The sequence below is a fragment of the Procambarus clarkii genome, chromosome 26 (assembly GCF_040958095.1).
Source record: "Procambarus clarkii isolate CNS0578487 chromosome 26, FALCON_Pclarkii_2.0, whole genome shotgun sequence".
Taxonomy (NCBI): Eukaryota; Metazoa; Arthropoda; class Malacostraca; order Decapoda; family Cambaridae; genus Procambarus; species Procambarus clarkii.
The window spans coordinates 24,205,160-24,349,338 of record NC_091175.1 but is presented as its reverse complement, the minus strand read 5'-3'; positions in this window follow the sequence as shown (position 1 = coordinate 24,349,338).

Sequence of the window (144,179 nt, the reverse complement as noted above, 5' to 3'; positions counted from 1 at the left end):
TGAGTAGCAACATTTGCAAATTTGCCGATGATACGAAAATCGGTAGGGAAATTAATTCGGAGGAGGACTCGCTATCACTTCAAGTTGATCTAGATAGGGTTTTGAAATGGTCAAAGGATTGGCAGATGCAGTTTAATGCTGATAAATGTAAAGTTCTGAGGTTAGGTAATGATGATAGAGTTACAAGATACGAGCTAGATGGTGTTGTGATTGCGAAGTCGGATTGCGAAAGGGATCTGGGAGTTATGATTAGTAAGAATTTAAAACAAAAGGATCAATGCATAAATGTTCGTAATAAGGCAAATCGGACACTTGGATTTATTAATCGCAGCGTTAGTAACAAGACACCTGGTGTGGTTCTCAAGCTATATCTTGCTCTAGTTAGGCCCCATTTAGATTATGCAGTTCAGTTTTGGTCGCCATATTATAGAATGGATATAAATTCACTTGAACGTGTCCAGCGTAGGATGACTAAGTTAATTCCACAAATTAGAAATCTTTCATATGAAGAAAGATTAACAAAGCTTAAGTTGCATTCACTGGAAAGGCGAAGAGTTAGGGGTGACATGATAGAGGTTTATAAGTGGATGAATGGACATAACCGGGGGGATATTAATAGGGTATTAAAAGTATCAACACAGGACAGAACACGAAACAATGGATATAAATTGGATAAGTTTAGATTTAGGAAAGACTTGGGTAAATACTGGTTCAGTAACAGGGTTGTTGATTTGTGGAACCAATTGCCGCGTAACATTGTGGAGGTGGGTTCCCTCGATTGTTTCAAGCACGGGTTGGACAAGTATATGAGTGGGATTGGGTGGTTATAGAATAGGAGCTGCCTCGTATGGGCCAATAGGCCTTCTGCAGTTACCTTTGTTCTTATGTTCTTATGTTCTTATGAATCAAGTCAGAGTGGGAAAATGTTGTAAGTGGAGTGCCTCAAGGCTCTGTCCTGGGACCTCTGTTGTTTATAATATATATAAATGATTTAGATTCAGGTTTGAGTAGCAACATTTGCAAATTTGCCGATGATACGAAAATCGGTAGGGAAATTAATTCGGAGGAGGACTCACTATCACTTCAAGTTGATCTAGATAGGGTTTTGAAATGGTCAAAGGATTGGCAGATGCAGTTTAATGCTGATAAATGTAAAGTTCTGAGGTTAGGTAATGATGATAGAGTTACAAGATACGAGCTAGATGGTGTTGTGATTGCGAAGTCGGATTGCGAAAGGGATCTGGGAGTTATGATTAGTAAGAATTTAAAACAAAAGGATCAATGCATAAATGTTCGTAATAAGGCAAATCGGACACTTGGATTTATTAATCGCAGCGTTAGTAACAAGACACCTGGTGTGGTTCTCAAGCTATATCTTGCTCTAGTTAGGCCCCATTTAGATTATGCAGTTCAGTTTTGGTCGCCATATTATAGAATGGATATAAATTCACTTGAACGTGTCCAGCGTAGGATGACTAAGTTAATTCCCCAAATTAGAAATCTTTCATATGAAGAAAGATTAACAAAGCTTAAGTTGCATTCACTGGAAAGGCGAAGAGTTAGGGGTGACATGATAGAGGTTTACAAGTGGATGAATGGACATAACCGGGGGGATATTAATAGGGTATTAAAAGTATCAACACAGGACAGAACACGAAACAATGGATATAAATTGGATAAGTTTAGATTTAGGAAAGACTTGGGTAAATACTGGTTCAGTAACAGGGTTGTTGATTTGTGGAACCAATTGCCGCGTAACATTGTGGAGGTGGGGTCCCTCGATTGTTTCAAGCACGGGTTGGACAAGTATATGAGTGGGATTGGGTGGTTATAGAATAGGAGCTGCCTCGTATGGGCCAATAGGCCTTCTGCAGTTACCTTTGTTCTTACGTTCTTATGTTCTTAAACCATTTATATGAACATGGTGCGCTCCGCAGCACCATGTTCATCCAAAGCAAGAAGCAGAAAGGCTAGCAAACCTATTTGCTTCAAGAGCCAGTTCCACTCAACTTCCTCAAGCAACTCTGACTCACCAACAAAGACTTCAAGCAGCAAGTTGGATAAAAATAGATGATGCTTTAGCCTTACCTGACGAACTAGACCAACCTTTCAATCTGAAAGAACTCAGAAGTGCTATAAAGAAAACTAAAAATACAGCTCCAGGCGAGGACAAAATCACTTACAACATGCTAGCCAAGCTAGGAGAAAAAGGTGAAGAAGCCTTCTTGAATCTCATCAACAGAGTATGGGTGACAAGAACCCGACCACTCTCTTGGAACAGTGCAATTATAGTTCCCATTCCAAAACCTAAAGACCCAGGAAATCCAAGACCCATCTCATTAACACGCTGTCTGGCCAAAACTGCAGAAAGAATGGCCCTTATTCGAATTGAATGGAAAGCCAATCCACTACACCAAAATATGTTTGCTTAGAGAAAAGGTGTTGGAATCACAGAATGCCTCTTCCTCTTCAACTGTCTCATGGAACAATTCATGAAGCTCAAGCTACCAAAAGCCAAACTTCTTAACTATGCAGATGACTTTTTGGTCATCATCAATGGCAAAGGCGCAAGGAACCATGCACAAAAATGCCTAGATATTATCAGCAGGGACGCGGAACGCAGAGTAGTGAAAATAAACAGCAATAAAACAAAAGCAATGGCAGTTAAAATGAGAACTCAAGACATCAGACTGGCAATACAAGGACAAGAAATTGAGTGGGTTACCTCTTTTCAATACCTAGGAGTCATAATAGACAACCAGTTGAAATTCACTCAAGAAATTGAATATCTTCGGCAACGCTGAAACTCAGTTTTGCGCTTTCTGACAAGTCTTAGAGAGGGTGCATCTCTACCAGCATTCAAAATGTACTACGTTCAAGCAGTTAGGTCACTCATCGACTATGCTGCTCCTGCTCTTACATCCCTCAGTGATAACCAATGGGAGAAACTGGAAGTGTCTCAAAATGATGCTCTGAGAACAATGCTGGGAGCACCTATATGGACGCGTAGAGAGAACCTTATAATGGAAACAAATTTACCAGCATTAGAAAACAGGATGAAACAAAGGATAGCCACCATAATAGGAAAACTTACTGGAACAACCGCCAGGCTGTCAATCAAAGACAGCATACAGAGATCCTTTCAGAAAAAGCTACAGTATAGAACAAGCTCATGGATGGATAATGTGGTCAAGATTTTAGAGAAAATGGACCTGAAATGGGCCATTAAAAACAAAGGGGAAGATAGACCATATCAACACTATCGACAGCCTCCTCCATGGGAAGAATCGAATCTAAAGATAATCATTGAAAGATTACCAGTAAAAAATCAGCATGTGACCCGCAGAGGCTCAAGGAAGTAATAGAGCAACAAATGGAAACTATCTCTAGACCCACAACGACTCACATCTTCACAGACGGTTCAGTTGATCAAGAAAAAGGTTCTGCTGGGGCAGCAGTTTACACTACAAACCATGAAGCGTACTGGAGCATAAATAGTGGGTGCTCAACATTGCAAACAGAACTAAATGCCCTAAAGGAGGCAATAAACTATACAAATGAGAATAATTTACGTGATGTCATCATTCATACAGACTAAATCTTCGCTCCAGGCATTGTTATCCAGTCAGCACAGAGATAATATACAACTCCTCACAGAAATTCAACATATAGGAAAAGATGCCCGTAATCGAGGGCTGTCAATCACCCTAAATTGGATACCAAGTCACATTGGCATAGATGGTAATGAAAAGGCAGACTCACTAGCAAAAACTGCCACTGCTCTACCTGCTGTACAGGTTCAAATACCTCCAAGTTTCTCACAGATAAAGGAGCAAATCAAGAAGAAAATATTCTCAACTATCAAAAGTCGCCACAGAGCCAAAGTAGCGGAAGGAAGATCCACTGCGATATGGTACGAACAAGCTCCTCTTGTTCAAGAGGTTACTCCTCTTTCAAGCCTGGCAAAAAATATCCAGAGACATTGCAGTAGCCATACACAGACTCAGACTTGGTTACAAGTGCTGCTGGGAGGTAATGAACCCAATAGTTAGAGAGTGTCACATCTGTGAAACTGAAGCAGAGGCGCCACTATCTACCTACTTATTGGAATGTCAAGCTACTGAACCCCTGCGCATCAAACTCAACATTAATCCAACGACAGCAGCTGCATTAGATGCACATTCCACCACGACTACAATGATTAGAAAAGTTATTGAGGAATGGGACTCATTAGTGAGCATTCTGCATCTACATCTGCCACCAAGATAATGTTAATAAAACAAGATTAAAACCAGTGTACTAAAACAGAAGTGATAAATAAGCAGGAAAAAAGGAGAAGTCTCTTCCTCCATTTTAAACTTAGACCCAAATATTACAGGAAAAAGGTTATCATGTATAACCAAACTCAATTACGGGCTCACCATAGCCCGTGCTACATGGACACTTCGTCCTGAGGAGCTAAATCTTTAACAACAACAACATCAGATAGTGTCCTTTACAGGCTATTCATGCCCGTGCCATCTCTTAGGTGGCTTGATCTTTATCAATCAATCAATCAGATAGTGTCAGTTGCAACTGTGCTAATGACTAAAGGCTGAAATATTACAATATTTACCTGTGATTATTCTGCATTTAAATAATAGGCAATTATTGACTGTACTTATTCAGGCTGTTGAACTTCTATTCTTTCAGTCGAATTAAACATGTCACAGAGCAGGCAGCCAAGTAATCTGTTTGAAACCTTTGAGAATATTTGGCATTCAAATACAGAAAGTAATATTGAATTTAAAAGATGTCAACAAGTGAAGGGTGAACAAAATGAACTACTCAACTGTAAAATTCCAAAAACTCGTGATATAGAATATAAAAGGTGTCTACAAGTAAAAGGTGAACTACTCGACTGTAAAATACCAGAAGCCCGTGATACAGAATGCAGGAAACCTTTACAATTGAATGAGGAAATAGTGGACAAAAAATACCTAAAGTCAAAGAACTAGACAGGAAAAGACGTTTAAACTTAAATGAGGAAATGATTCCTGATGACTATCATATTGGAAACAAAAAACGTGTATCAGTAAATAAAGAATTACTTGACTGTACGATACAGAAGTCCATTGAAATGAATCCTTCTAAGCGCAGACGCATCCGCTGCCCTTCCTCCAAAAATACGTATACTCCTCATATCTCTGGAGAGGGAAATATCCAGTCCAACATTACTAAGACCTACCCATTTTCGCAGGACTCTGGTTATATTCTTCAACCCTGGGATGAAAATGTCAATGTTCCTCAAGAATATTCCCGTAATGTTCAAGTATATTCTCGTAAATGTTCCTCAACAATATTCCCGTAATGTTCCTCAAGAATATTCTCGTAATGTTCCTCAAGAATATTCATTTTTTGTTCCTCAAAAATACTCAGGTAATGTTCCTCAAGAATATTCATGTTTTGTTCCTCAATAATACTCTCCTAATGTTCCTCAAGAATATTCCAGTAATGTTCCTCAAATATATTCTCGTAATGTTCCTCAACAATATTCCCGTAATGTTCCTCAAGAATACTCTCCTAATGTTCCTCAATAATACTCTCCTAATGTTCCTCAAGAATATTCCCGAAATGTCATCAGGAACTGAGCTTCTCTGTCAGGTATCTCAAGCGAATCTTACAACAGAAGTCATCGATATTCAATATATGACGAGAATGGATACAATGTAAGAGGTTACAATGTAAGCTGAAAGAACAACGAGAAGTAACGAAGGAGGAGACCAGTAGTAAAGGGACCTCGTCTTGGAGAGTTGTGAAAGACAGGGGCCTTAAGAAGACTTTGATAAAGCCGCCTTCAAACGCCATAGCAACTTCTAATTCATTTGACGTTTTGGAGGACGAGTGCTGTGGAGAGACTGTGGATCGCGCAAAAGGGAAAGCAACGAAGAGAAAGGAAGCGCAGGCCCCTCAGAAAGTAAAGGAAGTACCTAAGCAAACATTAGTTGTGGGAGATTCCCAGATAAGGTATTTGGATAGAACGTTTTGTGCTAGAGATAGGGGGAACAGGTTAAGGGTTTGCTATCCCGGAGCTGGCATTGGTGATATTATAAACAACATGAATGATATTATGGCTGGTAATGGGAACAATCCCATTATTTGCATTAGCGTGGGAGGAAATGATGTTGGTCGAGTTAGGAGTGAGGAACTGATTCAGAGGTATAAAACAGCCATAGAGTTAGTTAGGAGTAAGGGAGGAATCCCGATCATATGTGGCATTCTTCCAAGAAAGGGAGTGGGAAATGAATGGATATCGAGGGCACTTGGTGTCAATTGCCGGCTGGAAAGATATTGCAAATCAAATGCAATATCTTTCATAGACAACTGGGAACACTTCTATGGAAGAAATGAAATGTATGCTCGTGATGGGGTGCATCTATCGAGAGCTGGGGTTGTTGCTGTTGCGAACTCGTTAGAAGAAGTGGTTAGAGGTGTTTGTTTGGGTTTAAACTGTTAGTAGATAGAGGTATGGGAATTGATTTGGAGGAAGGAGGTAATAAAAGTATGTGTTTGTGGGAGAAAGGAATTGGCAAAACGATCAGGGAAAGAGAAGGTCCGCAAAATAACAATTCACTTAGGGTATATTACACTAACAGTAGAAGTCTAAGAAATAAAATTAACGAATTAAATGCTCTTGTCTGCACAGAAATAATAGATATTATTGCACTTACCGAAACGTGGATGAATGTAGAAAATAGAGAACTATTAGCTGAATATCAAATATATGGATTTAAACTATTTCACACAGATAGATATATTAGACGAGGAGGTGGAGTAGCCATATATGTTAGGGACAATTTGAAATGTAGTCTCAAAGAGGGAATCAAAACAGAGCCACACACAGAAACTATTTGGATTGAATTAAACGAAAAAGCTAATAATATTATAATAGGAGTAATATATAGGCCTCCAAATTTAGACAGAATGGAAGCAAAGCATCTATGGGATGAAATATCTAGAGCATCTAGATCTAACAGTATTTATGTCATGGGTGACTTTAATTTTAGCGGAATAAACTGGTTGAACAAAACAGGGAATAGTGAAGCAGAAGATTTTCTAGAATTAATTGACGATTGCTTTCTTACGCAACACATTAAGGAACCAACACGGGAAAATAATATTTTAGATTTAGTGTTAACTAACAGGGAAACGCAAATTAATGACATCGAAATAGGGAGTGAGCTAGGGAGCAGTGATCACAAAGAAATCAGATTTAGCATAGAATGGAATAGACCAGTAGGAGAAAATTCTGTTAAAGTGCCAGATTTTCGAAAAGCTGATTTTAATAGCCTAAGAAATTTTTTGGGTCAAATTGATTGGAAAGTCTTGGGTATGAGGTGGGGGCCGGTCTTGGAGCGAGACATGAACCCAGCGATAGGTGACTTAAATGGGGATTTCGATGTGGATTCAATATATAACTTATTTAAGAATATTCTAAACAAAGCACAGGAACGTAGTATACCATACAAATTGAATAGATCGAATACTAATGACCCAAAGTGGATAACAAAGAATTTGAAGAACCTTATAGGTAAAAAGAGAGCTTGGTACAAAAGGATTAAAAATGGGGAGGTCACTTTAGAACAGGAATTCGTACAACTGGTTAGAAATGTTAAAAAAGAGATAAGGAAAGCAAAAAGAAACTATGAAGTTCGCATAGCAGGGCAAGCAAAGACAAATCCTAAAGGGTTTTTTCAGTTATATCGTACCAAGACTAGGGAAAGGATAGGTCCATTAAAAACTGAGACAGGTCAAATAACAGATAGTGATGAAGAGATGAGTAGTATTTTTAATAAATATTTTGTATCTGTATTTACTAAAGAGGAACTTAACAATATGCCTTCAGCCGAACAAGTCTATGTGGGTGGGGACGAGGACAGGTTGACGAGTTTAGCAGTTACCAGGGAGGATGTTCTTAAACAAATAGTAAAACTCAAACCAAACAAATCCCCAGGGCCGGATGAAGTGTTTGCCAGGGTGCTTAAAGAATGCAAAGAGGAGCTTTGTGACCCACTGTCAACCATATTTAATAAATCAATAGAGACAGGCAGAGTGCCAGAGTTTTGGAAAGTTGCTAATGTGATACCAGTTTTTAAGAAAGGAGATAGATCACTTGCGTCTAACTATCGACCAATTAGCCTAACGTCTATTGTGGGAAAGTTACTCGAATCTATAATAGCAAATAAAATTCGTCTTCATCTTGAAAAACATAAATTAATAATTGAGTCGCAACATGGTTTTATAAATGGCCGTTCATGTTTAACAAATTTGTTATCTTTTTATTCTAGCATTGTTGAGGCAGTTGATAGTGGTAAGGATTGCGATGTTGTATACCTTGACTTTAGCAAAGCTTTTGATACAGTGCCACATGAAAGACTGATTAAAAAGATAGAGTCTCATGGTATTGGGGGTGCTATATTAAGCTGGATTAGGGCATGGCTATACCAAAGGAAACAGAGAGTTAGTATAAATGGAATCAAGTCAGAGTGGGAAAATGTTGTAAGTGGAGTGCCTCAAGGCTCTGTCCTGGGACCTCTGTTGTTTATAATATATATAAATGATTTAGATTCAGGTTTGAGTAGCAACATTTGCAAATTTGCCGATGATACGAAAATCGGTAGGGAAATTAATTCGGAGGAGGACTCACTATCACTTCAAGTTGATCTAGATAGGGTTTTGAAATGGTCAAAGGATTGGCAGATGCAGTTTAATGCTGATAAATGTAAAGTTCTGAGGTTAGGTAATGATGATAGAGTTACAAGATACGAGCTAGATGGTGTTGTGATTGCGAAGTCGGATTGCGAAAGGGATCTGGGAGTTATGATTAGTAAGAATTTAAAACAAAAGGATCAATGCATAAATGTTCGTAATAAGGCAAATCGGACACTTGGATTTATTAATCGCAGCGTTAGTAACAAGACACCTGGTGTGGTTCTCAAGCTATATCTTGCTCTAGTTAGGCCCCATTTAGATTATGCAGTTCAGTTTTGGTCGCCATATTATAGAATGGATATAAATTCACTTGAACGTGTCCAGCGTAGGATGACTAAGTTAATTCCCCAAATTAGAAATCTTTCATATGAAGAAAGATTAACAAAGCTTAAGTTGCATTCACTGGAAAGGCGAAGAGTTAGGGGTGACATGATAGAGCTTTACAAGTGGATGAATGGACATAACAAAGGGGATATTAATAGGGTATTAAAAGTATCAACACAGGACAGAACACGAAACAATGGGTATAAATTGGATAAGTTTAGATTTAGGAAAGACTTGGGTAAATACTGGTTCAGTAACAGGGTTGTTGATTTGTGGAACCAATTGCCGCGTAACATTGTGGAGGTGGGGTCCCTCGATTGTTTCAAGCACGGGTTGGACAAGTATATGAGTGGGATTGGGTGGTTATAGAATAGGAGCTGCCTCGTATGGGCCAATAGGCCTTCTGCAGTTGCCTTTGTTCTTATGTTCTTATGTTCTTATGTTACTACACTTCAGGATACTTCCCTCAAGAATGCAAACTAGCGCCTGTTCTTCTGTTCATACTTCTGTTTTTTTTTTTTAGATATATACAAGAGTTGTTACATTCTTGTACAGCCACTAATACGCGTAGCGTTTCGGGCAGGTCCTTGGAATACGATCCCCTGCCGCGAAGAATTGTTTTTTCATCCAAGTACACATTTTACTGTTGGGTTAAACAGAGGCTACAGTTAAGGAATTGCGCCCAGTAAATCCTCCCCGGCCAGGATACGAACCCATGACATAGCGCTCGCGGAACGCCAGGCGAGTGTCTTACCACTACACCACGGAGACTGTAAATTAATGTTGTGATTATTATCATAGCAATATGGAAGTTGTAGTGAAGGACCTGGTGACTCTAGTGGGAGCCCTGAGGACAGAATTGGACTCTCTGCGGGAGGAGGTGCGTCAGCTGAAAGAACAACGAGAAGTAACGAAGGAGGAGACCAGTTGTAAAGGGACCTCGTCTTGGAGAGTTGTGAAAGACAGGGGCCTTAAGAAGACTTTGATAAAGCCGCCTTCAAACGCCATAGCAACTTCTAATTCATTTGACGTTTTGGAGGACGAGTGCTGTGGTGAGACTGCGGATCGCGCAAAAGGGAAAGCAACGAAGAGCAAGGAAGCGCAGGCCCCTCCGAGAGTAAAGGAAGTACCTAAGCAAACCTTAGTTGTGGGAGTTTCCCAGATAAGATATTTGGATAGAACGTTTTGTGCTAGATATAGGGGGAACAGGTTAAGGGTTTGGAATCCCGGAGCTGGTATTGGTGATATTATAAACAACATGAATGATATTATGGCTGGAAATGGGAACAATCCCATTATTTGCATTAGCGTGGGAAGAAATGATGTTGGTCGAGTTAGGAGTGAGGAACTGATTCAGACGTATAAAACTGCCATAGAATTAGTTAGGAGCAAGGGAGGAATCCCGATCATATGTGGCATTCTTCCAAGAAAGGGAGTGGGAAATGAATGGATATCAAGGGCACTTGGTGTCAATTGCCGGCTGGAAAGATATTGCAAATCAAATGCAATATCTTTCATAGACAACTGGGAACACTTCTATGGAAGAAATGAAATGTATGCTCGTGATGGGGTGCATCTATCGAGAGCTGGGGTTGTTGCTGTTGCGAACTCGTTGGAAGAAGTGGTTAGAGGTGTTTGTTTGGGTTTAAACTGTTAGTAGAAAGAGGTATGGGAATTGATTTGGAGGAAGGAGGTAATAAAAGTATGTGTTTGTGGGAGAAAGGAATTGGCAAAATGATCAGGGAAAGAGAAGGGCCTCAAAATAACAATTCACTTAGGGTATATTACACTAACAGTAGAAGTCTAAGAAATAAAATTAAAGAATTAAATGCTCTTGTCTGCACAGAAAAAATTGATATTATTGCACTTACCGAAACGTGGATGAATGTAGAAAATAGAGAACTATTAGCTGAATATCAAATAAATGGATTTAAACTATTTCACACAGATAGATATATTAGACGAGGAGGTGGAGTAGCCATATATGTTAGGGACAATTTGAAATGTAGTCTCAAAGAGGGAATCAAAACTGAGCCACACACAGAAACTATTTGGATAGAATTAAACGAAAAAGCTAATAATATTATAATAGGAGTTATATATAGGCCACCAAATTTAGACAGAATGGAAGCAAAGCACCTATGGGATGAAATATCTAGAGCATCTAGATCTAACAGTATTTATGTCATGGGTAACTTTAATTTTAGCGGAATAAACTGGTTGAACAAAACAGGGAATAGTGAAGCAGAAGATTCTCTAGAATTAATTGACGATTGCTTTCTTACGCAACACATTAAGGAACCAACACGGGAAAATAATATTTTAGATTTAGTGTTAACTAACAGGGAAACACAAATTAATGACATCGAAATAGGGAGTGAGCTAGGGAACAGTGATCACAAAAAAATCAGATTTAGCATAGAATGGAATAGACCAGTAGGAGAAAATTCTGTTAAAGTGCCAGATTTTCGAAAAGCTGATTTTCTTTTTATTCTAGCATAGTTGAGGCAGTTGATAGTGGTAAGGATTGTGATGCTGTGTACCTTGACTTTAGCAAAGCTTTTGATACAGTGCCACATGAAAGACTGATTAAAAAGATAGAGTCTCACTACACATAAGGGACATAACTGGCCGACCCCTCACAGTGTTCAAGAGAGAACTGGATAAGCACCTCCAAAGGATACCTGATCAACCAGGCTGTGACTCATACGTCAGGCTGCGAGCAGCCGCGTCCAACAGCCTGGTTGATCAGTCCGGCAACCAGGAGGCCTGGTCGACGACCGGGCCGAGGGGACGCTAAGCCCCGGAAGCACCTCAAGGTAACCTCAAGGTAACCTCGTGGTATTGGGGGTGCTATAATAAGCTGGATTAGGGCATGGCTATACCAAAGGAAACAGAGAGTTAGTATAAATGGAGTCAAGTCAGAGTGGGAAAATGTTGCAAGTGGAGTGCCTCAAGGCTCCAGTAGGAGAAAATTCTGTTAAAGTGCCAGATTTTCGAAAAGCTGATTTTAATAGCCTAAGAAATTTTTTGGGTCAAATTGATTGGAAAGGCTTGGGTATGGGGTGTGGGCCGGTCTTGGAGCGAGACATGAACCCAGCGATAGGTGACTTAAATGGGGATTTCGATGTGGATTCAATATATAACTTATTTAAGAATATTCTAAACAAAGCACAGGAACGTAGTATACCATACAAATTGAATAGATCGTATACTAATGACCCAAAGTGGATAACAAAGAATTTGAAGAACCTTATAGGTAAAAAGAGAGCTTGGTACAAAAGGATTAAAAATGGGGAGGTCACTTTAGAACAGGAATTCGTACAACTGGTTAGAAATGTTAAAAAAGAGATAAGGAAAGCAAAAAGAAACTATGAAGTTCGCATAGCAGGGCAAGCAAAGACAAATCCTAAAGGGTTTTTTCAGTTATATCGTACTAAGACTAGGGAAAGGATAGGTCCATTAAAAACTGAGACAGGTCAAATAACAGATAGTGATGAAGAGATGAGTAGTATTTTTAATAAATATTTTGTATCTGTATTTACTAAAGAGGAACTTAACAATATGCCTTCAGCCGAACAAGTCTATGTGGGTGGGGACGAGGACAGGTTGACGAGTTTAGCAGTTACCAGGGAGGATGTTCTTAAACAAATAGTAAAACTCAAACCAAACAAATCCCCAGGGCCGGATGAAGTGTTTGCTAGGGTGCTTAAAGAATGCAAAGAGGAGCTTTGTGACCCACTGTCAACCATATTTAATAAATCAATAGAGTCAGGCAGAGTGCCAGAGTTTTGGAAAGTTGCTAATGTGATACCAGTTTTTAAGAAAGGAGATAGATCACTTGCGTCTAACTATCGACCAATTAGCCTAACGTCTATTGTGGGAAAGTTACTCGAATCTATAATAGCAAATAAAATTCGTCTTCATCTTGAAAAACATAAATTAATAATTGAGTCGCAACATGGTTTTATAAATGGCCGTTCATGTTTAACAAATTTGTTATCTTTTTATTCTAGCATTGTTGAGGCAGTTGATAGTGGTAAGGATTGCGATGTTGTATACCTTGACTTTAGCAAAGCTTTTGATACAGTGCCACATGAAAGACTGATTAAAAAAATAGAGTCTCATGGTATTGGGGGTGCTATATTAAGCTGGATTAGGGCATGGCTATACCAAAGGAAACAGAGAGTTAGTATAAATGGAATCAAGTCAGAGTGGGAAAATGTTGTAAGTGGAGTGCCTCAAGGCTCTGTCCTGGGACCTCTGTTGTTTATAATATATATAAATGATTTAGATTCAGGTTTGAGTAGCAACATTTGCAAATTTGCCGATGATACGAAAATCGGTAGGGAAATTAATTCGGAGGAGGACTCACTATCACTTCAAGTTGATCTAGATAGGGTTTTGAAATGGTCAAAGGATTGGCAGATGCAGTTTAATGCTGATAAATGTAAAGTTCTGAGGTTAGGTAATGATGATAGAGTTACAAGATACGAGCTAGATGGTGTTGTGATTGCGAAGTCGGATTGCGAAAGGGATCTGGGAGTTATGATTAGTAAGAATTTAAAACAAAAGGATCAATGCATAAATGTTCGTAATAAGGCAAATCGGACACTTGGATTTATTAATCGCAGCGTTAGTAACAAGACACCTGGTGTGGTTCTCAAGCTATATCTTGCTCTAGTTAGGCCCCATTTAGATTATGCAGTTCAGTTTTGGTCGCCATATTATAGAATGGATATAAATTCACTTGAACGTGTCCAGCGTAGGATGACTAAGTTAATTCCCCAAATTAGAAATCTTTCATATGAAGAAAGATTAACAAAGCTTAAGTTGCATTCACTGGAAAGGCGAAGAGTTAGGGGTGACATGATAGAGGTTTACAAGTGGATGAATGGACATAACCGGGGGGATATTAATAGGGTATTAAAAGTATCAACACAGGACAGAACACGAAACAATGGATATAAATTGGATAAGTTTAGATTTAGGAAAGACTTGGGTAAATACTGGTTCAGTAACAGGGTTGTTGATTTGTGGAACCAATTGCCGCGTAACATTGTGGAGGTGGGGTCCCTCGATTGTTTCAAGCACGGGTTGGACAAGTATATGAGTGGGATTGGGTGGTTATAGAATAGGAGCTGCCTCGTATGGGCCAATAGGCCTTCTGCAGTTACCTTTGTTCTTATGTTCTTATGTTCTTAAGGCTCGGTCCTGGGACCTCTGTTGTTTATAATATATATAAATGATTTAGATTCAGGTTTGAGTAGCAACATTTGCAAATTTGCCGATGATACGGTAGGGAAATAAATTCGGAGGAAGACTGACTATCACTTCAAGTTGATCTAGATCGGGTTTTGAAATGGTCAAAGGATTGGCAGATGCAGTTTAATGCTGATAAATGTAAAGTTCTGAGGTTAGGTAATGATGATAGAGTTACAAGATACGAGCTAGATGGTGTTGAGATTGCGAAGTCGGATTGAGTAAGGGATCTGGGAGTTATGATTAGTAAGAATTTAAAACAAAAGAATCAATGCATAAATGTTCGTAATAAGGCAAATCGGACACTTGGATTTATTAATCACAGCGTTAGTAACAAGACACCTGGTGTGGTTCTCAAGCTAAATCTTGCTCTAGTTAGGCCCCATTTAGATTATGCAGTTCAGTTTTGGTCGCCATATTATAGAATGGATATAAATTCACTTGAACGTGTCCAGCGTAGGATAAGTTAATTCCCCAAATTAGAAATCTTTCATATGAAGAAAGATTAACAAAGCTTAAGTTGCATTCACTGGAAAGGCAAAGAGTTAGGGGTGACATGATAGAGGTTTACAAGTGGATGAATGGACATAACAAAGGGGATATTAATAGGGTATTAAAAGTATCATCACAAGACAGAGCACGAAACAATGGGTATAAATTGGATAAGTTTAGATTTAGGGAAGACTTGGGTAAATACTGGTTCAGTAACAGGGTTGTTGATTTGTGGAACCAATTGCCGCGTAACATTGTGGAGGTGGGGTCCCTCGATTGTTTCAAGCATAGGTTGGACATGTATATGAGTGGGATTGGTTGGTTATAAATAAGAGCTGTCTCGTATGGGCCAATAGACCTTCTGCAGTTGCCTTTGTTCTTATGTTCTCGATTGTTTCAAGCGTGGGTTGGACATGTATATGAGTGGGATTGGGTGGTTATAGATAGGAGCTGCCTCATATGGGCCAATAGGCCTTCTGCGTTCTTATGTTCTTTTATAATGGAGTTGAGTAGGCAAATATGTGAACGGGTTTTGGTGGATATAAGTAGAAGCTGCCTTGTATAGGCTTTCATCTTACTCATTGTTAGCAAAACGACAGAATACTATTAGACCTTTCCTGGCAATTTAACTATATGGTTTATTATATAATGATTATATGAGGACTCTCAGGTATGGTTGATATGACTGAAGTGTACAGGTGGATGAATGGGCGTTACCTGGAGATAGTGTAACACAAAATTTTAGGGTTTTGTTGATTGTTGACTTGTGGAACCAATTACCGCGTAACGTGGTGGAGGTGGGGTCCCTCGATTGTTTCAAACGTGGGTTGGACATGCATATGAGTGGGACTGGGTGGTTATAAATAGGAGCTACCTCGTATGGGCCAATAGGCCTTCTGCAGTTACCTTCTTTCTTATGTTCTTATGTTCTAAGATATATATATTAGTTCTTCAGCTATATCATGCTCTGGTTAGACCCCATTTAGGTTATGCAGTTCAATTTTAGTCTTTGTACTATAGAATGGATATAAATTCTCTAGAACTCTTCCTAAGACCTCCGTCCGTCCAAATAAGAAGAGAGTCATATAAAGAAAGATTGACAAAGTTTTAATTACATCCTCTAGAAAGGCGAAGAACTTGGGATGACATGATAGATGTTTACAAGTGGATGAATGGACATAACAAAAGGGATATTAATAAAGTATTAAAAGTATCAACACAAGACAGAACACGAAACAATCGGTAAGAGATTGATAAGTTTAGATATCGGAAAGACATGGGTAAATTCTGGTTCGGTAACAGGGTTGTTGATTTTTGAACGAATTACCACATAACATAATAGTATTAGGATCCTTTGAATATTTCAAGCGTTAATGTATATATGTGCGTGTATATTTATATATATACAAATATGAAAAAATTAAATATGACCGAAAAAGTAAGATTAATAATTCTAACACGATTTTTTTTTTCAATCTTTCGTACATTTCTTTTCACTGTTGGAGGTAAATCAAAAATCAATTCTCCAAAATTCATTTTTATTTCTAGTCTGACGCGACACGAGCGCGCTTCGTAAAACTTATTACATTTTCAAAGACTTTAGTTCACAAATACACAACTGAATAGAACTTACGCATCTCCGATTTTATATCTACATTTGAGTGAGGTGGAAGGGGTGATGTGGCATTAACACAAGACAGAACAAGATGTGGCATTAATAGGGTATTAATTTCATCAACACAAGACAGAACAAGAGTATTAATAGGGTATTAATTTCATCAACACAAGACAGAACACGAAACAATGGATATTGAATAGAAGTGTTTGTAGAAAGCCTATTGGTCCATATTTCTTGATGCTTCTATATTGGAGCGGAGTCTTGAGGTGGGTAGAATATAGTTGTGCAATAATTGGCTGTTGATTGCTGGTGTTGACTTCTTGATGTGTAGTGCCTCGCAAACGTCAAGCCGCCTGCTATCACTGTATCTATCGATGATTTCTGTGTTGTTTACTAGGATTTCTCTGGCGATGGTTTGGTTGTGGGAAGAGATTATGTTCCTTAATGGAGCCCTGTTGCTTATGCATCGTTAAACGCCTAGAAAGAGATGTTGTTGTCTTGCCTATATACTGGGTTTTTTGGAGCTTACAGTCCCCAAGAGGGCATTTGAAGGCATAGACGACGTTAGTCTCTTTTAAAGCGTTCTGTTTTGTGTCTGGAGAGTTTCTCATGAGTAGGCTGGCCGTTTTTCTGGTTTTAAAGTAAATCGTCAGTTGTATCCTCTGATTTTTGTCTGTAGGGATAACGTTTCTATTAACAATATCTTTCAGGACCCTTTCCTCCGTTTTATGAGCTGTGGAAAAGAAGTTCCTGTAAAATAGTCTAATAGGGGGTATAGGTGTTGTGTTAGTTGTCTCTTCAGAGGTTGCATGGCTTTTCACTTTCCTTCTTATGATGTCTTCGACGAAACCATTGGAGAAGCCGTTATTGACTAGGACCTGCCTTACCCTACAGAGTTCTTTGTCGACTTGCTTCCATTCTGAGCTGTGGCTGAGAGCACGGTCGACATATGCGTTAATAACACTCCTCTTGTACCTGTCTGGGCAGTCGCTGTTGGCATTTAGGCACATTCCTATGTTTGTTTCCTTAGTGTAGACTGCAGTGTGGAAACCTCCGCCCTTTTCCATGACTGTTACATCTAGAAAGGGCAGCTTCCCATCCTTTTCCATCTCGTAAGTGAAACGCAGCACGGAACTCTGCTCAAATGCCTCCTTCAGCTCCTGCAGATGTCTGACATCAGGTACCTGTGTAAAAATGTCGTCAACATACCTGCAGTATATGGCCGGTTTCAAGTTCATGTCGACTAAGACTTTTTGCTCGATGGTACCCATGTAGAAGTTTGCAAACAGGACACCTAGGGGAGAACCCATGGCGACCCCATCTACTTGCTTATACATGTGCCCATCCGGGCTCAAGAAGGGTGCCTCTTTAGTACAAGCTTGGAGTAGTTTCCTCAGAATATTTTCTGGTATGTCAAGAGGAGTACCGGCTGGATCACGATACACTCTGTCGGCTATCATTCCGATTGTCTCGTCCACAGGTACGTTGGTAAACAGCGATTCTACGTCCAACGAGGCTCTTATCCCTGTGGCCCGTGTGCCCCGCAGTAAGTCAACAAATTCCTTTGGAGACTTCAGGCTGAAGGCGCAAGGAACATAAGGAGTCAGCAGGCCGTTGAGTCGCTTCGCCAGTCTGTACGTGGGTGTGGGTATCTGGCTAATGATTGGCCGAAGTGGGTTTCCAGGCTTGTATGTCTTGACATTTCCATACGCATATCCAGGTTTATATTCCCCAATGATCTTTGGCAGGTGGAGTCCGGATTTCTTGGCGTTCACAGTTTCGATCAGTTTGTTGACCTTTGCTTTTAATTCGGCTGTAGTGTCCTTCGTTACCCTTTGGAACTTAGTTTGGTCAGAGAGTATGATGTTCATTTTCGCCAGATATTCGTCTTTTTTAAGAATGACATATATTGGCGACTTGTCACCTCTCCTGACAACTATCTCCTTGTTCTCACGAAGGCTTTTAGCTGCCGCTGTAAGCTCGGGGGACAGTATGGTGCTTCTGTAGTTGCCTCGATTCTTTCCTCCTTCTGCAATAAGTTCTGCTTGTAAGGTATCTTTGGTAGTGACCTTCTTTTGTGTCTCGAGGTCGAATATGTCGTCAAACAGAATTTCCAACTCTACTTTCCGGGCCGTCTCACTGCGTATGGAAATGTCAAGACACACAAGCCTGGAAACCCACTTCGGCCAATCATTGGCCAGATACCCACACCCACGTACAGACTGGCGAAGCGACTCAACGGCCTGCTGACTCCTTATGTTCCTTGTGCCTTCAGCCTGAAGTCTCCAAAGGAATTTGTTGACTTACTGCGGGGCACACGGGCCACAGGGATAAGAGCCTCGTTGGACGTAGAATCGCTGTTTACCAACGTACCTGTGTACGAGACAATCGGAATGATAGCCGACAGAGTGTATCGTGATCCAGCCTGTACTCCTCTTGACATACCAGAAAATATTCTGAGGAAACTACTTCAAGCTTGTACTAAAGAGGCACCCTTCTTGAGCCCGGATGGGCACATGTATAAGCAAGTAGATGGGGTCGCCATGGGTTCTCCCCTAAGTGTCCTGTTTGCAAACTTCTACATGGGTACCATCGAGCAAAAAGTCTTAGTCGACATGAACTTGAAACCGGCCATATACTGCAGGTATGTTGACGACATTTTTACACAGGTACCTGATGTCAGACATCTGCAGGAGCTGAAGGAGGCATTTGAGCAGAGTTCCGTGCTGCGTTTCACTTACGAGATGGAAAAGGATGGGAAGCTGCCCATTCTAGATGTAACAGTCATGGAAAAGGGCGGAGGTTTCCACACTGCAGTCTACACTAAGGAAACAAACATAGGAATGTGCCTAAATGCCAACAGCGACTGCCCAGACAGGTACAAGAGGAGTGTTGTTAACGCATATGTCGACCGTGCTCTCAGCCACAGCTCAGAATGGAAGCAAGTCGACGAAGAACTCTGTAGGGTAAGGCAGGTCCTAGTCAATAACGGCTTCTCCAATGGTTTCGTCGAAGACATCATAAGAAGGAAAGTGAAAAGCCATGTAACCTCTGAAGAGACAACTAACACAACACCTATACCCCCTATTAGACTATTTTACAGGAACTTCTTTTCCACAGCTCATAAAACGGAGGAAAGGGTCCTGAAAGATATTGTTAATAGAAACGTTATCCCTACAGACAAAAATCAGAGGATACAACTGACGATTTACTATAAAACCAGAAAAACGGCCAGCCTACTCATGAGAAACTCTCCAGACACAAAACAGAACGCTTTAAAAGAGACTAACGTCGTCTATGCCTTCAAGTGCCCTCTTGGGGACTGTAAGCTCCAAAAAACCCAGTATATAGGCAAGACAACAACATCTCTTTCTAGGCGTTTAACGATGCATAAGCAACAGGGCTCCATTAAGGAACATATAATCTCTTCCCACAACCAAACCATCGCCAGAGAAATCCTAGTAAACAACACAGAAATCATCGATAGATACAGTGATAGCAGGCGGCTTGACGTTTGCGAGGCACTACACATCAAGAAGTCAACACCAGCAATCAACAGCCAATTATTGCACAACTATATTCTACCCACCTCAAGACTCCGCTCCAATATAGAAGCATCAAAAAATATGGACCAATAGGCTTTCTACAAACACTTCTATTCAATATCCATTGTTTCGTGTTCTGTCTTGTGTTGATGAAATTAATACCCTATTAATACTCTTGTTCTGTCTTGTGTTGATGAAATTAATACCCTATTAATGCCACATCTTGTTCTGTCTTGTGTTAATGCTACATCACCCCTTCCACCTCACTCAAATGAAGATATAAAATCGGAGATGCGTAAGTTCTATTTAGTTGTAGATTTGTGAACTAAAGTCTTTGAAAATGTAATAAGTTTTACGAAACGCGCTCGTGTCGCACCAGACTAGAAATAAAAATGAATTTTGGAGAATTGATTTTTGATTTACCTCCAACAGTGAAAAAAAATGTACGAAAGATTGAAAAAAAAATCGTGTTAGAATTATTAATCTTACTTTTTCGGTCATATTTAATAATACATGTCTACAGGAAAGACTGCTACCAAAATATACTAATATATATATGTATATATATATTAGTATATTTTGGTAGCAGTCTTTCCTGTAGACATGTATTATTAAATATGACCGAAAAAGTAAGATTAATAATTCTAACACGAATTTTCTCAATCTTTCGTACATTACGCTTCACTGTTGGAGGTAAATCAAAAATCAATTCTCCAAAATTCATTTTTATTTCTAGTCTGACACGACACGGGCGCGTTTCGTAAAACTTATTACATTTTCAAAGACTTTAGTTCACAAATACACAACTGAATAGAACTTACGTATCTCCGATTTTATATCTACATTTGAGTGAGGTGGAAGGGGTGATGTGGCATTAACACAAGACAGAACAAAATGTGGTATTAATAGGGTATTAATTTCATCAACACAAGACAGAACAAGGGTATTAATAGGGTATTAATTTCATCAACACAAGACAGAACACGAAACAATGGATATTGAATAGAAGTGTTTGTAGAAAGCCTATTGGTCCATATTTCTTGATGCTTCTATATTGGAGCGGAGTCTTGAGGTGGGTAGAATATAGTTGTGCAATAATTGGCTGTTGATTGCTGGTGTTGACTTCTTGATGTGTAGTGCCTCGCAAACGTCAAGCCGCCTGCTATCACTGTATCTATCGATGATTTCTGTGTTGTTTACTAGGATTTCTCTGGCGATGGTTTGGTTGTGGGAAGAGATTATATGTTCCTTAATGGAGCCCTGTTGCTTATGCATCGTTAAACGCCTAGAAAGAGATGTTGTTGTCTTGCCTATATACTGGGTTTTTTGGAGCTTACAGTCCCCAAGAGGGCATTTGAAGGCATAGACGACGTTAGTCTCTTTTAAAGCGTTCTGTTTTGTGTCTGGAGAGTTTCTCATGAGTAGGCTGGCCGTTTTTCTGGTTTTATAGTAAATCGTCAGTTGTATCCTCTGATTTTTGTCTGTAGGGATAACGTTTCTATTAACAATATCTTTCAGGACCCTTTCCTCCGTTTTATGAGCTGTGGAAAAGAAGTTCCTGTAAAATAGTCTAATAGGGGGTATAGGTGTTGTGTTAGTTGTCTCTTCAGAGGTTGCATGGCTTTTCACTTTCCTTCTTATGATGTCTTCGACGAAACCATTGGAGAAGCCGTTATTGACTAGGACCTGCCTTACCCTACAGAGTTCTTCGTCGACTTGCTTCCATTCTGAGCTGTGGCTGAGAGCACGGTCGACATATGCGTTAACGACACTCCTCTTGTACCTGTCTGGGCAGTCGCTGTTGGCATTTAGGCACATTCCTATGTTTGTTTCCTTAGTGTAGACTGCAGTGTGGAAACCTCCGCCCTTTTCCATGACTGTTACATCTAGAAAGGGCAGCTTCCCATCCTTTTCCATCTCGTAAGTGAAACGCAGCACGGAACTCTGCTCAAATGCCTCCTTCAGCTCCTGCAGATGTCTGACATTAGGTACCTGTGTAAAAATGTCGTCAACATACCTGCAGTATATGGCCGGTTTCAAGTTCATGTCGACTAAGACATTTTGCTCGATGGTACCCATGTAGAAGTTTGCAAACAGGACACCTAGGGGAGAACCCATGGCGACCCCATCTACTTGCTTATACATGTGCCCATCTGGGCTCAAGAAGGGTGCCTCTTTAGTACAAGCTTGGAGTAGTTTCCTCAGAATATTTTCTGGTATGTCAAGAATATTTTGGAATATTTTCTGGTATGTCAGTATATAGGCAAGACAACAACATCTCTTTCTAGGCGTTTAACGATGCATAAGCAACAGGGCTCCATTAAGGAACATATAATCTCTTCCTACAACCAAACCATCGCCAGAGAAATCCTAGTAAACAACACAGAAATCATCGATAGATACAGCGATAGCAGGCGGCTTGACGTTTGCGAGGCACTACACATCAAGAAGTCAACACCAGCAATCAACAGCCAATTATTGCACAACTATATTCTACCCACCTCAAGACTCCGCTCCAATATAGAAACATCAAGAAATATGGACCAATAGGCTTTCTACAAACACTTCTATTCAATATCCATTGTTTCGTGTTCTGTCTTGTGTTGATGAAATTAATACCCTATTAATACCCTTGTTCTGTCTTGTGTTGATGAAATTAATACCCTATTAATACCACATTTTGTTCTGTCTTGTGTTAATGCCACATCACCCCTTCCACCTCACTCAAATGTAGATATAAAATCGGAGATACGTAAGTTCTATTCAGTTGTGTATTTGTGAACTAAAGTCTTTGAAAATGTAATAAGTTTTACGAAACGCGCCCGTGTCGCGTCAGACTAGAAATAAAAATGAATTTTGGAGAATTGATTTTTGATTTACCTCCAACAGTGAAGCGTAATGTACGAAAGATTGAGAAAATTCGTGTTAGAATTATTAATCTTACTTTTTCGGTCATATTTAATAATATACATATATATATATATATATATATATATATATATATATATATACATATATATATATATATATATATATATATATATATATATATATATATATATATATATATATACATATATACATATATATATATATATATATATATATATATATATATATATATATATATATATATATATATATATATATATATATATATATATATATATATATATATATATATATATATATATATATATATATATATATATATATATATATGACAATGTCAGACCACGAAGGAAAAATGAAACAGGAAATTTCCTTAAGGACCTTCTGAAGATGTATTTAATATACGAAAGTACTTAAGGAAATTTCCTGTTTCATTTTTCCTTCGTGGTCTGACATTGTCACATTCTTAATCACGTGTTTATTTTCGTGATATACACATATATATATATATATATATATATATATATATATATATATATATATATATATATATATATATATATATACATATATATATATATATATATATATATATATATATATATATATATATATATATATATATATATATATATATTACATATATATATATATATATATATATATATATATATATATATATATATATATATATATATATATATATATATATATATATATATATATATATATATATATATATATATATATATATATATATATATATATGTGTGTGTGTATATCACGAAAATAAACACGTGATTAAGAATGTGACAATGTCAGACCACGAAGGAAAATGAAACAGGAAATTTCCTTAAGTACTTTCGTATATTAAATACATCTTCAGAAGGTCCAACAGAAGAAGAAGAATAAGAATACATCTTCAGAAGACCTTCTGAAGATGTATTTAATATACGAAAGTACTTAAGGAAATTTCCTGTTTCATTTTCCTTCGTGGTCTGACATTGTCACATTCTTAATCACGTGTTTATTTTCGTGATATACACACATAATGAGAACCACGCGCTCTTTTGCCTTGCTGTTCCCTCAGACTGCTTCCTTCGTGACCACCTTCGCTTCTCTACTAGTGAAAGCGCACTGTTCCCGCATCCGCCTCAAATTCCTGAAACAATGTCTTGGTGAGCAAGTTGTACCCAAGTCTCTGCTACCTGCCCGTCTGCTCAAATTAGGTGATGAACCGTTTAGTGATTTCTGTGCTACCATTTTGAAAAAACACATTGAAGTTACAAAATCAAAGGAACGTTCTGTTTTCAAAAGCCTGGATACAGCAAAAAGAAACTTTCATCACGCAATACCTTTGGACTGGAAAAATCTTCTGATGGATGAAATATATAGTGACTTACGCGGAAAAATTAATCAGTTACAGAAAATTCTTAAGCGCAAGTTAGAAAGTTTGATTAAAAATAGTGATTGGAACAAGAAATCTAATCCAAACAACGTGTTGAATCTGTCGTCCAAAACGATATGTGAAAATGTGGTTACTGCTTTGGGTTATGGTATGTCTTTTGCCATTTCAAATCAACCTTCTGCAGTTAAAATTGCTAGTTCATTGTTACAGCTTGAAAAACATAACTCTCTGTCTTCACAAAACCTAAACCTGGTTAAAGGTATTGTTTATGGTTCAATGTTGACGCCCCAAACAAACAATTTTCCCGAAAGATTCAGACAAAGCTTACAGGAGTTAAGAGCCGATCCTTCCATTCATATAACAAAGGCTGATAAATCCAGCACTATTGTTATTTTAAACAAGGAGGAATATATTTCGAAAATGAATGATCTCCTCCTAGATTCTTCAACGTACACTAAGCTTAGGAAAAATCCTCTTGAGGACATCATCAAGTTCTTCAATAGTAGCTTGAGGAAGTTGTTAAGTAAACATAAAGATGGGACCTTCTGAAGATGTATTTAATATACGAAAGTACTTAAGGAAATTTCCTGTTTCATTTTCCTTCGTGGTCTGACATTGTCATATATATATATATATATATATATATATATATATATATATATATATATATATATCTTTGATCTTTGTATTGATCTATAAAGATCTATATATTGATCTTTGTCACATTCTTAATCACGTGTTTATTTTCGTGATATACACACATATATATATCATTCATATATAAATGAATGAGATTGGGTGGATATAAACAGATGCTGATTCATATGGGCCAATAGGCCTTCTGCAGTTACCTTCATTCTTATATTCTAATAATTGAGCACGTGACTTATTGTTTCCCATGAACAAACCTATAAAACTGCGTTTGTCGTCAGATAGTGTCCTTTACGGGCTATTCAGGCCCGTGCCACCTCTTGGGTGGCTTGATCTTTATCAATCAATCAATCAGATAGTGTCAGTTGCAACTCTGCTACTGCCTAAAGCCTGAAATATTATAATATTTAACTGTGATTATTCTGCATTTAAATAATAGGCAATTATTGACTGTACTTATCCAGGCTGTTGAACTTCTATTCTTTCAGTCGAATTAAACATGTCACAGAGCAGGCAGCCAAGTAATCTGTTTGAAACCTTTGAGAATATTTGGCATTCAAATACAGAAAGTAATATTGAATTTAAAAGATGTCAACAAGTGAAGGGTGAACAAAATGAACTACTCAACTGTAAAATTCCAAAAACTCGTGATATAGAATATAAAAGGTGTCTACAAGTAAAAGGTGAACTACTCGACTGTAAAATACCAGAAGCCCGTGATACAGAATGCAGGAAACCTTTACAATTGAATGAGGAAATAGTGGACAAAAAAATACCTAAAGTCAAAGAACTAGAAAGGAAAAGACGTTTAAACATAAATGAGGAAATACTTGATTATATGATTCCTGATGACTATCATATTGGAAACAAAAAACGTGTATCAGTAAATAAAGATTTACATGACTGTACGATACAGGAGTCCATTGAAATGAATCCTTCTAAGCGCAGACGCATCCGCTGCCCTTCCTCCAAAAATACGTATACTCCTCATATCTCTGGAGAGGGAAATATCCAGTCCAACATTACTAAGACCTACCCATTTTCGCAGGACTCTGGTTATATTCTTCAACCCTGGGATGAAAATGTCAATGTTCCTCAAGAATATTCCCGTAATGTTCCTCAAATATATTCTCGTAATGTTCCTCAACAATATTCCCGTAATGTTCCTCAAGAATACTCTCCTAATGTTCCTTAAGAATACTCTCCTAATGTTCCTCAAGAATACTCTCCTAATGTTCCTCAAGAATACTCTCCTAATGTTCCTCAAGAATATTCCCGAAATGTCATCAGGAACGAAGTTTCTCTGTCAGGTATCTCAAGCGAATCTTACAACAGAAGTCATCGATATTCAATATACGACGAGAATGGATACAATGTAAGAGGTTACTACACTTCAGGATACTTCCCTCAAGAATGAAAACTAGCGCATGTTCTTCTGTTCATACTCTGATGCTTGTTATTTTAATTTAATCAATCTTTAACTTCAGAGTAATAATTTCAGAGGATGTTTAATATATATTTTTACATTCATACGATGATATTTGGCGTAAACATGTATATAATAGGTACTAGTTATTATTATTATTTTTTGCAGGGTTATTCCTGCGCGGGCCCTAAGGCTCTGGCTGGCCCACAATTAATTATATGACTGCATGACTGGTTAAATGTCCTAAAAAATGTAATTAGCAAATGTAATAAAGTACTAAACAAGCAAAAATATTTTTTCGTTATTCATTATTTACCATTTGGAATATGTATTTGTAATTCAGGTGAATTGAAGTGAATGAAAGTATTCATCAAATTAAATAATATCTAGAGAAAACCGTAGTATATTTCCCGTTCTTTGGGAATGGATACAATGAAAACAAATGAAAACTATTAAAGTACTTGCAGGCGGTATATTGGTCAATTACAATAAGATCCTATGAATTTTTACCCAAACTGATTTAGTGTAAGTTGAATGGCATGTGTCATGTAAAAATGGGTAAAAAAAGTATTACTGTAACACAATATAGACTTTTCAACAATTTGGATTTGTTACATGCATATTATTATAGTTGTGGGTGTTGGTGGTGTTGTCGTGTTCCTCCTTTACGGACAACCCAACCCACAACTCGGCAGTGCTTTTACTTCACTAGGAGCTTCTGGCTCTTGGAGAGGGGTTCAACGTCACACGTTTAGGGGATGCGGCTCCAACACTCAGCCTCGTTGTCACGTGCACACACCCACACGAGCCGCTGTGACTCCCCACTCTCTCCTTAGGTGATATGATCTCCTCAATCCCCTTTGACTTATTGGTTTTCCGTCCTACCCTGTCCACAGCTATGGTTCTTGGTTCTTTCTCTCTCTCTTCCTTTACTATTTCCTGGGAAGCCTCACTAGGACAAGGGCAAACACCAACAAATTGGAATACATTTACTGGACAAAGCACATACACAATACATACACACATATAATAATAATGAATCCTATACTATTACATTCAGGTTGCACTCCAACACCATCAGAACTCTATCATCAGCTTATCAAGTGGTATCCTATCTCCTGGTTCACCACCTGATACTATCAACCTCCTCAAGTTGATCAAGTCTACATACACTGTTGCACCATCGGCAAGAGAATATATATATGTATCTATAAATGTGTACAAAGAAAATCAGCATGTGAATGCAATAACATATATCGGTATAAATGTTCCTTGATTCACAACAATGATCAATCGATCACTCTATCAGTCCTAGAACACATACATCTGTAGGTAATCCAGCCTACGACTGTAACTCTAAACTTCAGTATAAAACACTCCTTGACATAAGAATGCAAACAATCACTCACCTCTCACTGCGTCTTGCACGCTAATGACAATCAAACACTATCAACTCCCTACAAGTAATCCACCAGAACTTCCCTTCCACCTCTGGAAGTTCACTACCCTGATCTTCAGGTTCTTCCGGGCTTAACTACCAGGATCCTCTGCAGCTCCTCCAGGCTGCTACCATGAAGTTTCCTTGAGCAACTACGGTGCTTCACCCTTCTGCTTGGTTCCTCCACAGCTCTCTTGGCTGCTACACCATGAAGTTCCCTCGAGCAACTATGGTGCTTCACCACCTCTACAGAAGCACATGACACTCCTCTTCATTGCTTCTCCTCCACTACCTCGGAGTCTCATCAACTACTCCCTCTGTGCTGGCTTCGAAGTTCTCAGCAACTTCTTCCCCAAAAACAAACCTGCAACCCATCGACACTCCAATAAAAATGTTTCCACTTTAACACAAACAAAAATAATCACACAATATGTTTGCCTCCAACCTCTATCTGTCCTCTACACACTGTGAGAGTGGACTTCCCCGTTGGGCCTCCTCACTCAGGGAGGGTCCTCCGCCGGGCTCCCTCAGTTGCCTGCCAGCGCTCAGAGGAGACGGATGTTGCTCCGTGTTCCTCCCTCTCCACTCTCTTATTTCAGACTTTCTGCCTCACCAAAACATGTCTAACTTATCAATAAACATTGCTACTGTCGCTGGGCACACGACCAACTACAAGCAATCACTATGAACTGGCTTAAATCGGGCTTACCACAGACTGTCTAGTCGAGGGCGCTATCCCTCTGACGGCGTCTGGTCAGGGCGCTCCACACAAAATGCCTCTGGGCGGCTTAATACTCTTCTCGTCGACCAGGACTTGAGACCACAACGTTCCCAGCTTGATTCCACAGCTGGGACGTCTGCACACTTCTCTTCTCTTGGAGATATATCACTAGGGGGTCCCTCTCTGGCAGGAGCTCACACTGCGCAGCTTCCCCTCGCGATGTCTGGTACTCAAGTGAGGTCAAAGCCCTCCAGAAGCGAGCCTCACGCCTCCAGCAAAATGTCCACATCTCCTAGCCAGTCATTTATCTGTTTTCTTCTTCACTGCCAATAATCTCAAATTGTTATTTAAATCCAACAAACTATTTTACAATGTGTCATCAGACACATTGATGTGTCTGATGACACAAACAAAAATAACATTGATGTGTCTGATGACACATAATTTCCATCATCATTTCCTAGACCTTCCGGTTAGGTCAGGCTTGCTGAATAACTCTCAAGGGGGAGACTCGTTTCTCCTGCAGGCTGAGATCATAACACTATGTAATGAATTTATATTGAATGGTCCTTCAAGGGTCTATGTGAGGGCCTTAGAAAAGAACATAAGAATAAAGTTAACTTCAGATGGCCTGTTGGCCCTTACTAGGTACCTCCTATTTATAACCACCCAATACCACTCATATACTCTAACCCACGTTTGAAACAATCAAGGGACCCCACCGCCACCACCTTACATGCTAATTGCTTCTACAAATAAACAGCCCTGTTGCCGAACCACTATTCAGTTCCTAGAATTCCTAGGAAACACATTGAAATAGGGAGTGAGCTAGAGAACAGTGATAACAAAGAAATCATATTTAGCATAGAATGGAATAGATCTGTAGGAGAAAATTCTGTTAAAGTGCCAGAATTTATTAAAGGTGATTTCAGTAGCCTAGAATTATTTTGGGTCAAATAGATTGGAAAGTCGTGGGCATGGAGGTGGGCCGGTCTTCGAGCCCACCACTTTGTGGATTCAAAATATAACTTTTTTAGAAATATTCTAAGCAAATCACAGGAACGTAGTTTACCATGCAAATTGAATAGATCGAAGACTAATGACCCAAAGTGGATAACAAAGGATCTGAAGGTAAAGAGCGTGTTACAAATGGATTAAGAATGGGTTAGTCAGTTAAGAACAGAAATTCGTACAACTGGTTAGAAATGTTAAAAAAAGAGATAAGGAAAGCAAAAAGAAACTATGACGTTCGCATAGCAGGGAAAGCAAAGGCATATCCTAAAAGTATTTTTTCAGTTGTATCGAAAAAAAGACTAGGGAAAGGATAGGTCCATTAAAAACCGAGACAGGTCAATAACGGATAATAACCAGGAGATGAATAGTGTTTTTAATAAATATTTTATATTTGTATTTACTAAAGAGGAACTTAACAGCCGAATGCCTTCTGCCGAACAAATCTGTGGGTGGGGACGAGGACAGGTTGACTAGTTAATTTTACTAAACAAATAGTAAAATTAAAACCAAACAAATCCCCAGAGCCGGATGAAGTGTTTGCCAGGGTGCTTAAATAATGCAAAGAGGAGTTTTGCGAGTCACTGTCTACCATATTAAATAAATAAATAGAGTCAGGCAGAGTGCCAGAGTCATGAAGGGTTGCAAATGTGGTACCAATTTTTAAGAAAGCAGATAGATCACTTGCTTCAAACTATCGGCCAATTAGCCTAATACCAATTGTTGGAAAGGGACTTGAATCGATAATTGCAAATACAATTCATCTTCATCTTGAAAATTATAAATTAATAAGTTGGTTGCAACATGGTTTTACATTTTTTTTTTATTTTTAAAACAAAGTTATCACAGTGTACATTAATCATATAAACAGGAAAGCTCAGAATAACAAAGAACACAGAATAACAATAACAGAATAGCAATAATGATAACAAGTAACACAGATCAACACAGTTCACAAGTAACACAGATCAACATAACACAAAAGTGAAAACAAAGAATAACATAAAACTCAGAAGAAACACACACACACAAAAACAAAATCAGCACTACCTATATGGGGCGAGCCAAAACGTCAGTAATGACAAAGCACACAAAGAGCACAATAAAACCAAGGGTAGAGTATAAACAATGAATACACATATACAACATAACACGAACGCAAAACACACGCACCATGCGCCACTCCACACAACAGCAGACAACACACCACAGAATCGAGAACACAGTAACAGAACAAGGTAAATATAACACTGTAAACACAACATAGTGCTATGTATGAAATGCTATGTATTCTCTAACCCAATGTATTTTCTTGTATATAAATAAATAGTAAGTAAAACACAGAAAATATACAAAGAGTACAACAAAGTAATACACAACACAGTACAGAGAACGAAAGAAACAGAACACATTAGCATTACACAGTAAAATAACAAAATAAAAAATAAAGAAATCGGTATAGTACAAACCAACATAGTAACATATAACATAGTAAATAGGACACAGATAACAGAACAAATCGCAAATTAGGATAAACACGCAAAAAAAAACAGCACATGCCACCCAAACGGGGCGTGCCAACAGGAAACATAATGGAAAACACATAACACAAGGCAGCAATACATAATGACAATGAACACAAGCATACAAGAACACACAACAATGGAACACACACGAGACAAACACAGCCACCCAACACACAAACCCGACCCCCACAGACTGAGAACGGCCAGCCACCAAGCAGAGACAACACTCAAGCACCGGATACATCAGGAGAGATACAGACATGCCACACAACACCACAGCACACCCCTCCCGTTCTCGCACTTTTGTATAGTCAATATTGACTTATTAAATACGTACATATGTGACATACTAATTTATTGTGAATATTTTAGTTTACCTTGAAAAGCTTCATAGCAAACACCAAACCTTCTTAGTATGTTAAGATAAGCATCTTATTGCTTCGTAATTACAATTATTACTTAACCTATACCTATAATAGGTTAAGTAATAATTGCAATTATATTGACTTATTTAATAAGTCAATATTGATTGTAAGAAAGTGCGAGAACGGGTTGCACACCCATACGTACACACACACAAACATATACCCGCCACACAAGGCAACCAAGCAAACCCCAGCATACACAAAACCCTAAAGACAACAAACACAGCCCCCCCCCCCAAAAAAAAAAAAAACCCACCCACCAGAGGGAGCCGAACCAAAGGAACACGCACAGACACACACACAACCACACCCACAGAAACCCACCACCTAGTAGCCAGAACGTCGTACTCGGGCTGCTATGCAAGGCCCGATTTGCCTAATAAGCCAAGTTTTCCTGAATTAATATATTTTCTCATTTTTTTTTCTTATGAAATGATAAATCTACCCATTTCATTATGTATGAGGTCAATTTTTTTTTATTGGAGTTAAAATTAACGTAGATATATGACCAAACCTAACCAACCCTACCTAACCTAACCTATCTTTATAGGTTAGGTTAGGTTAGGTAGCCGAAAAAGTTAGGTTAGGTTATGTTAGGTAGTCGAAAAACAATACATGAAAGCTTGGCCTTTTAGGCAAATCGGGCCTTGCATAGTAGGCTGACAAGTGCGTTCTGGCTACTAGGTACGACATATATATTTATATGCACATATATATTACAATTATTCATTACAAAATATCAAATTATAACACTAAAACATAATAACCTATTGTAATTGGTCCGAATTGTGGGTCCTCAAGGTGGCACTACAATGGGTACTAATAGGCACCTGCCCCAACATCCTCGGCAGATGTAGATGGCACTGTCGTGGCCGGTCCATACACATTGACGAGTGGAGAGAGGCGGTGGGGAGGAGGGAGGTGTATGAGGAGGGAGGTGTATGAGGAGGGAGGTGTATGAGGAGGGGGTTGCGGGTGTCAGGCCTCTCACAGCTGTTGCCTGGAGTCCACCGCGATCTTTTTTTTTTTTTTTTTTTTTGAGATATATACAAGAGTTGTTACATTCTTGTACAGCCACTAGTACGCGTAGCGTTTCGGGCAAGTCCTTAATCCTACGGTCCCTGGAATACGATCCCCTGCCGCGAAGAATCGTTTTTTCATCCAAGTACACATTTTACTGTTGCGTTAAACAGAGGCTACAGTTAAGGAATTGCGCCCATTAAATCCTCCCCGGCCAGGATACGAACCCATGACATAGCGCTCGCGGAACGCCAGGCGAGTGTCTTACCACTACACCACGGAGACTGCCACCACTACACCACGGAGATTTTCACTCTTGTTTGCGCTAAAGCGGCTTTCCTTTGCTGATAAAGACTTCGACCGAGTGCCAGATTTGCTGCTTTTATCTTCTGACCCTTCCTCTTATATGTCATTGTGCAGTAGACGCAACAAATGCCAATTCCAGTAGCGAGAATAGAGAGCGCGTCGACAGAAACTCCTCACTCAACAGGACACACCATGTGATTGGTGGCGTTCTACTTCTACCTCACTCATCCCACTACTAGGAGACGGTTGCCAATGAGTGTATATTTATTATTCATACATAAAGAGTTATTTCCTACGTTATTACAAAAAATTGACGTTTAGAACGTATGATGCAAAACCTTCTGCGTGCCCGAGCCGCGGGGCACCGGATTCTGCACAATTACGGCAGCAAATGTACCATAAATACATCAATTTATATCGTAAAATTATTCTGTTGGCCCCACAGTGTTTCCAGAACTATGTAGTATTTTTAAATTTTTTTAATAATTTTACGATTTTTCCCGAATTTTTTCGTAATATACCGCTATAAATGAGGTTAAGTCAGAGTGGGAAAATGTTGTAAGTAGAAGGCCACAAGGCTTTGTCTTTTGTCCTCTGTTTTTTATAATATATATAAATGATTTAGATTTGGGTTTGAGTAGCAACATTTGCAAATTTGTCGATACAAAAATCAGTACGGAAAATAATACGGAAGACTCATTATCACTTCAAGTTGATCTAAATAGGGTTTTGAAATGGTCAAAAGATTGACAGATGCAGTCTAATGCGTCCGCCCCACCATCCCCCACTCGTGTCCCCTCGTCCTCCACCACCACTCCCTCGTCCGATGCATTCCCAAATGATCTGATGCTCCCATCAGATAATTGGGAACATCAAATGATCTGATGTCTCCATCACTGAAATATAAGAAAAAAGTTAAAAAAAGATATGAAAACTAAAAAAATAAGAAAATAAACAATACTTACAAAATGAACAGTATGGTAAACAACACAGCTCAATTCCAATGCAATGTCATACAAAATAATTAAATCAAAATAAAAATAAATCGAAATCTATGAAAATTAAATTTGTCAATGCAATCGGAAACATTGAAATGAAATCATAACATATTTAGTATTCTGTGTGTTGCTCTTACGTGCAACAGATGGCGCTGTATCTTAAACATAGAATGTTTTACCTTTCGCAGGTGTGGAACCTGTACTTATACTTACGAAATAAATGGTATGGTAAACAATACAGCTTAATTCCAATGCAATATCACACATTATAATTAAATAAAAATAAATATGATAAATTGAATGAAAATTCAATTTATCAATGCAATTGGAGACACTGAAATGGAATCATAACATATTTAGCATTTGCACATGTTGCTATTACGTGCAATAATGTGTGTAGCTCTTACGTTCAAGAGATGGCGCAGTTTTCAAAACAAAGGATGTTTTTCCTGTTACAGGTGTGATATGTATTATAGTAAGTATATAAAAACTCGCGCCTGTTCGAATGCAACGTTGTGTCAAAATTTCAAAGCAATCGGTAAAGAGGTTTTGAAGATTCCCTCACATGAAAAACAGTTTTTCTTTAACACTTTGGGGCACACATGAAAAACACAGTTTTTCAAAAAAATCATGTTTTTCCCGTCACAGACGTGACATCTAAATAGTATGTATATAAAAACCGGCTCGGATGCAAATGGAACGCTGTGTGAAAATTTCAAAGCAATCGGTAAAGAACTTTCTAAGTTTAGCCATTTTGAACAAACAAACATATAAATTTTTATTTATATTGATGTCTTGAAATGATAGTGAGTCTTACATGATTATTTCCTTTCCGATTTTCAAATCGCCGGCAAATTGGCATATATTGCTGCTCAAACCTGACTCTAAATTGTTTATGTATATTATGAATAACGGAGCCTGGAGGCACTCCTCTTATAATATTTCCCTTTCGTATAACCATAACCTATTCCAACTTAATATAGCACCCCCCCCCCAGTACCATGAGTCTCATTTTGTTTAATACGAATATGAAAATAAAAGTAACTGCAGAATATTGGCCCATACTAGGCAGCTCCTATTTATAACCACCCAATCCCACTCATATATATGTTCAATCTAAGAATTAATTAAGAAACCCTACCTAAGAGTTGGATTTCCTATGGAAGGAGGTACGACAGCTGAAACAACATCGAGAAGAAACAAAGGAGGAGACCAGTATTAAAAAGACCTTGTCTTGAAAAGTCGTAAAGGACAGGGGTCTTAAAAAGACTTTGATAGAGCCGCCTACAGAACTTCTAAGGACTTCTAATTCATTTGCCGTATTGGAAGACGAGTGCTGTGGTGAGCCTGCAGTTCATTCGAGAGGGAAATCTACAAAGAGCAACGAAGCAAAGGCCTCTCAGAAAGTAAAGGAAGTACCTAAGCGAATTTTGGTTGTGGGAAATTCCCTGGAAAGGCATTTGGATAGAACTTTTTGTGTCAGAGATAAGGGGAATAGGTTAAGGGTTTGCTAACCGGGAGCAGGAATTGGTGATATTGTGAACAACGTTAATGATATTATGGCTGGAAATGGAAACAAACCCATTATTTGCATCAGTGCAGGTGGAAATGATGTTGGACAAGTTAGGAGTGAGGTGCTGATACAGAGGTTTAAGACAGCCATAGAATTAGTTAGGAGCTTTTCACCTTGAAAGATCCACCAGCTCAACCAGCTGCTGAGTGTAGCAGTACACAGTTACAGTTACTCCTTCAGTTACTTTTTCAGTACAGTGCAACCATGTCCCCCCAGGATATGACTTTCCTAACCATCCTTCTGAAATTATTAACGTCACAAGGACACAGTGATCTCGTAGCAAGAGCAAGGAAAATTGCTGAAGATGACCCAACCCTCAACAAACCACCGTGGCAAATTGTAGGAAACGGAAAGGCAAACAAACGAAGAAGAACCGAAGAAACGCCCAAAGAAACCAATTTAGAAGCCAACCAGAAATCAAGAGCAGCACCCAAACCAATGCCAAGGACCATCTTCAAAACCAAAAAACCAGTAGATGGTCCCACTTATGCTTACATTGCCGCATTGGAAAAGGTTAATTCAGGATCAGATCTAAGAGCCAAACCTGACATTAGAGGAAGATATAACATATCCACAGCTAATCCGGATATAATCACAAACCTCAGGAACACAGAACACCTAGTGGAACTGAAACCAGAAGAAAAAAATTACCAAAATGATAGTTCAAAATTTCCCGGTTGAAGTTCATGCAAACAGACTCTTAGAATGCCCAAATGTCACAACAGCGGAAAGATGTAAGCACAACAATGTAGAAACAAGACAGGTTCTTGTAACAATAAAAGGACCTCGCATCAACACTCCGAGTGTTGGGATCTATGGTCAATTCAGTCTAAGGCTGTACAATCCAGAACCCATGCGCTGTTACAGATGTCAGCGCTTCGGCCACCACAAAGATGGCTGCAAAGGCCCGGAACGATGTGGTGTATGTAGCGAGCTCCACAAAACCGACATATGCAAGAATCTGCACAAAGAAGGCAAACAAACGAAAGCAAAATGTCCAAACTGCGGGGATACACATCACGCCTGGAACAAACGATGTCCAGAAAGGGTAAAAAGAATACTAGCTTTCGGATCAACTCAGCAACTCAAAGTCACAACTTCTAGACCACAATCGACCAGACCCACGGTAAACAGCCAGTGGTACACTCCTCGGCAAGTCCGAATAAATGAAGATCAGCAACAGTCTAACGCACCAATTCCTTCTAGTCTGAGCAAGAACAGGGCCTCCAATAACTGGGGGAAACAAAGAAGCACTACTCCACAAGGTAACTGCAACAGAATAGATCAGGGCAGCAAAACGAATATTCCTGCTATTGCCTCCAAGACCTCCCAAGCAGAAATGATGATCCCTACATCATCAAATGCCCCAGTAGCTGGATGTAGCAAAGACGCTTCAACCCAACCAAGTGTCTCCTCACCCACCAAGAAAAAAGTCTCCACTCCAGCCAAGAAGACACAAGCTGTCGGGGAAATCAGCACTGTAAAAACTACCATGGACTCAATGATTCCACTATAACGGAATAATGAACAATCTCAAAATTATGCAATGGAATATTCAAGGATTCAAAAACAAAGCACAAACACTCAGAGCAGTGCTTCTCAAGGACAGCATTGATATTGTTTGTTCTACTTCAAGAAACACTCACCAGGACTGAAAGAAATATCAATATCCCAGGATATCAAGGTTTCCACTGCTCTATATTATAGACTGTGGGTTGGTTGGTGTTGTCGTCGTCGATCCTTCTCTATGGACAACCCAACCCACAACTCGGCAGAGTGCTTATACTAGGAGATCACCCTTGGCGCTTCTGGCTCTTGGAGAGGGGCTCAACGTCACACGTTTAGGGGATGCGGCTCCAACACTTAGCCTCGTTGTCACGTGCACACACCCACTCGAGCCGCTGTGACTCCCCACTCTCTCCTTATGAGATATGATCTCCTCAATCCCCTATGACTTACTAGTATTACCTCCTACCCTGTCCACAGCAGTGGTTCTTGGTTCTTTCTCTCTCTCTCTCCTTCCTCACTACTTCCTGGGAAGCCTCACTAGGACAAGGGCAAACACCAGCAAATTGTGACACATTTACTGAACAAAGCACATACACGATACATACACACATATAATAATAATGAATCCTATACTCTATAATATCACAATCAGGTTGCACTCCAATACCATCAGAACTCTATTATCAGCTTATCAAGTGGTATCCTATCTCCTGGTTCACCACCTGATACTATTAACCTCCTCAAGTTGATCAAGCCTACATACACTGTTGCACTATCAGCAAGATAATGTATATATAGAAAATCAGCATTTGGATGCAATAACATATATTAGTATAAATGTTCACTGATACACAACAATGATTAATCGATCACTGTCAGTCCTCGAGCACATACATCTATAGGTAATCAAGCCTACGACTGCAACTCTAAGCTTCAGAATAAATCACTCCTTGACATAAGAATGCAAACAGTCACTCACCTCTCACTGCGTCTTGCACGCTACTGACAACCAAACACTATCAACTCCCTATAAGTAATCCACCAGAACTTCCCCTTCCACCTCTGGAAGTTCACAACCCTAATATCCTTAGGTTCTTCCGGGCTTCACTACCAGGATCCTCTGCAGCTCCCCCAGGCTGCTATCACGAAGTTTCCTTGAGTAACTACGGTGCTTCACCCTTCTGTTAGGTTCTTCCACAGCTCTCTTGGCTGCTACACCACCTCTACAGAAGCACGTGACACTCCTCTTCACTGCTGCTTCTCCTCACAGCTCGAGGTCCTCTGCTCCACTACCTTGGAGTCTCATCAGCTACATCATCTGCTGGCTTCGAAGTTCTCAGCAACTTCTTCCCCAAAGACAAACCTGCAACCCATCGACGTTCCAATAAAATGTTCCCCTTTGACACATAAACAAAAATAACCACACAATATGCTTGCCTCAAACCTCTATCTGTCCTCTACATACAGTGAGAGTGGACTCCCCCGTTTTGGGCGGGTCCATACTCCACCTCGCCTGGCGGCGGTCCTCACTCGCTGGGAGGGTCTTCCTCCATCCGGAGCCAGGCTCCCTCAGTCGTCCGCCAGCGCTCAGAGGGGGCGGACGTCGCTCCGTGCTCCTCCCTCTTCACTCTCCTATTTCAGGCCTTCTGCCTTATCAAAACATGTCTAACTTATAAATAAACATCGCTACTGTCGCTGGGCACACGACCAAATATAAGCAATCACTATGAACTGGCGTTTATCGTGCTTACCACAGATTAATTGGTCGAGGGCGCTTTCCCTCTGACGGCGTCTGGTCAGGGCGCTCCCACGCAGCCCACAATAATGCTTCTGGGCGATTTAATATCTGCTCGTCGACCAGGACTTGAGACCACAACGTTCCCAGCTCGATTCCACAGCTGGTACGTCCGCACACTTCTCTTCTCTTCGAGATATATCACTAGGGGTTCCCTTCTGGCGGGAGCTCAAACGGAGCGCGGCTTCCCCCTTCGATGTCTGGCACTCAAGTGAGGTCAAGGTCCTCCGGAAGCGAGCCTCACGCCTCCAGCAAAATATCCACATCTAGCCAGTCATTTATCTGTTTTCTCCTTCATTGCCCATAATCTCAAACTGTTACACATATCCAAACAACTATTTTACATATGGGTTATCACCTCAATATTTGCTAGACCTTCTAGTTAGGTCAGGCTTGACGAATAACTCTCAAGGAGGGAGACTCGTTTCTCCTGTAGGCCGAGATCATAACACTCCCCTCCCCTTATTTTTGAGAGTTATTCTAGTGGCAAAGCTCGGGATAATACATCCGCCACCACACTGTCTCGTTCTTCACCCCATATACTCTCTTAGGAGTCTACAATTAGTTCGTTGCACCTTGCAACATCCGGCTCACAACTCTCCAGGAACATGTTCTTCTCACAAATGATCTGACCTCTCTGGCACCTCTTGGCTAGGCTGTCCTCCTTGGACGCCTGCAATCCATTGGTCCACTCTACTTACTGTCTCCACCCTCCGTTTCCTCGTCTTCTTCTCTTCCCGTCCAGAGTCAGACATCTACTGTCTGTACCTCCTCTGTCGTCCTCACACTTCCATCTACTGCCATTATACTTTCGTCTCCTGCCATCATACTTCACTCCCTCGTCTTCACCAACTATCCTCCCTTTCGTCTCCTCATTTGTCCAAGACATCGTCTTGTTTGACCTCCATCGAGTCCTCGGCTTTCTTCTATTCCTCCATGCTTGCATCATCATCCTCTTCCCACACTTCTCACCTCTATACCACTCCATTTCTTCTCCTTCAACTCTTCTTCGTTCCCTAAAAGTTTCTTCGGGCACTGTATTACATCCAACAGCACTCGACCATACATGTCGCTTTGCCTCTCCCAAAGTCCTCGCAAGCATCTCTCCACACATACTGTCTCTTCTCCTCTCATTTTCTCGGCTATCACTCTTCTTCACTATCTCTCCTCCACGTTTTCTGTGAAACATATCAACTCCTGACACCTCAAACAACTTAACTCCACTATCCCTATGCCTCTGTGCTCGTGGACCACTTGACGCTCTATTTCCGTCCTCAGTATGTCCACATCTTTCCTCATTCCTACTCAGCATTCACCTTCCGACCCTTAATTTCAGCAGTCTGGGCTCTACTCCGGTCCGCTCTCTTCACATGATTCTTCTTCGGCTGGGTCATCCTCACTTTTGACCTCACCAAGACTTCATTTTCCTGGGCTGGACCTTCATCAAATAGCCGTGCTATATCTACATCGATCTCTTCCACCGGCTGAATCGACACTGTCTCACCTTCTCCAGTGTCTTCCTCGTCGGCCACTTCTGCCTTCGTCACTACCGAGACAGGGTACTCAATGGCTTGGCGGTCTCCTGACGCATCTCCTCGGAAGTCAGTCAGGTTCACACTCTCAGGTGTCATACCCGTGCCGTGGCCTTCTGCGCACTCCTCTGGCACAGTCTCCGCCATGACTCTTGTCAACACCTTTGTCCCGCACAAGTCATTCCCTAGGATCACTTGGACTCCTGGAATAGGTATGTCGGGGCATACTCCCAACATCACCTCTGCCGACACATATTCCGACCTTAGCTGGACAGTACAAATGGGCATGTCACTCTCCGACAATAACCCATATACTTTCATCTTCCCACTGCCAGCTAACCGTCGATCATTCCCAATCAGGCTTCTCGCAATCAAGCTCTGATTAGCTCCGGTATCTCTTAAGATACCCACTTCTACCTCAGGTTGGCCTCCTATACTGATCCAACCTTTGCTCATGAACGGCCTATACCTCTCGTTCCCTAAGTTCATCTTCTGTGGTTTGTCTCGGAACACATTAGTATATTTACTTCGGGGGTCACACATGGCCAGGGTCACAACTCTCTTGCCCTGCCGACAATCTCGCATCACGTGACCCAATCCGTTACAATTGTAACATCTCATCTGGGAAAAGTCTCTTCTATACGTACCAAAGCGGCTCTGACTTTGTCCACTCACATAAGAGTTCCTAGGGCCAGGCACACTACCTGCACTCTGTGGGGCTTTACTGGACTCTTGATTCCCTGGATCACGAATAGTTTCTCGTTTGGCTCCTCCATCTTCACTTTCAGACGAAGTGCGCGACCTACTCTTCTGAGTTCTAGGGTACTTACTTTTATCTTCCCATTTATCAAAATTTTTCTCACCCCAGACTCTTCTGGGTCTCTCATAATTTCTTCCTCCCCAGACTCCATTGGATCTGCCATTGCTGCGTCTCGCCTCGCTTCTCACTCTGTTCTCCCTCAAGCTCTTGTATGCTTCAGTAATCATATCCGCCCTATCTGCGGCATCTTTCACCTCCATTATCCCTGCTTCTTGGATCTTGAACTTTGTTTCGGGATGCATCATCTCCAAGAACTTCTCCATGACCATCAGTTGCTTCAGGTCAGCGTAAGATCCAACTCCAGCAGCCTCAATCCACTTCTGGAATCGTCTTTCCAGATCTCTTGCTGTCTCAGCAAACGTACACGCTCCAACTTTGATCATCTCTCTGAAGCGCTTCCTATAAGCTTCTGGGGTTAACTGAAACGAGCGCAATATGCTGCTCTTTACTGTGGCATAATCCTGGCACTCTTCCAGTGACAATTGGGTGTATGCCTCCCTGGCTGCACCGGTCAATCTTAACTGGACCAGCTGGACCCATTCCTCCTGTGGCCACTCCTTGATACTGGCTACTTTCTCAAAATGCTCGAAGAAGCTCTCTGCCTCTTCGGGCACAAACAAGGGAATGTCCTTCTCCCTAACCCTAACATCTGGTGGGTGTGATACCTGGGTGGTGCTCTCTGGCAACCCATGTTCAATCCTTTGTTCAGCCAAGGTTCTATTCGCTTCTATCTGCATTTGTTTTGTTCTCTCTTTTTCTTTTTCCACCTCTAGCCTTGCTTTCTCTTTTTCTTTCTCCTGTTCCAACTCCAGTTCTCTTACTCTGGTTTTCTCTTTTTCTATTTCCAGTCTGGTTTTTTCTTTTTCCTTCTCTGCTTCATTTTTCATCTGGAGTTCCAATTTCATCTTTTCCAGCTGGAACTGTCTCTCCTCACGCTGTTGTTGGATCTGGAGCTCTAACTGGAATCTCTCCAAGCTCCTATTTCGGCTACTCCTACTACTGCGGCTACTCTTGCTGCTCCTACTCGATCCCTGGGATCTCACTTCATCCTGCCCATCATCCTCCTTTCCACTTTCAGCACCTTTCTGGGCTCCTTGTTCTGCCGCTTCACTTCTGGCTCTCAACTGCCTCAGGATCTCATCCTTCATCCCAGCTACTTTAGATGCTTTCAACCTAATGCCACATTTTTCTGCTATTTGTTTCAATTGATCCCTCGTGCAACCTTCTAAATCCTCAGGCTTGCCTGACTCCACAAACGCTTGCACCTTATCCATCTTTGTCCTGTGAGTCTTCCCAAGAGAGAAAATATACACCTGTGGTCACACAGTTTATCTATTTCAGCAAGGGTGTACAAATCCACTCTTGGACAGGGTGTGGGTGTGTCAGTTCACTCTCCCGGACAGGCCCCCAATTTATTATAGACTGTGGGTTGGTTGGTGTTGTCGTCGTCGATCCTTCTCTATGGACAACCCAACCCACAACTCGGCAGAGTGCTTATACTAGGAGATCACCCTTGGCGCTTCTGGCTCTTGGAGAGGGGCTCAACGTCACACGTTTAGGGGATGCGGCTCCAACACTTAGCCTCGTTGTCACGTGCACACACCCACTCGAGCCGCTGTGACTCCCCACTCTCTCCTTATGAGATATGATCTCCTCAATCCCCTATGACTTACTAGTATTACCTCCTACCCTGTCCACAGCAGTGGTTCTTGGTTCTTTCTCTCTCTCTCTCCTTCCTCACTACTTCCTGGGAAGCCTCACTAGGACAAGGGCAAACACCAGCAAATTGTGACACATTTACTGAACAAAGCACATACACGATACATACACACATATAATAATAATGAATCCTATACTCTATAATATCACAATCAGGTTGCACTCCAATACCATCAGAACTCTATTATCAGCTTATCAAGTGGTATCCTATCTCCTGGTTCACCACCTGATACTATTAACCTCCTCAAGTTGATCAAGCCTACATACACTGTTGCACTATCAGCAAGATAATGTATATATAGAAAATCAGCATTTGGATGCAATAACATATATTAGTATAAATGTTCACTGATACACAACAATGATTAATCGATCACTGTCAGTCCTCGAGCACATACATCTATAGGTAATCAAGCCTACGACTGCAACTCTAAGCTTCAGAATAAATCACTCCTTGACATAAGAATGCAAACAGTCACTCACCTCTCACTGCGTCTTGCACGCTACTGACAACCAAACACTATCAACTCCCTATAAGTAATCCACCAGAACTTCCCCTTCCACCTCTGGAAGTTCACAACCCTAATATCCTTAGGTTCTTCCGGGCTTCACTACCAGGATCCTCTGCAGCTCCCCCAGGCTGCTATCACGAAGTTTCCTTGAGTAACTACGGTGCTTCACCCTTCTGTTAGGTTCTTCCACAGCTCTCTTGGCTGCTACACCACCTCTACAGAAGCACGTGACACTCCTCTTCACTGCTGCTTCTCCTCACAGCTCGAGGTCCTCTGCTCCACTACCTTGGAGTCTCATCAGCTACATCATCTGCTGGCTTCGAAGTTCTCAGCAACTTCTTCCCCAAAGACAAACCTGCAACCCATCGACGTTCCAATAAAATGTTCCCCTTTGACACATAAACAAAAATAACCACACAATATGCTTGCCTCAAACCTCTATCTGTCCTCTACATACAGTGAGAGTGGACTCCCCCGTTTTGGGCGGGTCCATACTCCACCTCGCCTGGCGGCGGTCCTCACTCGCTGGGAGGGTCTTCCTCCATCCGGAGCCAGGCTCCCTCAGTCGTCCGCCAGCGCTCAGAGGGGGCGGACGTCGCTCCGTGCTCCTCCCTCTTCACTCTCCTATTTCAGGCCTTCTGCCTTATCAAAACATGTCTAACTTATAAATAAACATCGCTACTGTCGCTGGGCACACGACCAAATATAAGCAATCACTATGAACTGGCGTTTATCGTGCTTACCACAGATTAATTGGTCGAGGGCGCTTTCCCTCTGACGGCGTCTGGTCAGGGCGCTCCCACGCAGCCCACAATAATGCTTCTGGGCGATTTAATATCTGCTCGTCGACCAGGACTTGAGACCACAACGTTCCCAGCTCGATTCCACAGCTGGTACGTCCGCACACTTCTCTTCTCTTCGAGATATATCACTAGGGGTTCCCTTCTGGCGGGAGCTCAAACGGAGCGCGGCTTCCCCCTTCGATGTCTGGCACTCAAGTGAGGTCAAGGTCCTCCGGAAGCGAGCCTCACGCCTCCAGCAAAATATCCACATCTCCTAGCCAGTCATTTATCTGTTCTCCTTCATTGCCCATAATCTCAAACTGTTACACATATCCAAACAACTATTTTACATATGGGTTATCACCTCAATATTTGCTAGACCTTCTAGTTAGGTCAGGCTTGACGAATAACTCTCAAGGAGGGAGACTCGTTTCTCCTGTAGGCCGAGATCATAACATCTATTAGTGTTAAGTGTAGCTAACTTATTTTATCAAATATTTAGTGATTTAAGTGCATTTATATTTAAGTCAAATATTTAAGATATGTTTGGATGTAGGCCCCTCCTAACCACTCCACATACTTCGGTTGCCTTGGTGTGTTGTGACTGCTCCTGTGTCAGGTTAGGTCTGCGCTGGTAGGTTTGACGGGTTCCTTCGGCATGGTTAGGTTAGGTTAGGTAGCGGAAAAGTTAGGTTAGGTTAGGTAGTCGAAAAACAATTATTGCATGAAAACTTGGCTTATTAGGCAAATCGGGCCTTGCATAGTAGGCTGAGAAGTGCGTTCTGGCTACTAGGTACGACATATATATATATATATATATATATATATATATATATATATATATATATATATATGTCGTACCTAGTAGCCAGAACTCAATTTTTGGCCTACTATTCAAGGCCCGATTTGCCTAATAAGCCAAGTTTTCATGAATTAATTGTTTTTCGACTACCTAACCTACCTAACCTAACCTAACCTAACTTTTTCGGCTACCTAACCAAACCTAACCTATAAAGATAGGTTAGGTTAGGTTAGGTAGGGTTGGTTAGGTTCGGTCATATATCTACGTTAATTTTAACTCCAATAAAAAAAATTGACCTCATACATAATGAAATGGGTAGCTTTATCATTTCATAAGAAAAAAATTAGAAAAAATATATTAATTCAGGAAAACTTGGCTTATTAGGCAAATCGGGCCTTGAATAGTAGGCCAAAAAGTGAGTTCTGGCTACTAGGTACGACATATATATATATATATATATATATATATATATATATATATATATATATGTCGTACCTAGTAGTCAGAACTCACTTTTCAGCCTACTATGCAAGGCCCGATTTGCCTAATAAGCCAAGTTTTCATGAAATAATATATTTTCTCAATTTTTTTTCTTATGAAATGATAAAGCTAGCCATTTCATTATGTATGAGGTCAATTTTTTTTTATTGGTGTTAAAATTAACGTAGATATATGACCGAACCTAATCAACCCTACCTAACCTAACCTAACCTATCTTTATAGGTTAGGTTAGGTTAGGTAGCTGAAAAAGGTAAGTTAGGTTAGGTTAGGTAGGTTAGGTAGTCGAAAAACAATTAATTCATGAAAACTTGGCTTATTAGGCAAATCGGGCCTTGCATAGTAGGCTGAGAAGTGAGTTCTGGCTACTAGGTACGACATATATATATATATATATATATATATATATATATATATATATATATATATATATATATATATATATATATATATATATGTCGTACCTAGTAGCCAGAACTCACTTCTCAGCCTACTATTCAAGGCCCGATTTGCCTAATAAGCCAAGTTTTCCTGAATTAATATATTTACTATAATTTTTTTCTTATGAAATGATAAAGCAACCCTTTTCTCTATGTATGAGGTAAATTTTTTTTTAATGGAGTTAAAATTAACGTAGATATATGACCGAACCTAACCAACCCTACCTAACCTAACCTAACCTATATTTATAGGTAAGGTTAGGTTAGGTAGCCAAAAAAAGCTAGGTTAGGTAGGTTAGGTAGACGAAAAAACATTAATTCATGAAAACTTGGCTTATTAGGCAAATCGGGCCTTGAATAGTAGGCTGAGAAGTGCGTTCTGGCTATTAGGTACGACATATATATATATATATATATATATATATATATATATATATATATATATATATATATATATATATATATATATATATATATATATATATATATATATATATATATATATATATATATATATATATATATATATATATATATATATATATATATATATATATATATGTCGTACCTAGTAGCCAGAACGCACTTCTCAGCCTACTATGCAAGGCCTGATTTGCCTAATAAGCCAAGTTTTCGTGAATTAATTGTTTCTCGACTACCTAACCTACCTAACCTATCCTAGCTTTTTCGGCTACCTAACCTAACCTAACCTATAAAGATAGGTTAGGTTAGGTTAGGTAGGGTTGGTTAGGTTCGGTCATATATCTACATTAATTTTAACTCCAATACAAAAAAACTGACCTCATACATAATGAAATGGGTAGCTTTATCATTTCATAAGAAAAAAATTAGAGAAAATATATTAATTCAGGAAAACTTGGCTTATTAGGCAAATTGGGCCTTGCATAGTAGGCTGAGAAGTGCGTTCTGGCTACTAGGTACGACATATATATATATATATATATATATATATATATATATATATATATATATATATATATATATACATATATATATATATATATATATATATATATATATATATATATATATATATATATATATATATATATATATATATATATATATATATAACTTTAGAACACTTTCCCACCAGGAGACTCGAACCCTAGCCAGCACAGAAGCCTTCCAGCAACTGGCATAACAGGTACGCCTTAACCCTCTCCACCACCTGCTCAGACCCTTAAAAGAGATGGTAATTTCGGAGTATTTAAATACCACCAAGATCACCACCTCCCAAGAGCACTAGAGCAAGTGAGGGGTCATTTAGACGTTAATTTCATCAAGTCCCTGTTAATATGGGAAGACACAGTGTCTATGCTTAAGGCACAACTCTCCTAAACACGAGAGTCAAGTATACAACTTTAGAACACTTTCCCACCAGGAGACTCGAACCCTAGAACCCTCGAACCTATATATATATATATATATATATATATATATATATATATATATATATATATATATATATATATATATATATATATATATATATATATATATATATGTGTGTGTGTGTGTATATCACGAAAATAAACACGTGATTAAGAATGTGACAATGTCAGACCACGGAGGAAAAATGAAACAGGAAATTTCCTTAAGTACTTTCGTATATTAAATACATCTTCAGAAGGTGAAGATGTATTCTCCTTCATCTTCACCTTCTGAAGATGTATTTAATATACGAAAGTACTTAAGGAAATTTCCTGTTTCATTTTTCCTCCGTGGTCTGACATTGTCACATTCTTAATCACGTGTTTATTTTCGTGATATACACACACACACACATATATATATATATATATATATATATATATATATATATATATATATATATATATATATATATATATATATATATATATATATATATATATATATATATATATATGTCGTACCTAGTAGCCAGAACGTACTTCTCAGCCTACTATGCATGGCCCGATTTGCCTAATAAGCCAAGTTTTCATGAATTAATTGTTTTTCGACTACGTAACCTACCTAACCTAACCTAACCTAACTTTTTCGGCTACCTAACCAAACCTAACCTATAAAGATAGGTTAGGTTAGGTTAGGTAGGGTTGGTTAGGTTCGGTCATATATCTACGTTAATTTTAACTCCAATAAAAAAAAATTGACCTCATACATAATGAAATGGGTAGCTCTATCATTTCATAAGAAAAAAATTAGAAAAAATATATTAATTCAGGAAAACTTGGCTTATTAGGCAAATCGGGCCTTGAATAGTAGGCCAAAAAGTGAGTTCTGGCTACTAGGTACGACATATATATATATATATTATATATATATATATATATATATATATATATATATATATATATATAGACATATGTATATATATATATATATATATATATATATATATATATATATATATATATATATATATATATATATATATATATATATATATATATATATATATATATATATATATATATAGTGTTAGTCAGCTGTCACGGGCTGCTTCCTGGGGGTGGAGGCCTGGTCGAGGACCGGGCCGCGGGGACACTGAAGCCCCGAAATCATCTCAAGATAACCTGACCAAAGTGAAAAGAGTGTACACATTTTATCGTTCTTGAGCGCAAGTAAAACGCTCTCATTTTCCCTGTTGCGGATGGTACGCTGGGATTTTGGACTTTATATGCCTCTAGTACTGTACAGAATTCTATTGCGAACACTGATGCCAAATTGAAAAACCTTGGATGAGAATTTAGGTAACAAAGTTGAAAAGAGTAAACACGTTTCAGAATTACTGCTCGCTCCCGCGGAATGCCCAAACTCACCTGGGATAGTGCACTGCTCATGTGCCCAGAGCATCAAAGTGCTAGGCTTGCTTGCAATATAGGTACTGACTCATTCAATAAAACAAGACTTGTGGAGACTGTGGTAAAGACAATCATATACAATTCTTGGAATATACTCAAAAATACCATAAATATTAAACAAGGTTTATTGACACAAAACTATCAAAAATGGAAATAAAAAGAAACACTCCCTAAACTTTAATACTTTCTAACCCAAATATTTCCTAAGAGGCACGGATGGAGAATTGATGGTACCAAACACTTAAAGCATTTTAACGTAAAATTCTAAGTTTAATGGATGTTGTCTGGTCTTGGGAAGGTGAGATGGTGACCTCCCAGCTGCTTGCTCCACACTGACTCTTAGTCTTTTCTCTCCAGCTAAGACTGAGGATAGCTAATATCACTCCGCCAGCTCTGATTATTAAGCAGGGTTAAATTGAACAAAACTAATCTCATATCTTGGCCACCCCAGATGGTTGAATTCTTATTAAAACTGATGGTAATTCTATAGGCATCTTGGGAAAAAGGCTAATTCCATTTACAATATTGACTAGTGACCTGAATTTATGCTTTATGAATTACTAATATGGTAAGTTGTGGCTGTGGTCAAGAGGCTACGCCAAGCGGCCTAGTTTCCTATCTAACTGACATCGCAGTCTTTTTGATAGTAGTCGAGCCTTGATCTTCATTCTACATACCTGTTAACCTAACCTAAGACCTTAAACAAGATTGGTTATTACTGTATTTCTTGAAATATTTATTGTTGAATTAATACAAGAGAGACAGCTATCTTTTTTCCAAGCCTTGCTAATCCCTTAGTCCCTGGGGAGATGACCTTTTCCCAGACTGGTCAGGTAAAACTACTCTCTCTCACTCTAAAGTTTTGTAAAACCACGTGGTCCCATTTAATGTCTATGATCTGAGAATTTATAATTTCTAAGAAATCGAGCTTAGTTTGTTACATGCTGACAGCCGTGAACAATAGGGAATATATGTATAGCCTAGTACCAGACAATACAACTCAACTACTAGTATACTATAATCAGGGGTTTATTAAATGTTATAGGACCAGTAATTTGACTTGGTATACTGGACTATAAAATATAATGTTAAATTATAGTTTATCCGCATCGATAAGGACCAAAAAGAGTGTGGAAAGTCTGGTTCCAAAATAATACTAATAAGTCATACAAACACATTTGAAGGACCATCCTTCATATACAGGAAATAAATTTGAGAACCAGTGTCTATGGACCTTGTACAAAATATAAATGAAATCTATTACTGTATAATAAATGAATTGCAGTTATTATAAATCACAGAGCCAAATCCCTCCACACTCTTTGTGTGTGTGGGGGGGGGGGGGGAGTTGATTAGTACAGAGAAATTTAATGCATTTCTAACATAAATAAATGAATGAATATTATTACATATGAAATATTGAATAAAATATGAAATATTGAAGATTATTTTAAATGATCATTTGGTTAATAAAAATATAATATTCTACCAATCTACAAGAACGAAATAACAGCTAAGCTGTATGAAGGAAAGATGGCATGCATCAGGATATATTCGTCACAAGAAACTTGTTTCATCAGGCTATCCTTGGAACATGTGATCGAGGTGGCATCTTATCTTCCTTATTCACAGCAATTCCAAGCTAAAAAGCGAGTAATATGTAGAAACTATCTAAAGAGTTATGATGCCACGTATATTTCTGAATTAAATGTGATAAAGCCCTGGAAATAAACTTACTGTTTATTGTTAATGGGCATACAGCATAACGACAAATCGTCCGATCTATTATGTTAAATGTGGTCACAAACAACAAGAGAATTTGGACTTATTGATTTATTGATACTGATGTCTGTGATATGATGAAGCAGTCACACCCTCCTAGCATCTGTAGTAGAATAAATGACAGGTTGGTGAGGCGATAATTTGACTTGCTTCCAGACAATTTCTCTCATTGGTGTCTCTTGCCAGTCTCTTTGCTTTCTCCTCGGGCTCACTCACGCATGTGCAGTCATGCTGCGACGCGTCAAATATTTTCTACGTTTTATTTAGTTTCCCAAATTAATGGAATGAAGGTGTATCATAAACTGTATAGAATTAATTGTCTTATTTGACAATAGATAAATTCTCATTTTATGATAAATAAATGAACGTTATTCAATAGGAGTGAACGTGGTATTGAAATTCTACTATTTACTAATGCTGTGAGTGAAAATACGCAATTGGATGTGTAACTTACAAATTATGTTACGTAGTTGGGTTGATTAGATACACAGTGTTTAGTGAGTTTCATTTTTATTTAGTAGTCAGTTGTTTGCATTGTCGTAGACGTTCAGACGGAGTTTGGAGCAGAGAGCGTAGTGAGGCCAGAGTTGCAGAGTTCTATGCGGGAGAGCGTGGCGGCTTGATGGGGAATCATGAGTGTCTAAACTAGATGAGGAGCGAGAGCATTGTAGCTCAATGTGGTCATAGTCTGCTGTCTGCTCTATGTCGAAGCTGTAGCATCTTGGGGTCGATTAGAACTGTACATGCCGAGTGCTACATTCGTGAGGTGAGGAAAATCCAAATCCAAAGATTCAGATACTGGAGTTATCTGAATCATTGTGGAAATTGTACTGTTGGCTATTCATTGTTGTTGTTTAAGATTTAGTTATTTAGAATGGAATGTCCATGTAGCACGGGGTATGGTGAGCCCGTGACGGCTATTTATTCTTTGCTTGCATATTTTCGGTGACTACACCTCAGCTTCCTCTAACCAGGATGGAAAGAATGTTACCTGTAATTAGGGAAAGGATTATAGCTTCTGTAATTAGTTCTAATTAGTTACGCCGTTAAGCTAATGAGAGGCTGTAGTGAGTATATTGTTTGTACTCGCAACACAGGAATTATTTTCAGCTAATAAACAATATGGGTTTATGACGAAGATAAACATATTATCAGCGGTAATTCAATGAACATATCTGTGACAATAAAATTATTAAGAAATAATTCCCATTAAGGAATGTGAAATAAAGAGAACTTAAGGAGATTTTCTTAAATGTAAATAATTTTTCCTCTCATCATGTTTGTTGATGCAACACTGACTGGAATTTCTGGGTAAATGAGGCGTTATAATGCGTTAATAAACTAAACTCCTTATTGCTAAGCTATGTGTTAGTAGACTTAGTAAATAAAATTAAACTCTAGAAGACTAGTTACGTGAGGTACTGAATATTAGTAAAAGAGTATTGGAATTTTCCAACAGTACTGCTTAAATGAACCTAAAACGTTTTAGTACTGTGAAATGTAGAATAAAACACACATGAAGATGAAAAACTTGCTATGCAAAATCTAAGTCAGTCAGGAATGAACAATGATCTCATACAATGCGTTGTGTTGACAAGAATGGAACTGTATAAAGTAAAGTTTGAATTGTATAGAAGAGAATTGCTTGGAAAAAGTATAACATAATAAAAGGAGGGTGAGAAAATTTAAATTATTCTATATTGTGTTGGATAAAGAAATAGATGTTTCCATGTTACATTATGTTATGTTACACTATGTTACAAGAATAACACTAATATTATTTAGTGAATGTTATATTGAAGACAGACTAAAACAGACTTTTACTTTAAAAAATAGTATTTGGACTGAAAATGGATATTTTCCTGTTGGTTACGTTATGTTACAAGGCGCTAAACACACACAGTAACATTGATTTACGGATGTTATAATAAGATCGAAGACTGACTTACAACAGATATAACTCTTAAAAAAAATTATTTGGGAAAAGGAATGATGTCCATGTTCCAAAGTGTAACATAACTGTTACGTTATGTTACACTATGGTACAAGAATAACAGTAATATTACTTGGTGTGAGATATATTGAAGATAGTCTGAAACATACTTTTACTTTAAAAAATGGTATTTGGACAGGGAAAAGGATGTCTCCCTGTTGACTACATTATGTTACAAAGCGTAAAACACACAGTAACATTGATTTGTGCATGTTATAATAAGACTGAAGACTGCCTTACGACAGTCGTTTACCTTAAAATATGTTATTTGGGCAAAAGAATGATGTTGTCATGTTCTGTTATGTTAAGTTACACTTAATATAAGTTATATGAAGTTATATGAATAACAGAAATATTATTAGGTGTGAGATATATTGAAGTCGGTCTAAAACGAACTTTTAATTAAAAAAATGACATTAGGACTGGGAAAAGGATGTTTGCCTGTTGGTTACATTATGTTATGAGGCTTAAAACTCACAGTAACACTGATTTGTACATGTTATAATATGATTAAAGACTGCCTTATGACAGTCGTTACTCTTTAGTGCTCCCAGCAAGCAAGAAAAAATCTTGTCCCGATGCGCGCGGCATTTCGGACGATCTAGCGGCAACACTGAGAAGTGTATACTCTTCCACTGTCCTGAAATTAATTTTCGATGTACGTATTTCATTTTTGTACCAATGTGTTCGTAATAGAATGTTCTAGAAGAACATAAGTATTAAATGTCACCAAAGCATGAATAAGACCAGCACCAAATAAAGAACTACGTCGATCACTAGCAGTGAGCGACGAAATGTTTCTACTCTTTTCAGGGTTGTCAACTCCACACTTGTCCTACACAGTTAAATTTGGTATCACTGAGATCGCAATAAAATTCCCTACGAGTACATATGCATATAAACATAGCATTATGATCGCGGCCCACCCGCAAGAGTGTGGGAAGTAGCCGAATTGTTATCCATTACCGCACACCCAACAGCACATCAGCGAAACCCCCTTTTGAAAAGTGTATACTCTTTTCACTGTTTTGACATTATTTTTCGAAGTACGTATTTCATTTTTGTACCAATGTGTTCGGAATAGAATGTTCTAGAAGAACACGTAGCAAGTAAAGTTATACTTGCTCCATTATCTCATCATCTTAATGGCATAACTAATTAGCACTAACTACACCAGCTAAGGAGAGTCTGGCCCTAGCTTCGGTGCGGGGCGGACGTGTTGAATCGGCGCTCCAGCAGTTTGGTGTTGTTTGCCCGTTTCGGCCGGTTGGGGGCGGGTGTGTGTCTGCTCGCCTGTGCTGACGTGGCGTTACGATGGGGGTCCCTCTACCCCCAGTCGTCCGGGCTCAGTCTGTGGGACTAGAGTTCTCTGTGCGGGCTGGTTACCCGGAGATTGCCCTGGCTTGTGAACTGCTCTGTCCCTGTGTTTGCGATTTATGGGGTAGAGTTGGTAACGGCCCGTAGGGCCATTGTGAAGTTTGCAGAGGAGGCGGCGTATCGCGATTTTCTCCGGCGATACGAGGGGCGGACACTGCCCCTGCCGGATGGTGCGGGCACTGTCACCCTCTCGGATAGAAGTGGTGCACTTACTTACATCAGTGTGCATGGGGCTCCCTTGGAGTTTCCAGAGGCTCTGCTACGGCGGTATTTCGGGCGGTTTGGCGCAGTTGTTAGTGTGAGAGTGAACGTGGTGTCTTCTAGTCCTCTTAAGGGTGTGAGGTCTAACATTCGCACCCTGGGCATGAGACTCCGGGCGGATATTCCGTCCTCTGTGCGCCTTATGGGGTTCAACGTTCGGGTGTTTTACGCCCGTCAGCCGCGGACGTGTTATCGTTGTGGTCTTTTGGGCCATCAGGCTGCTGACTGTTCTGCGCCTCCTGTTGCACCAGTGAACCTCTTCAGTGAGGAGGATTTCCCGCCCCTTCCTGTGGGGGATGATTCGGTGGGTATGGACGTCTCTTCGGCTGAGGAGGTGCCCTCTGTAGCAGCTGTTGCTCCGCCTGTTGCGCCCCCTGTTGTTGCCGCATCTCCTCCGGAGGTTGGGTCCTCGCCTAGTGCTCCAGCTGGTGTCCCTGAGCCTCTTCCGCCTGCCGTTTGCTCGGTCCCCTCGTCTTCCAGTTCTTCCTCTGCTGTGTCTGTCCCGGTCCCTGCACCCTCGCTGTCTGTCCCGGCTGTGCTGGGAGCTGAGGTGGATCCGGAATTCCCTCCTGTGCCTGGCCTGGTGCCCCGTGTGGTTGTGGAGGCTGCCGTGCTGCGGCGTGCGTCGGTTCGCTCGGTTGGTGCTGCGCGGGTCGCTGAGTCTGCCTCCGGGTCTGATGATGTGCGGCCCGAGCCTAAGCGTTCCCGGCGTTCTTCTGTGTGGGCTGATGTTGGCGACTTCGACGAGTGTCGTCCTTCCGTTGACGGTGGCGTGGCTCCGGATGTGGTGCACACTACGGTGGTGGCGGAGGTACACTTGCCTGAGGATGCCGGTGCCGGCGTTTCGGCCTCAACCTCTGGTCCGGTGTCCGAGGGTCCTGCGTCGGATGGCTCCGGTTCTTCGTGGGCGGTGGTTCCCCCTGCTGTAGTTGGTGGTGAGCGGGGTGGCCTGGTGGTGATGTTGAGAAAGGATGCTCGCTCTGGATGTTCTGTGGCCCCTTCCTCGTTACCCGTTTCCTCGGCAGCGGTCTTGCCGCCTCTTCCGTTTCCTGCAGTCCCTTCCGTGTCTCCTGCGGTATCCGTGGAAGTGCTGTCGTCTCAGCGTCCGACACCTGCTCCGATGGCGAAGGCGTGGCAGGCTCGGCGTCCCTCGTCCGCTTCTCCGGTGTCATCTGCTTCCTCGAAGGGCGTGGTTGGCGCTCCCCAGCCTCGTTATGCGACTTGCGTCAGTGACCTTAGGCTTTGGCCGATGCCGCCAGATATAGATGTTCCCGAGTTTATGATACCCGCTCGAGCGCGGGGGATCAAAAACCCTACCGACCTTGAAGATCTCGTCTGGGAAGCTTACAAGTCGAAATATCCTCGTGAGCAGTTCCCGGAGAAGTACATTTCTTACGAGGTTCCTCGCAAGTGATTTCTATGTATTTTGTGTTGCCTGGTTGTGGGGTGTGTATGTGGGTGGGTGGGGTGGGTATTGTTTCCCGGTTCCTGCGTGCTCCGGTTTGTTTTGTTTTTTTTTTTTGTATGGCTCGTGGGGGGGTGTGTGGATCCTATGCGTTCGTGTGTTCGGTTATGGATGTCGTGTGCACTTGTTTTTCATATTGTGTGCCCTTCAGGCTGTTGGCGTGTGCTCTTTCTGTTTTGCCTTCCGTTTGTTATGGCGGATCTGTTTTCTTTATTGTTATTGTCCTTATTCTTGTATGTTTCTCGCCTCTCTGTATGTATTTGAGGTGTTAGCAGGCTTGTTTTGTGTGCATTTTGTCCTGGGGTTTTCCCTTATGTTTGTTTTACACTGTGTTACTAATTGTGTATTGTTTGTATATGCATTTTTTTGTGGTCAGCCCTTCTGGCTGGTCTTCTATTGATTTGTTCCTTTGTCCTTGTACATATGTGTGCTTTGTACTTTGTTCTATGTTATATTTGTTCTGTTTTTCTTGTACGTTCTACGCATGCTTGCATGTAAAAAAAAAAAAAAAAAAAAAAAAAAAAAAAAAAAAAACTACACCAGCTATAATCCTATCCCTATTTACAGGTAACGGTTGTTCCCCCCTCCTATCTTATTGTGAGGTGTAGTCACCGTATATAAGCAAGCGACTTGAGAATAGCAACACCAGCACCTCTCCTGTGCCAGGTAAGTCCTCTACGGGCTCACCATAGCCAACGATACTTGCCCCGCTCCTGTGCCAGGTAAGTTACGGGCTCAAAATAGCCCGTGCTACTTGGAACTTGTTCCGAGTAGCTGAATCTATAACAACAACAAACAACGAATAGCAACAAGAGCCAGAGAGAACACGACATGGATCTCTCAGCAATCTTTGAAATAGCAGTCACTACGCCTACTATCATCTCTGGTGACTTCAACGCTCATAGTGAATTACTACTTGATTCACCATGAACCGACGTCAACGGAAGACATATTGAACACCTTATGGATGAAGTGCCAGAAATCAATCCGCTTAATTCGACGGAACTAACCCACACTGGTGGGGGAAAGCTGGATCTCACGTTTGTTTCCACCAGTATTTATGAGTTGTGTCATTGGTCAGTTGATCATGTTCTGACCAGTACAAAAACAGTTATTAATATAGCATTACCTCCTAAACCTCCAGCTCCCGAGCCCGGATAGGACTTTATTAAAGCAGATTGGACGAAGTTTCAAGAAGCTCTCACATTGGCATAGATGGTAATGAAAAGGCAGACTCACTAGCAAAAACTACCACTGCTCTACCTGTTGTACAGGTTCAAATACCTCCAAGTTTTTCACAGATTAAGGAGCAAATCAAGAAGAAAATATTCTCAACTATCAAAAGTCGCCACAGAGCCAAATTAGCGGAAGGAAGATCTACTGCGATATGGTACGAACAAGCTACTGGTTACTCCTTTTTCAAGCCTGGCAAAAAGATATCCAGAGACATTGCAGTAGCCTCGGGGGGGGGGGCCTCGTAGCCTGGTGGATAGCGCGCAGGACTCGTAATTCTGTGGTGCGGGTTCGATTCCCGCACGAGGCAGAAACAAATGGGCAAAGTTTCTTTCACCCCTGAATGCCCCTGTTACCTAGCAGTAAATAGGTACCTGGGAGTTAGTCAGCTGTCACGGGCTGCTTCCTGGGGGTGGAGGCCTGGTCGAGGACCGGGCCGCGGGGACACTAAAGCCCCGAAATCATCTCAAGATAACATCAAGATAGCGTTGAGCCATACACAGACTCAGACTTTGTTACAAGTGCTGCTGGGAGGTAATGAGCCCAATAGTTAGAGTGTCACATCTGTGAAATGGAAGCAGAGGCGCCACTATTGCACTACTTACTGGATGTGAAGCTACTGAACTCCTGCGCATCAAACTCAACATTAATCCAACGACAGCAGCTGCATTAGATGCACATTCCACCGCGACTACAATGATTAGAAAAGCTGTTGAGGAATGGAACTCACTAGTGAGCATTCTGCATCTACATCCGCCTCCAAGATAATGTTAATAAAACAAGACTAAAACCAGTGCACTAAAACAGAAGCGATAAATAAACAGGGAAATAGGAGGAATTCCCTCCTCCATTTTAAACTTAGAGCCAGATATCACAGTAACAAGGTTATCGCGAATAACCGAACTCAATTACGGGCTCACCATAGCCCGTGCTACATGGACACTTCGTTCTGAGTAGCTAAATCTGAAACAACAACAACAAAGAATAGCAAACAGTACAATTTCCAGTCAAGAATGTAGCACTTGGCATAGGCTGTTCTAATCGTTTCCAAGACGCTACAGCTTCGACACAGAACAGGCAGCAGACTAGGACCGCATCCAGCTACAACTCTCTCCCACATAGAGTTCCGCGACTCCGGCCACACTCAGCTCTCTGCTCTTCTTTAAGTTCCGTCTCAACGTCTACGACACTGCTGTATCCAGGACTACTAAATAAATATGAAACTTACTAAACACTGTGTATCTAATCTACCCAACAACGTAACATAATCGTACGTTATAAATCAAATACCCAACAACGTAACATAACCGTACGTTACAAACATAAGTATAAAATGTTACCAAAGCATAAGTTAGACCAGCACCAAATATAGAACTACGTCGATCACTAGCAGTGAGCGCCAAACAGCGACGAAATGTTTCTACTCTCTTCAGAGTTGTCAACTCCACACTTGTCCTACAGCGTTAATTTTGTATTACTGAGATCGCAATAAAATTCCCTACGCGGACATATGCATATAAATATAGAATCAATGTTACAGTCCACCTGCAAGAGTGTAGGAAGTGGTCGAAGTGTTACCGGTGACGGCATATTGAAACCCCTATTGAAAAGTGAATTTTCTTTTCACTGTTCTGACATTAATTTTCAATGTACGTATTTAATTTTTGTACTAATGTGTTCGCAATAGAATGTTCTAGAAGAACGTAAGTATAAATGTCACACAAGGATGCGTTAGACCTGCACCAAATAAAAAACTACGTCGATTACTCTCGTCGTGTCAACAATACAATGGTCTTACCACGATGATGTAATGCTATGCCGTTCTCAAAAATAGGCTATGCGGCTATTAGAGAAAACGAAGATTTTATGGCAAACATTTGTAAACTATCCCAAAGTCGATCGGATGAAAAATGGATTTTATAGAAATATTTTTTCTCATGACTCTAGTCCGCGTCACAGACTCGCTCACAACACAAAAATGGGTAACGCTCTCGAGCGCCACGGATGAGCTAAATTGTTAAATTAAAAAATGTTATTTGGGCAAAGGAGTGATGTTTCGATGTTATGTTACACTATGTAACAAGAATATCAGTAATATTAATTGGTGTGAGATGTATTGAAGACGTTCTAAAACAGACTTTTAATTTAAAATAAATGGCATTTGGAATGGGAAAAGAATGTTTCCCTGTTGGTTACATAACTTCACAAGACGTAAAACACACAGTAACATTGATTTGTGCATGTTATAATGCCCGAAACGCTTTGCGTAATAGTGGCTTTAGGCATTGTATGTACTAGCTCTATCTATAAAGCCAACAAACTTTGTAAAATCTCTTTATGTATGTACCTTTGCCTAAATCAAAATTATTATTATTATTATTATTACTGAATAATGCCTTACGACAGACGTTACTCTCAATTTTTTTTTATTTGGGCAAAAGAATGATGTTTCCATGTTCCGTTACGTTATGTTACGGTATGTTACAAGAATAACACAAATAATATTGGTGAATTATATTTTGAATACGGACTATAACAATTTACTATAAAAAATGGTAATTGGACTGAGAAAAGGATGTTTCCCCCCTGTTGGTTACATTATGTTTCAGGCGTAACACTCACAGTAACATTGATCTGTGTATGTGCTATAAAAAGACTGAAGACTGCCTTATGACAGTCGTTACTCTTAAAAAATGTTATTTGGGCAAAAGAATGATGGTTCCATGTTATGTTTCATTATGCCACATTATAATACAAGAATAGTATTATATTGAATTGGTGAGTGCTATAATAAAATTGAAGAGTAACTTTTACATTACTGATAAACAAAAACATATGCTTCTATGAACTAGTCATTTTCTAATACAAAACGCAATATTTCTATACTTCGTTCGTTCGTCTACTCACTCGCTCACTACTACGGATCGTCATACCATGCAGAGGAACATGTACTCTCTTATTCTGAGTCTCTCTATATAGATGATCGATTATATTATTATTATTTTATTTGAAGATGAATAGCTCATTACAGTTATGATTTGACTGTGTTTGGTACGTGGTTTCTTCTCTTCCTCTTGATGGGTCTCTCATCCCATTGATTGTACAAGTTAAAATGTTTGGAGTGGCGTTATGTCGAGAGAGATGAGGTTTCAAAAGTGATTGTTGTCTTGTACTGTAGATCGAGGAGCGGTGACTAAACAGAGTCGTGTGTTAGAGGGGGAATTGCCACACCGTAGGGCGTGATGTTGTGTTGATGACGTCAGCGGATCCATGGCGAGGCAATGTAAAAATCCTGTCAAATGTGCACTCCATTTGTTGGTTGACTTGAATTATTTAGCCAATGCCTTGACTATTGGATATGTTCATGTAGCAAGAGGTTCCCTCCTCATATATATTTGCTGGTAGAAAGTATTTTGGAGTGGTAAATACCTGTATGAAATTGCTCTACCGCTAAGATGATTGGAAACCATAAGAACATAAGAACAAAGGTAACTGCAGAAGGCCTGTTGGCCCATACGAGGCAGCTCCTATCTATAACCACTCAATCCCACTCATATACATGTCCAACCCGCGCTTGAAACAATCGAGGGACCCCACCTCCACCACGTTACACGGCAATTGGTTCCACAAATCAACAACCCTGTTACTGAACCAGTATTTACCCAAATCTTTCCTAAATCTAAACTTATTCAATTTATACCCATTGTTTCGTGTTCTGTCTTGTGTTGATATTTTTAATACCCTATTAATATTCCCCCCTGTTATGTCCATTCACCCACTTGTAAACCTCTATGATGTCACCCCTAACTCTTCGCCTTTCCAGTGAATGCAACTTAAGCTTTGTTAATCTTTCTTCATATGAAAGATTTCTAATTTGGGGAATTAACTTAGTCATCCTACGTTGGACACGTTCAAGTGAATTTATATCCATCCTATAATATGGCGACCAAAACTGAACTGCATAATCTAAATGGGGCCTAACCAGAGCAAGATATAGCTTAAGAACCACACCAGGTGTCTTGTTACTAACGCTTCGATTAATAAATAAAACCATGAAGGAGAGTGTGTTCGGTATGTTGAACTTCAAACTAAAAAGTTATTTAAGTTAAAATACATCCTATCCCATATCCGTCATATTAACTGAAAGGCATTAACAAGATGAGGTCTACCCTGTGGATGTTGTGGTTGGTGGATGAATGTCTGGCTATGACCTGGGTACACACACACACTTCCCTCACTCATTATTAGCCTCGCTGCTGGTATGGGAGGCTGAGGAGGGGTTGAGGTAGACAGCGACAGACCCCTCCTCACAGATAATGTGCTGTTTTATAACACTCTGTCTCACGGACATTGGTAATGGTTCACAATGCATTAGGAAAATTATTATTAATATTATACACTATCCACGAGAACTAGGTGAAATATGATAAAGTATCTGGGGAACATAATAACGGAGTATATACGTCGTAGATAACGGATGATGATTGAAAATATTTTTAAACTAAAAGCTATGATCACCGTGTTCAACACACTCTGACTAAGTGATTGACAATTTGTATGTGGTGATCACATCTCCTCGGGCACTCCTGGAGCAGGAGGGAGTGAGTGGTGGGATGTGGCGTGGGGTGTTGGGTAAGAGAGAGTCCCTTATTATTATTATTATTACTATCATAATTATTATTTTTTATAATTATAATAATAATAATAATAATAATAATAATTATTATTATTATTATTATTATTATTATTATTATTATTATTACTGTAAAATTCCTTAAGTGTTTAATAAAATAATGAAATTATATAAATGTGCTTACTTTGTCGAACTATTGTTATGTTTGAATAGAAATGCAGCCAGTCTGGTGGCATAGGAAATTGAGAAGTGATTGATGACTGACAGGTGGCTGAGGAAGTGAGCAAGAGAGAGAGATGGGGGGGGAGGAGGTTGGTAATAGAGAGGGCCTTTACCCATACAGTTCACTAGCGTCACGCCCGCTGCTTTGCGAAGATGTCAGGTCCTGGGTTCGCAAATGACATAAACTAATGAGGTTAGCAGAACGCATCCTGCCTGCAGGAGTGTTTCTTCTTCTCCGACGGGAAATGGGATATTATGAAAAAGTAGCAGATGTACGCTAAGACATATTGATTAAGTACTGTGTCAGGTGTGAGAAGCCTGCCCCTGTGTGTTGTGTTGAGGCTATGAAGGGGTAGAAACAAAGGTAACGATACCAAACGACTTGCTAGGCTCCTTGCCCCCCCCCCCCCCTCAGATTGACAAGTGTATGTGCGTGTGCAATGCCCGGTAACTGCCTTTGATCTGCTGGAAACCTGACATAGGGAAGACTTTGACAAACGTCCTTTGGTAATGAGTGCATTTTTTTTAAGTATCCATGTCTATGTAAGGAATCGTGGACAGCTGATGTCACGGGTAAGTACAACTAGGTGAACACACCGGTCACGCCTCAGACACCCGACCACCAGCTCCCCTCCCTCCCTCCATCCCTCCATCCCCCCGTTATTTTTCTACGGTAGTCTTCAAAGCATAAATATAAATAATAATAATAAATGTTTATTCAGGTAAGGTACATACATACAAGAGATTTTAAAAAAATTTATGGATTTATAGATAGAGCTAGCACATACAATGCCTAAAGCCACTATTACGCAAAGCGTTTCGGGCAGTTAGCACCGCCCATCCCCCCCCCTCCCCCTCTCGCCAACCCTTCACATACTCTACCTGGTCTCCTAGGCCTGATGATGCCATGTGGTGCCAGCATGCTTAACTCTAAACCCTACCATGCTTAACATGTTCTCTTTTTTTATTAATACATGAGGTACATCTGCATTTGTGCAGCTACCCTAGACTATATGAAGTGGAGTACAGTGTGTCAAAAAAAGCTAACTACGTGATGCTAAAAAAAAAAAACATCACACAGGATGGGTAGTCATACAGAGGCGTGTGATAGGTAGTCTGCACTGGCAGACTCCGGATGCATTTTGAGGATATCATCAACGCAAGAGTGAATAAGGTAGCAGTGGTAATACAAGTCCTCATCTCACAGGATGGTTAGTCATACAGGGCCATATGCTCAGTAGCCTGCACTGGCAAATTTTGGGTACACTGTGAGGATATCTTCAAGAATACGAGAGTGAATAAAGTAACTGCAAAGCTCCAGGTACCTCATGCCAACTGGTCTGAAAGGTCTAATAACTGGGCATTCCGTGATGTAGTGTGGGAGATCATGCAGCAGTTCCTGCTCACAGAGTTTGCACCTGGAGTGTTCAGGATTGGGAGATCCGTCACCTGTAGCCACCTGCTACAGGTGACGGATGTGTAGCCACCTGCTACAGGTAACGGTATCCCAACCTGATCCTTGCAACCACTGTGTCGCACAGTCTGGTGGACGTTTTATGCTGCCCATAGATATAGGTTTCAGATCTGAACAAATCATAGCTGTTTATACTAGTACTTTCAGGTCGTATTAGAGTCAGTACAGTTGGGAGTCAGTAATTTATGTTATCTAAGCATACACACATGTAAAACTCTACGCTCCCAATACATACACTTTCAACAAACACTCTTGCTTTCACTTCATTATACACACACCAGCATACATGCTACACACATATGCACACATGCTACACACGCCCGCATTCTTCATAGGAGACGTAGAACGCCTCCAGGAAACGTGGAACGTCCGCGAGCGGTCATCTATTACTCCTTCAGACGGGAGCCCTGCGTTCCCCTGCACAGATGTGCTTACTGGCACACCTGTCCCAGGTGTCGCACATGGCCTACGACTCAATTTTCACTACTGATTATGTCTCTCTTTACTCTCCTGTCTTCCAGTGTCGTGACATGCATTTCACGCAGCCTATCTTCGTAACTCATGCCTCTTAGCTCCGGGAATATTCTAGTGGCATACCTCTGAACTTTTTCCAGCTTCGTCTTGTGCTTGACAAGGTAAGGGCTCCATGCTGGGGCCGCATACTCCAGGATTGGTCTTACATATGTGGTATACAAGGTTCTGAATGATTCTTTACCCAGGTTCCTGAAGGCTGTTGTGATGTTAGCCAGCCTTGCGTATGCTGCAGAAGTAAAACATTTAATGTGGGCTTCAGGAGAGAGGTTTGGTGAGATATCAAGTCCTAGATCTTTCTCTGTCTGTTTCATGAAGTACTTCATTTCCCATTCAGTATCCTGTGACTGGCCTCGTGTTTCCATCACCTAGTTTCATTTCCTAGCTTCAACAACCTTGCTTTCCTTCCTTCAACCCGGGTTGAACTTTATGAGCCATTTGTTGGACCATTCATTCAGTAAACAATGAGAGGAACGATTCTATACGCTCTGGGAGATCCTTTACATATTTCAGAAATAGTATAGGTCCAAGGACTGAACCATGCAGGACTCCACTGGTGACGTCCCGCCAATCTGAGACCTTGCCCCTCACAGTGACTCGCTGTCTTCTCTTGCTTTAGGTACTTATAGAGTACTTTCCCTTTCACTCCAGCCTGCATCTCCAGCTTTTTCGCCAGCCTCTTGTGTGGTATTCTATGTGTGTGTGTGTGTGTGTGTGTGTGTGTGTGTGTGTGTATTCACCTAGTTGTATTCACCTAGTTGTGCTTGGCGGGTTGAGCTTTGCTCATTCGGTCCACCTCTCGAATGTCAATCAACTATCAATCAATCAACTACTAACTAATTTTTTATTTTCCTCTCACACACACACACACCCAGGAAGCAGCTCCGTTACAGCTCTCTAATACATAGGTACCTATTTACTGCTAGGTAACAGGGGCATTCAGGGTGAAAGAAACTTTGCCCATTTGTTTCTGCCTAGTCCGGGAATCGAACCCGGGCCACAAAATTACGAGTCCTGCACGCTGTCCACTCAGCTATCAGACCCTGTGTGTGTGTGTGTGTGTGTGTGTGTGTGTGTGTGTGTGTGTGTGTGTGTGTGTGTGTGTGTGTGTGTGTGTGTGTGTGTGTGTGTGTGTGTGTGTGTGTGAGTGTGTGTATGTGTGAGTGTGTGTGTGTGTGTGTGTGTGTGTGTGTGTGTGTGTGTGTGTGTGTGTGTGTGTGTGTGTATTCACCTAGTTGTATTCACCTAGTTGTGTTTGCGGGGGTTGAGCTTTGCTTTTTCGGCCCGCCTCTCAACTGTCAATCGACTGTTTACAAACTACTTTTTTTCCCACACCACACACACCCCAGGAAGCAGCCCGTGGCAGCTGACTAACGCCCAGGAACCTATTTACTGCTAGGTATCAGGGGCATTCAGGGTGAAAGAAACTTTGCCCACTTGTTTCTGCCTCGTGTGGGAATCGAACCCGCGCCACAAAATTACGAGTCCTGCGCGCTATCCACCAGGCTACGAGGCCCCCCAAAAAACACCCCCCGAGGTGTGTGCGTGTGTGTGTGTGTGTGTGTGTGTGTGTGTGTGTACTCACCTATTTGTACTCACCTATTTGTGCTTGCCGGGGTTGAGATTTGGCTCTTTGGTCCTGCCTCTCAGCTGTCAATCATCCTGTGTATGTGTGTGTGTGTACTCACCTATTTGTGCTTGCAGGATCGAGCATTGAATCTTGGATCCCGCCTTTCCAAATGTCGGTTGTTTACAGCAATGACTCCTGTCCCATTTCCCTATCATACCTAGTTTTAAAAGTATGAATAGTATTTGCTTCCACAACCTGTTCCCCAAGTGCATTCCATTTTTCCACTACTCTCACGCTAGAAGAAAACTTCCTAACATCTCTGTGACTCATCTGAGTTTCCAGTTTCCACCCATGTCCCCTCGTTCTGTTATTATTACGTGTGAACATTTCATCTATTTCCACTTTGTCAATTCCCCTGAGTATTTTATATGTCCCTATCATATCTCCTCTCTCCCTTCTTTTCTCTAGTGTCGTAAGGTTCAGTTCCTGCAGACGCTCTTCATATCCCATCCCTCGTAACTCTGGGACAAGCCGCGTCGCAAATCTCTGAACCTTCTCCAGTTTCTTTATGTGTTTCTTCAGGTGGGGGCTCCATGATGGCGCGGCATACTCTAAGACGGGTCTCACGTAGGCAGTGTAAAGTGCCCTAAAAGCCTCCTCATTTAGGTTTCTGAATGAAGTTCTAATTTTCGCCAGTGTAGAGTACGCTGCTGTCGTTATCCTATTTATATGTGCCTCAGGAGTTAGATTAGGTGTCACATCCACTCAAAGGTCTCTTTCTCGAATCGTTACAGGTAGGCTGTTCCCCTTCATTGTGTACTGTCCCTTTGGTCTCCTATCACCTGATCCCATTTCCATAACTTTACATTTACTGGTGTTAAACTCCAGTAGCCATTTCCCTGACCATCTCTGCAACCTGTTTAAGTCCTCTTGGAGGATCGTACAATCCTCGTCTGTCACAACTCTTCTCATTAATTTTGCGTCATCTGCAAACATTCACATGTATGATTGCACTCCTGTAAACATATCATTTACGTAAATTAGAAAGAGGATTGGTCCCAGCACCGATCCTTGAGGTACTCCACTTGTTACTGTTCGCCAGTCCGACTTCTCGCCCCTTACCATTACCCTCTGGCTCCTTCCTGTTAGGTAGTTCTTCACCCATACTAGGGCCTTTCCGCTTACTCCTGCCTGCCTCTCAAGTTTGTATAGCAGTCTCATGTGCGGTACTGTATCAAAGGCCTTTTGGCAGTCAAGAAATATGCAGTCTGCCCAGCCTTCTCTGTCCTGCTTTATCCTTGTTACTTTATTATAGAATTCTAAAAGGTTTGTTAGGCATGATTTCCCTGTTCAGAACCCATGTTGATGCTTGTTTACAAACCCAATGCTCTCCAGGTGCTCAACAAGTCTTAGCCTAATTATTCTATCAAGTATTTTGCAGGGGATGCTTGTCAGTGATACGGGTCTGTAGTTAAGTGCCTCCTCCCTATCACCTTTCTTGAAAATCGGTACGACATTTGCCTCCTTCCAGCAACTGGGCAATTCTCCCGACATAAGTGACTCATTAAAGATCATTGCCAGAGGCACGCTGAGAGCTTGCGCTGCCTCTTTAAGTATCCACGGTGATACTTTGTCTGGTCCAACAGCTTTATTTGCATCCAGTGTTGTCAACTGTCAACTGTTTTATTACCTCCTCTGCTGTCACCTCTATATCTGATAGTCTTTCATCTAGGGTAATCGCTTCTAACAATGGGAGCTGCTCAGGCTCGGTTGTGAACACTCCATGGAAATTTGCATTCAGTACCTCACAGATTTCCTTGTCGCTTTCTGTATATGCCCCCTTCTGTTTTCCTGAGTCTTGTCACTTGGTCATTTACCGACATCTTCCTTCTTATTTGGCTATGTAGTAATTTAGGTTGCTTTTTCGCTTTGACTGCAATATCATTCTCATAATTTCTTTCCGACACTCGTCTTATGTTAATGTAATCATTCCTAGCTCTGTTACATCTAATCCTGTTGTCCTCTGTCCTTTGTCTTCTGTACTTCCTCCACTCCCTCCTGCTTCTCACCTTTGCTTCCTGACACTGTCTATTAAACCATGGGTTATTATATTCTCTCCTGCTTTTTTCCTTTATTGTTGGAATACATCTCTCTTCAGCCTCCTTGCATTTCAATATGACTTGGTTCATCATACCTTGCACTGTTTTTCCTCTAAGTTCTTCCTCCCACTGCACTTCTCCCAGGAAGTCCCTTATCCTTCTGTAGTCCCCTTTTCTGTAATCAAGTCTCCTTTCCCGGACCTCTTGTCCTCTGGTCACAATTTTAAGCTCCATCATGTAGTCAAAGACTAGGACACAATGGTCACTGGCTCCTTGTGGTATTTCATGTTCCAACTGCTCGATGTCTTCTACATTCTGGGTGAAAATGAGATCTAATAGGCTGGGCGTATCCCCTCCTCTTTCCTAGTATCTTTCTTCACATGCTGTGTTAGGAAATTCCTGTCAATAACGTCTACCAGCTTCGCTCCCCAGGTCTCCTCCCCGCCATGGGGATTCCTCGTTTCCCAATCTATCTCTCCGTGATTTAGGTCCCCCATGATCAGCAGCTTCGCTCTCATTCTATGCGGTATAGTTGCTGCCCTCTGCAGTTCATCTATACATGTCTTTTTGCTGTCCTCGTACTCCTGCCTGGGCCTTCTACTGTTTGGTGGGGGATTGTAGAGTATCAAGATTACAATCTTCTTCCCATCCACTGTCAGAGTTCCATGTATGAAGCTCGTGCTTTCATTGGTACCCGGATTTTCCAGCTCATCAAACTTCCATTTCCGCTTTATTAGGAGTGCCACTCTTCCTCCCTGTCTCTGTGTCCTTTCTTTTCTTATCACCTGGTATCCCTGGTACCACCTGGTACACCTGGTGTGTGTGTGTGTGTGTGTGTGTGTGTGTGTGTGTGTGTGTGTGTGTGTGTGTGTGTGTGTGTGTGTGTGTGTGTGTACTCACCTGGTTGTACTCACCTAGTTGTGCTTGCAGGGGGTTGAGCTCTGGCTCTTTGGTCCCATCTCTCAACCGTCAATCAAAAGGTGTACAGGTTCCTGAGCCTATTGGGCTCTATCATATCTACATTTGAAACTGTGTATGGAGTCAGCCTCTACCACATTACTTCCTAATGCATTCCATTTGTCAACCACTCTGACTCTATTAGTTCTTTCTAATATCTCTGTGGCTCATTTGGGCACTCAGTTTCCACCTGTGTCCCCTAGTGCGTGTGCCCCTTGTGTTAAATAACCTGTCTTTATCAACCCTGTCGATTCCCTTGAGAATCTTGAATGTGGTGATCATGTCCCCCTAACTCTTCTGTCTTCCAACGAAGTGAGGTTTAATTCCCTTAGTCTCTTCCTCGTAGCTCATACCTCTTAGCTCGGGTACTAGTCTGGTGGCAAATCTTTGAACCTTTTCCAGTTTAGTCTTATGCTTGACTAGATATGGACTCCATGCTGGAACCGCATACTCCAGGATTGGTCTGACATATGTGGTATATAATGTTCTGAAAGATTCCTTACACAAGTTTCTAAAGGCCGTTCTTATGTTAGCCAACCTGGCATATGCTGCTGATGTTCATATCTCATATGATATGAACATCATGCTGGGCTATGATATGGCATATGCTGGGCTCGATCATATCTACACTTAAAACTGTGTATGGAGTCAGCTTCCACCACATCGCTGCCTAATGCATTCCACCTGTTAACTACTCTGACACTGAAAAAGTTCTTTCTAACGTCCCTGTGGCTCATTTGGGTACTCATTTTCCACCTGTGTCCCCTGGTTCGCATACCACCAGTGTTGAATAGTTTATCCTTGTCTACCCTGTCAATTCCCCCTGAGGATTTTGCAGGTAGTGATCATGTCTCCGCTCACTCTTCTGTCTTCCAGTTCCACCTGATAACTACTCTGACACTGAAAAAGTTCTTTCTAACGTCCCTGTGGCTCATGTGGGTACTCATTTTCCACCTGTGTCCCCTTGTTCGCATACCACCAGTATTGAATAGTTTATCCTTGTCTACCCTGTCAATTCTCCCTGAGGATTTTGTAGGTAGTGATCATGTCTCCGCTCACTCTTCTGTCTTCCAGTGTCGTAAGGTGCGTTTCCCGCAGCCTTCCCTCTTATTTCATGCCTCATAGTTCTGGGACTAGTCTAGTAGCATACCTCTGACTTTTTCCAGCTTCGTCATGTGCTTGACAAGATACGGGCTCCATGCTGGGGCCGCATACTCTAGGATTGGTCTTACGTATGTGGTATACAAGATTCTGAATGATTCCTTACACAGGTTCTTGAAGGCAGTTCTGATGTTAGCCAGCCTCGCATATGCTGCAGATGTAATTCTTTTTATGTGGGCTTCAGGAGACAGGTTTGGTGTGATATCAATTCCTAGATCTTTCTCTCTTTCCGTTTCATTAAGTACTTCATCTCCTATTCTGTATCCTGTGTCTGGCCTTCTGTTTACACTGCCTAGATTCATTACCTTGCATTTACCCGGGTTGAACTTTATGAGCCATTTGTTGGACCATTCATTCAGTAAACAATGAGAGGAACGATTCTATACGCTCTGGGAGATCATTTACATATTTCAGAAATAGTATAGGTCCAAGGACTGAACCATGCAGGACTCCACTGGTGACGTCTCGCCAATCTGAGACCTTGCCCCTCACAGTGACTCGCTGTCTTGTTTTGCTTAGGTACTCCCTTATCTAATAGAGTCTTATCTAATAGAGACCCTTTCACTCCTGCCTGCATCTCCAGCTTTTTCACCAGCCTCTTGTGTGGTACTCAATGTGTGTGTGTGTATGTGTGCGTGTGTGTGTGTGTGTGTGTGTGTGTGTGTGTGTGTGTGTGTGTGTGTGTGTGTGTGTGTGTGTGTGTGTGTGTGTGTGTGTGTGTGTGTGTGTGTGTGTGTGTGTGTGTGTGTGTACTCACCTAGTTGTACTCACCTAGTTGTGTTTGCGGGGGTTGAGCTCTGGCTCTTTGGTCCCGCCTCTCAACCGTCAATCAACAGGTGTACAGATTCCTGAGCCTATCGGGCTCTGTCATATCTACACTTGAAACTGTGTATGGAGTCAGCCTCCACCACATCACCCCCTAATGCATTCCATTTGTCAACCACTCTGACACTAAAAAAGTTCTTTCTAATATCTCTGTGGCTCATTTGGGCACTCAGTTTCCACCTGTGTCCCCTTGTGCGTGTTCCCCTTGTGTTAAATAGACTGTCTTTATCTACCCTATCAATCCCCTTCAGAATCTTGAATGTGGTGATCATGTCCCCCCCTAACTCTTCTGTCTTCCAGCGAAGAGAGGTTTAATTCCCGTAGTCTCTCCTCGTAGCTCATACCTCTCAGCTCGGGTACTAGTCTGGTGGCAAACCTTTGAACCTTTTCCAGTTTAGTCTTATCCTTGACTAGATATGGACTCCATGCTGGGGCTGCATACTCCAGGATTGGCCTGACATATGTGGTATACAAAGTTCTGAATGATTCTTTACACAAGTTTCTGAATGCCGTTCGTATGTTGGCCAGCCTGGCATATGCCGCTGATGTTATCCGCTTGATATGTGCTGCAGGAGACAGGTCTGGCGTGATATCAACCCCCAAGTCTTTTTCCTTCTCTGACTCCTGAAGAATTTCCTCTCCCAGATGATACCTTGTATCTGGCCTCCTGCTCCCTACACCTATCTTCATTACATTACATTTGGTTGGGTTAAACTCTAACAACCATTTGTTCGACCATTCCTTCAGCTTGTCTAGGTCTTCTTGAAGCCTCAAACAGTCCTCTTCTGTTTTAATCCTTCTCATAATTTTAGCATCGTCCGCAAACATTGAGAGAAATGAATCGATACCCTCCGGGAGATCATTTACATATATCAGAAACAAGATAGGACCGAGTACAGAGCCCTGTGGGACTCCACTGGTGACTTCACGCCAATCGGAGGTCTCACCCCTCACCGTAACTCTCTGCTTCCTATTGCTTAGATACTCCCTTATCCACTGGAGCACCTTACCAGCTACACCTGCCTGTCTCTCCAGCTTATGTACCAGCCTCTTATGCGGTACTGTGTCAAAGGCTTTCCGACAATCCAAGAAAATGCAGTCCGCCCAGCCCTCTCTTTCTTGCTTAATCTGTGTCACCTGATCGTAGAATTCTATCAAGCCTGTAAGGCAAGATTTACCCTCCCTGAATCCATGTTGGCGATTTGTCACGAAGTCCCTTCTCTCCAGATGTGTTACCAGGTTTTTTCTCACGATCTTCTCCATCACCTTGCATGGTATACAAGTCAAGGACACTGGCCTGTAGTTCAGTGCCTCTTGTCTGTCGCCCTTTTTGTATATTGGGACCACATTCGCCGTCTTCCATATTTCTGGTAGGTCTCCCGTCTCTAGTGATTTACTATACACTATGGAGAGTGGCAAGCAAAGTGCCTCTGCACACTCTTTCAGTACCCATGGTGAGATCCCATCTGGACCAACCGCCTTTCTAACATCCAGATCCAGCAGGTGTCTCTTGACCTCCTCTCTCGTAATTTCGAACTCCTCCAAGGCCGCCTGGTTTACCTCCCTTTCTCCTAGCACAGTGACCTCACCCTGTTCTATTGTGAAGACCTCCTGGAACCTCTTGTTGAGTTCCTCACACACCTCTCTGTCATTCTCTGTATACCTGTCCTCGCCTGTTCTAAGTTTCAATACCTGTTCTTTCACTGTTGTTTTCCTTCTGATGTGACTGTGGAGTAGCTTTGGTTCGGTCTTGGCTTTGTTTGCTATATCATTTTCAAAAATTTTCTCTTCTTCTCTTCTCACCCTGACGTACTCATTCCTGGTTCTCTGGTATCTCTCCCTGCTTTCTGGTGTTCTGTTATTCCGGAAGTTCCTCCACGCCTTCTTGTTCAGTTTCTTCGCTTCCATACATGCCCTATTATACCATGGATTCTTTTGTTGCTTCTCGGATTTTTCCCTTTGGGCCGGGATGAACCTGTTTACTGCCTCCTGACACTTTTGGGTAACATAGTCCATCATACCCTGTACAGACTTGTCTCTGAGGTCTGTGTCCCAAGGTATTTCACTTAGGAAACTTCTCATCTGTTCATAATTCCCCTTTCGGTATGCCAGCCTTTTGATTCCTAGTTCTTTTTGGGGGGAGATAAGTCCTAGCTCTACCAGGTACTCAAAGTTCAATACACTGTGATCACTCATTCCCAAGGGCGCTTCCATCTTAACTTCCCTTATATCCCATTCATTTAGGGTAAATATCAAATCAAGCATTGCTGGTTCATCTTCTCCTCTCATTCTTGTTGGCTCTTTGGTATGCTGGCTTAGAAAGTTTCTTGTTGCCACGTCCAGCAGCTTAGCTCTCCATGTTTCTGGTCCTCCATGCGGGTCTCTGTTCTTCCAATCTATCTTCCCATGGTTGAAGTCTCCCATAATTAGTAGTCCAGATCCATTCCTGCTAGCAACAGAAGCTGCTCTTTCTATTATGTTAATGGTGGCCATGTTGTTTCTATCATATTCCTGTCTAGGTCTTCTGTCATTTGGTGGTGGATTATATATGACTGCGACTATAATTTTTTTCCCTCCATTTGTTACAGTACCTGCTATGTAGTCACTGAAACCTTCACAGCCCTGAATATCCATCTCCTCAAAATCCCAGCCTTTTCTTACCAGCAGAGCTACACCACCCCCACCTCTTCCTTCCCTCTCTTTCCGCATAACATAATAGTCCTGTGGAAACACTGCATTTGTTATTGTTTTCGTGATCTTTGTTTCTGTGAGGGCTATTATGTCTGGGTTTTCCTCTAGTACCAGTTCTCCAAGCTCATTTGCTTTATTTGTAATTCCATCTATGTTAGTGTACATCGCTTTGAGGCTCACATTCTTCTGTCCCTTCTCAAATCGCCTCCTTGGTGAGTGTTCTGCTGGTGGGGGAGGCTGTTCCATGGGTGTGAGGACCTGTGAGGTGGGTAACAGGATCTCAGAGGATACTGGAATGAGGGGCGGGGGATCCAGTGAAGGGGGAGGGACAGGGAGGGTATGGGGTGAAAGGGGAGGGAGGACGGGAAGGAAAGGGGGGGAGGGAGGACTCGGGAGGAGGGGAGGGGTAGAAGGGTGGGGATTGGGTGTGGGGGGAGGGAGATTTGGCTGAACTTTTGAGTGGGGGCAGGGAGGGTTTGGGGTAGGGGGGTTTTCTATGCATAGGAGGGAGGCGGGGTTGTCCTCCCTTCTGGTGTTACTGGGTAGCTGGTTGTGGGTTCCCCCCTCGCCTCTGGGGGTGTTGTGTTGGGAGCTGTGACTTCCTGGTTTTCCCCTCTCGCCCTGCGCCTCTTCCTTGCTTCTGCCGCCACGGCTCTCTCCTCCCTTGTCATGTCTCGCTGGAGGAATACATTTTTTAATTTTCCCACGTTTTTCAGGGAGCTCTTCCTTGATAGGATCCTCTCCTTTGTGTTCTCGTTTGCAAACACTATCTTTATCATTCGGTCTCGGTCTTTGTTGTACCGGCCTAGCCTGAAAACCTTCTCAATGCTATGCTCGGCCCCTTCCATGTCTAGTGCCTTTAGTACTTCATTCACTGCTGCTTTGTCCTTGTCATTCCACTCTGTCCTATTGGTTCCTTCCTGTTCCCTAATACCCACAGCAACCACTGATCTTTTCCTTTCCAGCAGTTGGCTAGTGGAGCGTGCAGCCTCCTGCGAGGTGGCTGCTTTCATGGCCACCTCCATCACTGCAGTCATTACTTCATTTAGTCATTTGTGTGTGTGTGTGTGTGTGTGTGTGTGGGTGTGGGTGTGTGTGTGGGTGTGTGTGTGTGTGTGGGTGTGTGTGTGTGTGTGTGTGTGTATTCACCTAGTTGTATTCACCTAATTGTGCTTTGAGGGTTGAGCTTTGCTCATTCGGCCCACCTCTCGAATGTCAATCAACTATCAATCAATCAACTACTAACTAATTTTTTATTTTCCTCTCACACACACACACACCCAGGAAGCAGCTTCGTTACAGCTCTCTAACTCGCAGGTACCTATTTACTGCTAGGTAACAGGGGCATTCAGGGTGAAAGAAACTTTGCCCATTTGTTTCTGCTTAGTCCGGGAATCGAACCCGAGCCACAGAATTACGAGTCCTGTGCGCTGTCCACTCAGCTACCAGACCCTGTGTGTGTGTGTGTACTCACCTAGTTGTGCTAGTGGGGGTTGAGCTCTGGCTCTTTGGTCCCGCCTCTCAACCGTCAATCAACAGGTGTACAGGTTCCTGAGCCTATTGGGCTCTATCATATCTACACTTGAAACTGTGTATGGAGTCAGCCTCCACCACATCACTTCCTAATGCATTCCATTTGTCAACCACTCTGACACTAAAAATGTTCTTTCTAATATCTCTGTGGCTCATTTGGGCACTCAGTTTCCACGTATGTCCCCATGTGTTAAATAGCCTGTCTTTATCAACCCTGTCGATTCCCTGTGTGTGTGTGTGTGTGTGTGTGTGTGTGTGTGTGTGTGTGTGTGTGTGTGTGTGTGTGTGTGTGTGTGTGTGTGTGTGTGTGTGTGTGTGTGTGTGTGTGTGTGTGTGTGCGTGTGTGTGTGTGCGTGTGTGTGCGTGTGTGTGTGTGCGTGTGTGTGTGTGTGTGTGTGTGTGTGTGTGTGTGTGTGTGTGTTTGTGTACTCACCTAGTTGTACTCACCTAGTTGTGTTTGCGGGGGTTGAGAGCTGGCTCTTTGGTCCCGCCTCTCAACCGTCAATCAACAGGTGTACAGATTCCTGAGCCTATCGGGCTCTGTCATATCTACACTTGAAACTGTGTATGGAGTCAGCCTCCACCACATCACCCCCTAATGCATTCCATTTGTCAACCAATCTGACACTAAAAAAGTTCTTTCTAATATCTCTGTGGCTCATTTGGGCACTCAGTTTCCACCTGTGTCCCCTTGTGCATGTTCCCCTTGTGTTAAATAGACTGTCTTTATCTACCCTATCAATCCCCTTCAGAATCTTGAATGTGGTGATCATGTCCCCCCTAACTCTTCTGTCTTCCAGCGAAGTGAGGTTTAATTCCCGTAGTCTCTCCTCGTAGCTCATACCCCTCAGCTCGGGTACTAGTCTGGTGGCAAACCTTTGAACCTTTTCCAGTTTAGTCTTATCCTTGACTAGATATGGACTCCATGCTGGGGCTGCATACTCCAGGATTGGCCTGACATATGTGGTATACAAAGTTCTGAATGATTCTTTACACAAGTTTCTGAATGCCGTTCGTATGTTGGCCAGCCTGGCATATGCCGCTGATGTTATCCGCTTGATATGTGCTGCAGGAGACAGGTCTGGCGTGATATCAACCCCCAAGTCTTTTTCCTTCTCTGACTCCTGAAGAATTTCCTCTGCCAGATGATACCTTGTATCTGGCCTCCTGCTCCCTACACCTATCTTCAATACATTACATTTGGTTGGGTTAAACTCTAACAACCATTTGTTCGACCATTCCTTCAGCTTGTCTAGGTCTTCTTGAAGCCTCAAACAGTCCTCTTCTGTTTTAATCCTTCTCATAATTTTAGCATCGTCCGCAAACATTGAGAGAAATGAATCGATACCCTCCGGGAGATCATTTACATATATCAGAAACAAGATAGGACCGAGTACAGAGCCCTGTGGGACTCCACTGGTGACTTCACGCCAATCGGAGGTCTCACCCCTCACCGTAACTCTCTGCTTCCTATTGCTTAGATACTCCCTTATCCACTGGAGCACCTTACCAGCTACACCTGCCTGTCTCTCCAGCTTATGTACCATCCTCTTATGCGGAACTGTGTCAAAGGCTTTCCGACAATCCAAGAAAATGCAGTCCGCCCAGCCCTCTCTTTCTTGCTTAATCTGTGTCACCTGATCGTAGAATTCTATCAAGCCTGTAAGGCAAGATTTACCCTCCCTGAATCCATGTTGGCGATTTGTCACGAAGTCCCTTCTCTCCAGATGTGTTACCAGGTTTTTTCTCACGATCTTCTCCATCACCTTGCATGGTATACAAGTCAAGGACACTGGCCTGTAGTTCAGTGCCTCTTGTCTGTCGCCCTTTTTGTATATTGGGACCACATTCGCCGTCTTCCATATTTCTGGTAGGTCTCCCGTCTCTAGTGACTTACTATACACTATGGAGAGTGGCAAGCAAAGTGCCTCTGCACACTCTTTCAGTACCCATGGTGAGATCCCATCTGGACCAACAGCCTTTCTAACATCCAGATCCAGCAGGTGTCTCTTGACCTCCTCTCTCGTAATTTCGAACTCCTCCAAGGCCGCCTGGTTTACCTCCCTTTCTCCTAGCACAGTGACCTCACCCTGTTCTATTGTGAAGACCTCCTGGAATCTCTTGTTGAGTTCCTCACACACCTCTCTGTCATTCTCTGTATACCTGTCCTCGCCTGTTCTAAGTTTCAATACCTGTTCTTTCACTGTTGTTTTCCTTCTGATGTGACTGTGGAGTAGCTTTGGTTCGGTCTTGGCTTTGTTTGCTATATCATTTTCAAAATTTTTCTCTGCTTCTCTTCTCACCCTGACGTACTCATTCCTGGTTCTTTGGTATCTCTCTCTGCTTTCTGGTGTTCTGTTATTCCGGAAGTTCCTCCACGCCTTTTTGTTCAGTTTCTTCGCTTCCATACATGCCCTATTATACCATGGATTCTTCTGTTGCTTCTCGGATTTTTCCCTTTGGGCCGGGATGAACCTGTTTACTGCCTCCTGACACTTTTGGGTAACATAGTCCATCATACCCTGTACAGACTTGTCTCTGAGGTCTGTGTCCCAAGGTATTTCACTTAGGAAACTTCTCATCTGTTCATAATTCCCCTTCCGGTATGCCAGCCTTTTGATTCCTAGTTCTTTTTGGGGGGAGATAAGTCCTAGTTCTACCAGGTACTCAAAGTTCAATACACTGTGGTCACTCATTCCCAAGGGCGCTTCCATCTTAACTTCCCTTATATCCCATTCATTTAGGGTAAATATCAAATCAAGCATTACTGGTTCATCTTCTCCTCTCATTCTTGTTGGTTCTTTGGTGTGCTGGCTTAGAAAGTTTCTTGTTGCCACGTCCAGCAGCTTAGCTCTCCATGTTTCTGGTCCTCCATGCGGGTCTCTGTTCTTCCAATCTATCTTCCCATGGTTGAAGTCTCCCATAATTAGTAGTCCAGATCCATTCCTGCTAGCAACAGAAGCTGTTCTTTCTATTATGTTAATGGTGGCCATGTTGTTTCTATCATATTCCTGTCTAGGTCTTCTGTCATTTGGTGGTGGATTATATATGACTGCGACTATAATTTTTTTCCCTCCATTTGTTACAGTACCTGCTATGTAGTCACTGAAACCTTCACAGCCCTGAATATCCATCTCCTAAAAATCCCAGCCTTTTTTTACCAGCAGAGCTACACCACCCCCACCTCTTCCTTCCCTCTCTTTCCTTATAACATAATAGTCCTGTGGGAACACTGCATTTGTTATCGTTTTCGTGATCTTTGTTTCTGTGAGGGCTATTATGTCTGGGTTTTCCTCTAGTACCAGTTCTCCAAGCTCATTTGCTTTATTTGTAATTCCATCTGTTAGTGTACCTATTTGAACTCACTATTTGAACTCACCTATCCCTTTGAGGCTCACTTTCTTCTGTCCCTTCTCAAATCGCCTCCTTGGTGAGTGTTCTGCTGGTGGGGGAGGCTGTTCCATGGGTGTGAGGACCTGTGAGGTGGATAACAGGGTCTCGGAGGATACTGGGATGAGGGGCGGGGGATCAAGTGAAGGGGGAGGGACAGGGAGGGTATGGGGTGAAAGGGGAGGGAGGACGGGAAGGAAAGGGGGGGAGGGAGGACTCGGGAGGAGGGGAGGGGTAGAAGGGTGGGGATTGGGTGTGGGAGGAGGGAGATTTGGCTGAACATTTGAGTGGGGGCAGGGAGGGTTTGGGGTAGGGGGGTTTTCTATGCAGAGGAGGGAGGCGGGGTTGTCCTCCCTTCTGGTGTTACTGGGTAGCTGGTTGTGGGTTCCCCCCTCGCCTCTGGGGGTGTTGTGTTGGGAGCTGTGACTTCCTGGTTTTCCCCTCTCGCCCTGCGCCTCTTCCTTGCTTCTGCCGCCACGGCTCTCTCCTCCCTTGTCATGTCTCTCTGGAGGAATACATTTCTTAATTTTCCCACTTTTTTCAGGGAGCTCTTCCTTGATAGGATCTTCTCCTTTGTGTTCTCGTTTGCAAACACTATCTTTATCATTCGGTATCGGTCTTTGTTGTACCGGCCTAGCCTGAAAACCTTCTCAATGCTATGCTCAGCCCCTTCCATGTCTAGTGCCTTTAGTACTTCATTCACTGCTGCTTTGTCCTTGTCATTCCACTCTGTCCTATTAGATCCTTCCTGCTCCTTAATACCCACAGCAACCACTGATCTGTTCCTTTCCAGCAGTTGGCTAGTGGAGCGTGCTGCCTCCTGCGAGGTGGCTGCTTTCATGGCCACCTCCATCACTGCAGTCATTACTTCAGAGTTATTTTTTTTTTAGTATTTCCGCAAATGTTGCTTTTATTGTGGCATTCTCATCCAGAAAACTATTACCACCTTCTCCCTGGGTGGTTTTCTGATTCTCAGCCTCGATACCATTCTCTTTGAGGGCTCTAATCTCCTCCTTTGCTGCTGTCAGCTCTCTTTTCAGGTTGCTTATTTCGTTCTTCATTTCCTGCATCATTTCTTGCATCTCACTTTTGATGTCCTCCAGAAACTGGGCGAACATTTCCTTCATCTCGTCACCTTGGCTCTTTCCTGTTCCCCTGGGACCTCTGGCTGCCATGCTTGACCCTGTTGGGATGGGGGAGGGAGAGAGAGAGAGAGAGGAAGAGAGAGAGAAAGGGAGAGAGAGAAAGGGAGTGATAGAGGGAGAGATAAATGGGTGGGTGGGGGGGATCCGACCCTTCCACTGAAGTGAGAAGAAAGTAGAAGGGGAGGGGGGGGGGAGGAGATGGGGAGAGAGGCGGGAGGGAGAGAGAGGAGAGGGAGAGAGTGGGTGAGGGAGAGAGCAGTTGAGGGAGAGAGCAGGTGAGGGAGAGAGCGGGTGAGGGAGAGATGGGGGGGGGAGGTGTGTGTGTGTGTGTGGGCAGAGAGGGAGGGGGAAGGAAAGAGAGGGAGGGAGAGGGGGAAGGAGGGGAAAGGAAAGAGAGGGAGGGAGAGGGGGAAGGAGGGGGAAGGAAAGAGAGGGAGGGAGAGGGGGAGGGAGGGAGGGAGAGAGAGAGAGAGAGAGAGAGAGAGAGAGAGAGAGAGAGAGAGAGAGAGAGAGAGAGAGAGAGAGAGAGAGAGAGAGAGAGAGAGAGAGAGAGAGAGAGAGAGAGAGAGAGAGAGAGAGAGAGAGAGAGAGCAGGAGAGAGAGAGCAGGAGAGAGAGAGCAGGAGAGAGATAGTGGGAGAGAGGGAGTGGGAGAGAGGGAGAGTGGGGAGGGGAAGAGTGTGTGTATGAGCGATGCGGGGGACTGGGGGTGGGGGGGGCGGAGATGGCGACTAAGTCAGGTCAGGTCAGATGGTGGGGTCAAGAAGGGGGGGGGGGATAGTAAGGTCCTATCCCAGGTGTTGATGCCTTTTCCCCTGATTGAACAATTGTGTGTGTGTGTGTGTGTGCACGTGTGTGTGTGTGCACGTGTGTGTGTGTCTGTTTTAGCGTGTGCACACTTGTGTGCGTGTATACGTACGTGGGCGGGCGTGCTTGTATGTGTCAAGATATCCCTTATGCGTTACCTCTGCCTAAATGAGCCACTCGGAGATTTTTAAATATATATGATATCCTGAACGAGAATTTGATAATCTTTTACCTCAATCTGTACACCTGATTAATTGACCAGAGAGGGGTACATACCAGTCTGCCTCCCGCTCACACAACCAGATGAGTAAGCGATGTATGATGACGATGGTTATCCATCATTGTCTCCCACTAGGTGATTCACTAAGTGCTGGTAGATTGATGAGGTCGGTCCTTCTCTGTCTACACAAAGCTCTGGAGTCAGTCACTGTATCGTTATGTGACAGTTCACTAATTCACTGTACCACTGATCACAGTCACCACTCACAGCACAATCAGGTAGTTCCACGGCGGGGCGTCCCACCCGGTCAGGTCACACACTTACATGCACCGGTGCTGCCCTAGCTCCACTTTTTGTTTCTTCGCCAGATCTTCGCACTATCGCTAGCGATATGACTATGCTATGTTGCACCCTGCTAGCTACACACTGCGAGAGGCCAAATACTATGATCTAGCCTCTATACTCCTTCAATGTCCCGAGAAATTGACGAATTTCCGCGGACCTCACTAATCGCGTGTGTCTTCTACCGTCTCCCGCGCGTATGTGTGCGTGTGTGTGTGTGTGTGTGTGTGTGTGTGTGTGTGTGTGTGTGTGTGTGTGTGTGTGTGTGTGTGTGTGTGTGTGTGTGTGTGTGTGTGTGTCTGTGTGTGTGTGTGTGTGTGTTTGTGTGTGTGTGTGTGTGTGTGTGTGTGTGTGTATGTGTGTGTGTGTGTGTGTGTGTGTGTGTGTGTATGTGTGTGTGTGTGTGTGTGTGTGTTTTTGTTTGTGTGTGTGTGTGTGTGTGTGTGTGTGTGTGTGTGTGTGTGTGTGTACTCACCTATTTGAACTCACCTATTTGTGCTTGCGGGGGTTGAGCTTTGGCTCTTTGGTCCCGCCTCTCAACTGTCAATCAACTGGTGTACAGATTCCTGAGCCTACTGGGCTCTATCATATCTACATTTAAAACTGTGTATGGAGTCAGCCTCCACCACATCACTGCCTAGTGCATTCCATCCGTTAACTACTCTGACACTGAAAAGGTTCCTTCTAACGTCTCTGTGGCTCATGTGGGTACTCAGTTTCCACCTGTGTCCCCTTGTTCGCGTCCCACCAGTGTTGAATAGTTTATCCTTGTTTACCCGGTCGATTCCTCTGAGGATTTTGTAGGTTGTGATCATGTCTCCCCTTACTCTTCTGTCTTCCAGCGTCGTAAGGAGCATTTTCCGCAGCCTTTCCTCGTAACTCATGCCTCTTAGTTCTGGGACTAGTCTAGTGGCATACCTTTGGACTTTTTCCAGCTTCGTCTTGTGCTTGACAAGGTACGGGCTCCATGCTGGGGCCGCATACTCCAGGATAGGTCTTACATATGTGGTGTACAAGATTCTGAATGATTCCTTACACAGGTTCCTGAAAGCTGTTCTGATGTTAGCCAGCCTCGTATATGCCGCAGACGTTATTCTTTTTATGTGGGCTTCAGGAGAAGGTTTGGTGTGATATCAACTCCTAGATCTTTCTCTCTGTTCGTTTCATTAAGTACTTCATCTCCTATTCTGTATCCTGTGTTTGGCCTCCTATTTCCACCACCTAGTTTCATTACTTTGCATTTACTCGGGTTGAACTTCAACAGGCATTTGTTGGACCATTCACTCAGTCTGTCTAGGTCATCTTGTAGCCTCCTACTATCGTCCTCAGTTTCAATCCTCCTCATAATTTTTGCATCATCGGCAAACATTGAGAGAAACGATTCTATACCCTCTGGAAGATCATTTACATATATCAGAAACAGTATAGGTCCAAGGACTGACCCCTGCGGTACTCCACTCGTAACGTCTCGCCAATCTGAGACCTCACCCCTCACACTGACTCGTTGTCTCCTGTTACTTAGGTACTCCTGTATCCAACGGAGTACCTTCCCTTTCACTCCAGCCTGCATCTCCAGTTTTTTCACTAGCCTCTTGTGTGGCACTGTGTCAAAGGCTTTCTGACAATCCAAAAATATGCAGTCTGCCCATCCCTCTCTTTCTTGCCATATTTTTGTTGCCTGGTCGTAGAATTCAAGTAACCCTGTGAGGCAGGACCTGCCATCCCTGAATCCATGTTGATGCTATGTTACAAAGTTCTTTCGCTCCAGGTGCTCCACTAGCTTTCTTCGCACAATCTTCTCCATCATCTTGCATGGTATGCAGGTTAGGGACACTGGTCTGTAATTCAGTGCCTCCTGTCTATCCCCTTTCATGTATATCGGGACTACGTGTGTGTGTGTGTGTGTGTGTGTGTGTGTGTGTGTGTGTGTGTGTGTGTGTGTGTGTGTGTGTGTGTGTGTGTGTGTGTGTGTGTGTGTGTGTGTGTACTCACCTATTTGTACTCACCTATTTGTGCTTGCGGGGGTTGAGCTTTGGCTCTTTGGTCCCGCCTCTCAACTGTCAATCAACTGGTGTACAGATTCCTGAGCCTACTGGGCTCTATCATATCTACATTTAAAACTGTGTATGGAGTCAGCCTCCACCACATCACTGCCTAATGCATTCCATCCGTTAACTACTCTGACACTAAAAAAGTTCCTTCTAACGTCTCTGTGGCTCATGTGAGTACTCAGTTTCCACCTGTGTCCCCTTGTTCGCGTCCCACCAGTGTTGAATAGTTTATCCTTGTTTACCCGGTCGATTCCTCTGAGGATTTTGTAGGTTGTGATCATGTCTCCCCTTACTCTTCTGTCTTCCAGTGTCGTAAGGTGCATTTCCCGCAGCCTTTCCTCGTAACTCATGCCTCTTAGTTCTGGGACTAGTCTTTTGTGTGTGTGTGTGTGTGTGTGTGTGTGTGTGTGTGTGTGTGTGTGTGTGTGTGTGTGTGTGTGTGTGTGTGTGTGCGTGCGTGCGTGCGTGCGTGCGTGCGTGCGTGCGTGCGTGTGTGTGTGTGTGTGTGTGTGTGTGTGTGTGTGTGTGTGTGTGTGTGTGTGTGTGTGTGTGTGTGTGTGTGTGTGTGTGTGTGTGTGTGTGTGTGTGTGTGTGTATGTGTGTGTGAGCACTGTGACAGTGTCCACCCCTATATTCCTTCCTTCCCAGCTTAGAAGAGTCATATCTTCGTAGCCTAAGTGTTCTCTGATGTTCAGTTAATATTTTCATGTTTGGGAAAGCGTGGAGCGTGATTAAGCTGGCTGTAAAATGGCCAGCAAAGTTTGATAATGCAAGGGGCTTACGCCTTTTGAGGCACAGGACGGTGTCGAGCCATCGTGTTTCCCGCCAAGACGTCCTGACGCTTCCCGGCACCTGACTGGCCAGGTGAGGTCACGTGCCGGAAGTGACCAATGACGAGAGCCTTCGGGCGGTGTGACGTCGTGAGGCCGAAGGTCCGGGGCGGCTGGCGCCTGGGCAGGAACAGTACGTCACGAGCCGTCATGGAGGGGTGATGCGCTCTAGTGAGCTCCGGACCCAGAGAACCCTTACCAGTAGATTTAAGCTCAGCTTCGATTCTGCAGACAGTCTGAGAAGACATCCAGCTTCCGTGGAGTGCCCAGAGGACTGGAGAGTGTGGAGAGCCAAGAACCCTATCAAGAGTCTGCAGCAGAGGGAACGTTGGGCTGGTGACGTCTGGGACGCTTAGGGGACCACGTATTCTATCTACATCAAGCGAGTAGCTACGGTTGGGCCAAACCTACTGGCAGTGAAGCGAGGGGAAGCTGTGCTGGTCTTTGAGGAGTCGACAGTGCCAATGAGAGTGAGGACGACGACGGAGGTACCTGTCTCCAGTTCCCCAGAGAATAGGAGGAGGAAGGCAGTACCTGTTGAATGTGAGCACGGCGAGGACGCGTTATCACGAGGACGACGGAGGAACCTGTGTGTGGGAACTGTTCATCAGAAGACCAGAAGCCAGGACCAGGCTCCTCAATATCCATCAACAGAGGACCAGTCAGCTTCGTGGTGGGAGTGAAATAAGGTAGATAATTGTCCCTCCCCTTACCCCTTTTAAGCTAGGCGAGCTAGAGTATTTTGTATGTTGTGAACATTGCTCTCATTTTATTGTCTAAGTGATAGAATATTAGGCTAGGAGCCAAGAGCAGTCAGGCGTGAGTTGGTGTGTGTGAGCATTAACGTGGTGATGTTAGTGATCCTGGAAGGGTAGTCGGTGTGCAAGGAGCCACCAACGTACTCTGAAACGTCCAGCTGATCGCCTTGCTAGAGGCGTGGGAAAATCACGACGTTCTGACAGCTGGAGCAGTCAGCTGATCGTGCTGCCAAAGGCGCGAGGATTGTGCCCGCGCTGGAGGAGTGGACCCAGTCAGCTGACCGTGTTGCCAGAGACGTGTCATCGAAAAATGTTGCCGCCAGCGGATGACTCCAAACACAGACATTTCATTATGCCATTTATATGTGTATATATGTGTTTCTTCGGTAAACTTTTAAGCTTACTGAGGAGTTTATACTGAGCCTCCATTCTCTAGGGCTATATATATATATTTATGAGACCATTAGTGACACCTTGTACTGCACATGATATTGCATCCTTGATTAAGGTAACCATTAAGACCACTGTCGTGTTGCTGGGACACGAGAATAAACACCCAGCTGGCGACTTGAGTAGACCAGATAAAGAAGGAGAAATTTTCCCAGTGTCAGGACGGGCAGGTTTAGGTGAGTTATAGGAAGCTTGAACCTCCCCACTCGCTAGGGGTGTATAAGGCCAGTCCTTAGTTGACTGGGGGAGCCCATGGGCGAGCAGTGGCGCCAGGTACTGAGGGGCTAAGACCCGTGGGACGACCCCAACCACAGGTAGGGAAGGGGTGAGCTCCTGACAGTGGCGATCTCGCCAGGATACATCGAACAACAGTGGACAAAGGATTGCAAGTGCAGGGCAAGTGTATTAAGGTCGATATTGGTCTCGGTTTACACTGCTCGCTAGTATATTCCCTGTATACAGTTACTCAATAGCCTAGAGATGGAGGATGACAGAGTAAAGAAGTTTATTGAGTCGAGGGACGAGCAGGAGTTGGAAGAGTGCACCAAGGCTCAGCTGCAGCTAGTGGCGGACCATTTTGGGTTGAGATTGAGGTCCTCCAGGGTGGCGGAGCGTCGGATTGAGATCATGGCTCAGCTCAAGGCCCAGCTCAAGGCCCGAGAGGAGGCTTCCAAGGAAGGACCGCCCCAAGTACCTGCCAGTGTTGGTGGGGACCGGAGCGACGAAGGTAGCAGTAGGGGATCTAGCGGTAGTAGCAGAAGCATGAAGCTGGAGATAATGAAAATGCAGCTTGAAGCTCAGCTGAAGCGTGAGGAGCGCGAAGCTCAGGTGAAGTGAGAGGAGCGTGAAGCCCAACTGGAGTGAGAGGAGCGTGAGCGCGAAGCCCAGCTGAAGCGGGAGGAGCGCAAAGCTCAGCTGAAGCGAGAGGAACGTGAAGCCCAGCTGAAGTGTGAGGAGCGCGAAGCTCAACTGATACGAGAGGAAGGAGAAAGACAACTGTGACGGGAGGAAATAAAAGCAAAGAAGGAGGTTGAGATGCGTCGGGTGGAGCGCGGGCTGCCCTCAGTGTCTGCTCGGTGGGATGACCCCATGATCCGGGAACGCGACTTACCAACCTTTGACCCTCTAGAGGCCGAAGTTTTCTTCGACCATTTTGAGAGGATAGCAACATTGAAGGAATGGCCGGAAGAGGATTGGGCTGTGTTAGTGCAGAGTAGGTTGACTGGCGAGGCCAGGGAAGCTTATAACATGTTGGACCTTGAGGGATGCGCCGTTTACGACATGATCAAGAAAGCTGTGCTCCAATCGTATCGACTAACCCCGGAGGTTTACAGGAAACGCTTCCATGAGTGCACAAGAGCTTCCGGAAGGTCGTATGCTGAAACTGCTCGGGACATGGAGCGCAGGTTCCTGCGATGGCTGAAGGCTGAAGAGGTGGAGACGATGGAGGAGCTGAAGCAATTGATGGTGATGGAAAGATTCAGGTCAATGCTCCATCCAGAACTAAGGGTCAGGATCAAGGAGGCTGGTATTAGAGAACTTAAGGCTGCTGCAGACAGAGCCGACCTACTGGAAGAGGCACTACATCTCGGGAAGGAGGGACCGCCTAGGCACTCGTCTTAGCCAAGGTTTGGGGGGAACGCCTAGAGTTCAGGAGGGGGCGAGGACGGGCGGAGACTCTCCCAAGAGTAGTTTACACAGTGAGGTGAGTCGGTTCAAGAGTTAAGGGGAACCAGTGAAGAGACCCCAAGTGGGGGGGGGGAACACCGGGACTGGTGCTGGAGCGAGAAACGCTGCCAGGGAAACGACGACCGGGGGCGCGACGAGGACCCAGGAGACGGCGGTTTCTGGGGGCGTTGCCCGAGTGACAGGTGGAGAGTCGCCCCCCAGGAGAGTCAGGTGTTTTAATTGTGGCGGGCGCGGACATTTCGCCCGTGAGTGCGACGAGAACCGGAGGAATATGGGACTGATGTTAGACGAGGAGAAAGTATTTGTTCATACCCCACATCATAGTGGACCCAACGTGAATGGTTGGGAAATGAAGTTGGGTGAACACCCCCTTCGTTTTCGGGACCACAGTGAAGTTTGGGAAGTCAGACCCAGTGGAGATTGCAGTTCTTCATGATATGGGTGCTGACATAAGCATGGTAGCCAGGAGTATTTTTCCCAATGAATATAATGAATCACCGATGGGAGTGGTGAGGATACGAAGTGTGGGAGAGGAGTACAGGTTACCACTTCACGAGGTACAGCTGATTGCCGACTATGGAGTCGAGAAGGCTATCGTAGCTGTAGCCCCTAAGTTACCCTTAGAGCACGTGCAGATGGTGCTGGGTAACGACCTCGGTGGGGGAAGGATACAACCCGATTGGGCCAGGAGTGCCTATGTGTCAGGCAGTGGTGCGATCCTGCCAGGTGAGGTGTTGGTTGACCCAGGCTGTGGTGAGGTTTCCAACCGCACCAATGATAACGTCGTCAGGGACGACAACGACGAAGGCAAAAGGACAGAGAAGTAATCGGAGGTCATGGATAACCCCGACGAGGACTTGCAGTTAAGCCTAATGATGCGTGTGCAGGAGTAGCTGTACAAGCGCCTGGGGCGGTGAAATTGCTGCAGACCGCACTCCCTCCTCCAAAAAGGGTAAGCTCAATGCATGAGCGAACGGCGGTGTGGGGCAGAGTGGAGGAGCCACGGCGCAGTGCACCCTATGCCAGCCGGAAGAATAGTGGTAGGTGCAAGATGAACCACCGTGGTGAGGTGAGCCACAGGGAGGTGGACGAGCCCAACCACGAACCGAAGAAGACGTCTACAGGGAAGAGAATCTCATGGAGGAGTGAAGATGTTCGTCGGGAACGAAGGAACGAATGGTATAGGAAAGGTAATTGGAAGAAAGCAGGGGACAGGTATACCCAGAGTAGGCACCGGCCTAGCCAGAGGGGCATTGGGCCATTGCAAAAGCCTAGTGTAGAAAAGATATAATTGCTGGATGGAAGACAGGTAACAGGTGTCGCTGTGAGGAGACAGCGCACTTACGGGAGAAGAGGAACCGAGAAGAGCGAAGAATGGGGAAGAGGAATTCCTTAGAGGGAGCATGGAGTACCTGTAGGACGTAGTGGAAGTGCAAGGGTACCTCAGATTGCACAACACAGTGGAGGCTCTTCATGCACCGAACCTTACAGTGGTAACGAGTCGTTGAAACGCACTCGTGGACACGGAATGAGGATCCCTTGTAGTTGTTCAGGGAACACCCACTCTACCCGGTCCGGTGCGAGGTGGAAGTGTAGAAACACAAATGACTGGCGAGATGGTACGAGCCACGACTCAAACTGCAGGAGTAACACTTCAGGAATGGAGGGAGCAAGAGCATAGTTGCCCTCTCCACTGCTGCTCATCAGATATAACTCTTATTTTAAGGGGAGGGGTATGTGACGGTGTCCACCCCAATATTTCTTCCTTCCCAGCATAGAAGAGTCATATCTCCGTAGCCTAAGTGTTTTCTGATGTTCAGGGAACATTTTCATGTGTGGGAAAGCGTGGAGCGTGATTAAGCTGGCTGTAAAATGGCCAGCTAAGTTTGATAATGCAAGGGGCTTACGCCTTTTGAGGCACAGGACAGTGTCGAGCTATCCTGTTTCCCGCCAAGATGTTCTGACGCTTCCCGGCACCTGATTGGCCAGGTGAGGTCACGTGCCGGAAGTGACCAATGACGAGAGCCCTCGGGCGGTGTGACGTCATGAGGCGGAGGGTCCGGGGCGGCTGGCACCTGGGCGGGAACAGTACGTCACGAGCCGTCAAAGAGGGGAGACGCGCTCGAGCGAGCTCCGGACCTAGAGAACTCTTACCAGTAGATTTAAGCTCCTCTTCGATTCTGCAGACAGTCTGAGAAGCCATCCAGATTCTATGGAGTGCCCATGCAGAGGCAAGGACGGACCGGATTGGAGAGCCAAGAGCCCTATCAAGAGCTGCAGCAGAGGGAACGTTGGGCTGGTGATGTCTGGGACGCCCAGGGAACCACGTATTCTATCTACTTCAAGCGAGTAGCTACGGCCGGGCCAAATCTACTGGCATTTAGGCGAGGGGAAGCTGTGCTGGACTGTGAGGAGTCATCTTCTTCTTCTTCTTGAGGTTATCTTGAGATGATTTCGGGGCTTAGCAACCCCGCGGCCCGGTCCTCGACCAGGCCTCCTTTTAGTTACACATCCCCAGGAATCAGCCTGTAGCAGCTGTCTAACTCTCAGGTACCTATTAACTGCTAGGTCACAGGGGCATCAGGGTGAAAGAAACTCAGGACTACGAATCCCGAGCGCTGTCCACTCAGCCGTCAGGCAATAATTTTGTGATTTTCTCAAATGACGAATATATGTTGTATGAGGCAAGAAGGAAGGAAGGAAGGAAGGAACTATCAGGGGGGAAAGCACCAAGCCATTACGACTATATAGTACTGGGAATAAGGGATCATGATAAGGATTTGGGATGGGACGGGGGAAAAGGAATGGTAGCCAACCACTTGTGGACGGTCGGGGATTGAACGCCGACCTGCATGAAGCGAGACCGTCGCTCTACCGTCCAGCCCAAGTGGTTGGGACAGTGGAAGTGGAAGTCGACAGTGCCAGTGAGAGTGAGGACGACGATGGAGGTACCTGTTTCCAGTACCCCAGAGAATAGGAGGAGGAAGGCAGTACCTGTTGAATGTGAGCACGGCGAGGACGCGTTATCACGAGGACGACGGAGGAACCTGTGTGTGGGAACTGTTCATCAGGAGACCAGAAGCCAGGACCAGGCTCCTCAACATCCCTCAACAGAGGACGAGTCAGCTTCGTGGTTGGAGTGAAATAAGGTAGATAATTGTCCCCCCCCCCCCCCTTTCCCCTTTTGAGCTAGGCGAGCTAGAGTATTTTGTATGTTGTGAACATTTCTTCTCATTTTATTGTCTAAGTGATAGAATATTAGGCTAGGAGCCAAGAGCAGTCAGGCGTGAGTTGGTGTGTGTGAGCATTAACGTGGTGATGTTAGTGATCCTGGAAGGGTAGTCGGTGTGCAAGGAGCCACCAACGTACTCTGAAACGTCCAGCTGATCGCCTTGCTAGAGGCGTGGGAAAATCACGACGTTCTGACAGCTGGAGCAGTCAGCTGATCGTGCTGCCAAAGGCGCGAGGATTGTGCCCGCGCTGGAGGAGTGGACCCAGTCAGCTGACCGTGTTGCCAGAGACGTGTCATCGAAAAATGTTGCCGCCAGCGGATGACTCCAAACACAGACATTTCTTTATGCCATTTATATGTGTATATATGTGTTTCTTCAGTAAACTTTTAAGCTTACTGAGGAGTTTATACTGAGCCTCCATTCTCTAGGGCTATATATATATATTTATGAGACCATTAGTGACACCTTGTACTGCACATGATATTGCATCCTTGATTAAGGTAACTATTAAGACCACTGTCGTGTTGCTGGGACACGAGAATAAACACCCAGCTGGCGACTTGAGTAGACCAGATAAAGAAGGAGAAATTTTCCCAGTGTCAGGACGGGCAGGTTTAGGTGAGTTATAGGAAGCTTGAACCTCCCCACTCGCTAGGGGTGTATAAGGCCAGTCCTTAGTTGACTGGGGGAGCCCATGGGCGAGCAGTGGCGCCCGGTACTGAGGGGCTAAGACCCGTGGGACGACCCCAACCACAGGTAGGGAAGGGGGTGAATACCTAACAGTACTCACCTATTTGTGCTTGCAGGATCGAGCATCGACTTTTCGATCCCACCTTTTCAGCCTTCGGTTGTTTACAGCAATGACTTCTGTCCCATTTCCTTATCATACCAAGTTTTAAAACTATGAAAAAAGCTTGCTTCCACAACCTGCTCCTTAAGTGCATTCCATTTTTTCACTACTCTCACACACTAAAAGAATACTTCCTAACATCTCTGTGACTCATCTGAGTTTCCAGCTTTCACCCATGTCCTCTCGTTCTGTTATTATTACGTGTGAATATGTCATCTATTTCCACTTTGTCAATTCCTCTGAGTATTTTATACGTGCCTCTCATATCCTCCCTCTCCCTTCTTTTTTCTAGTGTCGTCAGGTTCAGTTCCTTCTGGCGCTCTTCATATCCCATCCCTCAAAACTCTGGAAAAAGCCTCGTCGCAAACTTCTGAACCTTTTCGAGTTTCCTTATTTGTTTCTTCAGGTGGGGACTCCATGATGGCGCGGCATACTCTAAGACTGGTCTCACATAGGCAGTGTAAAGCGCCCTAAAAGCCTCCTCACTTAGGTTTCTGAATGATGTTCTAACTTTTGCCGGTGTAGAGAATGCTGCGGTCGTTATCCTATTTATATGTGCCTCAGGATTAGGTATTACGTCCACTCCCAGGTCTCTTTCTCGAATCGTCACAGGTAGGTAGTTCCCCTTCGTTGTGTACTGTCCCTTTGGTCTCCAATCACCTGATCCCATTTCCATAACTTTACATTTACTCGTGTTGAACTCCAGTAGCCATTTCTCTGACCATCTCTGCAATCTGTCCAGGTCCTCTTGGAGGATCTTACAGTCCTCATCTGTCACAACTTTTCTCATTAATTTTGTGTCATCCGCGAATATTGACGTGTAGGATTCTACTCCTGTAAACATATTATTTAAGTAAATTAGAAATAGAATTGGTCCCAACACCGATCCTTGAGGTAAACCACTCGTTACTGTTCGCCAGTCCGACTTCTCGCCCCTTATCATTACTCTCTGGCTCCTTCCTGTTAGGCTGTTACCTAACAGGAAGGTATATTACTCATGCTAGGGCCTTTCTACTTACTCCTGCCTGCCTCTCAAGTTTGAATATCAGTCTCATGTGCGGTACTGTAACAAAGGCCTTTTGGCAGTCTAGAAATAAGCAGTCTGCCCAAACTTCTCTGTCCTTCCTTATTCTTGTTATTTTATCGTAGAATTCCAAAAGGTTTGTTAGGCATGATTTCCCTGTCCCGAACCAATGTTGGTGTTTGTTTACAAACCCAATGCTCTCGAAGTGTGCAACAAGTTTTAGTCTAATTATTCTTTCAAATATTTTGCAGGGATGCTTTTCCGTGCTTGGGTCTGTAGTTAAGTGCCTCCTCCCTATCTCCTTTCTTGTGTGTGTGTGTGTGTGTGTGTGTGTGTGTGTGTGTGTGTGTGTGTGTGTGTGTGTGTGTGTGTGTGTGTGTGTGTGTGTGTGTGTGTGTGTGTGTGTGTGTGTGTGTGTACTCACCTAGTTGTGTCTGCAGGATCGAGCATTGACTCTTGGATCCCGAGTTCCAAGCATCGGTTGTTTACAGCAATGACTCCTGTCCCATTTCCCTATCATACCTGGTTTTAAAATTATGAATAGTATTTGCTTCCACAACCTGTTCCTGAAGTGCATTCCATTTTCCCACTACTCTCACGCTAAAAGAAAACTTCCTAACATCTCTGTGACTCATCTGAGTTTCAAGCTTCCATCCATGTTCCCTCGTTCTGTTACTATTCCGTGTGAACATTTCGTCCATGTCCACTCTGTCAATCCCTCTGAGTATCTTATACGTTCCTATCATGTCCCCCCTCTCCCTTCTTCTTTCTAGTGTCGTAAGGCACAGTTCCCTCAGGCGCTCCTCATACCCCATCCCTCGTAGCTCTGGGACGAGTCTCGTTGCAAACCTCTGAACCTTTTCCAGTTTCATTATATGCTTCTTCAGATGGGGACTCCATGATGAGGTGGCATACCCTAAGACTGGCCTTACATAGGCAGTGTAAAGCGCCCTAAATGCCTCCTTACTTAGGTTTCTGAATGATGTTCTAACTTTTGCCAGTGTAGAGTACACTGCTGTCGTTATCCTATTTATATGTGCCTCAGGAGATAGATTAGGTGTTACGTCCACCCCAGGTCTCTTTCACGCGTCGTTACAGGTAGGCTGTTCCCTTCATTGTGTACTGTCCCTTTGGTCTCCTATCTCCTAGTCCCATTTCCATAACTTTACATTTGCTCGTGTTGAATTCCAGTAGCCATTTCTCTGACCATCTCTGCAACCTGTACAGGTCCTCTTGGAGGATCCTGCAATCCTCATCTGTCACAACTCTTCTCATCAACTTTGCGTCATCCGCAAACATCGACATGTAGGATTCTACGCCTGTAAACATGTCGTTAACATATACAAGAAATAGAATTGGTCCCAGCACCGATCCTTGTGGTACTCCACTTGTTATTGTTCGCCAGTCCGACTTCTCGCCCCTTACCGTAACTCTTTGGCTCCTTCCTGTTAGGTAGTTCCTTATCCATGCTAGGACCATTCCCCCCAGCCCCGCCTGCCTCTCGAGCTTGAACAGCAGTCTCATGTGCGGTACTGTATCAAAGGCTTTTTGGCAGTCCAGAAATATGCAGTCTGCCCAACCATCTCTGTCCTGTCTTATCCTCGTTATTTTATCATAGAATTCCAGAAGGTTTGTTAGGCACGATTTCCCTGTCCAGAACCCATGTTGATGTTTGTTCACAAACCTAATGTTCTCCAGGTGTGCAACCAGTCGTAGCCTAATTATTCTTTCCAGTATTTTACAGGGGATGCTTGTCAGTGATACAGGTCTATAGTTAAGTGCCTCCTCCCTATCACCTTTCTTGAAGATCGGCACGACATTTGCCTTCTTCCAACAACTGGGCAATTCTCCTGACATAAGTGATTAAAGATCATTGCCAGAGGCACGCTGAGGGCATGTGCTGCTTCTTTTAGTATCCACGGTGATACTTTGTCTGGTCCAACTGCTTTAGTTGCATCTAGAGTTGTCAACTGCTTCATTACCTCCTCTGCTGTCACCTCTATATCTGATAGTCTTTCATCTAGGGTAACCCCGTCCAACAATGGGAGCTGCTCAGGCTCGGTAGTGAACACTCTATGGAAACTGGCATTCAGTGCCTCGCAGATTTCCTTGTCACTTTCAGTATATGCCCCCTCTGTCTTCCTTAGTCTTGTCACTTGGTCATTCACCGACATTTTTCTTCTTATATGATTGTGAAGTAACTTAGGTTGTTTTTTCGCTTTGATTGCAATATCGTTCTCATAGTCCCTTTCCGATGTTCGTCTTATGTTAATGTAATCGTTCCTAGCTCTGTTGTATCTGATCCTGTTGTCCTCTGTTCTTTGTCTTCTGTACTTCCTCCACTCCCGCCTGCTGGCCATTTTTGCTTCCTGACACTGTCTATTAAACCATGGGTTATTATATTCCTTCTTATTTTTTCCCTTTACCGTTGGTATAAATCTCTCTTCGGCCTCCTGGCATTTCTGTATAACTAGGTCCATCATATCGTGGACTGTTTTTCCTCTAATTTCTTCCTCCCACTGCACTTCACCCAGATAGTCCCTTATCCTCATATAGTCCCCTTTCCTGTAGTCAGCTCTCCTTTCCCAGATCTCTTGTCCCATGGTCATAAGTTTGAATTCCATCATGTAGTCAAAGACTAGGACACAATGGTCACTGGCCCCTAGAGGTATTTCATGCTCTAAATTCTCGATATCTTCTTCGTTCTGGGTGAAAATCAGGTCTAATAGGCTCGGTGGATCTTCTCCTCTTTCCCTTGTGTCTTCCTTCACATGTTGTGTCAGGAAATTCCTGTCTATAACATCTACTAATTTTGCTCCCCACGTTTCGTCCCCTCCATGGGGATTCCTTGATTCCCAATTTATCTCTCCATGATTTAGGTCCCCCATGATCAGCAGCTTCGCTCTCATTCTGTGGGCTAGTGTTGCTGCCTTCTGCAGTTCATCTATTCATACTTTGTTGTTGTCATCATACTCCTGCCTGGGTCTTCTACTGTTTGGTGGGGGATTGTAGATTACCAAGATCACAATCTTCCTACCATCTACTGTCAGAGTTCCATGTATGTGTGTGTGTGTCTGTGTGTGTGTGTGTGTGTGTGTGTGTGTGTGTGTGTGTGTGTGTGTGTGTGTACTCACCTAATTGTACTCACCTAATTGTGCTTGCGGGGGTTGAGCTCTGGCTCTTTGGTCCCGCCTCTCAACCGTCAATCAACTGGTGTACAGATTCCTGGTGTGTGTGTGTGTGTGTGTGTGTGTGTATTCACCTAGTTGTGTTTGCAGGGTTGAGCTTTTGCTCTTTCGGCCCCGCCTCTCAACTGTCAATCAACTAAGAATTTTTTTTTCCAAACACCACACACACACACCCAGGAAGCAGCCCGTGACAGCTGAGTAACTCCCAGGTACCTATTTATTGCTAGATAACAGGGGCATTCAGGGAGAAAGGAACTTTGCCCATTTGTTTCTGCTTGGTGCCTGAATCAAACCCGAGCCACAAAATTACGAGTCCTGCGCGCTATCCACCAGGCTACCAGGCTCACACACACACGTGTGTGTGTGTGTGTGTCTGTGTGTGTACTCACCTATTTGTGCTTGCGGGGGTTGAGCTTTGGCTCTTTGGTCCCGCCTCTCAACTGGCAATCATACTGTGTGTGTGTGTGTGTGTGTACTCACCTAGTTGTACTCACCTAGTTGTGTTTGCGGGGGTTGAGCTCTGGCTCTTTGGTCCCGCCTCTCAACCGTCAATCAGCAATCGGTGTACAGATTCCTGAGCCTATCGGGCTCTGTCATATCTACACTTGAAACTGTGTATGGAGTCAGCCTCCACCACATCACCCCCTAATGCATTCCATTTGTCAACCACTCTGACACTAAAAAAGTTCTTTCTAATATCTCTGTGGCTCATTTGGGCACTCAGTTTCCACCTGTGTCCCCTTGTGCGTGTTCCCCTTGTGTTAAATAGACTGTTTTTATCTACCCTATCAATCCCTTTCAGAATCTTGAATGTGGTGATCATGTCCCCCCTAACTCTTCTGTCTTCCAGCGAAGTGAGGTTTAATTCCCGTAGTCTCTCCTCGTAGCTCATACCTCTCAGCTCGGGTACTAGTCTGGTGGCAAACCTTTGAACCTTTTCCAGTTTAGTCTTATCCTTGACTAGATATGGACTCCATGCTGGGGCTGCATACTCCAGGATTGGCCTGACATATGTGGTATACAAAGTTCTGAATGATTCTTTACACAAGTTTCTGAATGCCGTTCGTATGTTGGCCAGCCTGGCATATGCCGCTGATGTTATCCGCTTGATATGTGCTGCAGGAGACAGGTCTGGCGTGATATCAACCCCCAAGTCTTTTTCCTTCTCTGACTCCTGAAGAATTTCCTCTCCCAGATGATACCTTGTATCTGGCCTCCTGCTCCCTACACCTATCTTCATTACATTACATTTGGTTGGGTTAAACTCTAACAACCATTTGTTCGACCATTCCTTCAGCTTGTCTAGGTCTTCTTGAAGCCTCAAACAGTCCTCTTCTGTTTTAATCCTTCTCATAATTTTAGCATCGTCCGCAAACATTGAGAGAAATGAATCGATACCCTCCGGATCATTTACATATATCAGAAACAAGATAGGACCGAGTACAGAGCCCTGTGGGACTCCACTGGTGACTTCACGCCAATCGGAGGTCTCACCCCTCACCGTAACTCTCTGCTTCCTATTGCTTAGATACTCCCTTATCCACTGGAGCACCTTACCAGCTACACCTGCCTGTCTCTCCAGCTTATGTACCAGCCTCTTATGCGGTACTGTGTCAAAGGCTTTCCGACAATCCAAGAAAATGCAGTCCGCCCAGCCCTCTCTTTCTTCCCTAATCTGTGTCACCTGATCGTAGAATTCTATCAAGCCTGTAAGGCAAGATTTACCCTCCCTGAATCCATGTTGGCGATTTGTCACGAAGTCCCTTCTCTCCAGATGTGTTACCAGATTTTTTCTGACGATCTTCTCCATCACCTTGCATGGTATACAAGTCAAGGACACTGGCCTGTAGTTCAATGCCTCTTGTCTGTCACCCTTTTTGTATATTGGGACCACATTCGCCGTCTTCCATATTTCTGGTAGGTCTCCCGTCTCTAGTGACTTACTATGGAGAGTGGCAAGCAAAGTGCCTCTGCACACTCTTTCAGTACCCATGGTGAGATCCCATCTGGACCAACAGCCTTTCTAACATCCAGATCCAGCAGGTGTCTCTTGACCTCCTCTCTCGTAATTTCGAACTCTTCCAAGGCCGCCTGGTTTACCTCCCTTTCTCCTAGCACAGTGACCTCACCCTGTTCTATTGTGAAGACCTCCTGGAACCTCTTGTTGAGTTCCTCACACACCTCTCTGTCATTCTCTGTATACCTGTCCTCGCCTGTTCTAAGTTTCAATACCTGTTCTTTCACTGTTGTTTTCCTTCTGATGTGACTGTGGAGTAGCTTTGGTTCAGTCTTGGCTTTGTTTGCTATATCATTTTCAAAATTTTTCTCTGCTTCTCTTCTCACCCTGACGTACTCATTCCTGGTTCTCTGGTATCTCTCTCTGCTTTCTGGTGTTCTGTTATTCCGGAAGTTCCTCCACGCCTTTTTGTTCAGTTTCTTCGCTTCCATACATGCCCTATTATACCATGGATTCTTCTGTTGCTTCTCGGATTTTTCCCTTTGGGCCGGGATGAACCTGTTTACTGCCTCCTGACACTTTTGGGTAACATAGTCCATCATACCCTGTACAGACTTGTCTCTGAGGTTTGTGTCCCAAGGTATTTCACTTAGGAAACTTCTCATCTGTTCATAATTCCCCTTTCGGTATGCCAGCCTTTTGATTCCTAGTTCTTTTTTGGGGGAGATAAGTCCTAGCTCTACCAAGTATTCAAAGTTCAATACACTGTGGTCACTCATTCCCAAGGGCGCTTCCATCTTAACTTCCCTTATATCCCATTCATTTAGGGTAAATATCAAATCAAGCATTGCTGGTTCATCTTCTCCTCTCATTCTTGTTGGTTCTTTGTGTGTGTGTGTGTGTGTGTGTGTGTGTGTGTGTGTGTGTGTGTGTGTGTGTGTGTGTGTGTGTGTGTGTGTGTGTGTGTGTGTGTGTGTGTGTGTGTGTGTGTGTGTGTGTGTGTGTGTGTGTGTGTGTGTGTGTGTGTGTGTGTGTGTGTGTGTGTGTGTGTGTGTGTGTGTGTGTGTGTGTGTGTGTGTGTGTGTGTGTGTGTGTGTGTGTGTGTGTGTGTGTGTGCGCGTGCGTGTGTGTGTGTACTCCACTATTTATGCTTGCGGGGGTTGAGCTTTGGCTCTTTGATCCCGACTCTCAACTGTCAATCAACTGGTGTACAAATTCCTGAGCCTACTGGGCTGGATTATGTCTACATTTAAAACTGTGTATGGAGTCAGCTTCCACCACATCGCTGCCTAATGCATTCCACCTGTTAACTACTCTGACACTGAAAAAGTTCTTTCTATCGTCCCTGTGGCTCATTTGGGTACTCAGTTTCCTCCTGTGTTCCCTTGTTCGCATACCACCAGTGTTGAATAGTTTATCCTTGTCTACCCTGTCAATTCCCCTGAGAATTTTGTAGGTAGTGATCATGTCTCCGCTCACTCTTCTGTCTTCTAGTGTCGTAAGGTGCATTTCCCGCTGCCTTCCCTCTTATTTCATGCCTCTTAGTTCTGGGACTAGTCTAGTGGAATACCTCTGAACTTTTTCCAGCTTCGTTTTGTGCTTGACAAGATACGGGCTCCATGCTGGGGCCGCATACTCCAGGATTGGTCTTACGTATGTGGTATACAAGATTTTAAATGATTTCTTACACAGGTTCCTGAAGGCAGTTCTGATGTTAGACAGGCTCGCATATGCCGCAGACGTAATTCATTTTATGTGGGCTTCAGGAGACAAGTTTGGTGTGATATCAATTCCTACATCTTTCTCTCTTTCCGTTTCATTAAGTACTTCATCTCCTATTCTGTATCCTGTGTCTGGCCGCCTGTTTCCTCCGCCTAGTTTCATTACTTTGCATTTACTCGGGTTAAACTTTAGCAGCCATTTGTTGGACTATTCATTCAGTCTATTTAGGTCGTCCTGTAGCCTCCTGCTATCATCATCTGTTTCAATCCTCCTCATAATTTTTGCATCATCAGCAAACATTGAGAGCAACAAGTCTATACCCTCTGGGAGATCATTTACATATATCAGAAACAGTATAGGGCCAAGATCTGTCCCCTGCGGGACTCCACTCGTGACGTCACGCTAAGCCGAGACTTCACCCCTCACAGTGATTCGTTGTGTTCTGTTGCTTAGGTATTCCCTTATCCAACGGAGTACCTTCCCTTTCACTCCAGCCTTTTCACTAGCCTCTTGTGTGGTACTGTATCAAAGGCTTTCTGGTACTCCAAAAATATGCAGTCTGCCTCCCGTCTCTTTCTTGCCTTATTTTTGTTGCCTGGTCGTAGAATTCAATTAACCCTGTGAGGCAGGACTTGCCATCCCTGAACCCATGTTGATGCTGTGTTACAAAGTTCTTTCGTTCCAAATGTTCCACTAGCTTTCTTCACACAGTCTTCTCCATCAGCTTGCATGGTATGCAAGTTAGGGACACTGGATTTGTAGTTCAGTGCTTCCTGTCTATCCCCTTTCTTGTATATCGGAACTACATTAGCTGTTTTCCAAATTTCTGGCAGTTCCCATGTTGCCAGTGATTTGTTATACACTATGGAGGGTGGCAGGCACAGTTCTTCTGCTCCTTCCTTTAGTATCCAAGAGGAGATTTCATCTGGGCCTATAGCCTTTGTCACATCCAACTCTATTAACCACTTCCTTACTTCCCCGCTGGTAATCTCAAACTCTTCTAATGGTTCCTGGTTAACAATTCCCTCTCTTATCTCTGGAATCTCTCCTTGCTCTAAGGTGAAGACCTGGAATTTCTTATTCAGTGTTTCACGCACTTCCTTGTCGTTTGTAGTGAATCCTTCTGCCCCTATCCTTATTTTCATTACCTGTTCCTTTGCTGTTGTTTTTCTCCTCATGTGGTTGTGCAGCAATTTAGGTTGAGTCTTTGCCTTGCTTGCGATGTCATTTTCGAATTGTCTTTCTGCCTCTCTTCTCATCCTTACATATTCATTCCTGGCACTCTGGTATCTTTCTCTGCTCTCAAGTGTCCTGTTATTCCTATAGTTTCTCCATGCTCTTTTACTTTGCTACTTAGCTAGCCTACATCTCTGTTTAAACCATGGGTTTCTCATCTTCATTTTATTGTTTTCCTATTGGACTGGGACAAACTTGTTTGCTGCTTCCTTGCACTTCTGCGTGATGAAGTCCATCATGTCTTGGGCTATCTTTCCCCTGAGCTCTGTTTCCCATGATATATCTGTTAGGAATTTTCTTAACTCCTCATAGTTTCCCTTTTGGAACACCAGTTTTTTTGTTTTCAGTACCCCCTCCTCGAGTTCAATAACCATTCCTTAACCAGATACTCAAACGCCAGCACACTGTGGTCGCTCATTCCTTCTGGGGTCTGAAAGCCGATTTCCCTTATGTCGGAGTCGTTCAGAGTGAAGACTAGGTCGAGTCTCGCTGGTTCATCGTTTCCTCTCATCCTTGTGGGTTCCCTGACATGTTGGCTTAGAAAGTTTCTTGTCGCCTCCTCCATTTGTTTGGCTCTCCATGTATCCTCTCCATGCGGTTCCCAGTTCTCCCAGTCTATCCATCCGTGACTGAAGTCTCTCATGATGAGCAGATGGGATCTATTTCTACAGGCAGCAGAGGCTGCCTTCTCAATAATAGTGTTAACTGCCATGTTGTTGTTGTCATACTTTTGTCTTGGTCTTCTGTCATTTGGTGGAGGGTTATATATCACTGCTACTACTACTTTTGGTCCTCCCATTGTCATAGTGCCTGTTATGTAGACTCTGAATCCTTCGCAGCCCGCGATGACCATCTTGAAACTGAATTCCTTTCTCATTAGTAGGGCCACACCTCCTCCTCCTCCCTGTCCTTCCCACTCTTTCCTTATTACCGTGCAGTCCTGGGGAAATCCCCCATTTGTTATGATTCCTGAGAGGTTTTTTTTCTGTGAGTCCGATTAGATCTGGAATCACTTCTTGTGCTCTTTCCCTTAGATCACTTGCCTTCCTTGTAATCCCATCTGTGTTCGAGAACATCACCCTGAAACTGACTCTCTTCTGTCCTTTCTCAGTTTCTGTTGTTTCCCATGAAGCAGGGAAACAGAGAGGGTCTGAGATGGGAGGGCTGAGGAAGCAGGACCTGGGGGATCTGGGGTGTGCGGGGGCTGGGAGGATCTGGAAAGTAGGGACGTAGAGGAGAATAGAGCTTGTAGAGGTGAGGGAGAAGAGAGAGCTTGGAAGGTTGGGGGAGAGAGGGTGGCTTGGGGGGGGGGGTGAGAAGGGGAGGCTTGAGGGGGTGGGTGAGAGGGGAAGGCTTGGGGGGAGTGTGAGGGAAGAGGAGGCTTGGGGGGGTATGGGAGGAGGGGGGATTGCTGGGAATGGGGGAGAAGGGGGGCTGAAAAGGAGGGAAGGTTTGGGAGTGGGGGGGGGGGTGTGGAAGGGAGGGCTGAGGGGGGTGAGGAAGAAGGGAGAGCTTAGTGGAGTGGGGGAGTAGGGAGGACTTAAGGGGGGTGGAGAAGAAAGGAGGGCTTGGGGGGGGGAGAATGGTGGGCTTAAGGGGGGGAATGGTGGGCTTGGGGGTGGGGGAGAAGGAAGGGCATGGGAGAGAAGGGAGGGCTTAGGGGGGGGGGGTGAGAATGGAGGTCCTGTGGAGTTGGGAGAGGGTGCCCTAGGTGGGCACCTAGTGAGGGGCTGGCAGGGGTTGGGGCAGGTAGGACGTCTATTGGGTGGAAGGTAGGGATAGTGCTTCTCTCACTGTGGCTGTTTAACTGCTCATGGAGGGGTTCCCAACTTCCCTCTGAGATTGTAGGGTTTGGAGCTGTGGTTCCTTGATTCCTTTCTTTCTCCTTGCGCTCCCTCCACACATCTGCTGCCCATCATTCTCCCGTCCCTTGTTATATCCCTCTATAGGAATAGTTTTTTGAACTTCAGTACCTTTGCCAGTCCGCTCTTCCTTGTTAACAATTCCTCTTTTGTGTTCTCGCTCGTGAATACTACCTTTATCAATCAGTCTCTGTCCTTCTTGTACTGTGCGAGCATGAAAACCTTTTCAGTATTCTGGTCAGCCCTCTCCATATTTACCCCTTTAAGGATCTCATTGACTTCGATTTTGTCCTTGTCTCTCTTCTCTGCTGGACTGGACCATGGATGCTCCTTAATGCCTACTATTACTACTGCTCTTTTTCGCTATATCAGTCTGCTAGTACATCTAGCTGCTTCCTGAGAAGAAGCCACTTAAATGGCAACTTCCCTTACTGCAGATCTTATTTCAGGGTTCTTTTTAAACAATTCTGCAAATGAGGGTTGTTTTGTAGAACTCCCCTCTTCAGGATCATTACCATCTCCCTGAGAAATAGCTTGTGTCTGATATTGGGGAGGATTCTCTTTCAGGCAGCCTATTTCCTCCTTTGATGCCTTCAGCTCATCCTGCAGGATGATTATTGTCTCCCCTCATTACTCTCAGTAAACACCCATAAACACACACACACACACACACACACACACACACACACACACACACACACACACACACACACACACACACACACACACACACACACACACACACACACACACACACACACACACACACACACATACACACACACAAACACACACACACACACACGCACACACACACACACACATACACACACACAAACACACACACACACACACGCACGCACGCACGCACGCACACGCACACACACACACACACACACACACACACACACACACACACACACACACACACACACACACACACACACACACACACACACACACACACACACACACACACACACACACACACATACACACACACAAACACACACACACACACACGCACGCACGCACGCACGCACGCACACGCACACACACACACACACACACACACACACACACACACACACACACACACACACACACACACACACACACACACACACACACACACACACACACACATCATTCACTCACGGAAGGATTGACTGGGAGAACAAGGAACCGCATGGAGGCGAGGATACGTGGGGAGCCAAACTACTGGAGGTGGTGACTAGAAACTTTTTAACCCAGCATGTCAGAGAACCCACAAGAGTTAGAGGAAATGACGAACCAGCGAGACTCTACCTGGTCTTCACCCTGAACGACTCTGACATAAGAGAAATCGGTTTTGAGGCCCCAGTAGGAATGAGCGACCACAGTGTATTGGTGTTTGAGTACCTGATTGAAGAAGGGTTATTGAACTCGAGGAGGGATACCGAAACCAAAAGGTTAGCATACCGAAAGGGAAACTATGAGGAGATAAAAAAAATTCCTAACAGATATTGCATGGGAAACAGAGCTCAGGGAAAAGACGGCCCAAGATATGATGGACTACATCACGCAGAAGTGCAAGGACGCAGCAAACAAGTTTGTCCCAGTCCAAAAGGAAAACAGTGAAATGAAGACGAGAAACCCATGGTTTAATCAGAGATGTAGGCTAGCTAAGCAGCAAAGTAAAAGGGCATAGAGAAACTATAGGAACAACAGGACACTTGAGAGCAGAGAAAGATACCAGAATGCCAGGAATGAATATGTCAGAATGAGAAGAGTGGCAGAAAGGCAGTACGAAAATGACATCGCAAGCAAGGCAAAGACTCAGCCTAAATTGCTGCATAGCCACATCAGGAGAAAAACAACAGTAACGGAACAGGTTATGAAATGTAGGATATGGGCAAATGGATTCACTACAAATGACAAGGAAGTGTGTGGGGAACTGAATAAGAAATTCCAGGAGGTCTTCACCTTAGAGCGAGGAGAAATCCCAGAGATAAGAGATAATAGCTAACCAGGAACCACTGGAAGAGTTTGAGATTACCAGCGGGGAAGTAAGGAAGTGTTTACTAGAGTTGGATGTGACAAAGGCTATAGGCCCAGATAGAATCTCCCCTTGGATACTAAAGGAAGGAGCAGAAGAACTGTGCCTACCACTCTCCATAGTGTATAACAAATCACTGGCAACATGGGAACTGCCAGAAATTTGGAAAGCAGCTAACGTAGTCCTGATATACAAGAAAGGGGATAGACAGGAGGCGCTGAATTACAGGCCAGTGTCCCTAACCTGCATAGCATGCAAGCTGATGGAGAAGATTGTGCGAAAAAAGCTAGTGGACCACCTGGAGCGAAAGAACTTTGCAACACAGCATCAACATGGGTTTAGGGATGGCAGGTCCTGCCTCACAGGGTTAATTGAATTCTACGACCAGGCAGCAAAGATAAGGCAAGAAAGAGAAGGGTGGGCTGACTGCATATTTTTAGATTGTCAGAAAGCCTTTGATACAGTGTCACACAAGAGGCTAGTGAAAAAGCTGGAGATGCAGGCTGGAGTGAAAGGGAAGGTACTCCATTGGATAAAGGAGTACCTAAGCAACAGGAGACAACGAGTCAATGTGACGGGTGAGGTCTCAGATTGGCGAGACGTTACGAGTGGAGTCCCGTAGGGGTCAGTCCTTGGACCTATACTGTTTCTGATATATGTAAATGATCTCCCAGAGGGTATAGACTCGTTTCCCTCAATGTTTGTCGATGATGCAAAAATTATGAGGAGGATTGCAACTGAGGACGATAGTAGGAGGCTACAAGATGACCTAGACAGACTGAGTGAATGGTCCAACAAATGGCTGTTTAAGTTCAACCCGAGTAAATGCAAAGTAATGAAACTAGGCAGTGGAAACAGGATGCCAGACACAGGATACAGAATAGGAGATGAAGTACTTAATGAAACGGACAGAGAGAAAGATCTAGAAGTTGATATCACACAAAACGTATCTCCTGAAGCCCACATAAAAAGAATAACGTCTGGGGCATATGCGAGGCTGGCTAACATCAGAACAGCGTTCAGGAACCTGTGTAAGGAATCATTCAGAATCTTGTACACCACATGTGTAAGACCAATCCTGGAGTATGCGGCCCCAGCATGGAGCCCGTACCTTGTCAAGCACAAGACAAAGCTGGAAAAAGTCCAAAGGTATGCCACTAGACTAGTCCCAGAACTAAGAGGCATGAGTTACGAGGAAAGGCTTCGGGAAATGCACCTTACGACACTGGAAGACAGAAGAGTAAGGGGAGACATGATCACAACCTACAAAATCCTCAGAGGAATCGACCGGGTAAACAAGGATAAACTATTCAACACTGGTGGGACGGGAACAAGGGGACACAGGTGGAAACTGAGTACCCACATGAGCCACAGAGACGTTAGAAGGAACTTTTTCAGTGTCAGAGTAGTTAACGGATGGAATGCATTCGGCAGTGATGTGGTGGAGGCTGACTCCATACACAGTTTCAAATGTAGATATGGTAGAGCCCAGTAGGCTCAGGAATCTGTACACCAGTTGATTGACAGTTGAGAGGCGGGACCAAAGAGCCAAAGCTCAACCCCCGCAAGCACAAATAGGTGAGTACACACACACACGCACGCACGAACGCACGCACGCGCGCACACACACACACACACACACACACACACACACAAACACACACACACACACACACAGACAAAAACACACACACACACACACACAAACACACACACACACACACACACACACACACACACACACACACACACACACACACACACACGGGGGCTTCGTAGCCTGGTGGATAGCGCGCAGGACTCGTAATTCTGTGGCGCGGGTTCGATTCCCGCACGAGGCAGAAACAAATGGGCAAAGTTTCTTTCACCCTAAGTGCCCCTGTTACCTAGCAGTAAATAGGTACCTGGGAGTTAGTCAGCTGTCACGGGCTGCTTCCTGGGGTGTGTGTGTGTGTGTGTGGTGTGGGGAAAAAAAAAAGTAGTAAGTTAAACAGTTGATTGACAGTTGAGAGGCGGGCCGAAAGAGCAAAGCTCAACCCCCGTAAAAACACAACTAGTAAACACAACTAGTAAACACACACACAGTGTGATGAACCAGCAATGCTTGATCTGATATGATATTTACCCTAAATGAGTGGGATATAAGGGAAGTCAAGATGGAAGCACCCTTGGGAATCAGTGATCACAGTGTATTGAACTTTGAGTACCTGGTAGAGCTAGGAATTATCCCCCCTGAAAAAGAACTAGGAAATAAAAGGCTGGCACACCGAAAGGGAAATTATGAGATGAGAAGCTTCCTAAGGGAACTACCTTGGGACACAGACCTCAGAGCTAAGTCTGTACAAGATATGATGGACTATGTCACCCAAAAGTGTCAGGAGGCAGTAAGCAGATACTTCCCGGCCCAAAAGGAAAAATCCGAGAAGCAAAAGAAGAATCCATGGTATAATAGGGCATGTATGGAAGCAAAGAAACTGAACAAAAGGGCGTGGAGTAACTTTCGGAATAACAGAACACCAGAAAGCAGAGAGATACCAGAGAACCAGGAATGAGTATGTCAGGGTGAGAAGAGAAGCAGAGAAAAGTTATGAAAATGATATAGCAAACAAAGCCAAGACCGAACCAAAGCTACTCCACAGTGACGTCAGAAGGAAAACAACAGTGAAAGAACAGGTAGTGAAACTTATACAGAGAATGACAAAGAGGTGTGTGATGAACTCAACAAGAGGTTCCAGGAAGTCTTCACAACAGAACAAGGTGAGGTCACTGTGCTAGGAGAAAGGAAAGTAAACCAGGCGGCCTTGAAAGACTTCGAAATTACGAGAGAAGAGGTCACGAGACACCTGCTGGATCTGGATGTTAGAAAGGCTGTTGGTCCAGACGGGATTTCGCCATGGGTTTTGATAGAGTGTGCAGAGGCACTTTGCTTGCCACTCTCCATAGTGTACAGTAGGTCACTGGAGACGGGAGACCTACCAGAAATATGGAAGACAGCGAATGTGGTCCCAGTATACAAAAAGGGCGACAGGCAAGAAGCACTGAACTACAGGCCAGTGTCCTTGACTTGTATACCATGCAAGGTGATGGAGAAGATCGTGAGAAAAAACCTGGTAGCACATCTGGAGAGAAGGGACTTCATGACAAATCGCCAACATGGGTTCAGGGAAAGTAAATCTTTCCTGACTGGCTTAATAGAATTCTACGACCAGGTGACAAAGATTAAACAAGAAAGAGAGGGCTGGGCGGACTGCATTTTCTTGGATTGTCGGAAAGCCTTTGATACAGTACCGCATAAGAGGCTAGTACATAAGCTGGAGAGACAGGCAGGTGTAGCTGGTAAGGTGCTCCAGTAGATAAGGGAGTACCTAAGCAATAGGAAGCAGAGATTTACGGTGAGGGGTGAGACCTCCGATTGGCGTGAAGTCACGAGTGGAGTCCCACAGGGCTCTGCACTCGGTCCTATCTTGTTTCTGATATATGAAAATGTTCTCCCAGAGGGTTTAGATTAATTTCTCTCAATGTTTGCGGATGATGCCAAAATTATGAGAAGGATTAAGACAGAAGAGGACTGTTTGAGGCTTCAAGAAGACCCTAGACAAACTAAAGGAATGGTCGAACAAATGGTTGTTAGAGTTTAACCCAACCAAATGTAATGTAATGAAGATAGGTGTAGGGAGCAGGAGGCCAGATACAAGGTATCATCCGGGAGAGGAAATTCTTCAGGAGTCAGAGAAAGAAAAAGACTTGGGGGTTGATATCACCCAGACCTGTCTCCTGCAGCCCATATCAAGAGGATAACATCAGCGGCATATGCCAGGTTGGCCAACATACGAACGGCATTCAGAAACTTGTGTAAAGAATCATTCAGAACTTTGTATACCACATATGTTAGGCCAATCCTGGAGTATGCAGCCCCAGCATGGAGTCCATATCTAGTCAAGGATAAGACTAAACTGGAAAAGGTTTAAAGGTTTGCCACCAGACTAGTACCCGAGCTGAGAGGCATGAGCTACGAGGAGAGACTACGGGAATTAAACCTCACTTCGTTGGAAGACTTCATGGAGTTAGGGGGGACATGATCACCACATTCAAGATTCTCAAGGGAATCGACAGGGTTGATAAAGACAGGCTATTTAACACAAGGGGCACACGCACTAGGAGACACAGGTGGAACTGAGTGCCCAAATGAGCCACAGAGATATTAGAAAGAACTTTTTTAGTGTCAGAGTGGTTGACAAATGGAATGCATTAGAAAGTAATGTGGTGGAGGCTGACTCCATACACAGTTTCAAGTGTAGATATGATAGAGCCCAATAGGCTCAGGAACCTGTACACCTGTTGGTTGTACAGGTTGCTGATGGTTGAGAGGCGGGACCAAAGAGCCAGAGCTCAACCCCCGCAAGCACAACTAGGTGAGTACAACTAGGTGAGTACACACACACACACACACAGACAACTAACTTAGGAAATGTTAGCCTAAGTTTTGGAGGAATTCATGAGGGAGATACATGAAATGAGGATTACAATTAGCAAACTGCAAAGTGAGCTGACATCAGCAAGGGAGGATATCAAATTCCTCACAGAGAAAAATAAAGAGGCCGAGCATCAGATTATCATCCAAAGGGAAGGTGGGAATGTTGTATTGGAAGGAAATGCCTCTGTACATGAAGCATTTGCAGAAAGACTGAGAAAGAGCTCAGAAGCAATGGACATAGTGAGGGAGGTAGCCATGCAAGCAGCTACCTCACAGGAAGCAACAAGGTGCACCAGTCAGCTGCTGGAAAGAAAAAGATCAGTGGTAGTTGTAGGCATCAAAGAACAGGAAGGATCCAATAGGCAGGAATGGAATAGCAAGGACAGAGAGGCAGTACATAGGATAGTGAAGGGGTTACAGATGGAAGGGCCTGAACAAAACATTGAGAAGGTTTTCAGTTTAGGCTGGTACAACAAAGACAGAAACTGACAGGTAAATGTGGTGTTTACAAACGAGGCCATGAAGGAGGTTATTCTAGAAAGGAAGAGTCGTCTGCAGTATGTGGAGGAAAAACGAAAAAGTATTACTGCAGAGGGACAGGACGAAGGAGGGGAGGGCCAGGGCAGCATCGGCAAGGAGGAAGCACAGGGAGAATGGAGTAAACCAGGAAATCACAGCCCCCAACACAATAGTCCCAGAGACAAGAGGGGGAACCCACAACCAGCATTCCAGCAATGCCAGCGGGGAGGGCAACACCACCATCCCCGTCTGCATAGAAACCCTCCCTTCTCCTCACCCTACCTGCCCCCACCCAAATGCTCATCCAACCCTCCCTCCCCCCCACCCTATTCTGACCCTGTCACTTCTCCCCCATTCCCACCATGTCACTCCTCCTGCCTTTCACTCCATGTCCCCCCTCCCCCTTCATCCCATACCCTCTCTATCCCTCCCCCCTCCCCTCACCCCGTATCCTCCATGCCCCCCCTATCTCCTTAACAACACCCTACCTGTCCCCCCATCCCCTTGAACCCCCACCACAAAATCCTCTGAGACCTTGCAAACCACCTCACAGATCTTCTCACCCACGGGACAGCTTTGCCCACCAACAGAATGATCACCAAGAAGGGGACAAGAAAATGAACAGAAGAAAGTGAGCTTCAAGGCAAGGTACACTAACATAGATGGGATTACAAATAAAATAAGTGAACTCAGAGAATGGGCACTAGAAGAAAACCCAGACATAAGAGCACTCATAGAAACAAAGCTCACAATAACCATAACAAATGCAATGTTTCCACAGGACTTCTATGTAGTGAGGAAAGAGAGAGAGAAGGGAGAGAAGGAGGTGGTGTAGCTTTGCTGATAAGAAAGGGTTGGAGTTTTGAAGAGAAGGTAAATTAGAATTCTGAAGGTTTCAGTGACAACATATCAGGCACCATAGCAACTGGAGGACAGAAAATTATAGTAGTAGTCATATATAACCCCCCACCGAACGACAAACGACCCAGACAGGAATATGATAGAAACAATATGGCGACCATCAATATAATAGAGAGAGCAGCTTCTGTGGCTAGCAGGAACGGATCCAGATTACTAATCATGGGAGACTTCAGCCATGGGAAAATAGATTGGGGGAACAGAGACCCACATGGAGGACCAGACACATGGAGAGCCAAGCTGCTAGACGTGGCAACAAGACACTTTCTAAGTCAATACGTCAAGAGACCGACAAGGATGAGAGGAGAGGATGAACCAGCTCTGCCTGATCTGATATTTACCCTAAATGAGTCGGATATAAGGAAAGTTAAGTTAAAAAGCCCCTTGGAAATGAGTGATCAATGTTTATTGAGCTTTGAGTACCTGGTTGAGCTAGGAATTATCTCCCCCAAAAAAGATTTGGGAAACAAAGGGCTGGTGTACCGAAAGGGAAATTATGAGGAGATGAATAAATTCCAAAGGGATATACAATGGGACACAGAACTCAGAACCAAGTCCGTACAAGACATGATGGACAATGTTATCCAAAAGCGTCAGGAGGCTGTAAGCAGGAGGAAGACAACAGTGAAGGAACAGGGGATGAAACTTAGTACGGGTGATGACAGGTACACAGAGAATGACAAAGTGGTGTGCGAAGAACTCAACAAAAGGTTCCAGGAGGTCTTTACAATAGAACAAGGAGAGGTGACGGAACTAGTAGAGGTGGCAGCAAACCAGGCGATCTTGGAAAGGTTCGAAATTACAAGAGTTGAGGTCAAGAAGCACCTATTGGAGCTGGACGTGAGAAAAGCTGTTGGGCCGGACGGAATCTCACCATGGGTATTGAAAAAGTGTGCAGGAGCACTTTGTTTGCCACTCTCCATAGTGTACAGTAGGTCACTGGAAACGGGAGACGTACCAGAAATATGGAAGACGGCTAATGTAGTCCAAATATACGAAAAGGGTGACAGACAAGAGGCACTGAACTACAGGCCAGTGTCCTTAACTTGTATACTATGCAAGGTTATGGAGAAGATTGTGAGAAAAAACCTAGTAACACATCTGGAGAGAAGGGACTTTGTGACAACCCATCAACATGGGTTCAGGGAGGGTAAATCCTGCCTTACAGGCTTGATAGAATTCTAAGATCAGGTGACAAAGATTAAGCAAGAAAGAGAAGGATGGGCGGACTGCATTTTTTGGACTGTCGGAAAGTCTTTGACACAGTACCCCATAAAAGGCTGATGCATAAGCTGGAGAAATGGGCAGGAGTAACTGGTAGAGCGCTCCAGTGGATAAGGGAGTACCTAAGCAATAGGAAGCAGAGATTTATGGTGAGGGGTGAGACCTCAGATTGCCGTGAAGTCACCGGTGGAGTCCCACAGGGCTCTGTACTCGGACCAATCCTGTTTTTGATATACGTAAATGATCTCCCAGAGGGCATAGACTCATTCCTCTCAATGTTTGCTGACAACGCCAAAATTATGAGAAGGAATAAGCCAGAGGAGGACAGCTTGAGGCTTCAAGAAGACCTAGAGAAGCTGCAGGAATGGTCGAACAAATGGTTGTTAGAGTTTAACCCAACCAAATGTAATGTAATGAAGATAGGGGTAGGGAGCAGGAGACCAGATACAAGGTATCATTTGGGAGATGAAATACTTCAAGAGTCAGAGAGAGAGAAAGACCTGGGGGTTTATATCAAGCCAGACCTGCACCCTGAAGCCCATATCAAGAGGATAACATCAGCGGCATATTCTAGGTTGGCTAACATAAAATCGGCCTTTAGAAACTTGTGTAAGGAATCTTTCAGTACATTATATACCACATATCTCAGACCAATCCTGGAGTATGCGGCTCCAGCATGGAGTCCATATCTGGTCAAGCATAAGACTAAACTGGAAAAGGTTCAAATGTTTGCCACCAGACTAGTACCTGAGCTGAGAGGTATGAGCTACGAAGAGAGAATACAGGAATTAAACCTCACTTCGTTGGGAGACAGAAGAGTTAGGGTGGGGGACATGATCACTACATTCAAGATTCTCAGGGGAATCGATAGGGTAGATACAGACAGGCTATTTAACACAAGGGGCACATGCACTAGGAAACACAGGTGGAAGCTGAGTGCCCAAATGAGCCACAGAGATATTAGAAAGAACTTTTTTAGTGTCAGAGTCGTTGACAAATGGAATGCATTAGGAAGTGATGTGGTGGAGGCTGACTCCATACACAGTTTCAAGTGTAGATATGATAGAGCCCAATAGGCTCAGGAACCTGTACACCTGTTGATTGACGGTTAAGAGGCGGGACCAAAGAGCCAGAGCTCAACCCCCGCAAGCACAATTAGGTGAGTACAATTAGATGAGTACACACACACACACATGTTTAAACATGTTTGACTATTGAGAGGTGGGGCCAAAGAGCTGAAGCTCAACGCCTGCAGAGACACAAATGTAAAACAAATACAAATAGTAAATACACACACACGTTTAAAACATTTTTAAACACCCACACCCACACACACACCCACACACACACACACACACACACCCACACACACACACACACACACACACACACACACACACACACACACACACACACACACACACACACACACACACACACACACACACACACACACACACACACACACACACACACACACGGGAATTAAACCTCACTTCGCTGGAAGACAGAAGAGTTAGGGGGACATGATCACCACATTCAAGATTCTGAAGGGAATTGATAGGGTAGATAAAGACAGTCTATTTAACACAAGGGGAACACGCACAAGGGGACACAGGTGGAAACTGAGTGCCCAAATGAGCCACAGAGATATTAGAAAGAACTTTTTTAGTGTCAGAGTGGTTGACAAATGGAATGCATTAGGAAGTGATGTGGTGGAGGCTGACTCCATACACAGTTTCAAGTGTAGATATGATAGAGCCCAATAGGCTCAGGAATCTGTACACCTGTTGATTGACGGTTGAGAGGCGGGACCAAAGAGCCAGAGCTCAACCCCCGCAAACACAACTAGGTGAGTAACTAGGTGAGTACACACACACACACACACACACACAGTGATAGGGGCCTCGTAGCCTGGTGGATAGCGTGCAGGATTCGTAATTCTGTGGCGCGGGTTCGATTCCCGCACGAGGCAGAAACAAATGGGCAAAGTTTCTCTCACCCTGAATGCCCCTGTTACCTAGCAGTAAATAGGTACCTGGGAGTTAGTCAGCTGTCACGGGTTGCTTCCTGGGGGGTGTGTGTGTGTGTGTGGTGTGGGAGAAAAAAAAAAAAAAAAAAAAAGTATTTAGTAAACAGTTGATTGACAGTTGAGAGGCGGGCCGAAAGAGCAAAGCTCAACCCCCGCAAAAACACAACTATTAAACACACACACACACATCTTTTGTGCGTTTGCATGTGTGTGTTCATCTGTTGAAAGATAAGACCAAGGAACTGAAGCTCAACCCACGCAAGCACACTAGGTTACACCTGTCATACACTGATGTCAAACATTGATAAACACAAGAAATGAGTGAGAAACGATGTACCTTGAAAGCTTATCTGATAAGAGCCACACTAACATCATGATAATGACGATAACAAAAGTCTCTCGCCCAGTCAATTGTGGAGTGAAAAACCACGTACTTTGATAGCTTATCTGATAAGAGCCACACTAACGTCATGGTTATGACGATAACAAAAGGGTCTTGCCCTGACAAGTATGGAGTGAGAAACCACGTACCTTGATAACTTATCTGATAAGAGCCACACTAACATCATGATTATGATGATAACAAAAGGGTCTCGCCATGTCAATTGTACAACTACTCACTTCAATAAATAAATCCTAGTGTCCGTGTTGTCTTATTTTGAATATTTATGTATTCATTTTTTTCTTTAAATTCTTAATTATAAGCCTCAGATCCCTTTAAAAATCTCAACACCATCTAGCTCAAATCTTGTAACTATCAATATTACCAAGACTCAAAACCTTACATTTGTCAGAAGTTATGATGACAATTGTAAGGTTGTCAGAAGTGTATCTGGCAATGTTTTGACTATTTCAAAACCCTTACTTAGATTGTATTGAAATGATAGTGAGTCTTCTGTGTTTTTTTCCTTTCCAATTTTCGTATTGCCGGAAAATGGGCATATATTGCTGCTTAAACCTGAATCTAAATTATTTATATATATTATGAAAAACAGAGCCTGGAGGCACTCCACGTATAACATTTTCCTCTGGTATAACCATGCCCTAATCCAACTTATTACAGCCACCTTCAATATCATGAGTCTCAATCTTTTTAATAAGAACATAAGTATAAAGGATACTGTAGAAGGGCTATTTGCCCATTCGAGGCAGTTCCTATTTATAACCTCCCAATTCCACTAATATATATGTCCAAGCAAAATTTGAGACAATCAAGGGACCCAACCTCCACCACGTTACGCAGTAATTGGTTTCGCAAATCAACAACCCTGGTACCGAACTAGTATTTACCCAGGTCTTTCCTAAATCCAGTCATCCAATTTATACCCATTGTTTCGTGTTCTGTCTTATGTGTATACTTTTACTATATTATTAAAATCCCCTTTGTTATGTCCATTCACTCACTTGTTCACCCCCAGCATGTTGTTACAGCTGTGCAACGTGGCTCAGCAACGCATGTGCGTTGCTGAGCCACAGCAACGCGTGGCCGGGTACTGCTAGTTATGAATAACAGAGGTACCAGGACATTTGCCTTTAGTCAAGGTCTTCCGTCAGGCGCAGACAGTCACAGTGAGAGGGAGTGTTAGCTGGAGCTCACATTGTAGTAATATTATGTTGAACAAACCACACACTACAAAGTGAAGGGACGACGACGTTTCGGTCGTCCTGGACCATTCTCATGTCGATTGTCAGCCACGTTATTGTGATTCCTTGTCTGCATAATAATATTATCATATCAATAATGGAAGGTGTGGTGAAGGAACTGATGAATCTAGTTGGAGCTCTGAGAACAGAGTTGGATTCCCTAGGGGAGGAGGTACGACAGCTGAAACAACAGCGAGAAGAAACAAAGGAGACCAGTATTAAAATGACATCATCTTGTAAAGTCGTAAAGGACAGGGTTCTTAAGAAGACTTTGACAAAGCCGCCTACAGACATCCTAAGGACTTCTAATTCATTTGCCATGTTGGAGGACGAGTGCTGTGGTAGGCCTGCAATTCACTCGAAAGGGAAAATAACGAAGCACTGGCCCCTCAAAATGCTCAGAAAGTAAAGGAAGAACCTACGCGAATTTTGTTGTGGGAGATTCCCAAGTAAGGTATTTGGATAGAACATTTTGTGCCAGAGATAGGGGGGAACAGGTTAAGGATTTGCTATCCGGAAGCTGGAATTGGTGATATTGTGAACAACATGAATGATATTATGGCTGAAAATTGGAACAAACCCATTATTTGTACCAGTGAAGGTGGAAATGATGTTGGACGAGTTAAGAGTGAGGCACTGATTCAGAGGTTTAAGGCAACCATAGAATTAGTTAGGAGCAAGGGTGGAATCCAGATCATATGTGGCAATCTTCTAAGAAAGGGAGTTGGAAATAAATGGTTGTTGAGGGCACTTGGTGTGAATTGCCGTCTGGAAAAAACTTGCAAATTATTACGACCCTGGGTTCTTAATTGACTGTCAGAAGCCAGAGGTCAAGTTAGGTTCTTTTATATTCATGCAGGAATCAGTCACTCATGTATTGTGATAGTGATAGGCCCTGACTGAGGAATTTTGTGTGAGTCCTTAATTAAATAAATATTAAAACATTAATTGATAGGATTGTATTATGTAAGAGCGATATTTAATATACAGTTAACGGATATTCAAGGGACCTGTATTCTTGTCTGTTTATGTTCCCGTCTTACCTGCCAGACTTAGAAATAATCTTGTTGCTCACAGAGCGGGCAGACTCTGTGTTAATTGAATATTAATATAATATAGAGCTAGATGTTAGCTATCCTTAGAACTGTTAAAGTAACAAGTAAAGGAACGTCTGGGAAGACTTGTAATGATTGTTACTGCATGATCAGTTGAGTATTGTCCAGGCAGCAACCATGAAACTGTTCCCAGAGCGGATTCTTGTCCTTCTCTGCTGTGTCTTGAGACTGAACAGTTGCACTCAATGTGGGCCGTTGTCTTACTTCTTCTCATCCTCTTTTCTTCTCTCTCCTTATTCTATATTACCAAGTTAAGTTTCTTAGTATAGAATTACCGTGCCATTAGCTAAGTTTTTGAGTGAATTTGTGTTCTTGAAGTCAGTGTTTTGGAGCCCTATGTGTTACTCTAGGGTGACTAGGGAGATCACGTGTGTTAATACTTGCATTGATACCTATATGTGTTCTAGTGTCTCTTCAGGAACGTAGCCTTTACCCTTAGTTGCAGTTTGTAAGCCATCTCCTGCCTATGTGGATTTAAGGGGTAATGTAAGATCGAGTGGTAAAGTAATTTGTGGTATTTTTGTATTAGGGGGGTATAATAAATAAGTACTAAGGCTTAGGAGTATACTTTTACCCTTTTCTGGAGTGGAATAGGCTATTCACCTTTAGACTACAGACCTTTTTAGGACAAGTATTATTTGCTGGGAATTGTCTTCCTTGGGGGCCGGGCCTTGCCTAACTCTCACTATTTTGGTAACTCCTTGACCTTAGCTATTAACCCTCAAAGAGCAACCACAAGTCCCCCCCCCCCCCCATAACAAGTGGGGGCCCTGTCAAGATGTTCATATTTTTTTATAAATTTTAAAAATTTAAGTTTTTGAGTATCAGAACAAATTGTTGTGACCTTCCCATAAAAGGTTGTGTGGTAGCCTAGGGTCCAGTTCAACTAGCAAAGGATTACATCTTGCACTGACTTGACATCTAACTGGATTCTCTTCACGATTGAGGTAAGTGTGGTCTTTTAATAGGGGCCCATGCTAATTTTGTATTTTTTAAATGTTTATTTTTTGCCAGTATTTAGAATAATTAGTGATGGAGGCTAAATTGCAGGAACTGGCAGATGCACCCTCTGTGGTGGAAATTAAGCGGCTTACTAAATAAACTTAGTATTGTTAGGAAAGGAGTTTGGTCTAGAGTTAAATGAAACTGATAAAATGAACAAATTCACAAGAGCTGGGACGACGATTTGAATCTGCGTCTGAGAGCATCCCAGACGCTGCCTTAATCGACTGAGCTACGACATGGAAAAAGAGTTGAAACCGAAGTTCTTCTGAACGTACTGGATCCTGCAGTCTCTCCTAGGCACAAACCAGGGTTTTACACAACTCCCCTATGCACTCGATCAATGTCAATTGACCGTTCTCCCTCTTCGCCCTTACTTCATTACACACAGAAATTACAATTGCGTGATGCAATTGTGATTTCTATTCACAATAGAAATCTATTAACTATGTCAATAGGCCAGAACGGTCTATTGACATAGCTCGAGTGCATGGGGGAGTTGCGTAAAACCCTGGTTTGTGCCTAAGAGAGGCTGCAGGATCCAGTAAGTTCAGTAGAACTTCGGTTTCAACTCTTTTTCCATGTCGTAGCTTAGTCGATTAAGGCAGTGTCTGGGATGCTCTCGGACGCAGGTTCGAATCCTCGTCATGGTCCTTGTGGATTTGTTCATTTGATGCATCACACAATTGTGATTTCTGTGTGTAACTGATAAAACGTGGATTTTGCTCAATGAAATTTTACAACATTACATAGACCAGAACTATTGCAAATTGATACAGCTTTATGCCAGCCCAGTCCAGCTGAAAGTGCAGCTAGGTGAGACAGGGAAATAGAGTTAGAGTTAGCCAAAGTAAGACTGGTGGAGCAAAAGGAAAAATTAGAGAATCAAAGGCTCAGATATCAGGCGACAAGTATTAGAGGCTCTACCACCGTACCACCACCTGCTGGGGATTCAAACCCCCATACATTATGGCAAAAAGCCTAACTTGCCAGAACTTTAAGAGTTAGACTCTGAAAATTTTTTCAACCATTTTCAGAGGCTGGCCATGTTCATGAACTGGCCAGAGGAAAATTTGGTGAACATCTTGCAGAGGCAGCTAAGAGGCAAAGCCCGAGATACTTTTATAAACATGCCTGACAAGGATTGTTTTATTTATAGTAAAGTCAGGGAACAGATTTTGAGTCCATATGAAATTACGCCTGAAGCTCACCGCCAGGTTTATCGCAACCTTAAGCCTACACACAAACAACCTCTTACTGAATTTGCTAATAACCAAATAAGATTGTTCAAAAAGAGGATCCGCTCAGCTAAAGCCGAGACGAACGAGGCACTCAAAATTTTAATTTTAGTTGAAGGATTTATAGGTAACATGTCAGAGCCGGTGGGACAGTACCTTACTGAAGGGAAGGAGATTTATACAAATATTATTGATTTGACCATGATGGCAGATAACTACCAGTTGGCTGGCAAAATGTCCATTAAAAATAATTATATCCCACATGGTAACAAATCTTATACCCACAGCCAGTCCAGACCAGCCCATTCTATTCCCTATAACTATTGCACCTTCTCTTTCAAACAAAACTAACCAGGTTAAATTGTTTAACCCTAAGGCACCTAAGAGTGAACCACGGGGGAACTCTGGTAGTAATGTCCCTGCTCCACAAAGATCCTGTGGTCATTGTAAACGTTCAAACCACGCTACTAGCCGATGTTGGCAACTGTATCCAGAAAAAAAGACCCAATGCTCATGTTGTGACACAAGGTTTGAGGATTTCTGAAGAGTTAGAGAGTAAGACCCCGAACCCATAGTGGTTGGGCCTGCTTACTCCATTCTTATCCAAGGGAAAGCTTTTAACTGTTGATGGTTCTTCCTGTAAGGGCATGGTGATTTTCTGAGACAGCGGTGCCATCCAGACTTTAATTTTGGAGAGTGCGTTACAAGGTGCCTACACTCTTGACACTGGAGAGGAAGCACTGGTCGAAGGCGTCACAAGTGATATTTAACCAGTACCCCTCCGTAAGGTAACCCTGGAATCTGATTTCCACAAGGGTATTTGTATGGTCAGTGTCACCCCTTACCTACCTTTCACTAATGTTGATATTTATATTGGGTAATGATTTAGCAGGGGATAGGGTAGGGGACTCCAGACTGCCTATTATGTTGCCTACCCCTAAGGTTTCCCTGGAACTATCCGCCACTGAGGAAAATGTTGTGTACCCTGAGCTTGCGGTGACCAGGTCTAAGGGGTCTTAAATGTAAGGGTAGCCCTGTGGTTGCCAATGTGGTAAATCTCGAGGACACAAGGAACCTTCTGAGTGGTGAAAACTCTCAGAAGGTTCAAGGTACACCTGAAAAACAGGTGTACCTTGCAGATACTTTCATGGCCAGAATCGATGATGAGGCCGAGGACACTGTGGAGACCATATCATCACCTGCTACCGCGAGTAGTGAGGATGATGAGGAGAAAACTTTTGGGACTCGGCCAATGGCATCTGACCAAGGCATGGGAGCCACCTCCTTGAGTGAACTGCAGAAGGCTGGTTAGTCTTGCAGAATGTAACAATATAGCTCTCTATAAGAAGGAGATAGTAGATGCAGCGACTGGTTACTATTGCGAAGATCAGATTTTGATGATAAAATGGAGACCACAGAGTTCTCCCTTTTCAAGTGAGTGGGAGTTAGTACACCAGGTTATGCTGCCTACCTGCTATAGAGAAAAGGTCTTGGCAGCTACTCATGATGATCCTATGGGGGGACATCAAGGCATTAACAGTACGTATCATAAAATCTTTAAGCATTTCTACTGGCCCAAACTGAAAAGCGATGTGGCAAAATATTGTAATTTTTGTGTTCCGTGTCAGCTTGTTGGGAAACCCAACCAGACACCACCTGAAGTTCCTCTAAGGCCTATTGTAGTGCCGAAGGAACCATTTTCTCATGTGATAATGGACTGTGTTGGTCCATTACCTAGAACTAAGGCTGGTAACATTTACTGCCCGAAACGCTTTGCGTAATAGTGGCTTTAGGCATTGTATGTACTAGCTCTATCTATAAAGCCAACAAACTTTGTAAAATCTCTTTATGTATGTACCTTTACCTAAATAAAAATTATTATTATTATTATTATACTTGATAACCATGATGTGTATTACGACCCATAACCATGAGGCTTTTGCTGTAAGGAACATCTATTTTTGCTCGTATGTTGCAATTTTTCTCTACTTTTGGACTGCCTCGGGTCGTGCAAACGGACAATGGTACTAACTTTAAGTCTGATACTTTTGAGCAATTCTGTAAAGACAAAAAAATAACGCATAAGGTTTCTAGCCCAAACCATCCACAGAGTCAGTGGGTAATTGAGTGGTTCCATCAAACTTTGAAACAGATGCTTAAGACATCGTGTGAAAATTCTAATGAGGCTTGAGATGAGAACTTGCCGTATGTTTTGTTTGCTGCTCGAAAGAGGTTACAGAGTTCACTGTGATGTTCTCCTCTTGAGCTTCTCCTTAGGCCATAAGGTCAGTGGGCCCTTGCAAATGTTAGAGGAGAATCTGTTAGGTAACGTAACATTGACCGAAGGTTCGGCTTTCTGTGCGCAACACCACCAGAGACTCAGTGACTGTAAGGCGACTGCATTAATTAATTTAAAATATCTCGGGAAGACCCAAGAAAGCATGAAGGAACAACACGATGCTAAGGTTAGGTTGAGGGCATTTCAGCCTGGTGACCCTGTCCTGGTATTAAAGCCTCGATTGGGGAACACTATGTATCACAAGTCCAAGAGCCCCTATGTAGTGGCAGAAAAGGTTGGGGGACCTCATATACAAATTGAGGCATTCTGACAAGCGTAACCAGGTGATGCTTGTACATTTGAACCGTCTGAAGAAGTTCCAGGACCCCATGCCAATCACTCTAACTAATGCTTCTTTTTCTAGTGAGGGAGGGTATAATTATTCTGGGGACCCAACTAATCCCCATTTTCAATCATTCTAGTTCTGTGAATGCTGTGGAGAAGAGGCTGTCCTATTTGCAGATGTTCCAGCGTGAAGAGGTGCAGTCGTTACTTGATGAGTTCTCCAGTCTGTTCGGGGAGGTCCCGACCCAGACTGGTGCCATCTACCATGATGTCAAGTTGACGGACTACATCCCCATTCATCTTCAACCCTACCGGAAGAGTCCAGAGAAGAAGGCCATCGTTTGGCAAGAAATCGACTTCCTGCTCCACCACAGCCTCATCTGGCTGAGCCAGGGTACTTGGTGCTCACTCTGCCTTTTGGTTCACAAACCAGACGGCTCCTGGCGATTGTGCACCGACTACTGGCAGCTAAACAAGGTGACCATCGTGGATGCCTACCTGCTGCCCCTCCTGGAGGACTGCATCGATGAGATCGGTTATGCCACCTCAGTGTCGAAGTTTGATCTCTTTAGGGGTTACTACCAAATTCCACTCACAGAACGTGCCAAACAACTATCCGCGTTTGTAACACCTTTGGGAGTGTGGAATAAATTAATTCAATTTACATTATTTCTTAAGGGAAAATTCGTTTCGGGTTACAAGCCGTGAACAAATCAACAAGGGCCGTGACGAGGATTCGAACCTGCGTCTGAGAGCATCCCATGCAGACGCTGCCTTAATCGACTGAGCTGCGACATGGTCAAAAGGAGTTGAAACCAAAGTTCTACTGAACTTACTGGATTCTGCAGCCTCTCCGAGGCACAAACCAGGGTTTTACACAACTCCCCCCATGCACTCGAGCTATGTCAATACGCCGTTCTCCCTCTTCGCCCTTACTTCATTACACACAGAAATCACAATTGTGTGATGCACCAAATGAACAAATCCACAAGGGCCGAATGAAGTAAGTCAGTAGAATTCAGTTTCAACTCCTTTTGACCATGTTGTAGCTCAGTCAATTAAGGCAGTGTCTGGGATGCTCTCGGACACAGGTTCGAATCCTCGTCATGGCCCTTGTGGAGTTGTTCATTCATTTGATGCATCACGCAATTGTGATTTCTGTGTGTATTGAAGTAAGGGTGAAGAGGGAGAACGGCCTATTGACATAGCTCGAGTGCATGGGGGGAAGTTGTGTAAAACCCTGGTTTGTGCCTCGGAGAGGCTGCAGGATCCAGTAAGTTCAGTAGAACTTCGGTTTCAACTCCTTTTGACCATGTCGTAGCTCAGTCGATTAAGGCAGCATCTAGGATGCTCTCGGACGCAGGTTCGAATCCCCGTCACGGCCCTTGTGGATTTGTTCATTTGATGCATCACGCAGTTGTGATTTCTGTGTGTTACAAGCCGTCTATGGGATTGGATTAAATTCGTAAACGAAGGTATCATTGCATGTACTGCACTATAAACAATAACCCATTGCAAAAATCCAACTGAATAATTACCTGATCTATTAGAATCCAAGTATTCAATATGACCAGGATATATTCCAGGTTTTTTCTCTTCCCATTTTGAAATATTTTAGACAAGCTGCATCTGTAGAGGATGTTAATGCTGTAGAGTTAACTCCTAAATTAGTTTACCCGAGAAATCTAAATAAGACATCTGGTCAATAGGAAAAGCTTTTTTCCGAGCAAAGGCTGAAGAGTACAGAAAATACTCAAACCTAAATCAAAATCAAAGTACGATAACTTGTTAATACAAACACTTATGTTTAAAATTATTAATTGGTTGATTGGTAAATATGCCTAATGTATTCAATATATATCATAAATAGAAGAAATATATTCACCAAGAAATTTTAAGTATTTAATTAAGTTGGGAGAAAATAAAGATTTGGCCAAAATTTTTTAACTAAATTTATTTGTTTTCTTGATGGTAATTTTTATACAGTACATTCCTCAAAAAAACAGATTTTTCTTACTTCTTATTGATTATTATAATAACACTCATTAATGTTACCAAATATAAATGTTTATAATAATAATTCATAAAAACTCATTGTGTTGTGAACAGGAAGCCAGAGTGTATTCATAAATAGTAGACTTATATCGAGGTCACCCCCCCTCCCCACCAACCCAAGGTCGAATTACTGACCCCGCCCAGGATAATAAATAATAAATAAATAATAATTATAATATAATAAATATATAAATAATAAATAAATATATATATATATATATATATATATATATATATATATATATATGTATATATATATATATATATATATATATATATATATATATATATATATATATATATATATATATATATATATATATATATATATATATATATATATATATATATATATATGTACTGCACTTTTAAGATTAATAATTCTAACACGAATTTTCTCAATCTTTCGTACATTTCTTTTCACTGTTGGAGGTAAATCAAAAAATCAAGTGAAAAGTGAAAGTGAAAAGCCATGCAACCTCTGAAGAGACAACTAACACAACACCTATACCCCCTATTAGACTATTTTACAGGAACTTCTTTTCCACAGCTCATAAAACGGAGGAAAGGGTCCTGAAAGATATTGTTAATAGAAACGTTATCCCTACAGACAAAAATCAGAAGATACAACTGACGATTTACTATAAAACCAGAAAAACGGCCAGCCTACTCATGAGAAACTCTCCAGACACAAAACAGAACGCTTTAAAAGAGACTAACGTCGTCTATGCCTTCAAATGCCCTCTTGGGGACTGTAAGCTCCAAAAAAAACAGTATATAGGCAAGACAACAACATCTCTTTCTAGGCGTTTAACGATGCATAAGCAACAGGGCTCCATTAAGGAACATATAATCTCTTCCCACAACCAAACCATCGCCAGAGAAATCCTAGTAAACAACACAGAAATCATCGATAGATACAGCGATAGCAGGCGGCTTGACGTTTGCGAGGCACTACACATCAAGAAGTCAACACCAGCAATCAACAGCCAATTATTGCACAACTATATTCTACCCACCTCAAGACTCCGCTCCAATATAGAAGCATCAAGAAATATGGACCAATAGGCTTTCTACAAACAATTCTATTCAATACCCATTGTTTCGTGTTCTGTCTTGTGTTGATGAAATTAATACCCTATTAATGCCACCTCTTGTTCTGTCTTGTGTTGATGAAATTAATACCCTATTAATGCCACCTCTTGTTCTGTCTTGTGTTGATTAATGCCACATCACCCCTTCCACCTTACTCAAATGTAGATATAAAATCGGAGATGTGTAAGTTCTATTCAGTTGTGTATTTGTAAGCTAAAGTCTTTGAAAATGTAATAAGTTTTACGAAACGCGCTCGTGCCGCGTCAGACTAGAAATAAAAATGAATTTTGGAGAATTGATTTTTGATTTACCTCCAACAGTGAAAAGAAATGTACGAATGATTGAGGAAATTCGTGTTAGAATTATTAATCTTACTTTTTCGGTCATATTTAATAATATATATATATATATATATATATATATATATATATATATATATATATATATATATATATATATATATACATATATATATATATATATATATATATATATATATATATATATATATATATATATTATATATGTATATATATATATATATATATATGTATATATATATATATATATATATATATATATATATATATATATATATATATATATATATATATATATATATATATATATATATATATATATATATATATATATATATATATTATTAAATATGACCGAAAAAGTAAGATTAATAATTCTAACACGAATTTTCTCAATCTTTCGTACATTACGCTTCACTGTTGGAGGTAAATCAAAAATCACTTCTCCAAAATTCATTTTTATTTCTAGTCTGACGCGACACGGGCGCGTTTCGTAAAACTTATTACATTTTCAAAGACTTCACAAATACACAACTGATTAGAACGTATCTCTGATTTTATATCTACATTTGAGTGAGGTGGGAAGGGTGATGTGGCATTAACACAAGACAGAACAGGAGGGGATATTAATAGGGTATTAAAAGTATCAACACAAGACAGAACAGAAACAATGGGTATTGAATAAAAGTGTTTGTAGAAAGCCTATTGGTCCATATTTCTTGATGCTTCTATATTGGAGCGGAGTCTTGAGGTGGGTAGAATATAGTTGTTATAGAATATAGTTATATACACAACTATATTCTACCCACCTCAAGACTCCGCTCCAATATAGAAGCATCAAGAAATATGGACCAATAGGCTTTCTACAAACACTTTTATTCAATACCCATTGTTTCTGTTCTGTCTTGTGTTGATACTTTTAATACCCTATTAATATCCCCTCCTGTTCTGTCTTGTGTTAATGCCACATCACCCTTCCCACCTCACTCAAATGTAGATATAAAATCAGAGATACGTTCTAATCAGTTGTGTATTTGTGAAGTCTTTGAAAATGTAATAAGTTTTACGAAACGCGCCCGTGTCGCGTCAGACTAGAAATAAAAATGAATTTTGGAGAAGTGATTTTTGATTTACCTCCAACAGTGAAGCGTAATGTACGAAAGATTGAGAAAATTCGTGTTAGAATTATTAATCTTACTTTTTCGGTCATATTTAATAATATATGTCTACAGGAAAGACTGCTACCAAAATATACTAATATATATATATATATATATATATATATATATATATATATATATATATATATATATATATATATATATATGTCGTACCTAATAGCCAGAACGCACTTCTCAGCCTACTATTCAAGGCCCGATTTGCCTAATAAGCCAAGTTTTCATGAAATAATGTTTTTTCGTCTACCTAACCTACCTAACCTAACCTAACCTAGCTTTTTTTGGCTCCCTAACCTAACCTTACCTATAAATATAGGTTAGGTTAGGTTAGGTAGGGTTGGTTAGGTTCGGTCATATATCTACGTTAATTTTAACTCCAATAAAAAAAAATTGACCTCATACATAGAGAAAAGGGTTGCTTTATCATTTCATAAGAAAAAAATTATAGTAAATATATTAATTCAGGAAAACTTGGCTTATTAGGCAAATCGGGCCTTGAATAGTAGGCTGAGAAGTGAGTTCTGGCTACTAGGTACGACATATATATATATATATATGTCGTACCTAGTAGCCAGAACGCACTTGTCAGCCTACTATGCAGGGCCAGATTTGCCTAATAAGCCAAGTTTTCCTGAATTAATATATTTTCTCTATTTTTTTTCTTATGAAATGATAAAGCTGCCCATTTCATTATGTATGAGGTCAATTTTTTTTTATTAGAGTTAAAATTAACGTAGATATATGACCAAACCTAACCAACCCTACCTAACCTAACCTAACCTATCTTTAGAGGTTAGGTTAGGTGAGGTAGCCGAAAAAGTTAGGTTAGGTTAGGTTAGGTAGGTTAGGTTGTCGAAAAACAATTAATTCAGGAAAACTTGGCTTATTAGGCAAATCGGGCCTTGCATAGTAGGCATAATAGTGCGTTCTGGCTACTAGGTACGACATATATATATATATATATATATATATATATATATATATATATATATATAGACACATGTCGTACCTAGTAGCCAGAACTCACTTCTCAGCCTACTATTCAAGGCCCGATTTGCCTAATAAGCCAAGTTTTCCTGAATTAATATATTTACTATAATTTTTTTCTTATGAAATGATAAAGCAACCCTTTTCTCTATGTATGAGGTCAATTTTTTTTTATTGGAGTTAAAATTAACGTAGATATATGACCGAACCTAACCAGCCCTACCTAACCTAACCTAACCTATATTTATAGGTAAGGTTAGGTTAGGTAGCCAAAAAAAGCTAGGTTAGGTTAGGTTAGGTAGGTTAGGTAGACGAAAAAACATTAATTCATGAAAACTTGGCTTATTAGGCAAATCGGGCCTTGAATAGTAGGCTGAGAAGTGCGTTCTGGCTACTAGGTACGACATACATATATATATATATATATATATATATATATATATATATATATATATATATATATATATATATATATATATATATATATATATATATATATATATATATATATATGTCGTACCTAATAGCCAGAACGCACTTCTCAGCCTACTATTCAAGGCCCGATTTGCCTAATAAGCCAAGTTTTCATGAATTAATGTTTTTTCTTCTACCTAACCTACCTAACCTAACCTAACCTAGCTTTTTTTGGCTACCTAACCTAACCTTACCTATAAATATAGGTTAGGTTAGGTTAGGTAGGGTTGGTTAGGTTCGGTCATATATCTTCGTTAATTTTAACTCCAATAAAAAAAATTGACCTCATACATAGAGAAAAGGGTTGCTTTATCATTTCATAAGAAAAAAATTATAGTAAATATATTAATTCATGAAAACTTGGCTTATTAGGCAAATCGGGCCTTGAATAGTAGGCTGAGAAGTGAGTTCTGGCTACTAGGTACGACATATATATATATATATATATATATATATATATATATATATATATATATATATATATATATGTATATATATATATATATATATGTATATATATATATATATATATATATATATATATATATATATATATATATATATATATATATATATATATATATATATATATATATATATATATATATATATATATATAGAGGGGGGTACCACCACTGGTGCAGTTATAGGGACCCGCAGCCTCAGAGAAGGGAACACAGAGCATTCAGGGAAAAACTTGCCATTTAACTCTGAATACGAAAGAGTGTTCGCTTCTCCTACCACCCCCCCCCCTTTTTTTATTATGGTGTACACTTTATTATGCAAGGTTATACAGTTACATATCAGATTTTATACAAAAAATGAACATTAAGAGGACACAAGAGGCTGTAGATTTCCTCGAACTCCTCCGACACCGGGCAGGAACCGAGGATGCAGCGGGCATTCCCCCTCTGGATCACGACACTGAGGCGCTGAAAGAGAAAACTTGCTGCTCTAGGGTCTCTTGTGGTGTCAATGAGCTTGGAACCAAGATCCTTAAAAAACCTTATTGCACTCTCACCCCATGGGACTAGGGTCTCAGACCCTATTGGAACGAAGTTGTACTGTTGATCTAATTGCCTGTACTTGACTGACTTTTGTTTTTTTCTGTGTGTCGCTGCGGCTCCTGCTGTGCCAGCAGAGAGGGTGATGTATGTGGTTGCCAGGGTGGATACGCAAGTATAGTCCCATGCCAACTGCCTGCCACCCTTCCACGGACGCAGTGTGATTCCGTCTGGTCGGCCGGCAAAGCTAACAGAGTCACGGCTCAGTAGGTTGCGGGGCTCTCTCTCTGCTGGACACTGAGCAGAGGCAAGGCTTCTTTTAATGATGTCATTGACTTCGTCGTGTCTAGTGTGCCAACCACCCGATTTTCCACAGTGCAGGCCATGCAATCCTTATTCATCAGCATCTGCCTCGCCGCAAATACACCTGTGAACAGTGTGGATAGGGGCAGCAAGGTGGAGAGCGACTGCAATATGGAGCTCCTGCGGATCAAGACGTGTGCCTGTCGCAGACATGGGGACTGCCAGAAGGAAGTCCCCTGCATGCATGGGGAGCCTGCACAGCTGTGAGGCGTGGACGATCACTGGGGGTTGTTGCTGCCTCCAGCAAAGCTGTGGCTACTTTGTCTACAATGGGGCTGTCCCAACTGAATTGTTTCTTGGCTTTCGGCACGGCTGGTCTGAGTGCTGGGTCTGTCATGGCACCCCATTTCGTGTCGCATTCCGTGTAGTGGGGGTCCTGTATCCCCGCTACATCACTCAGGGTGTCAGGTAGAATTTCCTTAACCAGGTCATCTGATGCTGAGGAGGAAGACAGGAAGGCTGGGACAGCAATTTGGGTTGCGGTGCGGACACCCAAGCCACCGAGCCTAACAGGAAGAGTGGTTTGTTTCCACTGGCATTCGTTGAGGGAGAGGTTAACAACTTTTTCCAGCATGGTCTTCAGTAAGAGGTCATACTCTTCAAGCTTCGGTTGTCGTAAGATGGGGCGCACCTCAGAAAGTAGGTTAGCCTCGGAAGGGATAGGCATTTGGTGATTAGATAAAAAGCATCGTGGGCATCGATGTCACTTATTCTGTCTTCCATCCTCCTAAGGTCTGCGATTTTCTGATCGAGGATCTCCTCAATGGTATTAGACCCGAGGGGGGCTCCAAGGAGGGTGCTGTTCTCGGCCCTAATGACATGAGCTCCAGGCAAGGCAGACCTTATTCTAGCTACGATGTCTGGGTTGGAGGAGACTACTTCACACTTGGAAGGGTTCAGGACGAGACCCAGGCTTACTTCTTTCTCCCTTATTTTCCTGATATCTGACAGGAGGTGGTCTATGGTGCTAGCTATAGTGCCATCATCCAAAAACCAGATGTTGAACTCACTGGACAAGCTTTCGGTGATTTCTTTTAAGACTAAGCAGAAAAGAATATATATATATATATATATATATATATATATATATATATATATATATATATATATATATATATATATATATATATATATGTCGTACCTAGTAGCCAGAACGCACTTCTCAGCCTACTATGCAAGGCCCGATTTGCCTAATAAGCCAAGTTTTCCTGAATTAATATATTTTCTCTAATTTTTTTCTTATGAAATGATAAAGCTACCCATTTCATTATGTATGAGGTTAATTTTTTTTTATTGGAGTTAAAATTAATGTAGATATATGACCGAACCTAACCAACCCTACCTAACCTAACCTAACCTATCTTTATAGGTTAGGTTAGTTTAGGTAGCCGAAAAAGTTAGGTTAGGTTAGGTTAGGTAGGTTAGGTAGTCGAAAAACAATTAATTCATGAAAACTTGGCTTATTAGGCAAATCGGGCTTTGCATAGTAGGCTGAGAAGTGCGTTCTGGCTACTAGGTACGACATATATATATATATATATATATATATATATATATATATATATATATATATATATATATATATATATATATATATATATATATATATATATATATATAAATAAATAAATCTGGGGGGGTGGGGAAGTATGGTTGCTTAGAAATCGAAGATTTGACATCTCTGATAACTGTTACCTAATAAATGAAAACTCCTTTATTATTATACAAAACATAATTAAGACAATTTTGGAGAATATTATGCCATCATGGCCCAAAATAGTATATAATAAAAATATTATCCTTGGGACCAATTTTTTTTTATTTTACTTTATTCATCCATATTTATTTGTTTTCTGTGAATCCTACATGGGTAATGAAAATTAATGTTTAACCTATTATCCAAATCTCAGGAACTGATATCAGCAACAGAATGTAATCAATTTGCAATTCTGTACCCAAGGGATGCATATCGATTATTTTTTAACTAGATTTAATTCTTCTACAAATAAAGTCACAAGAATGTAATGGACGAAAAAATACTGAGGTGTCTCTGAGATACTTTTGAGCCCATCATGGTCCGGTCGGTAATGTGTGTACCTGGGGAGTTCACGGGTGCAATCCCATTGCATGACCTCAATATTTTCCCAAAACATATACATTTTCTTGCACATAGTGGTGACCAAAAGACCAGATAATTACAAACTCAGAGTTAACAATGAACATTATCATTCAAATTTATCTGATCTGTTAAAGACAGAGTTGGGACCTTCTTTGTAATGTTTACATTAATGATATTGAACTTGTTTTTAGAGCAGAGGTCATATGCCAAACCAATATATGACGTGGAGCCTGTCTTTGGGACCCGGTTGTAGATAACAACTAAGTTATCCAAGTCGAGACCTCTAACAATATTGTTGGTGCTGGTGAGACCTCTGCTATCTTCATCGTTACTGCTGCTGCTACTACCCACAAATGCACTGCTCGCTTGAAGTTCCAAGGCAGCTGCATGGAAAATAACAAAAATTGATGCCTGATAGTGGGGTAACCAAGAATTTGTAAGGAAAACTGCATGTGACATGTTAAAATTTCCCATTTGCAGACATGTAATGAAAACACAATGGTTAGTTATGCAAATGAATGTAAACTTCATTATCTCCCTTGCATTGGCTGGATAAGAATTAGAGCCAGAGTAAATAAAAGTATGGAAATATTATATCTTGAAATTATAAACGACAAAGTTAAATTTTACTCTACCTTATAAAGCAACAACCATGGTAGATTAGGTATTTTATAAGAAAAGAAAAACAATTGGTGAATCAACTATAGTGTTCCGAGACAGCAGCGATAACAGTAAGTCGGATTTCACGTCTCAGTTTATTAGTGCCTCCCACCTAGTGACTATCACGCCTGAATTCTTTGCAGGGATTTAATTTTTTTCAGATTTTTGGCTATTTGAACATAAAATTTGTTATTATATATCTCGCCATGGGTCCCAAGAAAGCCAGTAGTAAGGTTCAGGGCAAGAAAACACATGTGAGAATGACCATAGAGGAAAAAAACAATCATTCGTAAACAAGAAAATGGTACACGTGTTGTTGAACTAGCTAGGCAGTACAACAAATCTACAGGGGGAGGAGGAGGAGGAGGCAGTAGAGGATGTCCCTTTCTCAATAATTAAGAAAATGTGTGCTGTATGGGAAGAACTGCAAAGTTTTGCTGAAAAGAATCACCCAGATAAAGGTTTAGCAGGCCGTTGCATTGATCTTATTAATGACAATGTGATGTCTCACTACAGACAAGTGATACAAAGAAGGGAAAAACAATCTTCAATGGAACGATTTCTAGTGAGAAAATCAAGCAGTGAGCCAGAAGCAGTTCCTAGTGGTATGGAGCCAAAACGTGCCAGAGGATGTACCCCAGAGAAGTCATCACTGCCTGATGTTATAATGGAAGGGGACTTCCCTTCTAAATATTAACACCTCTCCTCCTCCCTCCCTCCTCACCGTCTTCCATACGCCAACAGGAGTCATCATTAAAGGTAAGTACATACTTTTACATACTTGAACATACTTTTGTACTTAAGATTTGGGTGAATTAGGTATAAAATTTAGTTTGACGTAAATTTTTTGGAGAGTGTGGAACGGATTAATTCATTTTCCATTATTTCTTGTGGGGAAATTCTCCTTGGTTTAAGAATTTTCGGGTTACGAGCCATCTCTGGGAACGGATTAAATTCGTAAGTCGAGGTATCACTGTATTTCCTTTGATTCTAGCCTCTTTCAATGACTTTGTTCAGCTATAATGTTAGTAATTGTTCTTGGTATTAGCAAACTACATGACTGTAATATTTCTTGTAAACTTTATTTATGATTGAATAGTGTGGATAGATTGTGTAAATATCTATAATCCATGTACTATTCAATAACAAACATCCAGATACCATAAACTGCTGATCCGAGTTGTACGTAATTACCCAAGATGTGGGTAATATCTGGGATGTGTGTAATAATCAAAGTCAATCAATGTAATAAATCAAATCCATGATGTGTGTAATTACCAAAGTGTACAGTAGTTACAGGGATGAAAGCGAGTCACATGGTGTGACTTTCTTGTAATGTCATATGTGAACTTTTTTGAAGTTTCTAATGATTTTTGAGAGTTACTAACCACTATCCTATAATTTATTCCATCCATCCACACGATCTTCAAAATGATAACTTAATTTTTTTTGCCCAGCTTTTTTGCTTATACAGATTTAAAAGATGATCCTTATAAATTTGTTAAATTTTTTAATTTTGTGCACAGAAATTTTGTCTCGGTCTTCAGTACTAGTTTTGACATATTTAATACCTATAACCTCTCCTCGATGCTCTATGTTGTATAAAAATGGCATTGCACCCTTTATAATATTCTGTATTTTCAAGGTATTCTTGGGTATGAATGCCATACAACTGCATTCTAATTCACCTGTCATACAATTCTAAATTTCTATGACAATTGACAATTCTAAAACTGCCCAGAGGAGTGTTGCTGGAAGGGCAAGTAGGAAAACAGTGTTGCATATTTATTTACATGATAAACGGTACAAACCCATCTCTCCCCCCCCCCCTCATACTCTGCATACTTTCTGCCAAAAACATACCATTTTATAAGGCATGAATTTAATATACATAAATCTAATATACGAATATTTTTTGTGGAAAAGGTAATATTAGTCCCTTTCTTCAAACGCTTATTGAAGAGCTTTTAAGTGTATTTTGTAGGGGGGTGGGAAAACACGATTCTGTGTATGTAAATGCAATATTGTGTATTCTCGGCTGGTGATGGAGAAAAACAAAAAATCCTACCGACTGCCAAATACCAGACCATCCTCCCATTTTTGGTAGTATTGTACTAATAGTAACAATAACGACCAGCATAGATATACAGGTACTGACATAGAAGCAACTAGAAAATAGAAATCGATACAACTGAAGTTGGATAAACCGGAAAAGTTTTTGTACTGATGTGCAAAGAAAACGTAACCCTAATCTAACCTTCCTAGACTTAACATGGTATCTCAGGTAACATGGCCTGTATATATATCCGCACATATACAGGCATATATGTACTATACTAAGCCTAGGAATATTTAAGTTTGGTTTTAGCTTTATTATTTTAGGACTCAATAAAGTGAATACAGTAGTACCAAATTAACAAATCTCACTGTCTATTATGTCTATGTGTACGATGGTCCACAGATACAAAAAAATTATATCTAAATAGGAGGATGGGATGCAAATACAATATACTGTACAGTTCTTATAATAAACTTGAATATAATACTGGTGTAGATTCAAATGTATGATTAGCACAGAGCACTAGATTTGGTAATTTGATTTACGTAAAATATCAGTAATCAGAATTGTTAACTTACGATGAGAATGGATATAATTGCGCAAGTGACACACTTCCTTCGCCAAGTGTATATACATCTGTATTACCACCGCACTCACTCCCACAATCAATAAGACAACCATGCAAGAGGTCTGAAGGCGGGAACGTGTTATACTGCAAATTAAATGGACGTCATGTGAGTAATTTAAAATACAAGAGTGGAAAAAAATTATACTGTTCAAGACAAACTATGGATGCTCAAGGATTTTAATTTGATAAATTATTAGTTTATTTCTTCCGACTTCCATGGATAGGTTAAGAGACCTGATGCATTAAATACAGTACTGTAAAGTGTAGTTGATTAGAGAGCATTCAGCCACAGTGACTCACGGACTTTTACTATGGTAATTAAGTTAAAATTCTATTCAACAAAAAGTACATTACTTTATATACAGTACATTTTTGTGTCCTCCACGTCACCTGTATTTTTTATTGTCTTTCTATATTATTAAAATGTTACAACTAATCTTTTTTTGAATACTATTTTTCTGTATGCATGTAGATAATGCCTTATGATGCTCTTGCATACTACAAGTGATAGACACTGAACAAATTACAATAAATCTTTAATATGACAATGAGAAAGGCTCTATTGCTTCACGCTCCATAAGGCATGTTCACAACAATTTGAAGAGGCCTCACATGAGCCAAGGTGTCTTTTGCAGGTTCCTCAATTCATAAATCACTCTTGAATCTGAATTACATATAACCCGACAAAGATAAAGCCATTTTACTTGGAAAAGATTTAATCACTTTTGACATACTGCATTCACTACCGTTTGTCTCAGGAACTCCTTTTTTTGAATTGTATAACATGATCTATATGTATAACTAAAGAACTGCCTGATTTAAGAACTAACAATTTCATCATTATCCTTCTTATGCCATATCAGCAGATTGTATTCACAAAAGGTCCTAGGGTATGATCAAATCTTACGCAAATATTAACCAAACCACAACTCAGAAGATGGAGAAGCGAAGTTAGTTCATTTATATTTATACAAAAAGGTACATTGGGTTATAGAGAGTATATAGCATTGATGTTTTTACATTCTTGTAAGGCCGCTCACACGCATATCGTTTTGGGCAGGACCTTAATCTAACAAATAATTTTAAGTAGGTAATTTGAAGTGAAATTGATTTGGTTATCAAATCAAAAGCTGTTTGGTCATAATTTCTTCAGCCACGATATTGCGACTCATCGTCTGCTATACTATATAACATTAGTTGAGCTATGTTAAAAAGCAAGTCTTATCTGACTGTATTCTATTTCTCAAGGCATCAGTAATATGCTTGTGTTAATAAAAATCGCTTAGCGTATACAACAAGGGTCAACTAAAGTAGGGTTGAAAATGGGCCAAAAAGATTGTGTTGTGGTTTGTCATCGCTGTACTTTAAATTCTACCTTAACAAAAATCAAGATTGCTCAATCTCGTGCGGCTAGAATTGCCGCTAATCCCTCTAAGAAGAAGTTGCGAACTGGACACCAATTGCTGGAGATCGGTCGACTAGTTAATAAAGCCAGAGTCTCGTTCGTTATCGGAATTACCCAGACAAATCGCTCCACCAACTAAGAACGGCCATGCACCTTCACGTGTTGTATATATACTTTGTGAATGGTGATCGATGTCATTGGCTTGCCTCCGGGGAACCTTATAATGTACCACCACTGTAAGACCTTGGTAATTTGGATTCCGGTAACCGAAATATCATCGTAATCTGAATGAATTCACGTTCCAGTTTCTGACTTCTTAACCTCAAATAAAAATTCAGGCCTAGAATGCAGCACTCAATAAGTAGCCTTAAAAATATATAAATTATATCAATTTATATATATGAAGGGAGTACCACTTCTGGCTGGAAGAAGGGGGGGGGGGATCCTTAGCCTCGAAGGAAACCACACATAACGCATTAGAGGGAATGTTTGGGTCCCCTCCAATACAGTTTTTTGTGCTTTTCTCCTACCACTCCTTTCCTTTTGTGTTTTTTTTGTGTTTTATTATGTATTAATGGTTACGAGATATACATGGGTTGATACAAAAAATGCTTAAAGGTTATGGATCTCTTGAAAAACATGTCAATGAGAAATATTGATAAATGTCAGACAGGGTCGATCATTGTTGCAAGTCAAACACTTCTTCGAATTCCTCTGAAGTTGGACTAGTGCCTAAAACGCAATATATATTGCGTCGCTAATTTAAGACGCTATTTATATTTAAGATATATATATATATGTATATATATATATATATATATATATATATATATATATATATATATATATATATATATATACAAATATATATATATACAAATATACAAATATATATATATATATATATATATATATATATATGTATATATATATATATATATATATATATATATATATATATATATATATATATATAAATATATATATATATATATATATATATATATATATATGTCGTACCTAGTAGCCAGAACTCACTTCTCAGCCTACTATTCAAGGCCCGATTTGCCTAATAAGCCAAGTTTTCCTGAATTAATATATTTACTATAATTTTTTTCTTATGAAATGATAAAGCAACCCTTTTCTCTATGTATGAGGTCAATTTTTTTTTATTGGAGTTAAAATTAACGTAGATATATGACCGAACCTAACCAACCCTACCTAACCTAACCTAACCTATATTTATAGGTAAGGTTAGGTTAGGTAGCCAAAAAAAGCTAGGTTAGGTTAGGTTAGGTAGGTTAGGTAGACGAAAAACCATTAATTCGTGAAAACTTGGCTTATTAGGCAAATCGGGCCTTGAATAGTAGGCTGAGAAGTGCGTTCTGGCTATTAGGTACGACATATATATATATATATATATATATATATATATATATATATATATATATATGTCGTACCTAGTAGCCAGAACTCACTTCTGAGCCTACTATGCAAGGCCCGATTTGCCTAATAAGCCAAGTTTTCATGAATTAATTGCTTTTCGACTACCTAACCTACCTATCCTAACCTAACCTAACTTTTTCGGCTACCTAACCTAACCTAACCTATAAAGATAGGTTAGGTTAGGTTAGGTAGGGTTGGTTAGGTTCGGTCATATATCTACGTTAATTTTAACTCCAATAAAAAAAAATTGACCTCTTACATAATGAAATGGGTTGCTTTATCATTTCATAAGAAACAAATTAGAGAAAATATATTAATTCATGAAAACTTGGCTTATTAGGCAAATCGGGCCTTGCATTGTAGGCTGAAAAGTGAGTTCTGGCTACTAGGTACGACATATATATATATATATATATATATATATATATATATATATGTCGTACCTAGTAGCCAGAACGCAATTCTCAGCCTATTATGCAAGGCCCGATTTGCCTAATAAGCCAAGTTTTCCTAAAATAATATATTTTCTATAATTTTTTTCTTATAAAATGATAAAGCTACCCATTTCATTATGTATGAGGTCAATTTATTTTTATTGGAGATAAAATTAACGTAGATATATGACCGAACCTAACCAACCCTACCTAACCTAACCTAACCTATCTTTATAGGTTAGGTTAGGTATGGTAGCCGAGAAAATTAGGTTAGGTTAGGTTAGGTAGGTTAGGTAGTAAAAAACAATTAATTCATGAAAACTTGGCCTATTGGGCAAATTGTGCCTTGCATAGTAGGCTGACAAGTACGTTCTGGCTACTAGGTACGACATATATATATATATGTCGTACCTAGTAGCCAGAATGCACTTCTCGGCCTACTATGCAAGGCCCGATTTGCCTAATAGGCCGAGTGATTTTCTTTTTTTTTCAATAAATTGTTTTCTATTGGTTTATTTTAAATATTATTATCATATTATATTAAGAACATAAATTATTAATTTAGTTATGTTAGTTTAGTTAAGGTTAGGTTAGGTAGGGTTGGTTAGGTTCTGTCATATATCTACGTTACTTATAACTCAAATTTAACAAAAATTTCTCATACATAATGAAATAAATAGCTTTATCATTTCATAAGAAAAATATTAAATTTCTGGAAAACTTGGCTTATTAGGCAAAACGGGCCTTGCATAGTAGGCCAAGAACTGCGTTCTGGCTACTAGGTACGACATATATATATATATATGTCGTACCTAATAGCCAGAACGCACTTCTCAGCCTACTATGCAGGGCCCGATTTGCCTAATAAGCCAAGTTTTCATGAATTAATTGTTTTTCGGCTACCTAACCTACCTAACCTAACCTAACCTAACTTTTTCGGCTACCTAACCTAACCTATAAAGATAGGTTAGGTTAGGTTAGGTTAGGTAGGGTTGGTTAGGTTCGGTCATATATCTATGTTAATTTTAACTCCAATAAAAAAAAGTTGACCTCATACATAATGAAATGGGTAGATTTATCATTTCAAAAGAAAAAAATTAGAGAAAATATATTAATTCAGGAAAACTTGGCTTATTAGGCAAATCGGGCCCTGCATAGTAGGCTGAGAAGTGCGTTCTGGCTATTAGGTACGACATATATATATATATATATATATATATATATATATATATATATATATATATATATATATATATATTTTTTTTTTTTTTTAAAAGTTTGTGAGGGTACCACCTCTGGTGCCAATGTGGGGACCCATAGCCTCGGAGAAGAAAATAAAAAGTATTCAGAGGAGACCTTGTGGTTTCTCACTGAACACTAATATTATCTTCTCCTACCACCCCCATTCTTTTGTATGTACACATATATATTTACTTTATTTGAACTTTGTTACAAAAAAGGAGCTACATATAGGTTACAAAGATGGTTGTCATAGGTTGTCGAGTTCCTCCAGCTCCTCAGATGGCGGGCAGGAACCCTGAATGCAGTGCGCATTTCCCCTCTGTATCGCCACACTGAGGCGCTGGAAAAGAAAGCTTGCAGCTCTCGGGTCCCTTGTTGTTTCAATGAGCCTAGAACCCAGTTCCTTCAAAAAACTGGTAGCACTTTTACCCCAGGCGCCGAGCGTCTCAGAAGCAATGGGGACAAAATTGTAGTGGTGATCCAGTTCTCTATACTTACGGGATTTGGCTGCTTCCCTGTGGGTGGCAGCGCCACCTGGTTGTGCAACACTGAGGTTAATGTAGGTGTTAGCCAGGGTTGATACGCACGTGTAGTCCCATACCAACTGCTTGCCATTCTTCCAGGGGTTCACTGTGATACCATCTGGGCGACCAATAAGAGCATCAGAGTTACGGGGCGTTAGGTAACGGGGCTCTCTTTCAGCTGGGCATCCAGCTGTGGTGAGGCTCCTCTTGATGATGTCGTTAACTTCGCTGTGCCTCGAGTGCCATCCCCCTGTGCTTTGGCAGAGTAGGCCATGGTGACCGTACCTGTCAGCCACCACCTCGCCGCAAATACACCTATATCTGGTGTGGATTGGGGCAGCAAGGCGGAGGGCCACAGCAATTCGGAGGGCGTGTGGTGTGAGACGCGTGCCAGTTGCCGACATTGGGGTTGCTAACAGGAAATCCCCTGCATGTGGTGCTGCTACTGCTGTGAGGCGAGCAATGTCGTGTTGTGTTGTTGCAGCACCCAGGCACTCTGCAGCAACTTGGTCTACAATGGGACCATCCCAGCTGGATTGCTTGTGGGATTTTGGGGATGGTGGTTGAGGTGATTGGCCTGCACGAGAGGCCCACTCTGTGGCACAGCGTGTAAAATTGGGATCATGTACACCTGCCAGCTGATGTTAGTGGGCAGTATATATGTATATATATATATATATATATATATATATATATATATATATATATATATATATATATATATATATATATATATATATATATATATGTCGTACCTAATAGCCAGAACGCACTTCTCAGCCTACTATTCAAGGCCCGATTTGCCTAATAAGCCAAGTTTTCATGAATTAATGTTTTTTCGTCTACCTAACCTACCTAACCTAACCTAACCTAGCTTTTTTTGGCTACCTAACCTAACCTTACCTATAAATATTGGTTAGGTTAGGTTAGGTAGGGTTGGTTAGGTTCGGTCATATATCTACGTTAATTTTAACTCCAATAAAAAAAAATTGACCTCATACATAGAGAAAAGTGTTGCTTTATCATTTCATAAGAAAAAAATTATAGTAAATATATTAATTCAGGAAAACTTGGCTTATTAGGCAAATCGGGCCTTGAATAGTAGGCTGAGAAGTGAGTTCTGGCTACTAGGTACGACATATATATATATATATATATATATATATATATATATATATATATATATATATATATATGGAATTAATTGACGATCACTAAACACCGATCATTTGTATGCGGAAAATCCACAGAGAAATTGGAAAGAGAGATGAACGTTTCGGCCGATCTGGGCCTTTGTCAACACCTAACTGAAAGAATTTATATATATATATATATATATATATATATATATATATATATATATATATATATATATATATATATATATATATATATATATATATATATATATATATATATATATATATATATATATATATATATGGGAAAGGGAAAGTGTTCTAAAGTTCTAAAGTTGTATATATATATATATATATATATATATATATATATATATATATATATATATATATATATATATATATATATATATATATATATATATATCTAGACTGGCGAAGCGACTCATATATATATATATATATATATATATATATATATATATATATATATATATATATATATATATATATATATATATATATATATATATATATATATATATATATATGTCGTACCTAGTAGCCAGAACTCACTTCTCAGCCTACTATGCAAGGCCCGATTTGCCTAATAAGCCAAGTTTTCATGAATTAATGTTTTTTCGTCGACCTAACCTACCTAACCTAACCTAACCTAGCTTTTTTTGGCTACCTAACCTAACCTTACCTATATATATAGGTAATATATATATTTTATATATATATAAATTTTTTTATATATATATAAACCTAATCTAATACCCTACCTAACCTAATTTAGGTTAGGTAGGGTTGGTTAGGTTCGGTCATATATCTACGTTAATTTTAACTCCAATAAAAAAAAATTGACCTCATACATAGTGAAAAGGGTAGCTTTATCATTTCATAAGAAAAAAATTATAGTAAATATATTAATTCAGGAAAACTTGGCTTATTAGGCAAATCGGGCCTTGAATAGTAGGCTGAGAAGTGAGTTCTGGCTACTAGGTACGACATATATATATATATATATAGACTGGCGAAGCGACTCAACGGCCTGCTGACTCCTTATGTTCCTTGCGCCTTCAGCCTGAAGTCTCCAAAGGAATTTGTTGACTTACTGCGGGGCACACGGGCCACAGGGATAAGAGCCTCGTTGGACGTAGAATCGCTGTTTACCAACGTACCTGTGGACGAGACAATCGGAATGATAGCCGACAGAGTGTATCGTGATCCAGCCTGTACTCCTCTTGACATACCAGAAAATATTCTGAGGAAACTACTCCAAGCTTGTACTAAAGAGGCACCCTTCTTGAGCCCGGATGGGCACATGTATAAGCAAGTAGATGGGGTCGCCATGGGTTCTCCCCTAGGTGTCCTGTTTGCAAACTTCTACATGGGTACCATCGAGCAAAAAGTCTTAGTCGACATGAACTTGAAACCGGCCATATACTGCAGGTATGTTGACGACATTTTTACACAGGTACCTGATGTCAGACATCTGCAGGCGCTGAAGGAGGCATTTGAGCAGAGTTCCGTGCTGCGTTTCACTTACGAGATGGAAAAGGATGGGAACCTGCCCTTTCTAGATGTGACAGTCATGGAAAAGGGCGGAGGTTTCCACACTGCAGTCTACACTAAGGAAACAAACATAGGAATGTGCCTAAATGCCAACAGCGACTGCCCAGACAGGTACAAGAGGAGTGTTGTTAACGCATATGTCGACCGTGCTCTCAGCCACAGCTCAGAATGGAAGCAAGTCGACGAAGAACTCTGTAGGGTAAGGCAGGTCCTAGTCAATAACGGCTTCTCCAATGGTTTCGTCGAAGACATCATAAGAAGGAAAGTGAAAAGCCATGCAACCTCTGAAGAGACAACTAACACAACACCTATACCCCCTATTAGACTATTTTACAGGAACTTCTTTTCCACAGCTCATAAAACGGAGGAAAGGGTCCTGAAAGATATTGTTAATAGAAACGTTATCCCTACAGACAAAAATCAGAGGATACAACTGACGATTTACTATAAAACCAGAAAAACGGCCAGCCTACTCATGAGAAACTCTCCAGACACAAAACAGAACGCTTTAAAAGAGACTAACGTCGTCTATGCCTTCAAATGCCCACTTGGGGACTGTAAGCTCCAAAAAACCCAGTACATAGGCAAGACAACAACATCTCTTTCTAGGCGTTTAACGATGCATAAGCAACAGGGCTCCATTAAGGAACATATAATCTCTTCCCACAACCAAACGATCGCCAGAGAAATCCTAGTAAACAACACAGAAATCATCGATAGATACAGCGATAGCAGGCGGCTTGACGTTTGCGAGGCACTACACATCAAGAAGTCAACACCAGCAATCAACAGCCAATTATTGCACAACTATATTCTACCCACCTCAAGACTCCGCTCCAATATAGAAGCATCAAGAAATATGGACCAATAGGCTTTCTACAAACACTTCTATTCAATATCCATTGTTTCGTGTTCTGTCTTGTGTTGATGAAATTAATACCCTATTAATACCCTTGTTCTGTCTTGTGTTTATGAAATTAATACCCTATTAATACCACATTTTGTTCTGTCTTGTGTTAATGCCACATCACCCCTTCCACCTCACTCAAATGTAGATATAAAATCGGAGATACGTAAGTTCTATTCAGTTGTGTATTTGTGAACTAAAGTCTTTGAAAATGTAATAAGTTTTACGAAACGCGCCCGTGTCGCGTCAGACTAGAAATAAAAATGAATTTTGGAGAATTGATTTTTGATTTACCTCCAACAGTGAAGCGTAATGTACGAAAGATTGAGAAAATTCGTGTTAGAATTATTAATCTTACTTTTTCGGTCATATTTAATAATATATGTCTACAGGAAAGACTGCTACCAAAATATACTAATATATATATATATATATATATACTGTATATATATATATATATATATATATATATATATATATATATATATATATATATATATATATATATATATATATATATATATATATATATGTGTGTGTGTGTGTGTGTTTGACTTGCAACAATGATCGAACCCGTCTGTGACATTCATCAATGTTTCCCATTGTTGTGTTTTTCAAGAGATCCATAACCTTTAAGCACCTTTTTGCATTATTTTTTTTGTATCAACCCATGTATATCTTGTAACCATCAAATGCATAATAAAGCACAAAAAATAAAAAGGGAAGGGGGTGGTAGGAGAAAAGCACACAGAAACTGTATTGGAGGGGATCTAAACATTCCCTCTAATGCGTTATGCGTGGTTTCCTCCGAGGCTATGGGTCCCCCTTCTTCCAGCTAGAGGTGGTACTCCCTTATATATATATATATATATATATATATATGTCGTACCTAGTAGCCAGAACGCACTTCTCAGCCTACTATGCAAGGCCCGATTTGCCTAATAAGCCAAGTTTTTATGAATTAATTGTTTTTCATCAACCTAACCTACCTAACCTAACCTAACCTAACTTTTTTGGCTACCTAACCTAACCTAACCTATAAAGATAGGTTAGGTTAGGTTAGGTAGGGTTGGTTAGGTTCGGACATATATCTACGTTAATTTTAACTCCAATAAAAAAAATTGACCTCATACATAATGAAATGGGTAGCTTTATCATTTCATAAGAAAAAAATTAGTGAAAATATATTAATTCAGGAAAATTTGGCTTATTAGGCAAATCGGGCCTTGCATAGTAGGCCAAAAAGTGCGTTCTGGCTACTAGGTACGACATATATATATATATATATATATATATATATATATATATATATATATATATATATATATATATATATATATATATATATATATATATATGTCGTACCTAATAGCCAGAACGCACTTCTCAGCCTACTATGCAAGGCCCGATTTGCCTAATAAGCCAAGTTTTCATGAATTAATATATTTTCTCAAATTTTTTGCTTATGAATTGATAAAGCTACCCATTTCATTATGTATGAGGTCAGTTTTTTTTAATTGGAGTTAAAATTGACGTAGATATATGACCGAACCTAACCAACCCTACCTAACCTAACCTAACCTATCTTTATAGGTTAGGTTAGGTTAGGTAGCCGAAAAAGTTAGGTTAGGTTAGGTTAGGTAGGTTAGGTAGTCGAAAAACAATTAATTCATGAAAACTTGGCTTATTAGGCAAATCGGGCCTTGCATAGTAGGCTGAAAAGTGCGTTCTGGCTACTAGGTACGACATATATATATATATATATATATATATATATATATATATATATATATATATATATATATATATATATATATATATATATATATATATATATATGTCGTACCTAGTAGCCAGAACGCACTTCTCAGCCTACTATGCAAGGCCCGATTTGCCTAATAAGTCAACTTTTCATGAATTAATATATTTTCTCAAATTTTTTTCTTATGAAATGATAAAGCTACCCATTTCATTATGTATGAGGTCATTTTTTTTTATTGGAGTTAAAATTAACGAAGATATATGACCGAACCTAACCAACCCTACCTAACCTAACCTAACCTAACTTTATAGGTTAGGTTAGGTTAGGTAGCCGAAAAAGTTAGGTTAGGTTAGGTTAGGTAGGTTAGATAGTCGAAAAACAAATAATTCATGAAAACTTGGCTTATTAGGCAAATTGGGCCTTGCATAGTAGGCTGAGAAGTGAGTTCTGGCTACTAGGTACGACATATATATATATATATATATATATGTCGTACCTAGTAGCCAGAACGCACTTCTCAGCCTACTATGCAAGGCCCGATTTGCCTAATAAGCCAAGTTTTCATGAATTAACTGTTTTTCGATTACCTAACCTACCTAACCTAACCTAACCTAACTTTTTCGGCTACCTTACCTAACCTAACCTATAAAGATAGGTTAGGTTAGGTTAGGTAGGGTTGGTTAGGTTCGGTCATATATCTACGTTAATTTTAACTCCAATAAAAAAAAATGACTTCATACATAATGAAAT